This window comes from Rattus rattus, chromosome 11 (assembly GCF_011064425.1).
Source record: "Rattus rattus isolate New Zealand chromosome 11, Rrattus_CSIRO_v1, whole genome shotgun sequence".
In the NCBI taxonomy this organism is placed as follows: Eukaryota; Metazoa; Chordata; class Mammalia; order Rodentia; family Muridae; genus Rattus; species Rattus rattus.
In genome coordinates this window covers 53285481-53429063 of record NC_046164.1, presented here as the reverse complement: position 1 = coordinate 53429063, position 143583 = coordinate 53285481, and the positions used below count along the sequence as shown (strand labels likewise).

Sequence of the window (143583 nt, the reverse complement as noted above, 5' to 3'; positions counted from 1 at the left end):
CACAAAAGGTATTGCAGGTTTTATAACAGTGAAAAGGTGGACCTAGGCTTGCAATGTATATCTTGAAATCCCAGCACCCAGAGGCTGAGACAAGGGAATCAGAAGTCTGAGGTCACTTTGGATACATAGGCAGTTCAAGGCCATCTTGGACTAAGTGAGACCCTGTACAGTGGTGAGTTTTTATTTCAAATTGACATAAATTGCTAGTCATCTGGGAGGAAGGAGCCTTACTCAATTGAAAAAAATGCCTCCATGAGATTTGGCAAACCTATAAGGGCATTTTATTTTATCTTAAATTATTTTCATTTTTCTTTTCTTTTGGTTTTTTTGAAACAGTTTGTTTGGGTGGCCCTGGCTGTCCTGGAACTCACTTGATAGACCAGGCTTGAACTCAGAGATCTGCCTGCCTCTGCCTCACAAGTGCTGGGATGAAAGGCACCATCACCTAGATTGGCATTTTCTTAATTATTAATCGATGTGGAACTCCCAGTCCATTGCAGGTGGAACCACGTCTGGGCTGGTGGTCTTGGGTACTATAAGAAAGCAAGATGCGGGCCAGGTATGAGGACAGCCTGGTCAATCTAGCAAGCTCCAGGACAACCAGGAATACATAGACAGATCCTGAGAATAAAAGGCAGGACGGAAGGAGGGGAGGGGAGAGCGGGAGGAGGGGAGAAAGAGAGGGAGGAAGGGAGGAAGGAAGGGGGGCAAAGCAAAGCAAAGCGGACGAGTGATCCATACAGAACAAGCCACTAAGCAGCACCCTTCCATGACCTTTGCGTCAGCTCTACCTCCAGGTTCTTGCCCTTTTTAAGTTCCTTCCCTGACTGCTTCAATAATGAACCGTGATATGGAAGTGTAAGTGAAATAAACCCTTTGTTCTCCAAGTTGCTTTTTGTCATGGTGTTTCATCATAGAAATAGAAACTCTAAGACACCCTGTCTCAGCAAAACAAAACAACAAGAACAAAAACACAAAACAAAACAAAAAAAACCCAGAACACAGCCCTGGAAAACAACACGTGAACCTTATACACCAATATGAAAAGCCTGAAGTTCAAGGTCTGCATAAAGGAACCTTACAGCAATGTTTCCCTCTGATGGAGTAATTGGCAGGTGGGAAGAAGGGTCGGTGTAGGAGCAGAGGTAGGGAAGGATGGGAACTTTCATGAGTTTTGCTTTACAAACTCCTTATCTGATTTCACTTTTATTCCATTGCTTATGTTTTGAATATTTTACTTATTCTTTGAGAAGTTCATTGAGGTATACAATGTATCTTGATCATATTTACTGTAAACTACTACATCCCACCTTCATGTCCTTTAACCCACTGAATCCAACGGAGTCCAATCAATGTTGGCTCAGTGCACATGGGTATCAGGGCCAACATTGGCAACCTGCCAGCAGACAAGGCCCCTGTGAAAAATGACCCTCCCCCAAGTAGCCATCAATCTTCTCAGCTAGGGTGGAGCCTCATGAGCCCCTGCTCCACCAACACTAGAATGTTCCTGACTTGATTTTTGTGTAGGTTTTATGAAGGTGACAGCTACTATGGATCCCTAAGAGCCATGTATTGTCCAGAAGCACCTTCCCCATCCTCCAGTTCCGATGTTCTGTCTGTCCCCTATTCTGAGATGTTCCCTGAGCCTCCCAGAGTTTGACATAGATGTCTCTTTTAGGGATAAGCCCTTCATCTCAGCACTTCTACCCGTTATGAGTCTTGGCACTGACTGTTGTCTACTGTAGCAGTTTCTCTGATCAGCGTTGAAAGTAGCCCTAGTGTATGGACATAGACACACATATTTAGAGGGCAGTTTGACAAACTGTCCACTTGGCAAAACAGCAGCAACTGGTTCCCCTCTAGGACCAACATCATTTTAACCATGTACCTTTTACAGTACCAGAATTCCCTACTGTTTAACAAGCCTCTAATTGGGAAGTGGTTGGTTACCCCCATGACCTTCATGACAAAATTGCACCAGCGGGATCAACTTGCTTGAGGTCAGTATTGTACCACTCAGGGTCCACTGTTGGGCAAGACCATTGCTGACTTTTCTCCCCAAATGGTCTATATAACACCATCCAGCACCAGCTGCCAAGCAAGGAGGACGTTTCCATGGTAGTTCTAGCTTGATTTCCCTATGTTCTGCAACCCAAGAATGATGGTCTTCAGTAATGTTATTTGGATTTTGTTTTTCAATACACAATGTTTATGAACACATAATTTTATGGCTATTATTTTTTTTTTGGTGGTGGGGGCATTCTCTGTGTAGCCCTGGCTGTCCTGAAATTCAGTGTGTAGACCAGGCTGGCCTCAAACTCAAGTCATTGTTTTTAAGAGCCAGGGTTCTTGGTACATCATTTAGGCTGGCCCTGAACTCCTGGGCTTAGTGATCCTTCCTCCTCAACCTCCTGCTGGGATACTGCTGGGCTTTCCTATGGCCCTGCTTTCCATGGTAAGCATGTTTATTTTCCTCTGCAGTCGCTCATACCCTTATTTCCAGGAGATGATGCTCCTGATGGCTCTCTGTACCCTGCAAAGCACTCAGGTATAAAAATGATTTTATTGTAACTGTAAAATACTAAGTGCTGGCCGTGCCATTTCGCAGTGGCAGAGGGTGACTCTGCTAGCCACCTGCCAAAGTACTCCGCTCACGCGCCACCGGCACCTTCCGGAAAGCGGGAGGGAAGCCCGGTGAACCACTACCGCCCACACGGAGCAGCCGTCATGCTTACCTGGCAGAACTCCAGGTACTGAGCCGGAAAAGCATTTCTTCAGGCTTCACTTTTTGGCCCTGGCTGTACTTGAGAATCCTCGAGGGAATTGCCTTCTTTAAAGCCCCACCCCTGAGATTACCACAATTACCTCGGGTGAGACCCATGCGTGGGTTCCTTTTAAATGCTTCTCCATTAGTGCCAATCATGTGGGAAGTGAAGACTTGCTGTGGATAAATGCTCTAGGTAACAACAGAAGAGTTACTAAATTTCTCTGGGAAAGTTTCTCTCTCTACCAAAAAAAAATAATAATAAAGTTTTTTCATCTCCTTGAATCAGCCTAAGTTGTTTTCATGTGGTCGTCATCGTTGCCATCCTCTTCGTCCCCCTCCTCCGTTTCCCCCATCTTCCCCCCTTCTCCCTTTTCTTTTAAATAGAATTTTACAGAGCATGGTGGTGAACACCTTTAATCTCACCACTTAGGAGGCAGAGGCAGGTAAAAATATCCGTGAGTTCCAGGCCAACCTGGTAAAGACAGCCAGAAAAAAACAAACCCACAACCAGTGGATCCTGAGCAGGCAGTGACATGGCAGGAAACAAGGGGGATTGGAGAACTCAGGCCGCAAGTAAACTCCGTGAGAACAGACTCTAGAGGCAGGCTTCAGCAAGATGGCTCATTTAATTGGGGGAATAATTTAATAGGGAGAACAAGGGCTATTTAAACCTTTGGGGAGTGAGTAGGGGGGTTTTCTGGAAGAGTGTGCATTTTATTAACCAGTTCCAGGGTACGGAGGATGCCTCACATACATAGGAGTTTCAGATATTGCTAGACTTTCTGATTGCCAGGCCACGTGACCTCCTCCACGGGGCAAAGGTGGGGGCTCAGGAATGCATGGGCTGGGATGCGTAGAGCACAGGCAGGCAGCGATCAGCATGAATCAGGATAAGATTTCAGGGTTCAGATGTGCCTCGACCCCACACTTGCTCCAGATAATCTCTTCACGGCTTCCGCAGCTCCCCAGCCCCACACAATGATATGTTTGCAGTTTACAGGAGGTACTCAGGAGATAGTCCTTTGGTGGTTTCAACGGATATAAACTATGAACAGGTGCTACTGCCCAACTCCGTGGTTCTCGACCTTCCTAATGGTGCAACCCTTTGATACAGTTCCTTTTGCTGTGGTGAGTCCCAACCAGAAAAGGATTTTTGTTGCTACTTCATAACTGTAATTTTGCTGTTGTGAATCTTAATGAAAATACCTGTTTCCCAATGGTCTTAGGAGACACCCATGAAAGGGCTGTTGGACTCCCAGAGAGGTTTTGACCCACAGGTTGAGAACTACTGGCCCAGAGAGTTCTGGACAGAAAGCATTTCAGTCAGGTACCACATTGTGACATTTATCAGGAGGACCCTGTGTACCATGGATGTCCCAGAATATTAAAATGAAGCTGAGAATTCCCTACCCAGCGATATGGTAGTTATGGTGATGTCCGGTGTAACTGTGCTGATGTTGGAGTAAACAAACTTACTGCCTTGCTAATCACGTAAAAGTGTAGCACATATGCTTTTGTATGGTACACAACACCACAAAGAATAATTTATGACGCTAATGGTTTGTATGTTTGCTATTTGTTTTAATAGCACTTTCTGGTGTTCTCACACTTACCAAAAAGCCTTTCCTATAAAATAGCGTGTTGAGGTGTACTGGCAGCAGGGTCTCACCGTGTAGCCATAGCCATAACGCATTATGAAGACCAGGCCTGCTTTTGCTTGCCAAAGGCTGGGATTAAAGATGTGTGCCACTGTGGCTGGCTCCGTGCTTGGCTGTCTCTCACATCATTTTATTGCATGATTTTCCCAGTGCTGATCAGTGGTTGTACTCTTGATAGTCTGACAATATGTCACAGAAACAACTTAGGGAAAGAAAGAGTTGGTTTGTGGTTTCGGAGGTGGTTGTCCATCGTGGAGAAGAGAGAGTGAAGAAATCAAAGTGTCCATCTCATGGCAACCAAGGAGCAGAGAGAGAAAAAGGGAAACCCGGAAAGGATCCAGGGTGAGAAACAGGCTCCAAGGTCATGCCTTCAGTGACATTTCCTCTGAGTAGGCCCATTACTACCCATACTGCCTCCCAATTACACTATCTTGTCATGAATCTATCAATCCTCTATCACAGCAGAACCCTCCAGATCCTATCTTCTCTGGAGATGGCTTCACAGACACATCCAGAGGTCTACATTACTAATATGTCCTAGGCTTTTCTCAGTCCAGTCACAGTGACAAGGAAAACTATCACAGAGACCGAAGCACAAGAAGCTATAAAGCCTGTGTGAATAGTAGTCTTACCATCAAGGCCTATGATACTTGTACAATGGTGAAATCACCATACCACATTCCTCAGAACACAGCCCCAACTTTGATACGTGACTGCATCTATAGCCTCCTCAAGAGGTAATGGAGAAAGAGTTCAGTTTCCCCAAAGCAGATTACCACAGCCTTAAACCCAGGTGGTTCTTTCTCCAACTATAAACATCAGTATTAAGAAGCAGCCATGTTGTTGGGGATTTAGTTCAGTGGTAGAGCGCTTGCCTAACAAACGCAAGGCCCTGGGTTCGGTCCCCAGCTCTGAAAAAAAAAAAAGAAGCAGCCATGTTGTCACAAAGAACAAAGAACAAAGACTTGTTCTGCTGTCTTACCCACTGCGACCACAGAGCCTCCAAGGCAAAGGAACATTCTGAGCATGGGCCTGTATCACCCAATGGCAAGCACTCTCTCTAATAGAGCCTCTGTGAATATCTGCAAGTGTTGAATGGGTGAAAGAATGCGGAATGAGACAGTGGAATGACTATGCAGAAGCACTTCGTTCCCATTTTACAAAGCAGTTAATTGAGGTGTCAGCGGGGAAGGTAACCCATCTGAGTCCCCAGAACTCACAAAGACAGACCTGGAAACCAAGGGAAGCCAGAGTGGCTGACGGTGTTCCCATCCTGCATCCCGGGCTGCCAGCTGTAGTTTTTAAAGACCAAGACATGAGGTCACAGCTTTAAAAATGATCTATGGATCAACTCTTCTCTTGATATCATACACACAAATGCTCATAGGAGGCCTATTGATGGAATCTGGCATAAGTGATTTGCTATTATGTAGTTTATTGAAAACGTTTTAACAAGATTCATTTGAAAAATGCTTAGTCTAAAGTAATCACAACTTTCTGAAATGACTTTTTGAAAAGCTGTTTTTCTTCCTGAAAAATCTTCACGACGTTGTAGCAAATGACAGATCTCCATAGTGACATATTTAGATCAACAATTACTAGCTACAAATGCAAAAGAGCTGGGGAGAAGATACCATATATGTTTTTAATCAGGAAAGAAAGAGACGTTTCTAGTGCCCTGCTATAGACCAAACTGCCACAGTTCTAAACTGATGCTCACATGGAAAATGAGAATGACCCGTCATGCATGCATGGCAGGGACTGCTGTTTTATAATAGCTGATGGACACACGAGTGGAAAGGGCCCACAGTGCCATGTGCCAAGTGGCTAAAGAAGCCATGAGTGAGCGGATGTCATAGCTAAGTTGAGAGAGAAAGTCTCTCCCCATAGTGAAGAAGCCACACACTTTACTCAGAGCCTTGGTGCGTAAATCATTACAAAGAATGGAACTGACAACACGTAAAGGCATTGCAGTTCCTCCTTTCCCCCACTATGTTTATAAACTTTATAAACTGCCCATTATTTGATCATTTTGACCTTCATAAAAGGTAGCTTCCTGTGATCCAATATAAAATATTCAATTAATGATTAATCAAGCTGATATGCTAAACGCACCATGTGAGCTTTGGGGACTAAGGGTTGGATGAAAAACACTTTCCCTTTCTGCAAACCCTTGGAGGGAAAAACACATACTGATCCTGTTAATAATCGTTCCAAATGTACAAACCACTTTGGGATCACACTGTCATCTATGCATAGAAAACAGTGACTCGACAGCGGGGACGTGGCTGGTGGGAGCTTATGAGTCTGCACCCTCTGACGTACACATTCTATATAACAATGGCTGGGGAGATGGCTTCATAAGCTTGCTCTACAAATGAGAAGACCAGAGTTCAGATCTCCAACACCCATGTAATTGCCCACTGTGGGAGAGTTAGAGAAAAGGAATCACTGTGGGGCAAGCTGGCTAGGCAGATTAGCCAAACTGGTGAGCTCTGGGTTCACCAAGAGATGATTCTGCCTTGATGTATAAGGTAGAGAATGATGGGGGAAGAAATGGGCCTTCATATGAGTGCATGCACACACATACATGTATGCACCCACACATATATGAACATGCATATATGCTTGTATATCACATTCATACATCCAAAGCCTCAATGTTTTATTAATGTATATGCCATAATTTGGGATGAAAAGTTCATGACGATGTACCATGAACATTGCAGAGCTAATGGCTGTTAGTGGACATGTATAAAATGGAGGACTTCAAAACAAACATATTAAGACCACCTAGGGAAAACAAGTGAGACACTATGCAATCATACGATGACCGACCACAGGAAACAATAAACTCTGGCCCACAGCCCTCAGAAAACAGCCCATTATTTCTAGCAAATACCCTTCAGAGCCAAACAACCATTTCAAATAAACAGCCATGATTTTATTAATAACAGATATTCACCCTGATTTTTGTCCCCAATCAAGAGAAAACCAGTGATGTTCCCATAACCAATTACACAGGATGTCCTGCCTGAAGTCAGCCACCTCCAGCTTCCACTGGCCAGCACCTTCCAGTCTGGCTTCCTCTGTGCCCTTCTGACACCATAAAGTTTTCCAGGCCGAGGGTGCCACCCAGTCTCCATCAAGTGACAGTGTCACACTCCCTTGCTTAGCAGCAGTTAGTAGGCAGCCTTGTTTTAGTTTCATTGGTTGGTCTTGTTTCCACCGAAGAGGAAGAAAGAGAACTAAGGGACGAGAAACACACAAATGAACTCAGTGCTAAGGCCATTTCACCTATGAGAACTGCTGATGGAGGCAGCCCTGGAGCCCCCTGTCCAATCAGAGCAGGGCAGGGTCCTGCCATGAGCCACAGGAAGATGAAGTCATTTGACAACTTGTTTCCTTCATCATTATGTCTTCCTGTATACTCTGCTCAACCTTTTATCCTGAAGAGACTTCCATACATAGATCTGTTTTTTTGCCCTTCTAAATCTCAGTATGTATCAGGAGCTGGGACTGGCCAGATTCTCACTATAAGCTCTACTAGGTGAGGGATATGCGGAACTGCTCACTATGTGTCCAAAGGAAGGGCTGAAATAAATACCAAGATGCATCTAGCCAGCTCATAAGCACAAGATACTCGCATGAACACAACTCTTGACGGGCTCATAATGAAAATCTTGTTTCCTCTGAAGTCTCTAACCCAATACAGTCTGAGAAAAACTAGATACAAGTCACCAAATAAGGCCCAAGGGAACTCCTAGAGCAGGAGTCAAAGATCCGGGTGTTGTTCTAATTCGTCCATGGTGCTCCGTGCTGACTGCGACACAGATGCATTTCTGAGCTCCATCTTTCTCTCATGCTCACTGGGTAGTAAACGTGAATCACCATTAATAATAATTTTCCACTGCACGTCCAGAACAATCCATCCAGAGAAAATTGGAACTTCTTCTTTACTGAGGTCCAGTCCCATCAATTTGATGCTCATTTTATAGAAAGGCCATTGAGCAAAATTAATGTACCCAAACAAATAGAGTTTGTCCTTGTAACTGATTCAGAGTATGACAGGAAACAAAGGGGCCGCCTTAATGGCCTCCTTGGGGAAATTTATTTTCAGAACATTGAGTTATTTTCTTCTGTTCTGTGAGATTAGATTAAACTCTTTTTAAGAACAAGGAGAGAAAGAAAAACCTAGTTGTCTGCTTTCATAGCACTCACTTGAGAGCGAGCGTCTTGTTCATTTGCTCGTCAGTGTCCATGTCAGAGTAGACTGCAATCCTGGTGTTATTTCAATTTTAGGCCTTTTCTGTTTTCTTCATCCCACTCAAGCATGGTTTACCCCAAACCCTTTAACATGAAGAGTAAACTAGGGAACTACCAAAGGCAGAATGAGAGGTTTCTTTAAAAATATCACTATGTCTGTCTGAGACATTGCTTTGGACATCATCACTGTGGGTTAAATGTATCTCCCAAGATTCATGTGTTAGAAATGTAATCCCTAACTTCATGTTAATGGCACACAGATTTGGGGTTCTTGGTAAATAGGATTAGATGAGGTCATGACAAAGAAGGTCCTATGACATATTAGTGGCTTGATCAGAGGAGAGAGAGACTCTAACTTGTTCTGTCACAGCTCATGTCCTCTACCATGCTATGACACAGCAAGAAAGCCATCTCCACATATTCTTTGACTTCCCAATCTCTAGAACCATACAGAAGACAAAACCCTATTCTTCATGCATTAATCAGTCTATGGTGCTCCATTACAGAAATGGAACACAGCCCAAGAATGACTATTCCCCCAAAACTCTAGCTATCTTTTTCTAATGTACTGGGTAGGTCAATGATATTATCTAACTTACACTCAGGAACAAAACAACAAACAAACAACAAAAAGAAAGAAAGAAAAAAGAAAACAATGCTCCTCTATGGTCTCTCTGCAGAAAACACATTCTAGTCTATGTGTTCATTGACAATCATTGTCAACGAACAGAAAAAATAGCCTCACTAAAGTATCCTGGGGGATACTGAGACCTTGTTCAATCATATTGAGAGTAGGCGTGTTCTAGCTGAAGAAGGGATGAGAAAGGTGGTCCATGTAACGGTTAGTTTATATACCTCCTTGGCCACAGTAGTCACATTGATAATAGGACAATACAGTTGTTACTGTGAAGCTACTGTGTACATATGGTTACCATCTGCAATCAGTTAACTTTAAGTAACGGACATTGCTCTCGACAAGGTAAATGGGCCTTGTGCCATTAGTTGAAAAGTTAAGAGCAATCGAGATTTCACAAGGAAACGTCTCCTGATGAGGCATTTCCTCCTTCTTGAATGTCCATCCTACAGGCCTCTCCTAGAACTCTAGACTTTCCAGGCCCCACCACAATAGCCAAGTTTTAAAACTGACGCTTATCTTACTGTTCTGTTTCTCTGGAGACTTTGACTGATGCAGTCTAGGTGCAGAAGTAATCCAAGTCCTCAGATGAAGAGGCCCGAGGGACTGGCTGCACCAGTGAGGGGCAAAGGCCACAGGACCTTGTATGTCTACATAAGTGCAGGAAGTTCAGACTCCTGAGAATTTGGAAAACAAAGCCTGCTGAAAGGCACAAAAGTGTGTTAATATGCACATATGCATAGGAGCTACTGAAGCTAGGAAACTCAAATGAAGAGTGGGATGGTTGAGGCTTAAGCACTTTCTTCACACGATAAAGGGGCCCCGGGCACGGTGGCTCATTATACGATCCTAGCACTTGGGAGGTGAAAGCCAAAAGATCAGACGTTCAAGGCCAATTTAGGAGTCTCCCCCAACCCCATAACACACACACACACACACACACACACACACACACACACACACACACGGAGAGGGAATGGCTGTTAAGTACTTTTATAATGACAACGAATGGTTTTTAGGGAACATGACGGTGTAGATGCTGGTGGGAGTGGTACAAGGAAGAGAAGTGGATGATTTAAGAGCCACTTCAGAAGTAGAACTAATGAGGTGGTGGACAGAGTAATGGAAGGATGTGTAGACTAAATCATTAGCAAAGCCAAGTACACACTGACAATTACTTAATAGCCTAATGACATTTGCAATTTTCTTTTCAAACAGGAAGGGCTGTGGCTGTGCTTCTGATGTTCCTTTGCATCTCATTTATTGCCCAACAATCCCAACTCTGAGATTAGAAGTTAAAAATAGCGTCTTCATGTGAGGGCTTTCAAAAATTGTTATAATACATTAGAATCCCAAAGTCAAACTCAGGGACCAAGAACTATGATTCGCACATGCTCCAGAGTCAGAACTGATATCTTCCAATTGGTACAACTTCCTTGGACTAAGGCTGTACCTTTAAATTGTGGCCACCTTGAGGAGGCTTAGCAAAGAAGCAACTCCAAGAAGTTACCATGCACGGCAAAATTCGAATTTTCTCTGTAGCTATAGATTTAAAAAACCTTTTCTCAAAAATATTGCAAATAGCCCTTCAAAATGGCCAAGAAGGGTAGAGGAGCTTGCCACCAAACTTGGAGACTTGAGTTCAATCTCCCGAGACTCACAGGGTGGAAGGAGAAAGCCAATTCCCACAGGCAATCCTCTTACCTCTACACACTTGCAGTGGTGCACGCGTATACACACACACACACACACACACACACGCACGCACGCACGCACGCACGCACGCACAGTGTGATAGATGTATTGTAAATAGACTACAAGTGCCATTACATTTGAATCAGGGTGTGTGTGTGTGTGTGTGTGTGTGTTTTCAGAACTCTTACTACTCTAGATCAGTCACATAGCATGGCAAGCAGCCTCTCAACTTTACAATTGCCACTAGTGAACTTCAAACTGTAAACCACTGCCTTAATTGCGGTAAAAATAAAAAAGCCGCAGAACCAGTTCCCACAAGCTCTCATTCTAGTGTTTTTCACTTTCACACAGTCCCCGTGGCCGGCTGTTGCCACGCCTGACACACACATCGAGTTCCGAGGGCTGTGCTAGGGAGGCACCACGCTAGCCCCAGGCATTCTATAGCCGCCCTCTCCAGGCTGTCTCTCGGCAAAATCAAAGCTCTAGAAACTTCTAGTTTTACAATTAGATTTATATGTTCAATTCTCAATCCACAGAATACATACATCACTGCCGATTAATAAAGATCAAAACTGCCCACCTAGACAAGATAAAATTGACCTAGGCCACCTGAATCAGCATCTTCCTCCTCTATCTCCATCTTTTTTCTTTCCCTCCCACTCCTCTCTCCTTCCTAGACTTTTCCCCGCCTACCCTTCCTTCTCATCCAATGATAGGCTTCCCCTTATCCTGGACCCGCCTTGCTACTTAATAACATTATCCTACATGCCTCATGTTTCCCCAACTCATGACCAAGTCGGATCAGAACTGTGCCTGGCACACAGCATTAGCTGATGGCACAGTTAGTTCAGTGCAGCACAGCTCCTCCCTCTTAGCATGCTGTCACTGAGACGCTGACTTCTGACTGTTCACTTGACACAATCTAGAGCCGTCTGGGAAGGGGGTCTTAATGTAGACTTGTCTAGCATAGGTTGGCTTGTGGGCATGCCAGTGAGGAATTTTTCTCCTCTTAAACAAGGTTATGAACTTACCATTTTAAACAATATTGATTAGATTTATTCATTTTATATTATGCGTGAGTGTTTCGCCCGCCTATGTGTCCCCCCTGGAACTGGTGTGTCAAGGATGGCTATGAACTACCATGTGGATCCTGTGAATCAAACCCATTGCCTCTGAAAGAGTAGCCAGTGCTCTTAACTACTGAGCCATCTCTCCAGGCCCTATAAAATTATTTTTAAATAATTGTATTATTCTCAGAGAATTGTATACATGCATACAATATATTTTGATTATAGTTATTCTTCACTCCCTAATTCTTCCTAGACCCACTCTTCTTCCTGTCTCCTCAACTTCAAGTGGAGAAAAGTTATCCAAGAAATGCAGGCCCCGTACTTACTCTCGTGTTCCGGATTGTTTCCTATTGCTGTGATAAACCCTCTGACCAGAACCAGCACAGAGGTGTTTAATTGGCTTATACTTTCTGGTCACGGTTTATCATTGCAAGAGGAGGAACCCAAGTAGAGGAATGCTCAGCTTGGTTCTTATACAGCCCAGGTTTATCTGTCTGGGTTCTACAGGCCCCTAGCTGAGATGTTGAGGTGATATTCACAGTGGGCTGGGCCCTCCCACATCAATCCTAAATCCACCAGATATGCCACACAGGCCAATCAGAAGACAAGTAAGGGTCTCTCTTTCCAGAGGACTCTAGTTTGTGTCAAGCTAAAAACTAAACAGTACACCAATGCAACTTTGTTATCTCAGATGAGAGAAAGCAACCATGTAACATGGGCTCTGGAGGCCAAGAAAACTGTTCAAATGCCAACTCTTCTCATCCATTCCAGAAAGATGGATGAGTTATTTAGCTTCTGGAATGTCGGGATCTTCATACCTATAAGGCTAAGGTGATGAAAATCTTTCAGGGCTGGGGTGAAGACATGTGATATGAATCAAGCATGGGCCAGGTAGACAGCAGATGCTCTCTAGATGCCTAATTATGGACACTGCTCATCCCTTCTAGTCCTCAAATCTTCTTTCCCATCAGAACACATTCACCTAGTTTTAAATGTCATTCCCAGAAAATAACAGTGGAAGTCTAGAGAGCAAGTATCTGGGAGAGCTTAACCCATTTTCAGTGAGATTTTGAAGTACGTAGATTGCTACTCGGTTTTGTTAAAAACTTCAGGTATAAACTATCTTTACATCTGAAATTTGTGCTTCTCTGATTAAAATATTGTACATTTTAAATGTGAATCACTTGCTGAGAAAAGAAATGCCCTGTTTTCCATCTCTGTATCATTAGCTTTATCATTCCATTGTCATTCTTTTCCTATTTCAACAACTCTGGTCCATTAAGGGATGTAACAGAGGTCGGAGAGATGGCTCAGTGGTTAAGAGCACTGGCTGCTCTTCCAGAGGTCCTGAGTTCAATTCCACAACCATCTGTAATGGCATCCAATGCCTTCTTCTGGTGTGTCTGAAGACTGCTACTATGCACTCATAAACATAAATAAATCTTTTTTTAAAAAAGAAAAAGGAAAGTAATAGATCCTCTGACTCTTCAACAGAACCCCTCTAATGCTAGTTGGAGACTTCAAGTCCTGAATGTCTTGTCTCCAACTCCTCACCTGCTCTTCATCTGTGCCCTATATTACCTTAAGCCACCTTCCAATGTGAATGAATTCTAACCTTTCCCTTTCTCCTTTTGGACACTGCCATGTTTAAAGCAGCTGACTTCTGTGCTCTGGTGTTTTAATCTAAAACCAGCTTATGCTTTAGACACTTGGCTCCCCCAGATGGTAGCATTATTTTGGAAAGTTCTGGAGACTTAGTGTGGCCTAATTGGAAGAAGTGGGTAAATGGGGGGGGGGAGGTCTTCGAGGAGTACATTACCCTGACTGTCCGTGTGGTTCACCATTCCCTACCCTGCTGCTTATGTGAGCAGCTCTCCTCTGTCCTGCGGCCTGGCCACCCTCATGCTCTACTCGAGCTCATGGGACAAAGCAATCATGAACTGAAATTTCTGTTGTTAATGTTCCTCCGAAACTATGAGCCCCCAATTTTTGTTGTTGCTGCTTCTTAGGTGGTTTCTGTCTGGTATTTTGGCTATAACCATGCAAATGTAACTGATACACATTATATATGACATATATATACATATATAAAATGAGGTTTTAGAAGGAGTGGATGAGCTCATTTAAAGGTTGGGCCACCCCTAAAAGTGCCTATGATAAAGAGTGCATTCCTTTCTAGGTGGTATTCTGTGGGACCAAAGCAGTGAAAATGTCAGTGTGAATTACTCAAGGATTAGAATCTGTCAAGTTCAAGCATGAGATGTTGGCACAGTGGAATAGACAGACGTGTGCATGTGTGTCTGTGTGTAGGTATGTGTGGGGCTCTTGTGCATGTGTAAGTCGGTGTTGTATGTGTGTATGTTGCTAGAGATTAAGCTTGGATTCTCGTAAAACCTAAGCAAGTGCCCAGTCACCAGGATATATCCTGAGCCTGACACTGGGATATTTTTTTTTTTTTTTTTTTTTTTTTTGGTTCTTTTTTTTTTCGGAGCTGGGGACCCAACCCAGGGCCTTGCGCCCTAGGTAAGTGCTCTACCACTGAGCTAAATCCCCAGCCCCCGACACTGGGATATCTTAACATGTTTACGGAGCAGAAAGCAAGTCTGTCCTGGCTGACTGGTTTGACAGCACAGATTGGCACTGCTAATTTACTCACAAGTTAGATACTTTACTTACAGGGAATGAGACAAATCTCCAATTCCAAAGGTTTTAACAAAAATGTGTGTAAAACTCATTATAATGTAAAAGCACTTCTGCAAAAAGTATATTATTGAATGAGGGGTTGGAGGAGGGCTCAGCAGGTAAAAGAACTGGCTGCTCTTCCAGAGGACCTGGGCTTGATTTCCAGGACCCATGGTCATGGAAGCACACAACTGACTGGAACCCTAGTCCCCATTTTTGGTGCCCAGGGACACATGTGGTACACAGACATACAGGCAGGCAGGCAGGCAAAACACCACATACAAAAATACATGTTAAAAGAAAACATTGAATGAGCACGATTCTGACATGAATATTAAAATTTCTATCTTCTCAACCGAGTTAAAAAATAAGATCTCTTGAAAAAAGTTATAGCATAATCATTAATAACTTGATAAGTTTTGTTGCTCGAAAAGTGGTTTATAAGCCCCTCAGGATGCATCCCACAAATTAACCAAGTAAATAAATGAAACCAGATATGAGTGAAGTACCCGATGATAAATCATAAACCTTTTTCATAACAAATCACTGTAATTTTTAGTAGAAATCTTAGAGTTTTTATAAAAATTGCTGTCATTAACCATTTGTTTATTTGTTTGAGTTTTGGGTTTTGTTTTCTTTGAGACAAAGTTGCTCTATGTAGCCCTGGCTGTCCTTGATCTCACTCTGTAGACCAGGCTAGCCTCAAACTCAAGCTTCTGCCTCTGCCTCCCAAATGCTGAGACCAAAGGCATTCGGCACCACCACTGAGCTGATTGCCATGATTTTGCTAGTAAAACTATTTTCCATAATTCACCTATTTACTTGGAAAGGCTTTTCTTCAGTGTATAAATCTCTAAAAAAAAAAAGATGAGCAAAACTGATACTGAATCTTGTCTCATATGAGAGGCGACATTTCTTTACTAACCATGAACTGAGAAAACTGTGACACTATTCATTTCACTAAAAGATGCATTTGTAACAAAATATGTCATAGGAGATGATATCAGACTAACCCTCTTATGGATCAAAATTATAAACTTTGGATAAAAATCTAAAAGCAATTATTTGAAGATGTGGGCAGCCAGCCAGAAGCGGGCAGGCAGAAACTGGAGGGATGGCTACTTTTCAAAGGATGTTAACATAATGAGTGAGATTCATGTTCAAACATTTTGCTTGAGGGCACTTCCTACTATGTACTGTGCAAGGCAGCTGGCACTCAGTCAAAAAGCTTCCGTTTTACTGGGTTAAGGAGCGGTCTCAAAGTAACTGGAAACCCCAGGGTGGGGGTTGGGGGGGAGTTCTGAAAAGCACTCGCTGAGGTACAGAACTTCTGAATCTCCACGTGTTCTCTACTCAAATCCTTGCTGCATAGGGGAGACTATGCAAGGAGTCCAAGAAAACAGCAGCTGCATTGTTCAGAGACATTGTCAGAAGTCTGACTGCAGACAAGTCAATTACTTACGAGCAAAACACTCATTAAGGGAGATGACAGAATTTAGAGCTTATCACCCACTGGAATATGTGTGTGTGTGTGTGTGTGTGTGTGTGTGTGTGTGTGTGTGTGTGTGTGTGCGCACATACATACATAAACACACAGACACACACATACACACATATATATGAACATAAAATATAAAATTTTGGCTTGTAGTCAATAAGGAGTAGAAACTGACTTCAACTGGCCCAATTTCATTTAGAAAGTCATTATATGTTTTCAAGGACTGAAGAAAAAACATGGTTGTGATAAATTAATGATATTTGGGACTCTCAGCAGAGAAATGCATGGAAACTCTAGAACTAAGGTTGTGGAAATATTTAATTTCAATTGGGGGCTTTGACCCCACATTTTATATACATACAACTTTTATATTTACAATAATCAGCACTAGAGCTGGGGAGATCTACCATCCATGTTACAAGATTCTATTTCCCTGTTGATAGCCCCATTTTATAATTTCCCATGTTCCATCTGGGCAGCTCTTAACTTTAAATGGCTCACTCTCATGGCCACACTTTTATGACTCACTCCAGGGTGGTTTCCTCCTCTCTCCTCAGACCCCCAGCCCAGGAACCCCAAGCCCTGCCTATCTCGATTTTCCCCAGCAGTAAACTGTAGGCATCTTTGCTTAACTAATAGTTTTAAATTAAGGAGCAAGGTCACATTATACATGCAGATTTTCCTGTTCCTGGGAGCAACCAGGCCTTGTGGGGAGGGGCAGTATTTAGCATTAAAATTTGTAGCAAAAGTTCAAACCTCAACAATTAAGGTAAATTTTTTAAAAATTTACCAAGTGAGTTGAAAAGTTATTTTATTAGATAGCTAAAAGCTCAGTGAAACAAATTAAGAAAAGTTTCCATCATAAAGAAAAGTGATTTTTCAAAAAACAAGTTTAAAAGGAAACAGGAAGGCAGAGCCTTGAGGGGCAATATCAAGAAGTCTAACATGCAGTTGGTATTTTAGAAAGAAAAGAGAAAATGATATGAAAAAAACATTTGAAGATCACTCCCCCCCCCCCAATTATTTTACAACATAAATCTACAGCTTAAAAAAAATCTCAGCCAGGACTGGAGAGATGGCATGGTGGTTTAAGAGTACTAGCTGCTCTTACAAAGGACCTGGGTTTGATTCCCAGCACCCACACAGTGGCTCACAAAAAACCTTAGCAAAATCCAAACAGGATAACTCTAAACAGAAACCACACTATGGTGTAGTTATTTAAAACCAAAGACAAAGATGAAATCTTAACGTCAGCCAGAAAAATAGTGTCACAGTACAAATAGGACAGGTAGCTGTACTCAGAGATAATGAAGGCCACAGAAGATATTTTTAGAACTGAACTTGGATGAAGGCCTTAATGTTAGCTGTTGTGGTTGGCATCTAGAATGCCCTCCGCAGCTCACGTTTTGTTCCCAGGCTGCTGGCACTGATTTGAGAGGTGGTATAGCCATCAGGAGGTTGGGCCTGGTGGTGATAGTGCTTTTGATATGGGACATGGCTTTTGCTCCCTGTGTCTCCCCTAATGGGGGGGGGTCTCTGCCTCATGAACCTCCTGTAAGACCTTTTCCTACTTTGATGGCTTGAAACTTCTGAAATCATAATTTAAAATGATCCTCTCCTCTCTTAGGTTGTCTCCGTCTGGTGTTTTGGTCACGGTGGTAAGAAAGGTGAGCAACTGGCAATCCACTATCTACAGGAAAATAAATCACCCCAAATAAATAAGACCATAGACATCATCCCCAGATCTGCGTTATAATAATCGTGTTAAGTTCTTCACTCAGGAGAGAAATAGTACTAGGTAGAAAATCAGACCCACAAGAAGGAATCGAATAGTAGCTTAGTAATTACAGCATAGTGTAATGCTGACTTTAGGAAGAATCTTCACAGGTAAAAGAAGGAGCATATGACGTAAATTCAAGTATGCAATTCAAATTTACAAATTATAAAAACTCTCTATTTTATAGCCAGTTTCTTTTTAAGATTTGATTAGATTTTTTTGTCCTGATGCCATTTTATGGGCATCGATTATGGAAATAGTGCCACATTGTTATGGCATGTTTGCTTTAAAAAGTTGACTTAGTCTTTGTCACATTAAAAAATTCAATATTTTCAATATTAAGAAGGAATGAAGAACACTAGAAATAGTAAATATAAAACACTAGAAATTATTAATTTGCTTAAAATACACGACTGTTTAAAGCCAAAAATTTACGTTGCATTTAATGTGTGCGGGTCTATTTTACATGGCAATAAAAACATTAAAGGCAGATAAATGAGCTACAGTTTTGCAGGGTTCTTGTATTTTATAACAATTAGTATAATATAACCTCTTAATACATTAGAATAATTTAAAGTTGTATACCATAAGCCCCAGAGCAACCATTAAAATTTTATATAAAGAAGTATTTATTAGCAGAAAACCAGTGGGGAGGCTAGAGTCAAAAAATACTAGATTAACACCAAAGAAGCAAAAAAAAAAAAAAAAAACCAAGCAAACAACCCCATCACCACCAGAAAAGGTTGAAACAAACAAGATAAAAACATCAAAATGGTAGATTTAAATCCATTCATGTTATCATTACATTATATGTAAATGGACTAAAAATTCTAATTGAAGTATAAGGACTACCAAACTAGATTTAAAAACTCTAAACTGTAAACTATATATGTGGCATAGAAGAATTAAATATGAAGACATTAACAGAATAAAGAGTGGAAAATATTTACCAAGGACAAACAAGTCTAAGAAAGATAGAGCAGTTATACTACTATCAGACCATACAGACTTCAAAGCCAGAGAATAACTAGAGATAAGAAAAATAGTTCACAATCAGTAAGAAGGTCAAATCAGGACTGGTGCAGAGCTTGCTACTGATCTTGTGTTTTATTCTGCAGGACTTACAGGCTAGAAAGAAAACAGTAACTTTTCTAAGTTGTTCTCTGACCTTCGCACACACATGTAATTTTTTAATTCAAAAAGTGAAATTATTAGGAAGTCATAAAAGCCAATCAAGCAAAAAGTACAAATCCACAGTAATAAAGATTGTAATAACCTCCTCTGAGTACTAGATGAAAAAGTCTGTGGTCAAATGGTTAACCTACACAACACTGTCAATACTTATTATTTATAGAATCAACTGGGAGATAAAAACCACTCAACTGCCTTGGAGGAACACTGCTTACTGGTGTGCTCTCTGTGGATTGTTCTGCTTTCTTATACAACCCAGGATCACCTGTTCAGTGAATGGCATCCCTCACAGTGGGTGGGGCTCTTTCATATCAATCATTAATCAAGACATTCCCCACAAACGACTTTGATGAAGCCAATTCTTCAATTGAGTGTCCTTCTCCCCAAGAGAGTCTATTTTGTTTTTGACAAAAACTAACCAGCACAATATTTAAGCTAGAAATAACAATTCAGGAAAGAGCTTAAAGGTTTGAAAATATATTTCAAAGTAGTAGCTCAAAGAGTAATTAGAAACTATTATCAGCTGAGTCAAAAATGAAGCACACTACATCGAAAACAGTGGAACTGCAGCTAAAGCAAATCTCTGAGGACAACTCATAGCTCTAAAAGCATATTTAAAAGGTAGGAGCCTCCTCGATGTTTTAATCTTTACTAAAGAACTAGAAAAAGAAAAGTTAAAAAAAATGAGTAGGAAGAAGCAAAAAAAAAAAAAGTCAGTGAATTAGGAAAAAGAAATTAACATAGCCAAAATACAGCCTTTGAAAGACTTCTAAATGTTGATACACCTTAGTTTACATCAGTCAAGGCAAAAGAAAACTATAAATTACCATTATCAAGAATGTCTAACAAAAACTTCCTTCTCGATGTTAGTATCAAATAAATGTATATAATGTACAGATTATGGTTACAAAACCCCACTTTTGTCTAAAGAGATGCTCCCTGCTCTTGTGAACTTCTATTCCAAGATGTTAGTCAAACAATCATATATATATATATAATATATGTATAACATATGGACTATAGTAATAGAAGTTCTCAGTCTTCACGAACTTTTAGAGAGAAGTTAGTGAAATAAATGTATGTGTACATAGTAATAAAGGAGGACTATTAGGTTGGAAGGGAAGCACTTCCGCGGAAACGGTACTGGTCCGGGCTCTCTGGCTGGATCCACAGTAGTGGCAAGCAACAACACATCCTGGAGTCTAGACACAGGTGGCCCGTGCTGCCCTGCCCCGCCCCGCCCCGCCTCGCCCCGCCTCGCCCCGCCTCGCCCTCGCTTGCCCCACCCCCAGTCCTTCTGCGCAGGCGTGAGGAAGGCGTCCCGGGCCTCGAGGGGCGGGGCGTGGCCGGCGGCTGGGCGGGGCGGGCACGGGCTGGTGGACTGGTGAGGTGGCGTCGGTGGGAGCGGTCCGCCGCGGTTCGGCGTGATGCTGGGGCCCCAGTCCGAAGCCCGGCGGCTCTGAATGCCGGAGCCGCCCCGGGACATCATGGCGGAGGCCTGCGAGGCCACCCGCCCCTCGGAGGATGAGGACGAGGAGCGGGAGCCGCTGCTGCCTCGTGTCGCTTGGGCCCAGCCGCGGAGGGGCGCGCCCGGGAGCGCCGTAAGGCTGCAGGCGGACCAGGGCGCGGCTGTCCTTCGCGAGCCCGCCACCGAAGAGCCGCCGGTGGTGTCCGAGGACCGGTCGATCTCCGCGAGCTTGTCCACCGAGCTGGACCGGACCCGCAACGCAGTCTCAGGTGCGACCCGTGTACGCGCGCGTAGCCCGCCCCTCCCTGCCTCAGTTTCCTCTCACCTTTACCCCTGTGGCAGGAGTTACAGGAACCCCTAAAATCTCACTCTGTAGGCTCCCCAAAAGAATCAATCCAACTGGGAACCAAACACTGAAGGAAACTTCACCCAGGACTGTGACGTAAGTTGTTTGTTCAAGTTTGGACTTAAGTTCTGAATTAAGAACTCACAACGATCCAGAAAGTTCTCCTCGGAGTCACGAGTTTACGGGGCGGATGAGAGCTGAGAGATGTGAGGAAAGAACGACCATTTGCCGCTGGGACAAGTTTCAAAACTTTCTATTAAATGTTGCTATTGTGACGTTAGCCAGAGGGGGCAGAGGCGGGTGAAATCCTGCCGCCAGCTCTCTGAAAAGTATATTTGTGCGCTTAAAAAGAAAAACACCTTTTCGTTATCGTGTGGGCTGATTTTAAGTGGACCTTTGAAAGAGAGGCTAACAAGAAATGTTTAAACTAAAATTCAGGCATGCTATTGTAGGCCCGGATGTCTGTGTGGTGAGTTTAGACCGGTGGAGTGGAGTTTGGCTGAAATGGAGTATTTTTGTATGAGATCCATCTGGAGTCTAGACTGGCTTTTTTGTTTGTTTGTTTGTTTTGTTTTGTTTTGAAGAAAACTCCTACTAGTTAATGACAGGATGGACCCAAAGGAGTGGCATATGTACCACTCCTTTCAAGAGGATCATTCTATATGACCCTTTATGGAAAAGCCACAGGGAAGGTAGTTATTAATACTTCATTTCCTAGAGGTTGTTAAGTTTTATTTGACCTACCAGTGTGCTAATGTGACTTGAAATGATTTGGGCAGAACAAATCAAGAGTTCTAACAACTTTTATTCAAACACAAATCCTCGAAGTAGTCTCTTGACATTAAGTACCCGTCTACCATTACCCGGACATTAGCTGATGGACGAGTTCCAACACAACACTGAATAGAGCAAGGGAATGTGAAGTTTCCCACTTTCACAAATGCACCTCTGTTCAACCAGCTGCAGTGGACACTTTGACCACCTAGGAGTTAGATTCTAGTCTGTGAGGTAGCTGAGATCCATGTGACTGCTACTTGCCCCAGAGTTAACCTTGTGTGTTAGATTTAAATAGAGCCCAAGGTCTTGAAAAACCTTTACTGTTGGACTGGGTTGAATTGGTTGGTTTGTTTTTCTCCTTTTGTTGATTTGCTGTCAACACTTACATTAAGGCTAAAAAGGTCAAAAGGATAAGAATGTGGTAGTTGGAATGCAGATGGATTGTCTTAACTTCTCGGTGGTGCTATCTGTATCAGATTTTGCAGTTAGTTAAGGTGATCTTTGACCTCCTCACAGCAGCACAATAGGTTAGTTGTCTCAGACCCCCTTTGTGAGAACTGAAAATTAGTAAAGCTGTAATGACTGGCGGCTCCTATACTTGAGGAGTAAGTAGTTTGCACAAAGTCACTTATCCAGGAAGTGGTCAAGACTAAGCCACTTCTTTTCTCTTCCAGGTCCTGAACTTTGTCGGTTTTACTATAGGAGTCTGTGTTATAGAACAACTACTACTTTGGGGTATTATGTAGGTTCTTCTTAATAGGATTTTTTCCCTTGATTCTTCATTTTAAATTTTTAAATAGGATTTTAAAAATAGTTTGAAACTATTAAAAACTAGCAAAAGGTTTATCATTGGATAATTAACTAGGTTTTTGTTTTATTTATCAAAAGTGCCCATTAGCTCTTTTGTCCACTAATCTACCTACCATTCAGATGTCAGGAGAACACCTTTAATTTTAAGATAGGCTTTTAGATTAATATTGACATTTCTGGTGTCTTAACTATTTTTTTTTTCTTTTTTCTTTTTTTTTCGGAGCTGGGGACTGAACCCAGGGCCTTGCGCTCGCTAGGCAAGCGCTCTACCGCTGAGTTAAATCCCCAACCCCTTAACTATTTTATTTATACAAACAAGAACTTTATGTTCTTGAGCCAATAGAGGATGTCATGCATCTGTGGTCTTTATATTAACAATGTCGTTGGCAAAGTCTCATAAACAATAGTGTTATCAAGTCAGTATTCGGTCATCCTAATCAGTGAATGAGATTGTAATAAAGATGACAGTTAATACTGGTATACTAGCTGTGTGTGCTGGGCAGAGTTCTCTGCACGTCACTTGTAATGGATGGTAACCAGCTTATGAAATAAGTGCCACTTTGGGTTCCCCCATGAAAAAGCAAACTTGGTTGGGTGGTACATACCTGTAATCCCAACACTTAGGTAGGCGAAGCAGAAGGACAGCTTTGAATTTAAGCATAGCGTAGTACCAGGCTAGCTAGGGGTTGCATAGCAAAAACTCTCAAAACAAAAACAAAACAAAACAAACAAACAAACAAACAAAAAAAAAACCCCATAAAACTAAAATAAAGGGTTTGAGAAAGAAGCAGGGGGTAGAGAGATGACTCAGCAGTTAACAGAGTCACTCACATGGTGGTTCACAGCTTCCTATGACTCCAGTTCCTTGGCATCTGATGCAGTCTTTTTACCTCTATAGACACCAGCCATGGACAGGATGCGCATACATACCCACGGGCAACACATTCACACCATAAAATAAACAAATCTAAAATGCAAATAAAGAGGCAAAACGTAACTTGCTGAAGTCTATTGGGTGGAAGGAATCTCATCACTGGTGGTAGGGGTGCCTGATCAGGGATCAAGAGGCAATAATCTTAAGTATTTCAGGGCAGGTCTTTAACAATACATGTTTCCTTTGTCTTGACAGTCCACCATACCTGAACTTTGAAAGTAAGCAATTATGGAACTAAAAATGACTTCTCAGCCTGCCAGGGCTCAGAATACAGCTATTGCAAACTGAGCATGCTGACTCACTCCTGTAATTCTAGCAGGAGTAGAAGGCTGAGGCAAGGAGGATCAGGCTTGGGGTTAAGGCCAGTCTGGTCTATATAGTGAGTTCAAGGCCAGCCCAGCCTAATTCAGCGAGACTCTTATCTACAAAACAAACACAGTTTTCAGCCATCCTTACCAATTTATTACATAAATGGACATCATTCATCAAATATTTGATTATCTACTGACCACCAGTAGAATGTAAGTCTTGAGGAACCCACAGCAAGTAACAAATGGTGGCCGGTGGTTAACTGCTGTATCTCCATAGCTTTGTATCCCAGAGGAAGTAGTGGTCACTTAACACAGTTCTGATGAGCTGTGCGTGTGACTAGACAGGGAAAGCTGAGGGTTCCTGGGAAGTCTGGAGCCGGGGTCTTAGATGAAAGGACCAGGGGAGTGGCATCAGTCGAAACCCTTGGGGCATGCTTAATCACCAAACTCATTAGCCCTTTTTCTAGAAAGAACTCTAGTAAGATGTAGGAAAGATGGGTAAAATATAGTCCTAATCTTCGAAGGAGGATGAATTCTTGTTGGTTTATTTAAATGAAAGTATGTTAAGTTACCAAGCCTGCTTATATTCATCTAACCATAAAAGGTAACAGGATAGCTTTTTAGAATCCGTATTTTCCAGAGCACCCATAACAGCCTTTGGTGTAATCAAATGGATACTTCGTTAACCTTTTAGATGGCTTTCTTGAGGTCCATCTATGTGCTAGGTACATGTGATACATCAGAAATCAGAACAAAGTTCTGTGCTTTCCCAGAATTCAAGTTATTTTGTTACAGTTTTAAATGTGAACAGTGAATGGGAAGGAAGCTTAGTTTCCTATGGAATTATTAAGGACCATTCAGAGATTAAGCTGGATGGACATCTTTAAAAGCCAGGAACTGAATAAGGCTGGAACTTGACTACAAGGCCACCACCTCCTAGAGGTGACACAAATAATGCTGCAAAGATAAAATTGAGATTCTCCTTAGAAAATATCTTTTGAGGACCGAAATGGTGTTAAACACTTAATTAAAAATCTTGTATTGAAGAAGAAAGAAAAAAATTGAATTTTCTGACATGTACACAAGTCAAAAGAACAGTTCCTTTAAAGTATGAACATAATTTTAACTAAAAAGCAAAGTCAGCAGGGCCGGAGTGTAGTTTAGTGCTACAAGGGTCTTTAAGTTCAGTCCTTCTCACACCCCTTCACAGAAAGAAAATGCAGTTAACTATGTTTTCTACTACTGAAACTCAAACCAGGTGCCAACCACAAGTCTTCCAACCAAATCACCCATAGCACATTAGGCACAAAGCAGCGTGATATCAGTGAGTGTTCAAGTTAAACCCATTACCAGTGTGTATTTAAATCACCGAATGTAAGGACTTGTAGAATGTAAATGCCAAGGAAACAGCTAATGAAAAATTAGCTACTGAAAACGAATTGCTTTGATTTGAATATAGTTGAAGCTGCCTTTTGTCTCATGATAGTTAGGGCCGGCTATCTATCTATCTATCTATCTATCTATCTATCTATCTATCTATCTATCTATCTATCTATCTAACATAAAAGTACCTTTGTAGATTGTGTTGGTGAATCCAGGCCATCTTCAAATAAGAGAATGGGCATTTCCAGTGGGGAAGATGGTGTTTCTTTAAGAGTCTGAGAACATCCTGACTTATTGTACAGAAAGACCTCTTGGTTGATCTGATTTGGATTAAGCTGAGTTACTAAATATTTAGAGAGTGGTTGTGGGTTCTGTGACAGCAAGGAAGAGAGTGTGTGTGATAAACTTTAAAGTATAACCCATGTGTCAGTTCAGTAACATTTAATAGTAACAATGTGCATGGAGTATCCTAAGGAACTGTTGCAGATGGGAGAGACCACAGTGGTCTCAGAGTTGAATCTTTCTAATTAACTAGTAGTGTATGGCAGGGTCCTAAGTAACTAATGATCACTATAAGGCCTCTTCTTTTGAGTTGATATCAAGACTAGAGAGTCTGTGTTCTGCAATGGGTTTCTTAGTTCTGGAAGCCTTATTCTGTGGAGAGACTGGGAAACTGAAGGATGGGGCTGGAGAGATGGCTCCATGGTTAAGAGCATTTACTGCTCTTCTGAAGGACCTGGGCTTGGTTCTCAGACTTATTGCCATCTGTGATTCCTGTTCCAGGGCCTCCAGGGTCCTCCTTCAGCTTCCATAAGCACCAGGTACTTAGTATACATACATACATGCAAGCGAGACATATAAAATAAAAATAGTTGGTTTTTTTTTTTTTTTAAATCTCAAAGATAATAGTGGTGGGGGCATTGAATAGGCAGGGAACGAGGCTCTGGTAATTCTGAGCACTTTGGAGGAAGTGGACAGTGAGAGACTGGGGAATATGGAGTGACCTTTGTCTGTGGAAGAACTGTCACAGAAAGAAAGGGGTAAATAGACTTTGGATTTGCTCCAGATGCCAGGTCTAGGATAGAGAGTCAAACTGCAAGAGACTTCATTTCTGGAAAAAGAAGTTTGTGTTTGTTTTCGTGTATACAAAAAATGTTAGTAAGGAAAAGAAATGATATTTCTTTGAGATCATTTTGTTGTATTCCCTCTCAAGATCACTTGCTGGTGATACATTTTGGCTATATTAGTACCCCAGCACTAGGAACACAGTTGAAATAAGTAATTTTTCAAGATCATTTTCATTTAGAACCTATCCACTGGGGCTACAGAGATGGTTCTGCTCTTACAAGAGGACCTGGGTTCAGTCCCCAGCACCCACACATACGGACAGTCAAACACTCATGCACAGGATAGATCAATATTGTTTAAGGAACCTAAGAAATATCATTTGACTATTGATAATGGTTACTGGTGTCTTTATTATTCAAATAAATATCAATGCCCACTATATCCTGATCCCTGTCCAGAGTCATCAAGGTAGAGTTCCTCACTTAATTCTTAGTTATTTTCAAGGGACTAGTAAGGGTTGTTTGGAAGGAGCGTCTCAGTTGTATAGACATGATTAAAATACTTTGCTTATTTTTGGTAAGTTGTGTCCAAATAATTCTTTTTGTAATACTTTTGTCAGCAAAGACTTTTTTTAAAAAGTAAATAACATTTTTATTTCTGCCTAAATTAAAGTTGATTGTGTTTTGAATTTCATAATAATGTACATAGAGAGTTGAAGTACCTTCCAAATTAAAATGGAAGTGGCTTTTGGTTTGTTTTTGCATTCTGAATGATTCATTAGTAATTCATCAGCAGGTGATTATTGAGTGCTTATTATGTTCTAGAAACTGCAAGTTCTGAGGACACACCAGAAAAAGAAATCCTTGTCTGCTCAGAGCTGACAAAACAAGTCAGAGATATGCTCAAATAAAGCAGAGATTAACAGCAGTTGGGTAACGGGAAGTAGAGGCCATAAGGACATGGCCTTTTGCTTAGAGTGAAATGGGAAACCCTTAGGCTGTTTGGTTTATGGGATATGATTGTGAATTGGCTTAATTTAATTAGGAAGGAGTTGATAGGGCTGATTTCATTATAGGAGCAGAGGTTATAAGAGTTTGTGTTTTGGATACTTATGGCTGGTTTATACCTCATATGTGGAGATTAAGAGGGTGAGATCGTTGATGAAGCCAAGGTTTTTAATCCAAGCAACTGGAAGAAGATATAGCATCAGCATAGGGCAACGTGGCTGTATTTGGGAGAGGTGTAGAGATATGGAATTAAGTTCTGAGGGTAGTGAGTCTTGAGCTGTCTTTTAGCAACCAAGAAAGGAGGTTGGGTACAGAAGTGGGAGTTGAGGGTGGAAGCTGGGAGTGAAGAGTGCTGATACAGGAGAACAGGAGAGCATGCAGTAGACCTGGGTGATAGATACATTGTTAAGTCAGTATACTGGAAGGAGTAGTCTGCTGGAAGAGTGTGGGAGAAGAGCTGTAGAGAACAGAGGGGCAGCTTAATAGAAAAATGCAGTGCTGCTGAGGCAGAGACAGCGGATCCCCAGGGCTCACTGGCTGGTCAGCCTAGGCTAATTGGCAGGCCCCAATTCCCAACAAGAGACACCTGTCTAATCTTAAAAATGTTGGGGTTGGGGAGGTGGTTCCAGTCAGGGAGGTAAAGGGGCTTGGCTGCCATGCCTGACCACCAGAGGCCAATCCCCAGGACCCATGTGATGGAAACTGAAAAGATTCCTGAAGTTGCCCTCTGGCTTCCATGCATGAGAACGGCACACATAAAAGCAATGAATAAATAAGTAAATGAATGACTAAATAAATGTTTAAGGTCTGTGTGTGTGTTGGGGGTTGGTTAGAGAGATAGCTTGGCAGTAGGAGCACTGACTGACCTTCCAGAAAACCTGAGTTGTGTAGCTCTAGTCCCAGGGGACCTAATGCTCTGTTGTAGTGTCTCAGGATACCAGGCACAGACATTTGTAAGCAAAATACACACACACACACACACACACACACAGAGAGAGAGAGAGAGAGAGAGAGACAGACAGACAGACAGACAGACAGACAGACAGACAGACAGACAGACACTGATTTAAAAGGATCCCTCTTGAGGAACCCATCCTGAGAAACACCCCAACGTTGACCTTTGACCTCCGTGTGTACTCATACATGTACCCAGGGACACACAGGCACCTAGGGTCAGCTAAGAGGATCAACGCTGCTATCTGATGTCTGCTTTGCTGTTTCTGTATCTTACTGTCCTGAAGGTGCTTACACAGGTCCTGAAGGTGCTTACACAGGTCCACAGTAAGAGCATGCACACAGCTGGTCTAATGTAGTGATTGCTGTTATTTCAGAAACAAACACATTCTTGGAAGATCCAGAATTTGCTGATGTTGTACTGAAAGCAGAGCAAGCGATAGAAATTGGAGTTTTCCCAGAGAGGATCTCTCAAGGGTCAAGTGGAAGTTACTTTGTGAAGGATTCTAAAAGGGTGAGAACTTCACATATATTACCCAGATTTTCAAGACACTACGTAAATGTGAACTGTCTGAGTTTCTGAAATTATCTTCCTATTACATCTGTCTGTTCCCTCTTTTCCAAACTAAAGGTCAGCGGTTACTGTTGCTTTACTAAGTGCTCAATAATAGAGGAGTGGAGCTGTCCATAGCCAGTTGTAGCTTCCGTTCTCATACTCTGTTTAGTTTCAAGCGTTTATCTTGTACCATATTTACTTGAGGATTTGTTAAATGCATGTTCACAGTCCCTCCTTTGTATCCCTGATACCTACCGTATTGACCAGGTACAGTGTAAGTTGGAACTCTCAAAATCTGTCTAGTGTCACTTCCCAATGCTTGATTTAGTTTTTAAGGAATAGTTCGATGCCCCAGGAATATTTTCCTAGCAGTATGCCAAGGAAAGTAGGCATGGTGAAGCTGGAAGGCATTGGAGTGAAGCAACTTGAAGTGAACTCTGACTCTGGAGTGGAAAGAGAAGTCAATACGTGCTTTCTCCACTGAGTCCAGAGTTTCTCAGAAACAGTACTGTCCTTTCTAAAAGCTTTCTGTGTGGTACATAACCCATTGTCCTTTCTTCATGAAGGAGAAAGTTTATTTCAACCCCCCTCCCAGTAATTGAAGTTACATTTTAAAAGTGATTTTTAAAGCATAATCCTATTTGTTAAAAAATGAACACAGCCAGGTATCGCATATGTGCCATGCTCAGATCCACATTTTTTCTGTAGGGGAGGAGGAATTTGGAGACAGGGCTGGTGACATCTACTCTGCCTGCCTTGTGAGTGCCGGGCTTACAGGTGTACGCATATTGCCTGGTTTTCAGTGATTATAGGGACAGAACCCAAGGCTGCATGCATGCTAGGCAAGCCCTCTGCCAGCTGGGTTATACCCAGCCCATTCCACCTCCACCCCTTTCTTATTGTAGGCACTGTCAGTATTTCAAGTTTTGTTGTTATTGTTGATGATGATGATGATGATTTTTGGTTTTGAGGCAGTCTTCCTCTGTAGTTCATGCTGACTTAGAACTCATTCTGTAGCGGCAGGATATCTCAGCCTCTCAAGTGTTGGGGGTCATAGATGTGAAGCCACAAGCCTTACTTCCAGGCTTGACTTCTTAAATTGTTCTTTTATTATTTTTAAGTTAATTTTTTTAGAACTTACTACATTATAAATAAATTATGTTTAAATTATATTTTTATTTTTTGTCTAAGATATTTGAGTCGTGAATTTAATAAATACATTTTGCTAGATTAGTACTAATAATTGTAGAAACTTTTAGACACCCATAAACATTTTTTTCTTTTTTCTTTTTTCTTTCTCCTCTTATAACAAGAGTTTTGTTACATGTCTCAGGCTAGCCCAGAACTCACTATCCTTCTGCCTTAGCTAACCCAATAAGTTCTTGGATTACAGGTATGTGCCACCATCCATGGCAAAAATTTTTCTTGCTGGAAGAGAGTTATGATGGGTTCATGAAAAACATATCTGGAAAAACCTTAGGTGAGAGCTGCTGATAGCATAGATGTTCAGTGTATGTTATTTGTTAGCATTTTTTGAAGAATTACTTGTGTACATAGTATGTGTCAGGAACTGTTCTGAGTACTGGAGATAAACTAATGGACTCCTTGTCTTTTTTAGACTGTTTAGCACAGTGGGGAAAAGAGGTAGTGAGTGAATGTCTTAATTGGATATTTAGTAGATCATAAGTAATACACAGTACTGCTTGCCTTCATCAAGTACAGCCTGACACAGGAGAAATTCTTAAGCTTGTGAGTTTGAAATTGGCATGGACAACCTAGCCATAAGGAGAAGGGGGCAAGTGGACTTGGGGAGGGGGGCATAATCTAATGTTACTGTTTAAGAGCAGCAACACAGAGCACGTGAAATCAATATGGTTAAAGAGCATGAAGCCTCGCCTTGCTTTCTAAGGTTTGTCTAAGCAAATTTTGCAAAACACTGATACATGGGATTGTTGATTTTAGATGCAGTTAGTTCTTAGGATGTGATTGGCATCAGTCATCTTGTACTTGGGAGTTACACGGAAATCTTATTTATTGCCATGCATTTTGTGGATTGTTACTCATCTGACCTTTAAAGACTAATAGGATTTCTACTTTTTCCCCATAGACTATAATTGGTGTGTTTAAACCCAAATCAGAAGAGCCTTACGGTCAGCTGAACCCCAAGTGGACCAAGTATGTCCACAAGGTTTGCTGTCCCTGCTGTTTCGGCCGAGGCTGCCTGCTTCCTAACCAGGGCTACCTTTCTGAAGCTGGTGCCTACCTGGTGGATACCAAGCTTCAGCTGGGCATTGTACCTAAAACAAAGGTAAAGGCGAGCTTGCTTTACATGTCTGAGTTCCTGCACGTAGCTCACTTAATGTGGACCCTCAAGTGAAGACCCCAGTGGCAGACTAGAGTGAATCCCTTTGTCGTCCAGGGTCTGGAGCAGCTGGTTACGTGTACTTGGGTGTAGCTCCATACAGTAGTGAAGGGAATGTCTGTGTTCCTGGGAGTCACAGATGCTAACAGAAAGGAGAGAGGACTAGTGTTTAGAAAGCACAAAAGATCAGGGTGGATCTCGAGATTCCTTTGTCCCTGCTAATGTTAGCTTACTAATGTGGCCACAATATTGCTCTTGTCTTCTTTGGGGGCTTTATATAATTTTACTTGATGCCTTCCCTAAAATGTTTGTTCTTAGTTCTGTATTTCAAGGTTCTTATTTTTTTCCGCTGGAAACCTTGCTCATTTACAGTTTTAAGTGGATTTGATGGTCTGTGTGAATAGAAACCCCATGATTTAAACTCTATTTGTCTAGGTGGTTTGGCTTGTCAGTGAGACATTTAACTACAGTGCGATTGACCGTGCAAAATCAAGAGGCAAAAAGTATGCCTTAGAGAAAGTACCAAAAGTAGGTAGAAAGTTCCATCGGATAGGACTTCCTCCTAAGGTAAGTCACTCTATAATGCGCTTTGCTTTCAGAGCAGTTGGACGTGTACTTCCTAAGCTCCTGGGGTGAGGCATGTAGCTAGACATGGGCACCCTGCTGAAGGCTGTGGCAATACTGAAGAAGAAAAGCCTTTCTCCTCTTGAGCTCATAGTAACAAGGAGTTTCAGTGCAGCTGTGTAAAGATGTTTGGAAGGAGCTCTGAAGGGATAGAAAAAGATGCCTACAATAGAGTTCCAGTTCCCAGTAGAGCACTTGGCTGGCATGCATATGCAGGTTCTGTGTCAAGTCTTTTCTGGGAGGGGAGCGTACTGAATTAGGAAGAGTGAAGAAGATGTGGGTTAAAAGGCTTCTTAAGTTACAGAAAAGTACAGGTTAGACATAGAACTAGTTTCCAATCTCAGCCCTTCTGGAAACAGTTGCAGTGTTTACAAAATGAGATGAAAACCATGCCATCTTTCAGGTTGCTAGGCTAAACTGAAGTCATTCGCATCAAATAGTTGGCACATAGCAAGGACTCAGTAAGTGGTAGTTAGGTAGTTCCGTGTGTGTTCACTTCGAGCCAGATTTATTATTTACCATTTTCAGCTAAACTCAAAGGTCTTTGGTCACCTAGCTTAGCAAAGAGAGCTAAGGCATTCTAGAAAAATTCTTTAGCATTTTTTTTTAAATATATTTGGCTTATAATAATTTTATTGTTTCTATACAAGTGTCTAAGATTTTGAGTAAAAAGTGATTTTAACTTGTTTTTCTATTTAATTACATTTCAGGCAGTCAGTTTTGAACATTTTTGCCATTTCTTTGGATGAGCTAAAATAAGTGTGACTAAAGGAAAACCTAGGAAGTTAAATTTTCTAACAGGCGTGTGTGGTGTTAAGCCAGTGAGCAGGCTTCTTCATGGCAGTGTATTTCCTTGCATTTGTCAGGGAGGATAGGTTGCTTGTTATTGTGCATCATTGCTGATGAAATTTGTATTCTGACACAACTTATATAGCATTAAACTCGTAATTTTAATAATAAAAATGCATCTTCAAATGGGCATATCTTCAAGGAAAAGACTCTTTTAAAAGCCTTTGGAAAGGCCACAATCAGTCGATTAAATCTTTAAAATGTATGACATGATCTCTTATTTGCCCAAAGAATCCATTGTATTTTAATTTTTTTTTTTACTTGAGTTTTGAAAAGAATACAGAAACACCGCTTCAGTGAGAAAATTGTACTATCATGAAATAACCAAGACACTGTACCTGGTCTCTCAGTTAAAGTCATGTTGATGCCTATTTTAGCAAGTAACCTTCTTTTTTTTTTTTTTTTTTCTGGAGCTGGGGACCGAACCCAGGGCCTTGTGCTCGCTAGGCAAGCGCTCTACCACTGAGCTAAACCCCCAACCCCGCAAGTAACCTTCTTAAGGGTGTCACCTTCAGGGCACATTTATTCTCTTTTTTAATTTCCTAAAATAGCTCCCTAAAAGTCTTAGGTTGAGGCTTTTTTAGTTGTTGTGTGTTTAAGCTAATATGTCAAATGATAAACGTGGCTTATCTAGATTAATGTTCAATGCTATTTTTCTTGCTGTGCTTATGTAACAACTGAGAAACTTAAAAAGTAATGCCTTTGTGCTTGTACTTTTCCTTTCTAACTATTGTTCTTGAAATTATAGATTGGTTCCTTTCAGCTGTTTGTGAAAGATTACAAGGAGGCTGAATATTGGCTTAGGAGGTTTGAAGCCGAGCCTTTGCCCGAGAACATTAGAAAACAGTTTCAGTCACAGTTTGAAAGATTAGTGATTCTGGATTACATCATCAGAAACACAGGTATGGCTTCTCTCACTTGCTCCATCTCTTTAGCTGTAAACCAGCTTCTCGTTACTAAAATCAAAACCATAAATATTGGTTCCAGACAGTCCCAAGGTCCAGTACTCTTTGGTCTTGAAAAACAGGAAGAAGCACTGACCTTCCTGGGCAGGTAGTCCAGTGTTGAGGGCCTGATTCATACTGAGACACATGGAACACTTCCTGTCCCCTCAGGTGGAGTTGCCTAAATGCAGGACAAAGCCAGAGACTAGAAATGCCATCTACGTTTATGAAAAGATTCTTAATTTGATACTGCATAACTATCATGTCATTTGTGAAGCAGTAAGCTTTTTGTTTGTTTGTGCTGTGAGGGAGCCATGATGTAGGTATGTCAAAGCTCTGGTTCCCATGACACTCAGGTCAGTAATTCATGAGAACTTATTCAACAGATATCTTTTCAGATGCCATCCAAGTTGGGTCCAGGCCTGGGCTTCAAAGGCCTCCTGGTGATTCTTATGCACTCTGCAGCTTGGCAACAGCTTCAAGTTTGTTTTTCACCACTTAACATTAGCTTCTCAAAAGCATCATATAATTTTTCTCAATTTGACTTTCTTAATTAAATGGTCTTAAGTTAATATTAAAACTGGTCCAGAGTACTCAAATGTTGACATTGGGTGAGGCTGCTTTGAATGTGCTTACCAGCCAGGGTGCATGTGCTTTCTTTCTTACTCAAGTGAAAGGCATTATGTCTGATTGAATTAACCTTGATCTCGCCATTGCCTTTACCTTACAGGGTGGTTCTGAGGGTCAGTTTAGTTAGTATAGGTAAACACTTAGAACAATGATCTATCACAGAGAAAAGTTTAGTAATGTCAGCTTACACTGACAGTTTTTTTTAAAGTTGTGTTAAATCATAACTTTTCTGTTCTTAGGGTTTTTATTGCTGCAATGAAACACCATGAGCACAAAACAAGTTAGGGAGGAAAGGGTTTATTTGGCTTACACTTCCATATTGCTGTTCATCATCAAGTGAAGTCATCAAATGAAGCAGGGACCTGGGGGCAAGAGCTGCTACTGAGGCAATGGAAGGGTGCTGCTCACTGTCTTGCTCTCCATGACTTGCTCAGCCTGCTTTCTTACAGCCCCATCAGCCCAGGGATAAGCTACCCACAGTGGTTGGGCCCTCCCCCAACAATTACTAAATAAGAAGATGCCTTACAGCTGGATCTTATGTAGGCGTTTTCTCAGCTGAGGTCCCTCCTTTCAGATAACTCAAGTCTGTGTGTCTGAATGACGTAAGACTAGTCATAGCATATCTAGGGGGAATCTGCTACAGAAAAGCAAGGAAAATCTCAAAAACTTGGGGATTAGATTTCTCCCCTTAGTACGAAGCCACACTATCTGTAAGTATCAACTAACAGACTTATTTCTTTTGAAAGACAGGGGAAATGATAATTGGCTAGTCAAATATGACGAGATGAAATATGCAAAGAAAATTGAAAGTGAGGTAAGGAAATTTAGTGCGTAAAATATGTGTTCAGTTTACATAATAGATTTCTTGAACTTGTTTTTTGCCTTGTTGTTGCTGGTGATGGGGGGTTATTTGTGTAGTTTGTTTATTTTTATTTATTTATTTTTTTCGGAGCTGAGGACCGAACCCAAGGCCTTGAGCTTGCTAGGCAAGTGCTCTACCACTGAGCTAAATCCCCAACCCTGGTTATTTATTTTTAACGCAGCGTCTCACAGAGCCTCAGCTGGCCTCAAACTTGCTCTATAGCCATAGTTAACCTTGAACTCTACTCTGTCTCCCCAGTGGTGGATTACACGTGTACATTGCCCACCCAGATAAAGCCTTGGTTTCCGATCCCTTTCCTCTGTTCTCGTCTTCCATTCTTTTGTTCATATTACATTTCATATGTGTAAACACAAGTGGGGGCTTGTGTGCAAATACATTTGAAGGCCAGGGGTCAACTTGGGATGTCATTCCTCAGAAGCCATCCACCTTGCTTTTGAGACAGGATATCTCACTGGAGCTTGCCCAGTAAGCTAGGCTGGCTGGTTATTGAGTTCCTGGGGCCTGTCTGTCTCTGCCTCCTTAGCACTAGGATAGCAGGTGTGCACTGCCATACCTGGCTTTTTCATGGGTTCTGAGTATAAAACTCAGGGTCTCAGGCTTGTGCTGCAAGCATTTACCCACAGAGCCATATCCCCAGCTCTATACTACATTCCCAGAACAAAGACCACTCCTCTTTCCTCTTTCCTTTTCCTCCTTCCTATCTCTTTCATATGTGAATTGGAGACCTGAGTATGATGTACACTCAGTACTTCTATAAAGCTTCAGACATTTTTAGAAATACCACCTTTACCCTCCTTTTATGTAATAAAGGCTTCTGATATCTAGGGACATGTGAGTATTTACTAATTCTGTTTCTTCTGAGTATTTTGATTCAGTGTTAGGTAATAATGACATTATATACTAAAATGAAATATGTGTTTTACTTGTGAATCATATCTTCTGAACTTTTAAAGAAGTACTTCTACTTACAACAAACGGTTTAAACTTACGTAGTAGGTTGTATGTTTCACATTCTCTACAGATTTCAGATTCATTGCTATCAACTAGTTACCTGTCTCAGTTACTTTTCTACTGCTGTAAGAGACACCATGTCCAAAACAACTTAAAGAATAAAGGATTTATTAGGGGCTCGTCCATGACTGTCATGGCCGGGAGTGAGATATCAGGTTGGCAAGCATGGTACTGGGCAGTAGCTAAGAGCTCGTATCTTGGTCCATGAGTACAGGGCAGAGAGAGCTAACTGGGAACAGCATGGGCTTTTAAACCCAAGCCCAGTGGCACACTGCTCCAACAAGGCCTCACCTTCTTAGTTTCCAAACAGTTCCACCAGCTGGGACCACACCTGAACTTTTCACACACCTGAACTTATGGGGGCCATTCTCATTCATAAGTTCAGATTTCAGATATTTACATAAGGTACACTTTTAGGATAGTTTTTAAGTTTAAAAGAATATATAGACTTGTAGACTTAAACAGTCTTGTAGACTGTTTAAAATACTTTCTTCAATATTTGATCTCCACTCCCAAGTTACCACTTAAGCTGTTGGCGTCACTTTGCAATGTTTGTACTGTTAAGTAGTTACTTGGGAAATTTGAAAATTGGTATGCATAGTGCTTAGTAATATCAAAAGACAAACTTTAGTCATAAAGTAACTTAAAAGTATGCTAGTAAAAGAGACTGGTATGGGGCTGGAGAGATGGCTCAGTGGGTAAGATCACATCTGCTTTTCCAAATAACCTGTGTTCAACATCCACCCCTCACATGTGCCTTATGTCCTCTCTGTAACTCCAGTTCAGGAAGTATGTCGTCCTCTTCAGGTCCCTGCGTGTGCTGTACATACATGGAAGCAAGACACCCAGATACATAAAATCAAATATGTTTTTACAGAAAAGCAAGTGTAGGCAAATAGCCGGCATGTAAGCAATGGGGCTGTATTGTAGACTCTCTCTAAAGTTAGCATTGTCAAACTTTTCTCCAGAGAGGAAAAAATATGCTACATAATTTACTAAATAAACATGTAACCCTAATTTTTAAAAGTAACAATTATGAAATGTTCATTGTTTTTGAAGACTGTTTCTTGTATGATTTTCCCATTCTTGCTGGAAACCTAATTTTAATTTTATAGATTTTCAAGAGAGCATACACTTAAACCTCAATAAGTATTGTTTGTAAACTGATCATTTTGAAATATTTTTATAGAATCTGTTATCAATAGATCATTTTTCTCCTCCTTAGGAATCAAACTGGATCGATGATAAACAATTGCTTATTAGAATAGCTGCAATTGACAATGGGCTAGCATTTCCCTTCAAGCATCCTGATGAATGGAGAGCATGTAAGTGTTTAGAGTTCTCCCAGAGAGGAAGAGTACAGAGCTCAAAGGAAAACAGACAACATGTCGTTCACTGCGGCTCAGTTCTAGCCCTGGAGCTTTGAGGATATAGTAACTTGGGTCTTGCTGTTGTTTGTGTACTTCTCTGGATGAGCTGGTTTGGTTTGGGCCTTGGAAATAAGTTTGGCAACTCTCATTTCTAAGGTATTAATATAGGAATGATCTATCACACTGTCTTGGTAGATTTGTATGCTGATGTTTTGGGCTTCATTCCTTTAGCAAGATTCAGACCCAAGTGCCACTTCCTGTCTCTCTTGCCGCAGAGTGATCGTTTTGATACATTAGGAGCCAGTTTTGGAACTTTTTTGTTTGTTTCATTTTGTTTTTCTTCCAAGGATTTTCTGTCTAGCCCTGGCTGTCCTGGACTCCCTCTGTAGAGAGGCTGGCCACAAACTCAGAGATCCACCTGCCTCTGTCTCCTAAGTGCTGGATTAAAAGCCTGAGTGATCACCACTTGACTATGGGATATTTTTGTTGTATTTTAAATTGTTCATGTCTTGAATTTCTCCTCTTCCTCCTCCTCTTCCTCTTCCTTCTCCTCTTCCTTCTTTACAAGATTTCACCGTGTAGCCCTGGCTGGCCTAGAACTCACTCTATAGGCAAGGCTGACCTTTAACTCAAGAGATCCATTTGCCTCTGCTTCTGGAGTGCTGGGATTAAAAATGGGTGCCCCACACCCAGCCATTGTTAGCATTTTCATAGCATCCCTTAGTACTGTTTTCCATCGTACTGTGATATGATATAAGAATATGACCTATGTGAATATTTTTTCACATTGTTAGTAGTTTCTTCGTGATTGTAAATATGATCAATATAAAGGACTTTATTTGAAATAATATGGGCACAGAGTTTCCTATGTTTATTCATTAAAACTTGTTAGTTATTAGTTCTAGAATGCCCTCAACTTGTCTTTAACTTAGTTAGCTTTTGAGAGGCTAAAGGTGATTTTTTTAAATGAATTTCTTCTTTTGACTTTTTGTTTTATATGCAAAAGACCCAGTGTTTAATATTCCTGGGTTCATTTGTGTAAAATGTAATATACTTTATTATTCTCAGTGGATTTGTATTTTTTCCTGTTGTAATGTTGCTGCATCACCTTTCATTTTGTCAGCATTTACTGGTTATTATTCTCTACTTTTGTTTTTAATGTCCACCATTCTGTTTTAGGTATATGACATAAGCATCAGCTGGTTTCTTTTAACCCAGTCTGAGGCTTTAATAGGTAGCTTAAAGTGTTGGTAAATTTGAAGTTACCTATTTTTTTTTAATTTAACCTAAATTCTAATTTGTTTGCTTTTCTTTCCCTGTGTTTTGTGGAACTTATTCGAAATGTCTTGTGGTTGCAGTTTGCATTTTATTTTTCCCACTAATCACTTGAAACCTATATGCAAATTGCTTTTTTAAAGTGGTAGGTTTGTAAAGTTCCCATAAAACATCTGGGAAGTTTTGCCAAACATGCAGTTGGGGATCAAGGGTCTGGAGCTTACAGAAGAATTGGTATTGAGGGTGTAGGGATGTTTTAGCTGTCATCTTCATAGTGAAAGCCATGGCTTTATTTATTGTCATCCAGGGAAATCATGGAAAACAAATACCATTGCCTGATACAATGCCAGGACCATAAATACTCAATAAAAGTTTGATGAGTGCCCAATGAATGAAGGGAAAGGGGGACTAATAGAGTCTTGGGAACAGTAACATTAAAAGAAGGCAGAGAAAGCCAGCTGAAAGGGGGAGTACCTGCCTTACAAGACAGAAAGAGAACTAAGAGAGTGGTATCCATAAGCCACAATGGAAGAATTTCATAATAGGGGTGAGACTTGGCACATCACTGAGGCTGAGTAGCCTGACTGCACTTGGGCTGTGAGAGGTCCTTAGGCAGGCCCAGAGGAGCTGGAGGTGGTGGATGATGATAGCGGAAGTTGAAGGACAGGGATTGGAAGCAGAAAGAGAAAGAATAAGGGCCTTTTAAATGAAATTGTTAAGAGAATGGAGAGAAAACAATAGCTTAGAGGAACGTGGACCATACATGTAAAACACAGAGTTTAAGTCTCACACCAGGCAAAGAGGTGGATACAAGTAAGGGATGACCCTAAAGGCAGTTGACTCTTCTTCTCATTGCCGTGACCAGATGCCTTACTGAAGTAATGTAAGGGAGAAGAATTTGTTCTGTCTCACGGGTAAAGGCACACAGTTCATCTGTATAGGGAATGAATAGTGGAGACATTAAAAGCGTGAGGCAGGCCTGTGCCTACATGGTGGTGCTCCTATATTCCAGGATCCAAGAGGCAGAAGGAAGTGGATCTCTTGAGTGCAAGGCCAGCCTGGTCTGTATAACATGTTCCAGAATAGGTAGGGCTATAATAAGAAACTATTGTGGGGGAGGGGGACAGAAGCATGGGGCAGATACTTTACATTTTTAACCATTTAGTTTAACTATAATTTCCTATCTCCACTCCTGTAGCCCTGCATCCACTGTTTAGACCCCATGTACAGAGCATCTTCAAATACCAGGTGTTGAAACACATGATGTTGTGAGAGGCATTTCACGTTCAGACTGTAATAAGTAGAGTTACCTGCTTGGTGATTCTGGAATCTACCGTGTCTCCTCCATTCCCGAGATTCCACCGGGCTACTAATCTTCCCAGTCTATTGCTAAACTACTTCCTAGTTCTAGGCGCACGGTTTTTTTGTTTTGTTTTGTTTTGTTTTGTTTTTCTTTAAAGCCATTATCTATTTCCTAATTACTTAAAGTTTTGGAACTTCCTCTGTGTACAGGTTCCTTAGATCCTGATCATTTGTAGTTATGGAAGATAGGTTCTCATCCACGGGACTTAACCTGGGTGTGTGAATGATTACAGGTTCCCACCACTTTCTTAACCCCAAATGTGATGTGTTCTGATACGGTTTTTTGAGATAGGGCCATTTGAATTAGGCTCATTATCAGATCCCACCTCTTTATTGTGTGAAGCTCAGAAACAGGTCCAGATGAGACCTTCTGTGCTGCGGCATCCTGACTGGCCATCGGAGCTTAGAGTCTGAAGAGCTCATGTTGTAAAGAATGATTGTGTTCTCAGAGTTCTTTTTCCTTTATTTGGGAGAAGCTGGGAATTATAGGGAAGAACTGGGTAAATGTGAGTCCCAACATGCTGTTACTCATTCCTCCTGATTAACATGTGTTTCCCACTAGATCCATTTCACTGGGCTTGGCTCCCTCAAGCAAAAGTTCCTTTCTCTGAAGAAACTCGAAACTTGATTCTACCCTTTATTTCTGACATGAACTTTGTCCAAGACTTGTGTGAAGATCTTTATGAACTTTTTAAGGTAAACATGATTAATTGGGACAGTGTTTCAGCTTCACAGGTATACATTTACTGTTTTCCATGTTAAATTTTACTTTTTATTTCTGTGTTGCTGAAGATTGAACTGAGGGCTTTTGGCATGACCACTGAGTTCCCCCTCAGCTCTCATACTGTTTTGAATGACCATTAGGACTGTAGGACAGGCTGCCATAAGAAGGGGCCACAGGCTAGGCCACTCATGCAGTGCCCAAGTCTTCCTCAGTTTGGGGGCTAGAAGTCTGAGGTCAGCTGGGAGCATGGTCAGCTTGTGTTCATTGACTTCTCATTCGTTACATCCACACATGCTCTGTGAGAGCAGGCTAGCTCTAGGGCCGCTGCTTCTACTGGGATTAGCCCCATTCCTGGGAGGTACACCTCCATGACTTGATTACCACTCAGAGATCTCTTGTCCAAATGCTGTAACATCAGAGATGAGAGTTCATCACACTGGAGACACGTAAGCCTTTTTTCCATAATAAACACCATGCTTTCTTATATTTATACTCAACTCTAAACATATTGTTATCCCTGCTAGCCCTTATTCTTTCTCTTTCTGCTTCCATCCCTGCAACATTATTTTAATCATCTAACTATTGGTGAAAAAAATGTTGAGAAAAATCAAGTTCATTGCCCAAATTTGGAATGTAAATAAAGATCTGTCTTACATCAGTAGCTAAAAATATTATTTATCATTTTAGTATATGGATGTTTAGTCTGCATGGGAATCTGTGTCCTGTGGGAGGGAGTATGGGGGCATGGTACAGGGACTGGAAGAGCCTAGAAGAAGGTTGTGAACAACGGTGTAGGTGCTAGCGATCAAACTGCAGGTACAGCCACGATTTTCATTTCGTACCCATAGTCTACTCTTGGCCAGATGGACACATGTATGTGTAGTTCTTAGGGAGGAAAAGATAGACAAACGTTTTCCCATACGTTAATTTTTACAATAATTAGTTTTGATTGCCAAAGAAAATAAAGACTTTAAAAATAGCCTACATTAAACCTCATTTGCTTACTTGTCCTAATAGCACAGTCTGGCACAATAGAGAGGGATTAGCAATTTTGTTTTTATAAATCATACATTTGTAAAGTTATATTTACTAAGTATTAAATCAAGACTTTTTTTCAAGCTGGAAATTTACAGAATTACTCTTTAAATTGTAATGTGTGTTTTGTGACCTGATAGGATTTAATTCTTATAAAAAGCCTGAATTCATTGACTCAGATTCTTTCTGGAAAAGTAGGGGGTTATAAGCAAATCTCTTCTATTGTTCTGGGCCTTTCCGAAATGACATCAGATTAAAGCAGTCTTTTCTCCTGTTTTCAATAGGGAAGCTTTCTTACGGCCTTATTTACTACGTGGAAGGGTTTGTTTGTTTAAAGTTTGGGATCTGTTTTAAAGGTGTTGGTGTTGGGAATTATACTAACCTCCTCCGCCCTTTCTGTAACAGACTGACAAAGGATTTGACAGAGCTGCTTTTGAAAGTCAGATGTCTGTGATGAGAGGCCAGGTAGGTCACTGTTTGATATTGTTTGTTGAGAAGAAGGTCTCCTTGAGACAGTTGCCAACTTTCCCCACTGTGACATAGTGTGGCTCCTAAAGCCACCTGTCACGCTGCATCTAGATCGTTCAGGTGGTGGTGCTAAAGTTGATTTAAGTAGCACTGCATCTCTGCTGCCCTATAAATTAGCTATTTTTCCCTTGTGTGTTGTTTGTTTAGCCAGTTGTTTGCTCAGCGTAATTGCCTTCTGCCCCTTTAAGTGCTCCACATAGAATCTGGCTTGCACAGTGCATGTAGGCAAACATTCTCTTGCTGAACTACATCCTCAGCCCCATTTGTCCCCATTTTGCTTACTACTTTCTGTGTGTTCCTAACTTTTTCTTCCTCAGATACACCTGTGTGAACATTTCCATACCAAATTCTTTTGCCAGTAGGTAATTTTCCATCTGGAACACACACAGTTTTTCTAGAGCAGTCACATCAGTAAGGTTGAATGCCCACAGTGAGAGAACTACATCATTTCAGCTCAGTCTTGTACTCTCCCTCAGCATGTGGACCTGAGATAGAGGCTCGAGGTCTGATGGCATGGGCCTGAAACTCATGCTCCCTCATGTGCAATACTTCTAATCAGCTTCAGCTGATTAGAAGGAAGGAAGATTAGAGATGAAAACTGGTTTTAGTGACTCCAAACTAATGTTCTCATCCTAAAAGCATAGATTTAATGTACTGTAGCTATTTGATGCTGGGATGTGGCAAAGATGAGTGTGAGTTTGGCCCTGACTAACTGGTAGTGGTACAGTGGCAAATGTAATGCATGAGGTATCTGCAGACTTAACTAACCAGAGAGCTAGAGTGCAGAGCCCTAAGAGCCAGGGTAGGAATCCCTGTGGAAGAGATCGCAGAAGTTAGCAGCTTAACATGAAAAAGAAGAGTTGTGACCGAAAGGACATAATGGAGGGGGAACTCTTACCCTGGGCTGCTTCTGCGCACTCCCTGAAACTGTGTGATGGCAGGTAGGACTCAGCAGCAGGATCCCTAACGGTAGAGGCTGTGGAGAGGTGAAGCAGACAGTGTTGTCCATGTTCTTCACAGTCGAGCCAGGGCCAGGGAGCCCAACTAGGAGGCTGCTGTGTCAGTGGAAGGGGGAGGGGAACCAGTGGTTATGCTTAGATAGCAGAGGGTTATCCTCCCCAAATGGATTGGAACTATACTTACAGGTAAAAAAAATTAAACAATGAAGACCTGGTTTGACTTTTTGCTTGAAACAAATTCACTTGGCCTATGAGTGGGTTCATCTTCTAGACTCCTGTCCCTGAGTGTATAGAACAGTCTGCTTGTATCCTCTGGAGCTCTGTCCAAAGTTCTCAAGCAGACACCTGAGACCAAGCACTGCAGACGAATAACTGATGATGACGTTTGATAAGCAATGACAGTAAGAACATGAAACAGTTATAAAATATACTGAAACGTACAAATGGCCTATTTTTTAAATTTTCCTTTCAAAAAATTTAAACTTAAGTTGACCGTGATAGGTAACTGTAACCCATAGATTAAGAGGGAACTTTGTGTAGCGCCATTTTAAGTTAACACTGTTATAAACAATCTTGTAAGTTTCATTTATGGATTGAAGTTTACACGTGAGGAATTTAAAAAAACAAAACAAAAAAGCATTGTATCTGCCTGACATTGAGTTCTGAAGTTAGATAAGGCGGTTGGTATCTTTATTTATAACCTCTCATTAACAAAGTAGTTAACTATTAGAAAAATAGGTACAGTAGAACTGGGTATAACAGTGCATATTTGAGATCAGTATGGACCACATAGCAGGATCTTATTGGGGGTGGGGGATGTTTACAGGACAGGTCAAGATCTGAAGAAAGAACAAAAGGGCGGGTAGTATTTGATCACGTAATTTGACTTGATATCCTGAATTTATTTCCTTTTTTGAATATGTTTATGATTTCTGTACATGCATGTGTGTTGATATGTGTACATAGGCACACATGTGTGCATGAATGTAGAAGCCTGAGATAGACATCAGGTATCTTCTTGGTTACTTTCCTCCTTACATATTGAGACAGGTCCTCTCCTTGACCCTGAGACTGTCTTTTTTCTAGTCTGACAAGCCAGCTTGCTTTGGGGCTCTCCCTCCCATCTCTGCTTTTCTTGCATGTAAAGGTGGGCTGTGAGCCAACCTTGCTCTGTGTGGATTCTGGGAATCCAGTCTCTGTTTGGTCTTCATGCTTGCATAGCCAGTGCACTAGCCAGTGAACCATCTCCCAGACTCAGTTTTTTAGTTTTAATTTGATTTTAGCTTTCTGATATCCAAAAGGCATAATGTATTTTGACCGTGGATCTGATTATGTAGCTTTCTAATTTTAGCTTTTAAAAAAAAAAAAAACTGCCCTAAAAAGGAATTAGTCTTTATTTTAAACTAAATTTCCATTAGAAAATGGTGCTCATCAGTAAGGATGTGTTCTACACGGAGCACCATCGTCCCATCTCTGCCCTGAGCCAAGAAGCCTGTGCTATTGCTGTCAGCTCATGTCCTCTCCAGTGCTTGTTTTGTTTTGTTTTTGTCTTGTGGTTTTTTTATGTTTGTTTGTTTGTTTGTTTGTTTGCTTGAGACAGTCTTTATAGCCCTGATTGTCTTGTAACTCATGTAAACCAGACTGGCCTTAAACCTACAGGAGATCCACCAACCTCTACTTCCAGAAACTATCTCATAACAAAACTAACAGGAGGGGCCAGGCCAGGCATGGTGGGAGGGGCTAGGTGTGGTGGCACACTTCTTTATTTCCAGCAGAAGCAGAGAGATAGATCTTTGTGAGTTTGAAGTGAGTTCCAGGACAGTCCGTGAGACAAGTGAGACCTAGGTGTCAAGTCTCATCTGGGTTAAAACCTCTGGTCCCCACATGCTGGAAGGAGAGAACTGATTTCTGCAAGGCATCCTCTGACCTTCAATATATTTCTGCAGTAGTTGCACACATGATAAACTAAATATTTTTTAAAAGTTGGTTTTAAAATCAACGTGTTGGGCTGGAGAGATGGCTCAGCGGTTAAGAGCACCCGACTGCTCTTCCAGAGGTCCTGAGTTCAATTCCCAGCAACCACATGGTGGCTCACAACCATCTGTAAAGAGGTCCGATGCCCTCTTCTGGTGTATTTGAAGACAGCTACAGTGTACTCATATATAATAAATGAATAAATAAACTTTAAAAAAAAATAAATAAAATAAAATCAACGTGTTGAATATTGTGAAGTTAAGCAGAAAAACCATTTCTGTGGTTTTATGTATGCAGCATAGTGGTTTTGTCTGCTGAGCTGTGAAGAAACCAGTCATTGCCGCTGTCTGCTTTTACCATTACCTGTGCTGAGACTAAGGTGGCAGTGCACGCCAATTGGAATAGAATGTTAAACATTTTATTTATTTATTATGTATGAGAGTACACCATTGCTGTCTTCAGACACACCAGAAGAGGGCATCAGATCCCATTACAGATGGTTGGGAGCCACCATGTGGTTGCTGGGATTTGAACTCAGGACCTCTGGAAGAGCAGTCGGTGCTCTTAACCACTGAGCCATCTCTCCAGCCCCCTGGAATAGAATTTTTAAAAGCCCGAGTTAATTAGAAGAAACTAGTCAGAACTCTTCTGTAGTCTTAGTGGTCCACATTTTTAGGTTCATGGTATGGACATTGCTTATAAACTTAAAATTTGTAAGTTGTTACATAATAGCCTAGAAACTTTGAAAGACATTGTAAAATATAATCTAACTACAATTGTTAGTAATGATTTACATCCCTGATATATTAAATAGCTGAAATAGTTGAATCTAGAAATATATCTGATTTATGCTATTCAAAGTACCATCAAGTTTGCTCACAAGTGTCTTCCTGTTGAGGCTCCTGCTAATCACTTTTTCATAAGAACCAGGGGGTGCATAGCATGTGTATATCAGATGATTTTTTTAATACCTGAAGGGGGGCGTTAATGACATTCCTAAAATAGAAAATAAGGAACATTTTCTACAATGCAGGAAAAAGGGAGATGAATTATTACAGTTTGTCTATGGTGTGGACACAGCACTGTGGAAGTAGTGGCAGGTGGAAATCTGAACACCTGGTCTACATAGCTAACTTCCAGGACAGCCAGGGCTACATACAGAATGAAAGAAAAGACTGAAAAAAGTATAGCTGGCACAGTGACAAGCACCTTTAATTCTAGGATTCAGAGGCAGAGCAGGGACGATCTTTCCAAGTTTGAAGCCAGCCTCATCTACATAGCAAGTTCTAGGTCAGCCAGACCTACAGAAGGAGACACTGACACACTGTCTACATTCCAAATATATGAACAAAGGGTAAATTAGCTATGAGTCGAAGTTCATAGACATTCCTACATGCCCCAAAATAGAAATTCTAAGATATTTTGACTGAGCACAGATTGTATGTATTCACACAGTAATAAACAAGTAAAAGTATGTGTGCGTATATATATAATTCTTATATACACATCATCTGTATCCATACATATTTATATATTACTTTTTCTTATTTAATTTTCCTATTTGAAAGTAGGATTTAAAGACTTTTTTTTAAATGGGTGACTTTCTGACTTATCTCCTCTACTTGGGCCTGCTTCATGTTTCCCCTTCGAACGTACAATTTACCTATTACTGTTTCCTGATCCTTTGTCCTCTGCTAAAATGAAGGCAGAGAGAAATTATGTGCATTTATTTCAGCAGTCGTCCCAGCACACAGAAGAAAAGGCCTTGGAAATGGTAGGAAGGCAATAACTTCATTTGTTGAATAAGTGAGTCGTAAGGCAAGCATTTAATACAGTATTTAAGTTCTCTGTCAATGGATTGTTTACAGCCTTTTGATTTCTTCAGTCTGATTTCACTGCTGCTGGACATCGGCACATTCTGCAGTGGGTTAAAATTCCAGTTCTAAAAGCTATTTAATTCTAGTCTTGTGTATCCATGTGTATTTAAGTGTGTCTGCATCTGGTACATATTTACAGCACTTACTCCAAATCGATGAGAGTCTTCCGTCTTTCTACAGATCTTAAACCTCACTCAGGCACTGAGAGATGGCAAGAGTCCTATGCAGCTGGCACAGATGCCATGCGTGATCGTGGAGTGCAGCAAAAGTGGTGGCCAGGGGCGTGTTGTACACCTGGGCAGCTCCTTTACCCAGACGGTCCACTGCAGGAAGCCGTTCTTTTCCTCCTGGTAGCAGATGTAAAGGGAACAGCTGTGTGGTTTTACTGTGCTGATAAAATATTAGTGACGTAAATCTCTGCTGCTGAGGGCACCAGTCGCCAAAACCTCAAATAATTCAAGTCTTTAAATACATAGAAAATAATATTATATTTTGAATGTAATCAAAAGTTTACGATTTTTTGTCCAAATATTAAATTTCTATTTCAGGGAAGAAGTGCTATATCTCCTATATTGTATTTTTATAGAAAAATTGTATTTTCTGTTGTTATTACTTTAAAAAGTAACTTCATGGTTTACACATGCTAGCATGACAAGAGAAAGGTCGACTTTGAATACAGGAACATCTTGTATACTTTTTACACATGAGAAGAATCTTCTTGCATTCATTCCAAAAGACTTTTGAGGATGGCCAAGCCAGACACTGCTTGTAGACTTGTAGACTCTCAACAGAATAGCGAGTAGGTAGAGCAGACAGTGGTGATGAAGCAACTTTACCTTCATTTTAAAAGCTGCTGTTTCAAAACTGGAATCAGGTGCCCAAAAGTGGTCGTTACTGGGAACCTGAAAGTTATATTCTGTCTAAGTGACAGATGACTATTAATTTTTGAACTTTGGTATATTTGTTGATGAATTATTCTGTTTTAGTGAAGGGGAAAAAAAATCTAAAGACATCTCCCTTCCCTTCTTTAAAACAGGAAATAACTGAGAATTGAATGGAATAATATAAATTTAAGGTAGATCTTCAGTATTTTAAAATTATAACATTACCCTAAAAATTCTTGTTTTTTCTCATATGGGATCAAATAATTGAAAGTCCAAACACTAACCTTAGTCAGTCAGTGCTGCAGTTAGTGTTAAACCATCCCCTGAAGTGTACACTGAAGTCAGTAGCAATGCTCAGGCACTCCTGGGGCAGTCGGTGGCTGATCTCACCGGTCATTTTCAAGTTGCTATCTTATGATTTTTTTTAATGAGCTATTTTTATATGAAAAGGTGGCTATGTCCAGGTGGTTAAACTAAGGTGTGGGTAGACGGTCTCTCCCATCTTTGCCTGCATCTTGGTGGATGTAAGGAATGAGCAGACCACTGCCCTGAGGAGTCAGGGAAACCTGCATCCTCCTACCTCTTCTGACCTTCCATTAGCTGGGGGTTGAGAAAATGGGAACTTGACTGGAGTGTCAACCCATCCCACCACCTGGAGGTGAACACCAGTCATCGGTTTGTGCCTTTGTGTCTTCTGCAAGGGAGGGCGGAGTTGCCTCTGCTGTGGTACGGCTTTCACAAACGATTTTCTTTTCAATGTTTTGAAAATTGCTATATTAATTTTTATAACAGAGAACCTAGTAAATTGCTACTGTTTTATAGGCTAAAATTGAGCTAGTTCAAGACTGTTTTTAAGTGTCTGACCATGTTAGAGTAGTTGGGGTATTTAAAGATTACAAGTGAAAGTACTTACACTGTACTTTGTAGACATTCATGAACTTAATTCTTATTTGAATATTGTGGGGTTTTTTAATGAGCATATTTATATTGTCAAATATGATAAGCAACAGGAATAAAAATCATTGTCTTGAGGCTACATTGCTCCTGTGTATTAAATGCTTAGAACGCGTCTATAGTTATGTACAAACAAGAGGTAACTTGGGTGAAAGGGCTTGTCTGACTTACCTGTTGGAGGGTATACAGTCATTATTGTGGGGAAGGCATGGACACCAGATATGGAGGCACTTGGTCACACCACACCTGTAGTAAGGAGGCAGAGACTGGGCAGGAAGGGGGCTGAGTTTAAAAAAAAAGCAAAAACCTCAAGACCTACCCCAGTGACCCTCTCACGGCCCACCCCTAGTTGGGGAAAAAGTATTGAAACACACAATCCTAGAAGGGAACATTGCACATTAAGTCATTGGACCACTGACCTATATCCTGAGGAACCTGCCTTTGCAGTGCTTACAGAAGCAGTGCAGTGAATTGGAGACGTTAATGAAAAGGATACCATTCTTTTTCATTTAGAGCACTGTGCTAGTAAGCAAAACCTCACTGAAAACAAAGCATGCTTAAATGATACAGACAAGCAGCTCGCATATTTTATACAGCCAGCTGCTTTCCCTACGTTGCTTGGGCAGCTGTCCAGACATGGGCAAGAGATTCTTAGTATTATTCAACCTTTACATCTGTGGCAGCTTGACTGTAATTGGCCCCATAGGCCCTTAGGAAGTGGCACTGTTAGAAGGTGTGGCTTTTAGAGGAGGCATGGCCTTGTTAAGAGTAGATGTGGCCTTGTTGGAGAGAGTGTATCACCATGGGGTGAGCTCAAGCTGTGGCCAGTGTGGCACACAATCCCCTTCTGCTGCCCATGGATCAAGACATGGAACTCTCAGCTCCTTCTCCAGCACCATGTTGGTCTGGGTGCTGCCGTGCTTCCCACCATGATGATAATGGACTAAACCTCTGACACTGTAAGCCAGCCCCAATTAAACATCTTCCTTTGTAAGAATTGCCTTGATCCTGGTATGTCTTCACAGCAATAGGACCTAAACTACAACAGCATCCTCTTTTCAATCAGAAGGTGACAAAAACGTGATGGTCTGAAGAACCTCTGATAGATAGTGTCATTGTCTCAGATAGGGAAGGGTCAGTAGGCAGTCAGGAAAAGCTTGCCTGGCCTTGAGTTGGCAGCTTGGCAGCTAGCAGAGGGATCTGGAGAAAGGAACAAGGGTGCCCAGATGTCTGGGTGACTGGGAGCAATTGCACTGGACAGAACCGTCGGAATAAGCAAGGCCTGGCAGGTAAAGAAAAGGTTTCAGTGCTGATGAGACAGGTTGCCAGTACTGCCGAGCCAGCCTGACTCACCCTGACAAAGGAAGCATTGTAGTAAATAGAGGAGAGAGCCCCAAACCATGAAGCTAAAAACAGTCCTGGCGTCAGAAATCCACAAAATTTGAGATTTAAAGTTATTTATCTTTTGTTGAGACATATCTGCTCCTAACAGTTCCCGTCTGGCGGATTTAATGAAGAATCTGAACATCTCTACCTCCAAGTGAGGCAATACTTGTGGCTAGGCAGCCACTAGACAAAATTGCCTGTTTCATTTGCAGACTAATGCTGTCCAGAAAAGGACACATTATGCAGAATAGTTGACTGATAAACTCTGCCAAGACAGGGTGATCAGCCCTTCAAAATCTGCATTTCAAGAGTCTGTCAGTTGATTTTGGGCCAGAAGGCTGAAGACTTGTGCTCACATGTTGCTAACAGGGGACTGTGCTAGTGGAGATTTGTCTCTACAACCTCTCAGTTCTAGAAGCCGTGTTAGGCTTCCTATGTGTATAGATATTTGGTCATTTTCAGATTTCTGACGGGGTTGAAGACTGATTATAGTCTCATAGCCTATCAGGCTGTATAACTCTGAAAATACATATTTTATTAGATAGTTATCAGATAGTATACAAGCTAGCCAAGATATAGATTTTAAGCCTTTCTTAAGCTGGAATGGATAACTAAATGTTCTGTTTAACTGATATAGTGATGGACTGGGTGTTGAGAATATCATATGCTTTATAAATTGTAGAATGGTAATAATTGTACTCAATTTATATATAAGTGAAAAGGCTTTTTAACTGGACAAAAAGGGGGAAATGTGGTTTGCCCTGAAGTTATCTGTATTTTGATGCTAATTCCACTGCCCCAAGGACAGCTGCCTAGTCACATACTCAGGAATCAGGTGACTTCACCAGAACCTCATACAGGTGAAGGGCAGGTACAGGATAGAAGGAGGCCTGTCATTGGAGGAGAAGGAAGGATGGGCGGGAGAGAAATTCAAAGAAGAGGAGGAGACTAGAAGAGAAAGGAAGAGACAGGACAGAGGAGAGGGTGAGAAGCCATGGCAGATGACATTAAGATTCTGCTCTGTGAGGGGTTGGGGATTTAGCTCAGTAAGGCCCTGGGTTTGGTCCCCAGCTCTGAAAAAAAAAAGGGAAAAAAAAAAAAAAAATTATGCTCTGTGTATTTACAGGTTGTTATTAGTGTTCCTAAGGGATGGATGGTACCGGGCTTTGTATGTTTAAGTGGGCAATTATATCTTATCAATTGGATCTAAGATTATTGTGTTGTGTGTTCTTTTATGTGACCGTTTGAGTGTAGGAAAGTGTGCGGCTGGGATGTGTTTCCGCCACGATATCTAGCAGATATCTTGGGGCACTGCGGTGCAAGACCTAGCGGGGTAAAAGAGAAACTATACCTTTTTTATTTTTATATTATTACACCAACACATTCCCAGCACAGGAAGCTTGAAAAAAGAAATCAATAGGAAAATTTACCTCAGTTAAACATGACTACAGCTTTCAACATGGCCTCAGAAAACACAAGGTAATAATCTGATAACATACTCACAGACAATGAGAGCATCACAGACTGAGCAGTGAAGCAGAACAAACAGTAACCTGGTTTTTTTAGGAGTGTATTACCCCATGCTTCCCAGGTTGGTCTCCACCTTGTGCACTCAGTGATCCCTCCAGCCTCCCCAGTAGCTAGGTCCATAGTTGTACATGGAACTACATCCAGCTCAGTCTAATACTTAAAAGCATGACTCAAATTAAAAGAGGCAAAGACAGAACACCATCACATTAAAATCAGATCTTAAGGAAGAGGGTAAGCCACAGAGGCAAGCTTTCAATACGTGAGAGCTGACAGAGCTCAAAGGAAATGCTAGAGATAAAGATCTGTTTCAAAAATAAAAGAGAACATGAACAAATAGATTACACAAAAGACTGGGGCAAAAACATCACAGTGAGTGTTGAAATGTCTAGATTATTAGCTGTACATCTCCAGCTTGCAAGTCTTGTCAGGTTTCAGTGAAGTAAGCATCAGGCCCACATGTTCCTTTGTGGAGACTCGGAATCCATTTCCTTTTAGCTTAGGCCACTTATTCCTTAGCTGTAGTCTGTCACTGTCCTTTACTGTTTTTGTGGCATTCAGACTTGAAGCTACGGCCTTATGCACACTAGGCAAGTTCTTTCCCATGAGCGAAGTCTCCAGTTCCCTTTTTATTTTATATTATTTTATTGGCAGGATCTCACTAAGTTTATGTTGCAGGATATTTGATCACATTTCCAACTGCGAGATTGTGGTGTTTACTGGAAAAATATGTTTCTCATTGTGGTGTGGCGCAGTCTTCGCACAGACCTTTAATATCTCTGGCTGGGATCCAGACACACCCTTAGCACACACCCTTAGTCCCAAACTATGAAGGTAAAGTTGGTCTGTAGAAGGAAGCACCCATATTTGAAAGTGATGTCTAATTGAGCGGCAGACAAAGTGACAAATCAGAGAAAGGTTTGACAGGATAGGACATCCCGACTCTCAGGAGAGCAGAGAGGAAGGAGAGGCTCCTTAAGGGAGAGCAGCCCAGAGAAGAAAAGGAAGGGAGGCAGTAAGTATAGAGACTGCAAACATTCTAGGCCTAGGTAAGGTTGTGCAGACGCTAGAAGCTTCCAGAACTAGGCCTAGGTTAGCAGAGGGAGGCAGTAAGCCTCTGAGAGGACAATTGATTCAGGTAAGTCAACATTTAGAAAGTTGCCCATGTTGTCATAGCCCAGGCAGACCTTATACTTAGTGTCCTTTTAGTTGCAGTCTCTGAGTAGCTGGGAGTGCAAGAGTGTAGCAGGCACAATCTACACAGGGCCCATCTAGGTAGAATAGTGTCTTGTGTGTGTTCATGGGTGTGTGTGGGTACATGTGCACAGATACATACATGGAGGCCAGAGTTTGACACCAAACGTCTACTCAGTTGCTCTCTGCCTTTGATTTTGAGACAGAACCTCTCACTGAAACTGAAGCTCACCAATTGGTCAAAGCTAGTCGGCTGGCTAATTCCAGGTATTCTCCTGTGTTTGCCTTTGTGTGTTAAGATTATAAGCATAATCCCCCGTGTCCAGCTTTTTACATGCAGGCGAGCTACCTACTGGAGCCACTGTCTCACCACCAGAGCCTTGTAGTGCCGACTGAACCTAGGTCCTCATATATGCTTATGCACTCTACCACTGAGCTATACACCCTTACGCCCTCTCCTATTTAAATTTTTTATCTTTTATTTTTATGTGTATGTGTGTGTGCTGTGTGAGTTTATGTGCCCCACTTGTGCGCAGCATCCTGTGGAACAGAGGATGCCATTGGATCCCTTGGAACTGGAGTGACAGACAGTTGCGAACTCTATAGAGAAAGAGAGAGGCACAAGTCTCGCCTGCAGGCTTTAGAAGCTCCAGCAAAGAGCAGGCAGTTTTCCCAGCCTTGGGGAGTTATATAAACACCCAGGAAAAGGCCTAGGAAACAGGTCTAACAAGGTGTAGGGCCTGATGCCACTAGGGTGAATGACACTGCCTTTTATCTTCTGATCATTTAGGAAACGTTCTCTACTCCTTAGAGTAATGGGAGAGTGCATGGAAACCGCATGCCTGGTTCAGGCCAGAGTGGCAACTGCCTAGCTTGTTTACTAAACAGTTTAGCTTGTGGCCACCCTTGCTCTCTGCCTTCGAGGAGATGGGAGTGTATACTGGCCCAGATAACTAGCTAAAATGCTGTCATCTTCCCGGGACAGTTGCTGCTTCGCTTGTCTGCACAGCAGGTTTGATGACCTCCTTGTCAAATCTCAAAAGCCTACAGGGCAGGCTGAGTTGTCAGCATTGATACAGGAGTTTGGTATACGTCCTGGAGGACTGCCAAGGAGAAAGCCTCTGACTCTGAGCAAAGACGCTAAAGAGACCATAGTGGGGACTATGCACAGTGGAGCCAGGGAGCCTGGGTTTGCTGTGTATGTGTCGGCATGTGGATTTTAAGTATCCACGGATGTGAACAAACTCACTTTCTTATCTATCCCAAGTGTTGCCTGGTATGGATCTCTTATTTTACCAGATTCTGTGCTAGAGTTTTCCAGACTTGCAGGACACCATCTGCTCTTGTAGATCCCTTCTCCCTTGCTCTATGCCTGATTGGCTGAACATTGTGGCAGCATTGAAAGCCCTATTACATCTTAGTTTCCATTGCTTTCTGACGACAGCAGACACAGCAGAAGAAAGACATGAGGGCCTCAAGGTTCAGTAAACCACTTTGAGAGCACACACATTTTAACAATATTCACCCAGGTGCCTGTGTGTCCCCATTTTTAAATTCATGTTTACCCAGAGCTTCTGACCAGCGGGATTGGCATGATTCCATGACCCGCATTGAAGACCTCATGTCTTATAGGATTGTCCTTTTCTCAAAATTTCCCCTTTGATTTTGTTATAGGGAACCCATAAGAGAAGACCACTCGGACACAATTTTATAGCCAACTGAAAGTCTTTATTCCAGCAAGATGGAACTTCACTGATCTTTGGTATCCAAGTGTAGTGTTCAGTGTGTAGATAAGGGCCTTTTCAAGGCAAGAACCTCATCCTGTTCTCTCATTTAGGAACTGCAGTGGGAGGTTTTGCGCACACAAGCAATTTAACAGAAGCTAAGATAAATCAGCTGAGGTATCTTGACCTCGGGTTCCTAGCATAGAGCTGGGTAATTTTCCAAGGGGCTTTCCCTCAGGGAGATCAAATGCTAGTTGAATCTAAAATGGTCTCAGCAAGAAGACAAGATGGAGGAGTGTCTGCACTGTCTTTCCCTGTCACAGTTTCCAGAAACTATTATCTCTCCTTGGGTTCTCTGTGTGATAGCTAATTTGTGTTTTAAGTTTTAAATGACTATGTTTAAAAGATGTGTTAAATGCCTTTAATTTGTAAGCCTCACTTGCCCAAAGAGTAATAACTTCCTGAAATGCTGGGGGCTGTTCATCTAAGATACCAAGCCATATGTTTTCACTCCTGTGAACAAGTATGGCTGCAATAATTACACAGGATGTGTGATTGATCACACATAGGAAGTGCATCATGCAGTATGCTTGCCCCTGATTGGATGAAGGTAGGAAGTACATAGCCTTGTGGATTTGTCATTAAAAATCCCAGTCTAATGTAATTCAGTGCCATACTCTGGGAATCTTGAGTATGGACCCGGTCAACATTTAATAAAGCTTGCTTCAAATGTGGCTGAAAATTGTGATACGTCTTATTCTCATTGGGCAGGATTAACATCTGTAGAACAGGGAGGAAATAGCAGTCACCAGTCCAAAGGTCAATCAGGCTCCTTGGTGGTTTCACTTACCACACAAGAGAAAAAAGCTTTTCTATGAAACCTCCCTCAATAACCCACTTGATTGTGTCTTCTGATTCCAGGTTGGACCTTGCTGCCCAAACGGGTGATGTTTGATTCTTTTCTCAGGAGAGCTATGTGTTATCTCATACACACTCAGAAAAGCTTTATATGTGGGAGAGCAGGGTAGAGGTCAAGGTTCCCTCTGACTCAGTCCCCCTGTTTTCTCATGCCTGAATTACACTGAATTGGCTCTGGGGTTCCTATACCTGAGGGTACCCTTTCATAAAACAAAGTTTTGCAAACCTTCTTGACTCCCTTGGTGTGAAATCTATAGTTACTGTGGAACAGTTTATTTGAAACAATATTTTTTTCTCCTTCCTCTTCTCCTCCTAAGCAAGGAGGTTGCATTGAATTCAATGTGTAGCAGAGGATGACCTTGGACTCTTGATTTTCCTACCTTCCTCCCAGATGCTGGAATCTTAGGCTTGTATTACCATGCCCAGTTTACTGGGGATTGAATTTAGGATTTCCTGCGTACTAGGCAAGTGTGCTACCAATGGAGCTGCATTCCTAGCCTCTAAACACATAATTTCAAATAAATGAATGAAAAGACAACTACTCCTAATATAAGCTCAAGATTCGCTCTCTTCTTCATTCTGGGAGTGTCTGGGCTCAGACACTTTGAAACACTGAGTCTAGTTCCTTTCTGTTAATATCAACCATTGTATTCCTCAAAGACCATCTGGGCTGGGAAGGGGTTTACTCAGAACAAAACATTAACTGTGTGCATGTTATGCTAGTAATAAATGATATGTGTTACTGTTTCCATTTTATAATACAAAATACAAGGGTATCTCTATAATATACCAAACAAAAGTATTCTTATCTGTCCCTCCTGTGCCCTGACTCAAGGCAGAGGACTTCCGAGCTTGGTCTACCTCTCCCTCTACATGACCTTTGTCACTAATCTCTATGTTGCCCTCCAATGTCCTCTTCTAAGGTGCTGTCTTAGGGACTTTTCTGTTGCTGTAACAAAGCACAGTGACCAAGACAACTTATAAAAGCACTTGATGTTGATGACCCCGGAGGGCGGGAGTCTATGACTGTGATGGCAGGGAGCATGGCAGGGTATTTGAAAGGGAGAGTAGGAGAGCACAAAAGGGGAGGAAGGAGGCAGTCTCACTGGGACAGTTGTGTAGAGACAGGTTGCAGAGAGAACAAACTAGACATAGGTGAAGACAGAATGAGGCAGAGAACAAGAAGCCAGAAGATTAGAACAGATTGTCAAAGTTAGTATGAGATCAAGCAGAGCCAAGAGAGAGAAGCCAGATTGAATCAGTCAGCTTGGAAAGGAGTTTGTGAGCCAGAACTACTGAGTTGAACCAGTCAGAAAGAACTAGAAAGGATTAACTTATTCACAAGAGGTCTCAGAGGCTGAAAACATTCTAAGCTCTGCTAAGATTCTATGGAGGCTAGAAGCTTTCAGGACCAGGCCTAGGTTAGCAGATTGAGACCATAATCCTCCCAGACAACAATTGGACAGGCAAATAAAAGGTTCTTTTACATCTGTGACTGAAGTAGTAAAGCAAAAGTCTGCCGAGACCATATTCTACAAGAATCTGGAAGATTTGGGGGAGGCCGACAGGCAGAGCTACCTGTGGTAGAGAACGCAGGGCCAGGTTTGAGTCTCAACTGGAAAAGGATGTCACAGTAGTGACTACACACCTCCATCATGATGACTGTGGTGTCAGTTGTCGCTGTTGCTTGTGATTGACAAGATCAGAGTTTTTCAAGCCGAAGATAGAGACAGTGCTAAGACATCTTCTCCAAAAGATCTGGCTTCATGCATAGTGTTTGAAGGAGATTTGGGGATTCAAGGTCCCTGAAGACAATGGGACAGACTTCCTGGTATTTGTGGGAGTTCGCCATTTTGTCTAGAGACTCTGTGAGAGGAGTTTCCAAATTACTTGGGCCTCAGTCTTAGGACCCAGCTCTGAGTAACAGGACAGGCAGCCAGAGTCCACCCCTGTTCTCAGGTCTAGTTTCAGTTTCCATCAGAAACCCCCCCACCAAAGGATTTCAGAGTATTTCCGCATCCAGGAGTTCCCAGGATGAAATGAAGACACTGTTAGGCAATAAAAACACTCAAAACTTACTGATGGCTATCATAACCCTGCTAGCAAATAAATACACAGATGTCTACTAGCCATAGTTCACACCTCATAACATTCCAGTTACTGATGGGATTTGCACATAAGTGTTCAAAACAAACCCAGAGGACCTTGGTGATGTTGTGGCCTTCCCAGTTGTTTGGATGTTTATGCAACAAAATCCCCTGGGGGGCACAGTTTCTAGAATCTGTGCCTGTTGTGAACTGGTGAATAACTGTGTGCCTAAATATAGGTGTGGGGTTTTTTCACCAAAGTTTTTCCTCAGGGAAGAGAAGACTGCATCATTTTTGAGGCCTGTTTTATTATCATAATTATGCAGTGCCTCCTCATGTACTCATGTAGTTTATTCCAATCAGTGTGCATACCTGTGCGTGTGCATGTGTATTAGGGATGTTACAATGACATGTTTTGCAATTCCATTGACAATGTGATGTGTGTACACATGAGCCTTGACTACTAAGTACTACCACCATTTGGAATTAGATAGACTGATCTCTCCCACTCTGTTACTTTCTTTTAAAGTTATTTTAGCCATTTATTTGCCTTTTCCTATACAATTCAGATATACAATACTTTGTATATCTGGATGATGTTTTGCTAGAAATTGCACTAAATCTGTCTGCACCGAACCTGGGAGGAGCTGGCATCTTTACTGTGTTCCGTTTCCCATGTAATGAACAGACTATGCTTCCACATTTATTTAGATCTCTCTTGATTTTTTTCGGCAACATTTTCTAGTTTTCTGCTCATGAGACCTGTGCACGTTAAACAAAACATGCTTCTTTTATTTGTAAAGTCTAAGTACGATATTCTAAATTTTATGTTTAGATGATCACTGCTAGTGTACAGAAATATGACTAATGATGTATGCTAGTCTCACCTCCTGAAACTTACCATCAAGTTAATCTAGAAGTTATAAAAATTGTATCTTCTTTGCTATTTTTATGTAAAGTGCCAATGGCAAATGGGGACATTCTTTTACTGATGTACAAATGATAACAGGAATTCAATAATCACGTGCAAGAGTAAATGTTAGGAGCTCCAAGCATGGTGATGCATGTTTGTAATCCCAGCATTTGGGAGGTAGAGGTGAAAAATCAGGAGTTCAAGGTCATACTCTGCTACTGGGGAGTTGGAGGCCAGCTTGGATTATACGAAACCCTGTCATAGATCAGATCAGAACAGAACAGAAAACAGAACAGAACGGAACCAAACTAAACTAAACCAAACCAAAAATCTAGACAGTTTTATGGCTTTGTAAAAACTCAATACAGCTGCTGAGCTGATAGTTCGGCTATTGTTTCAGCTCTTTGTTGCTCCTTTGGATCTATAATCTAATCAGATCTTTGTTCGAAAAATTCATCTCTTCTCCTGGTTATAGGTGTGCTCTTGGCATAGGTCTACCAGTTTCACCCAAGAACACCCACGGGGTTGGAGGTGTGTCCTGCTCAGTCTCCCCGGCTCTGTGTCTGGCGGCGGCGTGAATCCTCCAGGACCGGTGGGGCGCTGTGGGTCCGGCGTGCCGCGGAGGCGCTCTTTCTTCGCCTCCTTGGTTGAGACAGAGGCTTTCGGGACCTCGGCGGAAAGATGGCGGCGCCCATGGACTGTCTTGAGTCCCTGGAGGGTGAAGGCAGCGTGGGGCGTAGGGCGTCCGGGGTGGAGGTGGCGCTTCCCTCGAACCCCGGGGCTCCCGCCCCGCAGTGCCCACACGGTGGGTCGGCGTGTGCGCCCAGCTTTGTCGGCTGTCGCCAATGGCGAGGCTTGGGCTGGATGCTCTGCGGGCTTTCCGGATTTGTCTCTGGAAGAGAAGGCTTTCCCCCCACCCCTGTCCCTCTTCCTTGCCTTGTGTGATGCTTGAATAACACCCGTTTTCAGAAAGAGTTTTTTCATTATATTTAATAAACCCCTAGAGAGATCCTGGCTGTTGGAGCTTTGTCTCCAGAGCTGTTAACATCTCTACTTTGGGAGACGGGTTAGGGAGGTAAGCAGAATGTAGAATGCACGGAACTGAAGGATTCCTGTTGCCAAGTTCTTAGCAGAATTAAATCTGTTGATTTGATTGGTTTTTATTGTTTTGAAGTTAAAATGAACAACAACATCCTGGAAGCCTAATTAAATTTACCTCTCCGAGCTTTCCAACTCAGGGTTTCATTGGAAATGGTAATAGTAAACCTTGCCGTTTTCTGGGTTTTCCCCTTTGTTTTATCCAAATCTGTTCCTTTAAGCTTACTTTTTTTTTCCGGAGCTGGGGACCGAACCCAGGGCCTTGTGCTTGCTAGGCAAGCGCTCTACCGCCGAGCTAAATCCTCAGCCCCTTAAGCTTACTTTCATTATGGACCCAAGCAAGCTGTTGACTTTTGTAACGGAGACAAAAAGCATTTTCTTTCTGAAGAGAGCAGTTTTTAAAATTATTTCTGATATTCAAATGCATCAATGTTGCAACTGAAGAAAATAAAGTTTATCAAAGAGGATAGTACATTGAATTATAAATTATACATAATGTCTAAATTTTATTTAAGGCAGAGAAAGCAAATAACTTGACACTTTTCTTCCTATTCTGGAACCAGGGCCCACTCTTCTCTTTGTAAAAGTGAGCCAAGGGAAGGAAGAACCACGCAAGTTTTATGCCTGCTCAGCCTGTAGAGATAGAAAAGACTGTAATTTTTTTCAATGGGAAGATGAAAAGGTACGGTAACATTTTGACCAGTTTTACTGAGAATGATCCAGTAAACATGTAGTTTAAGCATTATATAAAATGATTTCTTTATTTTAATGCATTGGTATTTTTAAAGATTTTTTTTCTTTTTCTTTTTCTTTGTTTTTTCGAGACATGGTTTCTCTGTGTAGCCCTGGCTTTCCTGGAACTGACTCTGTAGATCAGGCAGGCCTCAAACAGAGTCAGATCTGCCTGCCTTTGCCCCGAGTGCTGGGATTATAAGTGAGCGTCACCACTGCCCAGCTTAATTTTTAATTATGTGCATATGTGTGCCCGCGTATTTATGGGTATGTACACATGAGTTCAAGGACCTGTGGATGTCAGAAGAGGTCTTCGGATCCCCTGAGACTGGAGTTATAGTCAGTTGTGAGCCTCCTGATGTGGGTGTTTCAAAGAGAGTTGGGCCTTAAGGTAGTATTTGGTCTCAACTGCTGAGCCATCTGTCTACTCTGAGATAGATACCTTAGGAGGGATGGACATTTCATGCTCTGGATTTTTTTTTTTAATATTGGGCATTGAAGTTAATACTTAACTCTGAACTTTGATACAGATGTGTTACTATCTCACAAGAAAATTAGTTCCCTATAAGATGTGTGTTACATGTCTCAACTTCAATTTTATTATTTATTTATTTATTCATTCATTTATTGGTTCCTTTTGGTTTATTTTTTATTAGTGTTTGGTATCTTACTGTGTAACTCTGGCTGTCCTGGGTCACTGTGTAGACCAGGTTGGACTCGAACTTACAGAGATCCTCTTGCCTCTGCTTCCCGATTGTGTCATTACTCTTGGCAACTTCTACTTTGTAACAAGAATTTTGCAAAACAACAGTCATTTATTTCTGAAGAGTTCTGGAGAGTGGGAAGTCCTAGCCAAGGAGGGAGTAGTATTGGTGGTGTGTTCTGCCCTTCTGATAAGTAAACAAACAAATAAATACATGTTTGTTCTGTCTTTCAGTTGTCAGAAGCTAGACTTGCTGCCCGGGAAATTCATAATCAAAGATGCCAGCCTCCTCTATCCCGAGCACAATGCATAGAAAGGTACTGGTGTGATGTCTTCTTTTCTTTATTGTTTTGGCAGTAATGTTGCTTTTTAAACTTAACTTTCATTTATTTATTTTTTAACACTTTCTATTTTAATCATTTGCAAGTATACAATTCACTTGTGTTGATTATATTCATGATCTATGCAGCTATTACTTCTGTGTCCTAAACATTTTTATCTCATCAAACAATCAGAAGGTTTCACAATGAAATAATAACTCCTTATTCTATTTCCCCAAAACCTTTTTGTGGCTATTAATTTGATTATTCATATATTATTCATGTATTATTTGTTTTTGATATCTATGATTTTTACATTTAGCATGTTTCCAAGGTAATCCAGGTTACTATATGAGTATTTTGCCTTCACATATGTCTGTGCAAAATATTTGCACCTTGTGTCTATTGAGGCCAGAAAAGGGCATTGGGTCCCATGAAACTGGGGTTAGAGAGCATTGTAAGCCACCACATTCATGCTAAGAACTGGACCCAGGTCCACTGGAAAAACAGTGTCTGTTCTTAGTGGATGAGCCATCTGAGTTTTTAAATGAGTTTTTAAATAGGAATCACTGTATAGCTCTGGCTGGATTTGATCTCACAATCCTTGTGCTTCTGCCTCTCAAGCGTAGCAGTATAGGTGAGATCTTTTTCAAGCTGTAAACATCTTAAAACCCAGCATTATCAAACTGTTATTGGATGCATTAGAATCCGTACATGTAGTTCCATAGGAAACCTGTGACAAAAATTCATGTCTGCCCTTGGGCATGGTGCTCTATGAGCTGGATGAAGCTGTCCAGGAAACTGACACCCCCTACCCCCATCTGATTGTCAGTTTGCAGATGACAGACAGGTTTTTGTTTATGGCGCTTTCTTCTGCTACCTGGGCATCAGCATTCAGCACTGTGAGGCCTTATTCTGGCCACATGAGAAGGAGTTCTGGGGTTTGTCTTGTCTGAGGCTAGGCATGGTTATGAATAGCTTTAATCTCAGCATTGGAAGACAAGATGGTGGTGCTCTGTGAGTCTCAGGCCAGCCAGAGCTAAGTAGAAAGGGATCCTGCCTCAAACAAAACCCTCAAACCCAACCCAAAACAAAACAAGTGAATAAATAAATAAAATCTCTTGCCTGAGCTTCCTTAGACTCTAAATCTTGTACTAGAGAATGCTTTTCTAAATATAACTTGATTGCCTCTTCACTTTAGTACTTAACTAGAGAGAGAGGTCTGTTTCCTGTTCAATCCACAATGAGAAAGGTTGAGAAGGGAGTGGGTATGAGGGAGCACTCCCTCGGGGCTGGTGCTTTGCAAGATGCTTTACCGGGGTGACTTCAATCCTGCCAAGATGGCCAACTTGGGTGGGAAGGGGCGGCTTGGAGCAGTGAAGCAACTCGAAAGTCATGCTGTTAGAACGTGATTCACGCTTTCTGCCTCTCTGATTCAAAGGATCATTTTAGACATGAAAGCAGATAGCAATTAGTGATCTATAATAATTTACTGTATGTAGACAGGAGATGAAGATATGTCAGGATGTGATTATCATAACTGTAGGAAACAGAATATTGATGGTTTGGGGAATGGAAACACATTGCCTATGCTTCCTGCCCTGCACCCCATCCCCTTTGCACCTGTAGGATTCGATCCTGGCTTTTTCCCCTCTGTTAAGTGTGATAGTGCAGTGATTCAATGGAACTGGACCATAGTTGTGGGTTTTTCCAACCTGGCCACTTTGTTCCCTGAAATAATGACTCATGAATTGTTATTATTATTTCATGAATAAATGCTCAGGCCTTAAGCTCTTATCTCAATAATCCAGTTATTCTAATCTAAGCATGCCACATGGCTGGTTATCTTCTCAGTTTCATGTGACTGCCTCCTCAGAGTTTGGGGTGAGTCTCCTTATCTCTTTCCTAAACTTCCTCTCTGTGTCTCTCTGTGTCTGTCTCTCTCTCTCTTGCTCGCTCTTGCTCTCTCGGAACTCCCATCTCCCATGTCCTCCTTTAGCTCATTGGCAATAGCGTTTTTTATTGACAGGTGAATGCTTATACATAGTGCACAAGAGTTTCTCTCTATACCGGACCAGTCCGTGGGTAGAAAGAAAGGTTTAAAGGAGATCAATCTGTCAAGGCTCTTTTTGGGGGTGGAGGAAGAGAAGAGAGCTAAATGGTGGAAAAGCAAGAGGATTTCATGACCATTAGCAGGATGGGGTCTTTGGGCTGATTGACCAGGAAGCCTTTGTCCAAGGTAGCTGACCTTTGGGGACAGATTAAGAGGGTAGTTTAAGGGTGACTCCTAGTAAGCAGAAACCCATCTTTAGTCTTGTTTATTCAATAACAATCCTTTCGTTTAGCCAGTCAAAGTTCTTCTATTTAGGACATTGTCACCGCATAGCCATTTGGGGGGAGGGGGCATATTGATATTGACACTAACGTTTGCTTGTTCTATGGAGTCATAATCATATTATGTACTTAGCTTTGCTCTGTATCTCTGTTGCCATGTTTATCTGATATGTGTGTTTTCATGTCATGTAAGGATATTTATTGGTGATATGGTTCTGACTGAGAATAGCTTGGTGATCCATTTTTCTGCATAATAAACTTTAGTCTGGAAGTGGAGTTCTGTTCTCTCCATGCTGCCAGAGTGTGGGGGCTATTTTTCACACATGCCTTGTGTATTCAAGTCAAGCTCACCATTTAACTATCTTTCCAAACCTGATAAAGAATTTTATTTATTTATTTATTTATTTTGGTTTTTCACGGCAGGGTTTCTCTGTGTAATATCCCTGACTGCCCTGAAACTTGCTTGGTAGACCAGGCTAGACTTGAGTTCATGTAGAGCCACCTGCCTCTGCCTCACAAGTGCTGGGATTAAAGAGTGCACCACTAAACCTGGCTCATAAAGAATGTTTTAAAGACTGTTTTTAAGATTTATTTTCTTTTATGTATGTATTTTGCTTGCATGTGTGTGTGTGTGTGTGTGTGTGTGTGTGTGTGTGTGTGTATATATATATATACATACATACATCATGTGTGTTCCTAATGCCCGAGGAGGCCAGAAGAAGGTATTAGATCCCTTGGAACTGGAGTTATGGATGGTTGTGAGCCATCGTCTCAGGACTGGGGCCAAACTCTGGTCTTCTGTACCAGCAACAAGTGTCCTTAACCATGAACCATCTTTCCAGCCCCTCTTAAATAATTCTTTAAACGCATATTTAATATATAAACTGGCTAAAATATAAAGTATTGAATTTCCAAGAGGCTATATTTTGAGGGGAAAGCAGTAACTTCGTCTGCCTTTTGCTGATCTCTTGACAGTATGTTTTGGTAAAATTATCTTCAACATCGTAAATCATGTGTGACCTATAACCTTAGGTTTTATTTCCAGAAACCTCCATTCCTCCAATTGTTTGTTCGTATACCAGGTATTTGTTGAGAGTTCAAAGAAAACATAAATGCTGGCATTGGAGCCCATGCATGTGTGTATAGATACAAAGATGCACAGGACGAAGAACACGCTGAGTGTAGGCTGAGTTCTTTGATAAGGTTTACGTGCCCAGGAAAGCGAGAATGTTGTTGCTGACTTGTGCATTAGCTGATCTGTACCCTGTAAAGATGTGGACTCTTAACAGTTTTTGAGAAATTCACAGAGGCTGAATTGATTTCATGGCATTGCTTCATGGTCAGTGCTCCTACGTTTTATTACATGCTGTGTGGAGGGAAAGTTCTAGGTACAATACTCTTCTAAACTTTACCTTAAGATAAATCATGTTGAGGTCAAGTCAAACCTCAGTGGATCGATTACCTGTCCCCTTAACATGCCTTTGTGTTGAGACCAGGAGTTTATTGTGTGTGGATGAACCTAAGGATGATACGTTCTTGAGATGGTTTCCAATTACAATTCTTGTAATTGTCTTCTAATTTGGGTAATTTAACTATGTCAACTCATCTATAAATTAGCTTACTAAAGAACTATATTGCAAGTATAAATTGTCTTGAGACTTGATACTTAGTATAGGAAGACCTTTCTACTGCTTTGTTTGTTTGTTCGTTTGTTTTTTAGAGGTCTTGGTAGGTAGTCCAGGCCAGCCTTGAACTTGCAGTCTTCCCGACTCAACTTCCCAAGTGCACACGAACCATGATTCCCAGCTGGCTGGGGTTCTGAAACTGTTAGAAAAGAATGGTGGCAGTGAGATGAATAGATCTTCGTTACCCAGTTTTCATTATGGGTCTGGGACTGTTGCACAGATTTCTAGTTTATGGAGCAGGATTTGATAAGCATTTTTTCCTAACATGGTCTTTGAATTGTGTTGTATTTCATCGATGCTCAGCTGACAGATTTACATTTCTTGCCTCAGATTTGCTTTTCCTTATAGTTTTTAGCTGCCTGTTATGCTTTAAAACGTGTTAATATTCTATTATATGGTGTGCCTCCATCCTTATTGTGACCTATGAAGTCTGAGGGGAAGATAAATTTGAATGTGGAGATCAGTGTTAATTTATGTGCATCCAGATAATTTTGTTTGGTTGATATTTCATTTGGTTATGTTTTTTTTTTTCCAGAACTCATTTAAACTTAGATTTTCAAGGTCTGCTGTTAGACAAATGCCATAAACATAATTTGTGTACTCCAGGAAAGGCAAATGGAACATCAAATGGAGATCAATAAAAATGACATTTCAAAATGCTAGCCTGCAATTTGTGAATCATGCTGAGCCATGCGGCAGAATAAAATTTCCTCTCCCTCAGGGCATGTGCAGTAAACAGGAGGCAGGAGCTGAGTAATCTGAGCGCTTCCGGCTCCTGTTCCTTCTCCCCTCTAACTTCAAAAGCCTGTCCGAGTGCTGAACTTAAAGCAGCATAGGTGAGCGATGCTGTGCTCCCGAGATATGGGATGAATGTAAAATCTTAGCTTATCTTCCATCAAGAAAAGCTTAACGAGCTGGTGCCGGAGCCCTCTGCCGAGCATTCTGGGAGGCCTTGAAGGAAGGAAGCGATTAGGGTCAGACAGTAGTGCTGTTTTCTCTTTGATATTGGTCACTCTCAGGTGGGTGAGTTGTCCTGCCTGCCCACTATGGCTTTTTGTATTAGTTGCTTTTCTGTTGTTGGGATAAAACAGCACAGCCAAGTCTATAAAAGAAAGCCTTTAATGGGGCCTATGTTCCAGAAAGTTAGAGGCCATGATAGTGGACCCGAGAAATGGTGGCAAGAACAGCCAAGCGTTCACATCTTGAACCACAAGCTGGAAACAGAGGGAACCAACTCAAACTGGCATGAGCCTTTTGAAACCTCAAAGCTGGCCCCCAGTAACATACTTCTTTCAGACGTTTCCTGTTGCCATGGTAAAATATTCTGACAAAAGCATCTTAAAGGAGAAAGGGCTTATTTTTGTTCACATCATGAGAGTGTGGTGTATCTTGGCAAGAATGTCCTGGTGGCAAAGGCTTGAGACACCTGGTCACTTAAGTCTGTAGTCAGGACACAGAGTGCTCTATTAGTCTCCTTTTCATGCCGTGTAGGACACAAGTCCAGGGAAAGCGTTGCCCTTTATCTGGGCAGCTTTTCCCATGTCAGTTAAGCAATTCAAGGTAACCCTTCTCAGTCCTGTGTGGAGGCTTGTTTGCAGATGCTGTCAAGTTAGATCACTGCTGACCTTGCTTCCTTAGGTCTTATAAAGCCCGTGTGTGTTGTGGCTGGCAAGTGTGTTCATCTCCAATACAAAATGTGTCCATTGGCTGTGTGGTTGCACTCTCTCAACTGAACCATGGCTTCACGGAGGACTCTTCATAGGGATCCCAAGAACATGCAGTGCTGACTTAAATACACGATGGCATTAGGAACTGGGACCACACTTTGATGTGAGCATGCAGTTGAGCTGCACCTCTGCTGAGGGCAGTTATCCATCCAACCTCAGTGGCAATATGCTAAGATAAAAACATGAAAACATGTGCTTCTTGGGAGTGATGACATACTGGATTTTGCTGTGATCCAGAGTGATGCACTTTCTTTGATGGAGAGATCGTTCTTTCTTGGATGAAACAAGTTCCAAATCCTACTATAATGAGGTTGAAACACTCCAAATATTGAAGGCAGGTACTTCCTGCAGCTCCTTCCTCCAGAACCCATTCCAACCAAACAAACTCACACGGTTTGGCACAAACCAGTGTTTTTTATAGGTACAGTGCAAATTCTCTGCCCTGGTTTTTGCTAGTGGGGAATACTTGGGAGGGCAGTCTTCATGATCAACTGGTATACCCTGCCCAAATTCCCATCCTTTTGCAGCTCAAGATTCATTCTCCACTCTGATACACGGTCTCAGCCAGGAGGTAGACTAACTGTTCTACTCTAAGATGGACTGTGGGTTTGTAGGTAAGTGGGTACCACCTGCAGGGAAGACCCCAGGGGCCCAGGGCCTACTGCCTCCTGCTCTCTGTGATCTGGGAAATGGAAGTCTGCACCTCTGGCATTGGGAATAAGTTACCTGTATTTTATTCTCACAGCAACGCAAGCCACTTTTGTTCTGTTGTAACAGTTCTGCATGCCCTGGGTTTAGTGTCCATCTACTTTGGCTTCTCTTTTGTTCACTTTATATATCGTTTACATTTTTCTCCTGTTGGGAGGTGGTGGTGTTTCTTTTGTATTTTTCTATCACCCTTGAAACTTTCTTACATGTATGATATGTGTACGTAAGTGCAGGTGCATGTGGCCACAGCCCGGCATAGAGGCTGAGGACATTTCTTAGGATTCAGACCTCCCCATCACTGTGGTTTTGTGAGTCCTGGGGATCAAACTGGCTTTCATGGCAAGTGCTTTACCTGTTCAGTCATCTTGCTAGTCCTCCTTTGTACCTCTGTACCCCATGTATGACCCTTTCTCTGACCTTCATCCATGTAAATGAGAAATGATCGTCTGTTTCTTATGTTTTATCATTTTCCTTTTAGTTGAAGTACTTTTCTTTAGATTATCTTTGATGCTTTTGAATATGTCTTAGAGTTCTTTTACTTGATTTTCTTAGTTTTAGTTATATGTGTGGGCCTACACACTATTCCAGTGCAAAACCTCCCTGCCCCTGCTGGATTCCACAGTCTCTCTCCTTCTGCCCTTTCTTTCGTTGTGCTGTAGTCCCCCCTTTGTTCTAATTCTATGTCGAGGCTTTAGTGCCCATAATAGCCCTTTGGCACAACTTGCTGTGTATCTATTTGGCTGAAAGTGAAAGCACTTTCCATTTTGAAGCAAAAGTCTTTTATTTAAATTTCACATAAGCATCTGCATGTGTCTACTCTGTTATTCCATTGATCTTACATGTCTAGAGTAGACAAAGTCATGTCTGGAGCAGACTAGAGGTAGATTAGTGAGACTGGGGGTGGGGAAATGGGGAGCACCTACCAATGGGATGAGCTTTTTGTGGTGATAAAAATGATCTGGAATTAGGCTGGGGCAATGTAACACAACCTTGTGCATGCCCTACCCACCAGTGACTTGCACACAGCAACCTGTGAATTGTAGGAATTACGTCTCAATTTAAAAGATGTGTCTGAGGCAGTAGAAACATAGTCCTGAGGCTTCGGAAGGAAGCCCGCCAGAGTAGCTACAGTCAGTTCTTTTGGATGATTTCTTTCAGGTTTAAAGATTTATTTATTTGTGCTTTTATGTATGTGGGTGCTTTGTTTGCATGTTCAGCTGTATACCAGCAGACAACATCTGATGGTTGTGAGATGCCATGTCGGTGCAGGGACTTGATTCAGGAGCTTCGGAAGGACAGTGGGTAGTTTTAATCACTAAGCCATCTCGCCAGCCCTTCTTTCGATTCACTTCTCTTCCTACTTCCTTCTGGGTACCATAAGGCAGATGCTAGTTAGTTATTCCCTTTTTATGGTATTGAGATTGATATTAGGTAGCTTACACAATCTCCCACCAGCCTTTCGTCTGATGATTTTTTTTCAGCAGTGAATGACCGTTGCCTTGTGGTCAGGAAGGATGGCAGAGTCTGATCATTGCCCAATTCACGTGTGAGTTGTAGTTCTGTAAGGAACGCTGTGGAGCAACCCACTGTGGGCTGTCTCAATGCGTCTCATGTGGGAAAAAGTCAAGATATGTGTTCAAGTTCTTGTGTTATTTGTTTGGCTGCCCTGGAGACTAACCTCACAGCCTTGTAGTCTGTAACAGTACAATGAGTTTCTACATTAGCGTTTGCTTTGTAACCCTGCTAAGCTTGCTTGCTACTTTCTGAAGATTTTCTTAGGACCTTATGTGTTTGACTGTGTTGACTGTGAATCAATAAGCTTCAGTGTTCCCTGTTCCATCTATGCCCTTTCTTTTGTCTAATTAGGTTGGGAGAAACTCCACAGGTGCTGAGTAGAAAGGTAAGGATAGCTTGCTTCGAGTTTAGGGGGAAGACATCGAGTCAGCCTTGAGGCTCCTTAGTCTTTACAAGGCTGTGGACGTTTACTCTTTTTTGTTTTTGTAAGGGATCTGCCTGCCTCCACCCCATAGCCACCCCTCACTACTAGAGTTCATAGCATGTGCAGCTATTTGCAGCTTTTCACAGAGGTGCAGGGGATTTGAACCAGGTCCTCATGCTAGCAGAGTGTGTGCTCTCGCCTATTGAGCCATCTTTCCAGCTCTTGGGGCTGTTTCCCCACACTGCTGAGGTAGGTCTTTTCAGCTTGCTGACCCCAGGTTTGTATAGATGAGGATTTCCTGCTCTGGTCTTTGGCACACATCTCTTCTGGGGTCACGTGGATACTTCAGTCACGATCCATGCACTCCTTCCTGGATTTATGCGACAACTGCCCAGTCCCTCTGCTCCCCCTAGTCATGGTTGTAGGTGACCAGTTGTACAGTATCTGAAAACTTACCCTGTATGTTCTGTCAGTGCTTCTAGGGTCAGAATAGTCAGTGTGGACCCAGTGAATACTCAGTGGGGAGAACCAGCCGCAGTGATCTGAAATGAGTGCTGCTGATGGCGGCTGGTTCTCCCACAGGGCATCCATCTGTAGCCTAAGGCCTTCCTTGCCGACCTTACTGTGTGTCACTGAAGTTTCCTCATCTCCTCTCTCGGTCTTTTAGTGGTGAATAAAGCTGTCAGAGGAGCACTCATCATGGGGCTAGAGACATTTCAGTTGCAGGCAGGCAGCTGATTCTTGCTCTAACAGTCTCGAATATTTGTCACTGCCTTGGGGCCTCTGAAGGGAAACTACTTAGTCGTTCCAGTGTTCTCTGGATCCCTCCTTACTTTCTGCCATGCAGTTCCCAACATTCGCTGGGCTGCCCCCGTTGACTTGCCCAACTGCAGGAATCCTGTGCGGTGCCATGTGTACTGTGTACATTTACACACCTCTGTCTGACCTCAGTGGGCTCCTTCTCTTCCTTTTGTGTTCCCTTCTGATTTTGTAACTGCTGTCTCATATATAAAAGTTACCAGCCTTTAAGACAGTGGTTCTTGACCTTCCTGATGCCATGACCCTTCTCATGTTGTGGTGACCCCAACCATAAAATTTTCATTGCTACTTCATAGTTATAGTTTTGCTTATTATGAATTATAATGTAAATATCTGATAACGCAGGTGGTCTTCCACAACCCCTGTGAAAGTCACTTGACCCCCAAAGGGGCTGTGACCCACAGGTCGAGAATCACCGCTTTAAAACATAATAACTGTATTTTCTTTCTCCAACAATCTTTAATAAAGTGCAAGAAGAAAAACTGAACTGTAGTAACTCTGAAATCAGATTTGGAAGCAAACAGATGGGATATCATCCCTGTTTCTGCTTTTAAGACTGGTTTTTTTTTTTTAATTGCATGAAAAAATTTTTTTTATCTTTATTAACTTGAGTATTTCTTATTTACATTTCGATTGTTATTCCCCTTCCCGGTTTCCGGGCCAACATCCCCATAACCCCTCCCCCTCCCCTTCTATATGGGTGTTCCCCTCCCCATCCTCCCCCCATTACTGCCCTCCCCCAACAATCACATTCACTGGGGTTCAGTCTTGGCAGGACCAAGGACTTCCCTTCCACTGGTGCTCTTACTAGGCTATTCATTGCTACCTATGAGGTTGGAGCCAGGGTCAGTCCATGTATAGTCTTTGGGTAGTGGCTTAGTCCCTGGAAGCTCTGGTTGGTTGGCATTGTTGTTCATATGGGGTCTCAAGCCCCTTCAAGCTCTTCCAGTCCTTTCTCTGATTCCTTCAATGGGGGTCCCATTCTCAGTTCAGTGGTTTGCCACTGGCATTCACCTATGTATTTGCTGTATTCTGGCTGTGTCTCTCAGGAGAGATCTACATCCGGTTCCTGTCGGCCTGCATTAAGACTGTTTTTCTGTGTAGCCTAGGCTGGCCGGGACGTCATCCTCCTGTTTTGGTTTATGTTGTAGACATGTGCTGCCCGCCACACCTAGCTCCAGGTAGTCTTTGTAAAGGCTTTGGTACTGTCCTGCTGGCTCAGGGAGGGGCTGCTGACAGCCGTTGTCAGTACTGCTAAGAACAGACAGCGCTGTAGGAACATCTTTCCTTTTAAGAGGTAATTTTTCTTGCTAAATATGTCATAAGAACTTGAAGAATGATCTTGATTTCTCACTTTAAAATGACTGCCGACTGAGCCAGACTGTTTAACGTGTCAAAGTTAGAGCACATGGATTTGTCAATAAATTTAAATGTGCTAGTAGTTGCCATTACTACTAAATTGTTTGAGTAATATATTATATTCACATTTTAAATGGATATTGATCTTCATTCAGTGACTAAATTGGAGCATCTCAATTCTTATGAAATTGCTGACTCTTTTCCACTTTGTAGGTATACAGTCAGACATAAATCCTCGCCAACATTCCATAGATCCTTTTTCTCATTTTCACTTCTTTATGCACTACTCTTTGAGAAGTAAGAGTACTTTGTGGATGCTAAAAAATAGCAAAAAAAAAAAGTTAAAACACAACCTGTTCTGTGTCTTTTGTTGTGTCTTGAAGGTACCTGAGTTTCATTCAGTTGCCATTGCCTCAAAGAAAGTTCTGTCGAAGTTGCCAGCAATTGCTGTTACCTGCAGATTGGAAGGAGCATGGCGAGCACCAGCTATCAGCTGACATTTCCACCACCCAGATTGCAAGGCCCAGTCAGCTGCTCTACCCGCTGCAGAACAAGAAGACACACGCCCAGTACCTGTTTGCCGATAGGAGCTGCCAGTTCCTGGCAGGCCTCCTTGCCACCCTCGGATTCAGAAGAGTGCTGTGTGTTGGAGCACCAAGGTACGGTCCACTTTCAAAAGTTCTCTCAGGGCCATTCTGTGCTTACGCACATTTTTATGAAGCAGTTGTACGGTGTACACGTTAGGCGTGAGGCTCTAGACGCAAGAGGACGGGGAAAGTGTGTCCCCTCAAATGGTGGATACTTTCTGATCTGAGATTGAAATTTTTATGTCAGATTTCTCGGTTAAGTTCTGCCCTTAAAAAAAAGAGTCTGCAAAACTAAGCCGTGCCAATTCTCCGCAGTGCTCACCGCAACGTGTTTTGTTTGCTGCTTGTCTGTGGCATTTGTCGTTTCTTATTACGTTTGCTTTCATTACTCGCTTCAGGCTACACGAGCAGATCAGGCTAACAGCACCAGGTGAGAAGCCCAACATGAGGAGCCTTTTACTGGATATTGACTTTCGGTAGGTTTATATTATACATTTCTTCTTCGTTCTCTCGTTTCTTTCTGTGTTCTTCTCTTCTGAACTGTTCCTAACCTGTCACATGCTTTAACTAACATTCAGGAGTCGTGGTAGGTGATGGACACCTTGTCAGGTATATAAAGTCAACGCATAGCCTTTGTTTCAAATAAATTGTCATTGGATTTTTTTTTTTTTTTGACCCTGTGGAAGGCAGATTCTCCTCCGTGAATGAGTGCCCTTGCATGTGACTTAGGATTAGAGATCATTCCTACTAAATGCTTTTTCTCGTGTACTAAGGCTTCCAGGGAAATGGCACTGCCTCATTTGTGGTCAGAGTTTGGGGATTTTGTTTCATCTTCAACTCTTGGTCATGTGGTAGGATGTTCCGGATGATGTGCCCCTCTCAGTGTAGCGGGAGGAGGAGGGAGCGCTGCCGTGTAGTAGGCAGGTCATGGGCTGAGAGTTAGAAAATAGGTTTATTTGTGGGAGATAGCTACGTGTGGGCACTGCAGGGCACTTCTTGTATTGGGGTGCACCTGCAGTGCGGCTTGTCGCATTCAAGGAAAAAAACGTCCATTCACTGCCTGAATGTGCAGGCTGAAATGTTCCTTAGTCTCTGTAATGGTTTGAAGACAATTATTCTGGGCGATTTTTACATATCATTGACTGTATTAAAGGATCTGGCTTTGTGTCTTCCATTTAGATCTGTTTGAACAGTGTCACAGTATTTATATGAGACATTAAATAAGCTTTGTCTCTCTGCAAATAAGTCAGGATTAGAAAACTTTTACCTACATGTTTTATGGATGCCACATGTGTGTCTGATGCCCATGGTGGTCAGAAGAGGGTATTGGACTCCTTGAAACTAGAGTTAAGGATGGTTGTAAGCCACTGTGTGTGCTGGGCACTGAACCTGGGTCCTCTGTTTAGTGCACCAAGTGTTCTAGAACATTGACAGCCCCAAAGAAGGTTTGTAAAGAGTCAAATGTGCCACACAGCAGCATGGCTTGGGGCTGGGAAAATGTTGCTGGGGTAAAGAGTGGGGAGGTTTGCAAACATAAGGACCCGAGTTCTGGTCAGAGGTGAGAATGATGGAACGAACTGTTCGCCCTGGCTCTGTGAGACGGAGAGGAGAGCATTGCTAGGGCTCGATGGCCAGCCAGCCTCACTGAAAAGGTGAGCTCCAGGTTTAGGAAGAGATCTTGTTGTGTGTAGTTGAGCCCTCTTACAATAGCTCCAAAATAAAGTGGAGAAATGATTGAGGAAGATTGCCAGTGTTAACCTCTGACTTCCTCACACGCCCACATACCTGTCACCTCCAAAAGTACAGACTATACATGTACCTTTGTACTTCCAGATCAACTGTACACTGTCTATCTACAGCATGCAATTCTTAGCTCTTCACTCCACATTCTCAGCCATTATGAACAGGACTGACCTGTTAACCACTTATCCCTGTTGATAGAACTTGTCTGTGTTCAACAGAAGTGATCCTTCTCAATGTGGTAATCCAGATTTCTTTTATAAAGATATACTTAAAATGCGTGCTTGTGTGGGTATGTGCATGTGTGTGTAGGTACTCTCAGAGACTCAAAGGGCATCAGATCCTTCAGAGCTGGGATCAGAGGTGGTTGTGAGCCACCTGGTGTGGGTCTTCTGCAAGAGCAGTATGTGCTCAGAACTGCTGAGCCATTCATCTCTCCAGCCCTCAGTTGTATTTTTAAACTGAGTTGTAATTATTATCACTTACCTGTTTGAAGTGTGTGTCCCCTGGCTTTGAGTCTGTGTTGAGTAGGTTGTGCAGATATACCACCATCTACTCTCAGAACGTTTTATCTCTTTAATTCGGGGGTTTTTGATAGAGGGTCTCTCTGTGACCTTGAATGTGATTTACGGATCGAGTGCTGGGATTCCAGGTGTGATCCACTGTGCTTGTGTTAGAGCATTCCTGTCACACAGACAAGAAACATCATGGTCACTGCTGCTGACATCTACTTTCTGGCCCCATAGATGCATTTAATATGTGACCTTTTGTGTGGTTTCTTTTAGTTAACACAGTGTTGTCAAAAGCTTATAACATGCAGCATATAACAGCATTTTCTTTTTTTGTGACTTTTTTTTAAAAAGATTTATTCATTTATTATATATACGTACACTGTAGCTGTCTTCAGATACACCAGAAGAGGGCATCGGATCTCTTTACAGATGGTTGTGAGCCACCATGTGGTTGCCGGGAATTGAACTCAGGACCTCTGGAAGAGTAGTTGGGTGCTCTTAACCGCTGAGCCCTCTCCAGCCCTCTTTGTGACTTTTAATATCTATTGTATAGATACATCAATTTCTTCTTAAAATTCTATCTATATTTCTTTGTTTCCTAAAGTATTACTATTAGTAAATATATTGTTTTATATGCAGAAGTTTAACTTTGAGATTCTTATCGTGTGTCAACAGTACCTAGTATTTTTTGAGTTCTTGGCATGGGTCAGGCCCTGTATAACTCGTTTCTCATGATAGCCCTACATAGTAGGTGCTGCAATCATTCTTATTTTCCAGATGGAAAAACTGAGGTACGAAGATGTGAAGTAACTTAGCCAAAGCCATTGTTAGTGAGGGAGCCAGAGTTGAAAGCCATGCAGTCTTGACTTCAAGTGGAAATATTATCCTTCTGGAAATGAACCTATCTCAGGCACTCCTCCCTCCTTCGCCAGGCCTCGCTCTCTGCGTTCCTCCTACTGGTTCCTGTGAGCCATTAACTGTAGCCGAGTGAATTATATATTCAGAGCGAGGCCCTCCTATTGGCTGCAAGTGCTTCCTTAGAGCCCCGGCCATCTGATCCTATGAAGGCCTTAGTGCCCCAGCAATTGTTCCTATGAAGGCCTTGCTTGTTTCGTGTTACTGGAGTCCAGGACACCTTCAGCTTTGTCCCATTTTGTCTGAGCCTCATACCACGGTGTTAGGCCTCCACCTCTCTGAATTGCCTTTTATCATCCAACGGTGCCTTTAGGTAGCCATGGATGCTTTAGGCAGAAAGGAACCGGAAAATTCACATGTATCTCCTGAAGAACTTCTCAGAGGATGTCAAGGATTTCAGGTTTGTTATGTAAAGGAAAATTTTGTAAAAGCTACCCAGATTTTTGGCTTTTTCCAATCTTTTACCATGTTTTTAAACATTTAAAAAGATAGGTCCGCCCATTTCCTGTATTTCAGGTGTGTTCTTTTTAATTGAGATGTATTTTACACATACATGACAGTGCCCCCAGGTATGTTCATAAAATTGTAGCACCACCTCACCTTTATGAAGAAATGTTCTTCCAGCGAGCATTTGCTTTCTGCCCCCAGCCTTTGCCCACTCCTTTCTGATTGTTTATGAGTTTGCCTGTTCCAGTATTTCTGTCCATGGGGTCACAGAGCAGGCAGCCTCTCGAGGTCCGTCCATATGGGATCATGCACTAGTATACCTGTTTTGCATATGTGAGTAATATCCCAAAGTGTGGCTTATGGCCTATTTTATTCATACTATATTTCCTCCAGTGGCCCATGTGTTAAAGGCTTGTTTCCCAGTGTCTCCCAGATGTGGGGCAGTAGAATCTTTAGGGTTAGCTGGGGCCTAAGGGGAGGAAAGTGTACCCTTGGAAGGTATTCTCGTAGCTCCCCAAGAAGCCTGGCCTGCTGGCTATCATTAGGATAGCCTGTAGTCGTAGCACTTAGGAGGCTGAGGCAGGAGAATTGCCACAGGTCCGAGGAACTCTAGTTTCTTTTTGCCTGTAAAGGCCTGTCTAAGGTTGTACCTCAGCAGTAGCTCTCCGTCTGTGGCTGTAGATAGTGGGGGCTGAGAGATGTGAGGTTAGCATTTGCTACGATGGCTTCTGAATGCTCTAATTTTAGCGTGAAAGATGTGAGACTCTATTTGGCAAACTATTATCCAAATAAAGTTAGAGCAAAAAATGAATTTCTGAGGTTCATTTCTGAAGTAATTTTATTCAGCTGTTGATTACGTTTCCTGTGGAAGAGCGTGCTTCACACTCGGTGACTGACTCTCATTTAAAGAGAATGAATGGCCAAATTAAGCGAGTGTCCTTTTGAGCGGTTTTCAAGTGCATGCTTTTCTGATTGGTTTTGTTTGCCTTGTTCAGTGGAGAGAATAATTTTTTGTGGCCAATTTCATTTTAAGAGGGCAATGTTGGGTTATTTTTTAAAAAAAACATAATTTAAAATATGACTAATTATGTTCCCTTGTTTGTGCTTGATGGAAATCTAGAACTGAAATGTTGGCCTTTCCCCTCTCTGCCTCTGCACACTGCTGCCCAGACTGCTTTGGACAGGTGTGCTGTGCTGGAGTTTGTGTAAATCAGATCCTCTCTTTAATTTTTAAAAGTGACTTTGCCTTCATGAAACAATGAGAGAGAGAGAGAGAGAGAGAGAGAGAGAGAGAGAGAGAGAGAGAGAGAGAGAGAATTAAAAGAGAGTTGTATTTTTTTAAAAGACAGAATACACTCAAATAATAATATTTGTCAACAACTGCCTGCACCAGTATTGATTAAAAAACAAGAAAGTAGGGCACAGTGGTATATATGTAAAATCTTATCACTTAGGAGCCTGAAGCAGGAGGCTGTTCAAGGCTAGCCTGGGCTACAAGTGAGTTCCAGGGTAGCCTGAGCTAAAAATTGTCACCCTGACTTAGAAGATTAAGAAACAAATAAGCAGCGAACAAGACCCTTGAATAGGGGAACCTTGACATTTAATTAGCTCAGAGGACTTGCTTGTTTATTGGTGGTAATTGTCAATGCCCCTGCAGTTTGGGGATGGCCGTTAAGCTTGATGTACACTGTCGCTAAGGTAGCCAAGCCTTTATTTACTTCTTCAGCGCAAGTTAATATTGTATGCCGTGCTGACTGCCTCTTAAATATCATTAAGGAATGGTGAGCAGCCGCTCTTCCCTTTCCACAGAGCAGGCACCAGGGGTTTAGATCACGATGGTGAATAAAGACATAATTTCCTAGCATTAGTGGCACTGCGATGTAAGTCTTCATGGCTAATGTATATTAAAATAAAGGCACACTTTAACGTGTGCTGCGTAGCTGACATTCTCTCCGTGAGATCCTGGGAAACTGAGTCTCAGAACGGTTGACTGACTGACTGACTTCCTAAGGTTACACAGTACACACGGGTCCAGCATTTGAACCTGGACCACGGAGCCTGTGCTCTCACTGTGGACTGAGAAGAGGCTACGCCACAGCTGCCCACTGTAGGAAACTAGCCCTGGATGGCTGGCCCGTTACCACAGCGATGGAGGTCATAGAAGCAAGGCTGAGCTCCTGGTTTTTATTTTATTTTATTTGATCGTTCCAATAGGATGGCATGGTCCATATGTGAAATTTTTATAATAAGACAGGCAAAGCTTAAGATACTTTGAAGTTTCACAAGTTCTGTGTGAAAAGCTCAGGAAACTCAGCAATGAAGACAGCAAGGTGCAGGCACACAGATGAGGAGACAGATAGTTCAGCTGGGGAATGGAGGATTCAGTCTTCTCCATAGTCAGATAAATAGAAACTTCAGCCACTGTGTGGTGCGAGTGATTCATAGCAAATTAGAAAAAAGAAAGATTATAAAATGTTAATTTCCGAAGCTGGCACTCTGATTCGTTTTTGATGGCATTTTAAAGTAGTAGTTAGAATAGAATAATTCATCCAGTAAATAAATAGTCCTCTCTCCTGGCACAAATTCAGCAAACTCTAAATGTTCATACTTCTTTCAGTATTTTATTGAGAAATATATTTTATTAAACTAATTTGCATTATACAAGGAAAACTTGCATTAAGTACTTTTGTGGTGTGTGTGTGTGTGTGTGTGTGTGTGTGTGTGTGTGTGTGTGTGTGTGTGTGTAATCACAGGAGAAATAAGAGCTGTTGAACAGAAATGTTGACTTAGTGTTTCCTTAAATTCCTAACCTTAGGAGCTAGAGAGATGGTTCAGGAAAATACTGCTGTCTCAGAGGACTGAGTGACTGGTTCCCAGCTCTCACATCAGACGCCTCACAAACACTGATAATCCTAGCTCCAGAGACTGTGGGCGTCTTACACTCATGTACACAAATCCACATGTAGACTACAGACATAGACACATAATCAAAAATAAAAATAAGACCTTAAGAAACATTAATCCAGAGAGACTTTTCTAAACTATAATCACTCTGCAAACCTACATTGCACAATATGTCTTGTAGTCCAATTTATATGTGGTGTTTTGGTCCATAAGAGCACGTGTGTTTCGTTTGCTGGTGTTGTAGTTCAGAGAGTTGGACAGAGGACCTTTGGAATGTTAATTAGGCAAGTGTTCTGTCACTGAGCTCTGTCTCAGCCTTTACTTTCTATCTGAGACAGGGTCTTGCTAAGTGGCCCTTGAACTCACTCTTAGCCCTAGCTGCCTTTGACCTTACAGTCCTCCTCCTTCGACCTCCCAACTACCTGGGCTTACAGGCCAGAACCACAAGCCCACTTGGAACCTGTATCTTTTATGTATGATTATTCTTTGTGTTTGGCACTGGCCTTCTTAAGAAAATAAATTCGATGTACACTGTTTCAGACTCCCTTAAGTTATTGTAAAGTAGTCTTTATTTTTTAAAAAGCAAAAGATGATGAAATTTACTTAATCAAAGTGTGATTTTTGGAGTTTATAGTTTAGTGTTTGTTCATTTACTGTATGTACGTATGTGTGTATGTGCCTGGGCACGTCACTTGGTAATGAATTATTTTACAGATATTCACAGTTTTACCTGGAAGAGAGCTTTTGCCGCTATAACATGTTCAACCATCATTTCTTTGATGGAAAGGTAAGACTTACGACCACTGTCATCTCTTTCTTCGGTTATTGTTGATTAACAAAGTCAGGAATGCCTTTTTTGTTGTTGTTGATGTTTTAAATCAGTTTTTAGTGTTTATTTTTCCTTTATCGTCTGTTTTGTTTACTGGTATTAGGGATTGAGTTTAGGGCCTCGTGTATGCCAGGCAAGTGCATCTCCTTCCCTGGTTATTTATTGAACAACTAGAGAAGTCTTTGTTCCCTTTTGTTGTTTTTCTTCAGACGGGGTTCTGCTATAAAGTCTGCATAGCCTGGAGCTCTCTGTGTAGGTTCGATAGGTTCGCTTGGCTTCAGACATGGGAGCTCTTCTTGCCTCTGCCTTCTAAGTGCCCTACATGGCACCCCCACAGGGCTCCGTGGGCCTGACGTCCATTAACCTTTCCTTCATGTTCAAGATGCATGCGTGCTGTGTTCCTTCAGCTAGTCCATTGACCACAGGGCCTTTGCCCCTGCTGGTCCCCTGGCTTCTTTCCAGAGCTCTGTTCCAAATCATTTCCTCCAGCTTCCCCTGAACTCCTAACCAGGTCAGAGTCTTCTTTGTTTCCTAACATACTGAATTAAATGCATATTTCAGGGCAAGGGCTGTATGCAAAATCTGTACCTTACCCTTGAACTTGAACTCGAAGTTTTTTTTTTTAAAAAACAACAAGTAAGAGCTAGATGGGCTAGCCCATGCCTTTAATCTTCATACGAAGGAGGCAGAGGCAGGTAGATCTCTGAATTTGAAACCTGTCTGGTCATCAAACGCCAGGCAGACAAAGCTACAAACCAAAATAAATACATTTAAACAAACACTTTAACAAAACAGAAGTTGTTTGGGTGTGTGTGTGGGGGGGGAGCAGCTTTCAAGGTGATACTGAAAATGTCACTGAGGAGAAATGGATCATACACCTACATGTCTGATCCTAGCAGAAGCTATTAGTCATGGAGTCACATTTGTAATTAGCCAAATAGTCATAGCTGATGGGGAGGCTGTTCAGAGGTGTTTGGGAACGATCAAGAATGGTCTAGAACCTATCCGGAGGTGTCACTGTAAAACTGTGACCCATGTTTAACTTTGTAGTGTCCTTTGCAATATTAGATACTGATGAAATGGAAACCAAGCAGGATGACAACAGAGCTTTCAGGAAATGAACACAAATACTGAGTTATTGGTTAGGGTTGAAAATGAGTCTTGTGATGTAGCAGACCTACTTTTCCACTCATGGGGATCAGTTTGCTGTTGAGATGATCTCAGCCAGGAGAGCTACCAAAAATCAAGGATTGAGACGAGCAGAGGTCAGAGTTAGGTGTGTGCCACTGTCCCCACGGGGCGTCAGTGGGAGTCACTGCACTTGACGACTGGTTGGGGCCGTGTGGAGAAGAGCTGCGGTCACCTGACGGTGGATGAGGGACATTTCACAGCTAGGGGAGGAGGAGGCAGGAGTGGAAGTCAAGGCAGACTTGCTCTGTGGACTGTTCTGAAGAACAGAGGGCCGCGTGAAGAGTGAGGTCTACAAGTGCTGTGTTGCTAAGGCTGGTGGGTACTGATGTGGAGTGGTCAGCACAGCCATTTGAAGCGGGGTGGGTGTGGTAGGGGTGGAGGTGCAGGGAAGTGTGAGCTTAGGGTTACAATGAAGGAGGTGGGTTTGCATCCTTGATGCTGCATTAGTGGGCTATGGAAAGTCTAAAGTTCTACTTAACCTTAACATCTTGTGTTTTTGGAATACCAAAGGTGTTGATTTGCACACTTCTTCCCAGTCGGTAGACTAGTGATACTATGATAGATGTACCTCCTGTTAACTGCATTCAAAGCAGAAACTGATAAATATCCTAGCCGCTGTAAGTTTGGCAGCTACTGGAAACACTGGCAGCCTGGAGGGAAAGTGTGTTACTGGCACAGTTTCCAGGACCAGATGGGTTTTTGCCGTTTGTAAACTTCCTTTATTTACTTGCTATGCATGTGCAAATATGTCTGCTCTTACCTAATACTCCGAAGTGTGTGCGTGCTTACCTGCTGACTCACAGCGCTTACTGAGCCGAGCTCGTGGCAGTGGACAAGGCATATAGCAAACCCCACAGCCGGTTCTTCCGAGTGTCCTCAGGGCTCAGCACCACCCCTCTGCTCCTGTTTGTTGGACTGAATGTGTAGGTTGTTTTCACGGGTGACGGCTTTCTCCTTTTTGGGTTACTAAATTTAGTTTTTTAATTTAACTGTTTGAAATGTGGAGTTGTCTGATAGTGATGGTATTTGAATTTGCAATTTAAAAACCTGCTTATCAAGGAACCCGAAGATAAAATCTGACGTGAGTGACTAAGAGAGACTTAGGATGTCACTGAGGGACTCTGCAGTGGCAGGGTGACTTGGTGACGTTTCCAGTCCTAAGTGAGACCAGGCTTAATGCATTCTCCCAATAGGATAAAGGGCCTGTCACTGGTTCTAATTTAGAAATGACGTTTTATTTGTTACAGGCTGCCCTTGAAGTGTGCAAGGCATTCTTACAGGAAGAGGAAGGCAAGGGTGTGATTATGGTGACAGACCCTCCCTTTGGCGGCTTGGTTGAACCACTGGCTGTTACATTCAAGAAGTTAATTGCTATGTGGAAAGAAGGTCAAAGCCAAGGTGCCTTTTTTTTTTTTTAATTACTGCAAAAAGAGTGAGTGTTTATGTGTCTGCTTCCTGTCAACACTAGCCAAGCCCAGCACTGATGGAGTATGCAGCTCTCGGGCTCTTTTTAAAAGCACATTTGATGCTTTTGATGATGGCAAACTTGATGATCATGGGGTACTTCCTCTTACCTTAGTCATGGTTTGTTTGTTTTTTTAAATTGGATATTTACTATTCCATCCCCCTACCCCTGCTTCTATGAGGGTGTTCCCCCTCTCCAACCACCCACCCGTTCCCACCTCCCCCCAGTCATGTCTTTTTTTTTTTATTAACTTGAGTATTTCTTATATACATTTTGAGTGTTATTCCCTTTCCCGGTTTCCGGGCAAACATCCCCCTAACCCCTCCCCTTCCTTATGGGTGTTCCCCTCCCCACCCTCCCCCCATTGCCGCCCTCCCCCCAACAGTCTAGTTCACTGGGGGTTCAGTCTTAGCAGGACCCAGGGCTTCCCCTTCCACTGGTGCTCTTACTAGGCTATTCATTGCTACCTATGAGGTCATTTTTAAGTGGCTTCTCAGGAACATGGTTGGAAGATTATGGAGCACAACTGGAACTGCTGTCATTTGTTCAAAAAGTACTCACGAGAGGCTGCTGGGTGCAGGTGTATTTGGGTGCTAAGAACAGATTAGTGCGCTCTGTGGCCCTTAGGTCTCCTGTCCCTCAAGTCTTTCTATTGCTGTGGTAAAGTCCATGGCCTTGGACACCTTGGGCCAGAAAGGTTTGTTTGGTTTACTGGTCCTGAGGCGCAGTCCGCTGAGGGAAGCCAAGGCAGGAGGCTGGAGGCAGAAGCTGATGCAGAGGTCATGAAGGAGTACTGCCTGTTGGTTTGTTCACCAAGGCTTCCTCAGCCTGCTCTCCCCTGCAGCTCACGGCCACCAGCCCAGGAGTGGCACTACCCACAGTGGGCTGTGTCCAATCATCATCAATCAAGAAAATACCCACTGGCCAATCTTACGGAGACATTTGCTCAGGTGGAGGTGGCTTGAGACTTGTAGTGTTTGGTACAATTATCCCATTCGTCAGTACCCAGCTTCTGACCTGTGGGCGATAAATTCCACGAGCGGCAGGGGTGGCCAGGCCTCTCCACTAAGTGAGCCACGTGAGTGTATGCTTCAAGGGACGGAAGTTAGGGGAGTTCTGAAGCATGGCTCATTGTTAAACTCTCCTTACTGACTTGGCTGCTCTTAAGATCACTCATCAGAACAAGGCAAGCCTGTGCTTTGTTTTAGGCGTGTAGTGTTTCCGTTGACCTTTGGAAAAGGTCAAGGTAGCATGGCACTGTCGCAAGCATCATGTGACAAGTGCATGTATAGAACAACTGAAATTTCTACTGAAGATTTTAGTTTTGTTTTTAGAATCACTTGTTATTTCCTTTTCCTTCTTTATATTTATATTTTTATTTTTCCTGTGTTGTCCATTAGATGACAGTCACAAAGAACTGCCCATTTTCTGGATTTTCCCATATTTTTTTGAGTCACGGATTTGTCAGTTTTTTCCGAACTTCTGCATGCTGGATTACCAGGTATAGTAACAGCCTGTCTTCTGGTGTGGTTGGGAAATGGATATGCTGCTGGGATGTTCTGATAAGACTAACCTTTGATTTTAGTAAATTAAAGTGTTTTGAAGTGTATCAACAACTAAATTATACCGTGTATAGAATAGTGCCTGGCTCCTAATGTCTCCAAGTTCTAGGGTACTTACTGAAAATACAGATTCTTGAATATATATATTTATATATGCATATATATATATATATATTCAGACAACAACAACAAAACCACAAACAAGGGTTGGGGATTTAGCTCAGTGGTAGAGCACTTGCCTAGCAAGCTCAAGGCCCTGGGTTCAGTCCTCAGCTCCAGGGAAAAACAAAAACAAAAACAAAAACAAAACCACAAACAATAACAAAAAACCCACCCTTGTCAAACAAACTCAGAGAGTAAAGCCCCAAGACAGAATAGCTCCCCAGTGTCGCGGTGACTGCCGGTGCAGCTGGGTGTTAGGTCACTGATCTCTGCTTTCGTCAGCACCAGCCCCCAGGGCCATCAGTGTGGATGTAGCTTTGTTCTGCTCACAGATATAGGAAAGTAAATCACCCTTTCTGGTGGGTGGAAAGTCTTGTTTCCTTTCCTGTGTGTCACTCAAGGATGCTAAGAGCTGTAAAGGACATGCTATCCACTGCGCAGTGTCTAAAGAGGCAGACGACTGTGCGTGAATGTGAGCCACTCGAGTGGGCATTGTTCTGGCACCGCCACATGTGACACAGGCCAAAGGCCAGGTAGCTCTACTCTGCCCCTCAGCTGATTTCTTTCCTTGGGTTCTCAAGTTAACCACCAACCCTGTTGTCACCGTTACTCTGGGTGGCCATCAAGTGGTATTGTTCCTTCTTTTGTAAAGGCGGTTTTTCCTTTTGTGTTTCCTGAGCAATTGACTGAATGAAGGTTTCAGCCCTCAAATTGTAAACATGTCTACCAGCTGTTGTGAGGTAGCTCTTGCTTTCCTCTGTCTGCTGTCAAAGGCGTGTGACACTGAAGGACACCCTGAAGTGATGACAGTTAGCCAGCGTGGGGGACCGCACGTGCCGTGCTCTGTGGAAAGCAAGCGTTACAATTTTAATTTTTCACTTTGTTTTCAGCCAGTTTAAGAGACTTTTTAAAAATTCTCTGTTTTCTGTAAGTACATACTTTTAAAGGTAACTACACAATCTTTATTTAATAATTTCAGTTATTAAAATTAGTCTATCCTTTTCTTCTTTCTTGTGTTTCTTCTGTCTTTAAGGTACTATAATGAAACTGCCATAAGCAATTCTAATGAAAGGTATTTTGCCATGGCTTCCATAGTATAGACTTTGAAAACTGGGATTATTTTCTCATTTGTGATGACTTTTCTGTGGCTGTTGAACCATATCCACAGTATCCTTTGCGAAAAGTGGCTAGTGTAAGCCTTGACTTCTAGGTACACGATAGCCTACGTCTCGAGTCCTTCAGCTGTTTGCCCTCCTCCAGCTTGCAGGGCTTTGTGTCTTGTTTGAGGGAGAGCTGCTTCAAGAGTTAGCATTTGCAGTGCAGATGCAGCTGACTTAGTCTGAAGAAGTTAACTAACTGACTCCAGTCTCCAGCGGCACCTGCTTCCTTTGGAGGAAGTGGTGCCCTTCTGTGATGATCAGCACACAGTAGGTGTCCATATATATCATACGAATTGAACGAGAAGGAGCACCAACTCTAGTGGCGAGAGTTCTGAGTTTTAGTCTCAGCTCAGCTGCTTAACCTCTCTGAGGCTATTCTTAAGTTATATGGTGAGTGACTACGATGGCGATAATAATAATGATGGTGAAGTTAGCAATGTATGGAAGGTGTACCCCAGTCCTAGATATGCGACACTTGTGGAGTCCAGGCTGTTGTCCACATGATCACCATTCAGGTAGCTGCAAGGCAAGGCAGAGCTTTTTCTCTGTCTTTTTTTTTTTTTTTTTTTTTTTTTTCCTCAAACCTTAATTTTGGTTAGCACAGGTTTCCTGGAAGGCGGTTGCATTTTCATTTACAGCAGTGGCAAGAATTTGAAATGATGTTAGGGCAAAAGAAGACAACTCTTTCATAGGACAGGCAAGCGAATGATGCTAGTGTAGAGTTGGCACTCCGTGTCATTTTCTTGGCCTGCCTGTGTCGTTAGGAAAGGGCTTTGGGGAAGAGTTGACAGCCTGAGCTTACTGGAAATAATTGTACAATTCACTGTATTGTTTAAAAAAATGTTAAGGTAAGATCATGCGTGTCTGACTGGGAGCAAAGCAAAAGCCAGCCACTGAGAAGAAGAGGAGGAAGAAGAGGAGAGGAAGAGGAGGAGAAGAAGATCTGGAGACAAAACACAGAATGCCTGAGGCCTCAAGTTCAATCCCCAGCACCACAGACAGATCAAAGTAAAGCTGCAGTCCTCTGTTTTCCAGTACAGGTCTTTCTGCATAGATCTAACCCCTTCCATGACCATCGCAGCCTCAATAAGACTGCAAGCCAGAGTCCACTAAAAAAGCTGCAAACACCATAATCACCGACTCTTGTTGTAGGAGCAGGGAGGACACTGTTCAGATAAGAGGAAGGCTCACATGCTGCAAATCTTCATGACACATAAACTATGTGGCCCTCAATGATAAGCAGACAATGAAATAGTGATCAACTGTGGCTTTAGTAAGGGCAGATAAGAAGGAGGGGAATTTGATTTCAAGTTAGACGTCTGAGACCTAGCACTGCCTGTAGAGCAGTGTGACTGGGGTGATTGGCTGGTCTTTCCAGAGCTCTGTTTGCCTCAGCTATAAAGTAAGTGCTCAGAAGAGCAGAGGCGTGGCAGACCTGGAAGTGCTGCGAGTCATTCTAGTGATGTCCTAGAAGACTTGTTCAGAGAATGAATGCCGGGCTCACACGGCAAACTGACAAGACTGATTAGTGACGTTTGCCCCAGGATGAGGGGCTAGGAGCAGGACTGCGAGTGTCAGTGTCCATGTGGTTAGCACAGCCCCGTGAGGTGGTTCTATCCCTCCCCCTCCTGAGTGCTCTCTCTAGACCTCACGACGTCTTACTTGGAGCACACCTCGCATGTTGACTTCGTCAAAGCTAACCTTGTTTATAGTCAGCCTGTGTAGGAAACCCTTCTAGCTCATTTTTACAGTAGAAAAGATATTTTGATAGGGATTTTGGGGGACTGTTGAATATTAAAAGATGGCAACCAAGTTCTTGAACCTTGGTGTATAATGAAGACTTGGTAAGTGTTGAGTAGGGGCGCAGTCTACGTGGAAATTTAAGATCTGGTTTGAAGGATGTGATGCTCACTATGGTGGTGGTGGGTGTAAAGCCAAGGCATAGTCTTGAGATCTTAGTATGACTACACAGCTCATAGTCCTCAGAGAGGTGTGCAAATGCTAGTGTGGCCTGGCATCCTGCCTGGAGCATAGTAGGTACAAAGTTTGCGCTCTAATGCCACAGTCTCCATCTACGTTCAGTCGCGTGTCGCAGAAGCCATTTGCGTAGGGCTCAAATTAAAAGTTGGGGATTGCAGGGATTTTGTGCTTCCCTCATTTCTATACAGGACTTCATCACATTAATCAGTTCTGTGGGAGAAATTTTCTGTTTGAAAATGCCTCTCATCATCATTGTGAGTGAGATGTCAGGGTAATGACGGGAACATGGTGGATCAGCTCTAGCCGCAGCGATAGGCAATTTGCAAAATTGTGTTTGCTTTATAGCACTTCCACAGGAGGTTTATTTGTGTGGATGAAGCTATGAAATATGGATGTATGTTAGAGGTACATTAATTTACTCTAGCAGCATGCGTTTTACATACCATATGTTTATAGTTAATTAGCACAACAAACCCGCATTTAAAAATAATAATAATCTCAATTAGGTTATGCAAAATCGAGCAATCAGCCACCTTCCTGACACACGCATTCTCCAGCTCCTTGGGAAACCATAAAGAAGCTGCCCTTCCATCTGCTGTTGTAGCGCAGAGTATCCCACACAGTAGACGTCCTCCCACTCTCTAACTCTCCAGCGTTTCAAAGTTTTCAGCAGTCTCGTGGGAAGCATGGCTTTTCTTATGACACTAGTAAGTTTATGTGCAAAATACCTTTCATTGAATTTAATAAGGTACCACATGTATTCTAGTCCACAAAGGAGTGCACCAGGGAAACATTATAAATTGAAATCTCTTCAAAAGAAAACTACTTAAACTACTATTTTAGGTTGATTTTTTTTTAAAGTAAAATCCATTTTTGTGACTTGCCTCTAATAGGTAACATATATTCATAGGATTTTGAAAGTTGGAAAGAAGTGGCGAGGTAACCTGGGCTGACTTCCCAGTGTAATAATCCCTCTGCTGAATTCATGACAAGCGCTCATCCGGCCTCACTCGATGCTGTCGGGCAGAGTCCTACAGCCTTACAAGGCAACTCAATTTATTTAATAGCTCTAATCGTTAGAGAATTTTCTCATATTGAGATAAAATATGCTCCCCATTAACTCCTAACCATTGCTCCCGGTTCTGTTCTCCGAGGCAATAAAGGATAAGTCTGATTTCTATTCCATATGATACTCCTTCAGTTATGAACTGGCTGTCCGTTCCTCCCAGTCTTTTTTGAACAAACACTCCCAATTCGTTAAACTCTAAATCCTATTCTTTGCTATTATTTTCAGTAGAAATGAGCAGGTTTTATCAGTGTCTCTCTTAAATGTGGGGACTGAATGCAGGGCTGCAAATGGGCCCTTAACTAAGTCTTCCTTTGTTGGGGCACTGGGCATGTGTCGGTTTCCAGCCAGCCTACGTGGGGCAGTCAAGGCATGACTGAGGACGCCCCTGCTGGCAGCCCGTCAGAAACCCTTGGGACTTCTCACTTGTCCCTTCCTTCCCTCAGCTTATCTGCTTAGCTTTTTCTCACTGCTGCAGTTTGAGCCTTACTGCATGCATTTGCTTGTTACTCTGGTAATAGTGGGCTATACTGGGCTAAACCAGAGCCATGGGCAGTCAAGCAGGCTGCCATCAACAGCTTGACTCTTAACAGTTTGGACAGTGTGGGGAAGTAGTGACTGCTGAGTGCTCAGCCCTAAGTGGAACTCTTTTATATCGTATTTGTATGTATTCGTTGAGAATCTCATTCATGCAGACGATGTATTTGGGTCATAACCACTCCTGCACTTTCTCTCTGACTCCCGGAAGTGGGATACTTATATCAACATCTTCAGGGTCCAGGAAACATGGTAGAAGAAGGAGTGAAAGGATGTAAGAGTGAGGACGGGGAGGCGTGCCGTGAATGACACTTTCTGCATGGGATGCACTCCAAGTGTTCACAAACTCACAGCAGTTAGCATTCCTGTACAATACCTGTCCTCGGCCTACTGTGGGGGGAGGTTGACGAGTGAGGATCCACCCCTAGCTGAGGAGGTGTTAACAACTGACGGCTGCTGGAAGAGGGAGTGAACGCAAGTCTTTTAGGGTGTAGTTGCCTGTAGGTCATCCATGCTGAGTAACAACCTCCACACCCGTGCACACGCAGATAGTTCTAACTGGACTTGGAGGGGTGTGTGTGTGTGTGTGTGTGTGTGTGTGTGTGTGTGTGTGTGTGTGTGTGTGTGTGAAAGAGGAAGTGTTGGGTGGGGCTAGAGGGAATGGGAAAGGGAGTTTGGGTAGGATATGATCAAGATACATTGTATACATATATGTATAGTCTTAAGAATATGTTTTGTTTTGGGACAGGGTTTCTCTGTGTTGCCCTGTCTGTCCTGGAACATGCTCTGTAGGCCAGGCTGGCCTCAAACTCACAGAGATCTGCCTGCCTCTGCATCCTGAGTGCAGGGACTAAGAATACATTTTAAAAAATGTTTTTAAGAAAAGCCTGTCTTGGGCTGGAGAGATGGCTCAGCGGTTAAGAGCACCCGACTGCTCTTCCAGAGGTCATGAGTTCAATTCCCAGCAACCACATAGTGGCCCACAACCATCTGTAAAGAGATCCGATGCCCTCTTCTGGTTTATCTGAAGACAGCTACAGTGTACTTATATATATAATAAATAAAATAAATCTTAAAAAAAAAAAAAAGAAAAAGAAAGAAAAAAAAAGAAAAGAAAAGCCTGTCTCATAGTTTACCTTCTTGCTTATTTAGTATCCAGCTTGTAAGCCTGGTCTGTTCCAACTTCCCAAGTGTATCTTTGTTTCTCATCAAAAGAGTTCATGGCATCTTATGTGGAAGTGCGGGCCCACCGTCCTGAGCTCATTACTGCCATGGTAATCTTGAGCATGTGAGGAGGGCTTGCTAAAATCCACTGCTTGACCCCACTTCCAAAGCTTCAGATATAGTAGAACTTGCATTTCTAACAGAATTTGTCCCAGTAATGTCAGTGTTGCTGAAACACTTTTTTGAGTATTATTGATCTACAGAAAGACAGGTTTAGTAGCTAGGTGGATTCGCAACGGATCGAAAACCAAACTGAGAGTGTGAATGGGTACTAGCTGAAGGAGGACAGGGAATTTAGGAATATAAGACAATGCTTGCTGGCCTCCCTTTGAAGATAAACAGTAAAATCACAAGTTCAGATGCCGAGGGGGGTCAGCGTTAGGAAGAGTTCCTGTGGGATATACAACCAAGGGTGGACTCCTCTTCATTTCCATCTTCCTGCCTTATGTCAGCCAGACTCTGGACTAAGTGTTGACCCTCACTGTAACTCTCAAGGTCAGGACCCGTGACCTCCTTTACATTTAACAAACATTCCCCAGATTGTCTATGGTCATCTAATAGGTAAGTGACAGCCATGATCTGATCCAAACCACTGTTCTTCCGAGAGTGCAAGGACAGATTTTGAGTAGAGGGCTGGACAGAGGCGGTGCTTTTCCTTGGCCAAGTAACAAGCTTTTCTCTAAGAGAGAGAGGACCATCTCAGTGATGTTAGTAACATCTTCAAACAAGGTGGGGGTTTAGCATCAGAAATAAAGCTTTTAGTTACAAAATAGACTTTGTTATGTTGCCTTTTAGATAAAGTTAGAGTTGTTTCCATGACCCACCAACAGGAGTGTGACATAATACATCTTGTTTTAATGAAATGCCATTGCCATAGGGACCTTTGAGTTTGGCCGTGAGTAAACTTGCTTTTAGGACTTTCTTATTCTCTCCTGCAGTACCTCAGCGTGTATCTTGGCATCAGTTTGTTTGTTTATTGGTTAAAGAAGCTTAGAGAATGTTGACTCATTTGAGTGAATTTTCTTTTCACTTGGTAGGTAGATTATGATAATCATGCGCTTTACAAACATGGAAAGACAGGTCGAAAACAGTCTCCTGTCCGGATTTTCACCAACATTCCACCCAACAAAATAATCCTTCCATCAGAGGAAGGGTACAGGTGAGAGCCCTTTGAATTTCCCAAGTCACCTGAAAATGCTCTTCTATGTACCTAACAGTAAAATGCCTTCAATGGTGAATCGTGCGGTTCTTATATTACCCTCAGATTTGGTCCATAATTTCATACTGAATTGAATTCTGATTACCTCCAATTTTTGGAGCAAGTACCTTGTTTGCTTTTGTCGGTCCTGTGAATCTCAATGAACACATACCACTCATTTCCCTGTTTCTCTCTCTAGGTTTTGCTCCCTCTGTCAGAGATACGTCTCTCGCGAGAACCAGCACTGTGTGCATTGTAATTCCTGCACATCCAAGGTATAGTTCTCTTGTGTCCTCCCTCTTTATGTAGGGTTTGTTTTATGTTAGTTTGTTAGTTTTATTGCTTTTACAATGTTATGTTAATACTTGAATTCATGTGTATTATTACCAACTAGCCTCAGTACAGTGGTATTCTAATTATAGAGTCCGCAGGCTTTTAGACATAATCTTATTTTGTGCATGAACGGTGTGTGTGTGTGTGGTGTGTGTGTGGTGTGTGTGTGTTGTGTGTGTGTGTGGTGTGTGTGGGCACATGTGTGTCCATTGGCACACACATGGAAGGTGGAGGACAGCCTGCAAGAGACAGTTCTCTCATTCTCTGTGAATTCAGTTCGGGTCATCAGGCTTGGTGATGAATGCCTTTACTACTGAGCTATCTCTCCAGCCCTAAAACAGGCTTTTAAAGTACTTAATTTCTTTCATCACGGTAAATAGCTATTTCAATCATTTTCATATGGTACTTATGAAGAGTGTTTCAAATAAGGCACTAAGTGCTGAATTTATATGTCTGTTAAGGGTAAAATTATGATGTTTCAAATCAGGCTTTGGGCCATTAGATACCATTGCTGTTCTGATGAAGTAATGGTTAGTGACATGTACTGTGCACATTTTATGTGCTAGGCTTGCTCCTAAGGGCTTTGCATGGGTTAACAAACACATTTAGTCCTCAAGGTAGCCCCTGAGGTAGGCACGGTTACTCTCCGCTCTTACAGCTGCTACAGGATAAGGGATCTGTCTCGTGTTGGTGTCTTCTGTTGATGGGTTTTGCTCCTGTGTTTTCCTAAGAGCCTTTGTTTTTGAAAGTGTTGTAGATTCGCAGCACAATGAAGCAGAAGTACTGGGATTACTTCCTCTCCCCGTTCCTGTGCACAGCCTTCTCTCATGAGTATCCTGGATTGCAGTATACCTTGTGTGACAGTTGAGGAGTCTGTGTTTTATTCTGGAGTTCACTTTGGGGCTGTGTTTTCTTTGGATTGATTGAGGATATAATGTCCTGCTTCTGCCACTGTGGGCTTCAGTCACTTCACTGTGCTCCCTGAAAATTTTCTGCACCCTGCTTGGTCACCCTTCCCTAACCTCGGGAAACTGATCTTTTTACTGTCTCTATAGTTTTGCCTTTTCCAGAGAGTCATAATATTGGAGCATGTGTAACTGCTTTTCAGACTGGCTTTGCTTACTTGAAATGGCCATTTCAAGCTCCTGTCTGTCTTTCTGTGGTTAAATGGCTCATTCCTCTCATGACTTCCCATTGTCTGGGTGTATCTCAGTTTGTAGGCATTCACCCACTGAAGGACGTCGTGCTTTCGTCCAACTTTGGGCAGTTCTGAGTAAGCTTCCTGCTTGCTTCTCTGGAAGACAGGATGACCTTCCAGCTCCGTCGCTCATTTTGACTAAGCCTTGTCAGAAAGAACATGCGGAGTTCAGCTTGACTAAACAGCACAAATTATTTTCCAAAGAAAAGTTTCTGTTCATGTGACTGTTAGTTTAGGAATGGTCTGTATTAGCCCAGGTTGTATAAAGTTTAAAACTGAAAGAAAATTTGTTTAGAAATGTGCACATGAGTGGGAACACAAACACAGGGAGATGAGAGCCTTACATCAGAACCACTTCTGTCCCAGGGAAGGGGAGATGAAGGTGGTGGACGCCCTGCTGCCAGGCTTCTGGGGGCACAAGGGGCCCCAGTTCCTGACCAGCAGTTGCATTAATATCCAAAAAGTGCACACATGTGTTCACTGTTCTTTTCTAGGTGTGCTTTATTTCACAGTTAAAAAATTACTCAAATAGTAACCTGTAATCTATCTCTCTAAATTACACGGAGCTCTCAAATATGAATTTCATTAAGGACTATGTAGTATAGATAACCTAAAATTATGAAATCATTAATTCTCTTGAAATTTTCATTTGCGTCCTTCTTTGTGAAGATTGGATGGCTTGAAGCGGAGTGGATTTTCAAGATCATTTGGATAAATCTAGTTTCATAGTTAAGGAAATTGAGGCCCATCAAGGAGGCATTTGAGTTAAGTGGAGAAATGCATAAATTAAAATCAAAGTATTTAATTGTGAAGCCCAGGAAAGGAAGAAATAGGGAATGAATAATTTACACATATTTTAATAAGACATTTTAATTTTTAATTGTGGAACTTGGCTTTTACAACAAATTGAACATTTTAAAATTTGTTTTTGTAGGATGGCAGGAAATGGAGCCATTGCTTTTTCTGCAAAAAGTGTGTGAAGCCTTGTAAGTGTTTGAGTGTGTGGGATCCTGGGAAAACGTTTTTGAGTTCTGTTCATATGGATAGGATTTTTATTATTTTCATAAAATAATGTAGAGACGACATTGACTTTTATAATGAGCAACGTGTATGTCCTTCACAGGGAGAGCTGCCTGCCAGTCAGGGTGGCTTGTGGCCTCCTCACTTCCGCTGGGCTCTGTGCCTGCCTGCCAGCCTGTATTGTGGCACATGCTGTCAGGTCATGGCCTGCTGGGCAAGGGCTGAGTGTGTTAAGTTATTACAGAAGACGGGTTGCTGTGGGATTCAAACACTGCTCCTCGATCCCTTTAGCCAAATTCAGAGGAGCTAAGCAGATCAGCCACAAGATTCGAAGTACACATTATTCATAATCACCTTCCTCAAAAGTTAACAACATAAAAATCACGTTAAAGGAACCTCTTCTGAAACGTTGTTTATCTTTTACAGCCTGGATCCATTGTAACACCTGCAATCGCTGTGCACTCCCAGACCACTCCTGTTCGGGGCCGAAAGATGGCTGCTTTATTTGTGGTTCGTTGGATCACAAACGCAGCAATTGTCCCAACATTGGCGCCTCGCAGAGAGCTAACAAGTCAGTTGAATTCTTTTGCTTTCTAGAAAAAAGATTGCTCGTGTCAAGCTTTCTAGGAGCAATCTACCGAAGTGCAAAGCTTTCAGAGGGCTCAGGAGCTAAATTGTTACCTGATTCTCACCATTACGGGTTATTTCGTGGATTGCGGGCGGGCTGGGGGAGCACTGAGGATGCACACTCTGAGTATGTGCATCAAGGAGCCCAGCCTTGACAGGTTAGACACAAGAGAGCCAAGATCCAGGAGAAATAGATACCATCACCTCTCCTATGCTTCACACAAAATTTAAATTTAGGGCGAAAGTTGAGACTTCACTGAAGTCGGGCTCTGTGGGGTGATCAGGTGCAGACACCTGGTGGCGGGAGGAGGTAGTGGAGGCATTCAGCTAGAAGGAGCTCACCATTCTGTAGCAGAAAAGTGTGAATCCCAAAGTAGAAAAGGGCTGAATTTGTTGTGTTATTACTGAAAGCAGTTATGGGTTAATGTGGGATTCAAACACTGCCCCTTGAACTCTTTAGCCAAATTAAAATGAATGGAGCAAACCAGCCGCCAGATTTGAAGTGCACATTATTTATGTTAGTACTAGTTCTGTAAATTCTGTCAACATCGACACATGCTTTTTACTTAAATACTTAACATGTTATTCTTTTTCATGATCGTTTTCACATCTCCTACTGACATTTTCATTGATAATGCAGAGTAAAACTCAGAGTAACCTGAGGCCAGGATAACGTGTTTAGGAAAAACTAGCAGCTGGGCTAGTCCAAGTGAGAGGGCGTCAGACCCTGGAGCTGAAGTTCCAGGCCGTTGTGAGCTTCCACGAAAGTGCTGGGAAGTGAACCTGGGTCCTCTAAACCACTGCGACATCTCTCCGACTCCCGAATACACCCTTTATAAAAATTAAAATTGACGATAGGGATCGTCTTGTCTAGTTCCAGTGATGTACATTTAAAAACAAAAATAGAACCTTGGTGCTACACACTGCCTACAGATTACTAAATAGCTAAATTTAGCATTATGTAAACATTGAGATTATGGTAAAAATTCCCCCTCATATTATTTGTGGTGAAATGAACGGATAATATGAGAGGTGTTTGAAGCTTTATCTGCTGTGATCCCGTCATAGTCCTCATCTGTCTCATTGTCTGTCTGTCTGTCTAAGCCCAGCAGGCCATCTCCATTTAGGTCAGCCATGGAGCCACGTTTCCACTTTAGACCAGGTGTTTGCTTTTGCCATTGTTTTCATAAATCGACTTTGTTATCATTCCACTGAGTAGTTCAGGGTAGAAGAATACATTTTAAAAGTTGATTAAATGCATTTTATAATTTCCCCCTTAGAAGCCTTCAATAATAAACACAACCCATCTAGCTCTTGGTCTAGGAGGCCATTTACAGTGTCATTTTGAGTACAGTCAGGAGTCGACATGCCCAGCCTTTAAGTCTGTGAATTAATGTATATGGAAATTGAATCTTCGTGTTGGTGGGAGTTTTGATTTTAAGACAGTTTTGCTATATGGCTCAGGCTGACCTGGAAATTGAGTTCCCCCAAATGCTAGATGCCCAACCTGTGCTACCATACTGGGGTGACATTGACTAACGGACTGTAGGCTCTCTCATAGGCTCTCTGTAGGCTTGCTGTTGAAAAAGCTGGTCTAGCCTGGTGTTGTGATGCCTGCCTTCCATCACAGCACTGAGGAGGCCAGCTGGGGCTACGTCTGGAACCATTTTTTTTAAAAAAAAAACTAGTCTTTTATTGGAGTGTTTAGTAACATTCTGGTTGGGGGGAGGGGAGAGCAGAGACTGTCTTTCAGTATTGGATTTTGTCAACTTTTACTCAAAGAGCAAATGCGTTGTGCTACAGTGTGCCTGTGATCCTGCCTGTGATCCTCAGGTAATGTTGCTTCCTTCAGCCAAAGGACTGACTCTTCTTGGCTCAGTTACTCCTTTCCAAAACAAAAACCCTGTGTAGTGAAATTGACAGAAATATTTTAAGAAATTTATTTTTATTTTATATTATGAGTGTTTTGCCTGTATGTGACTATGTGCCTGCCTGATGTCTGCAGAGGCCAGAAGATGCCCTGGGACTAGAGTCACAGATGGTTACAGATGCCACCTGGGTGCTGGGAATCAAGCCTGGGCCCTCTGCAAGAGCATCAACTCCTCTTACCTTGAGCCACCTCTGGGGCCTCACAAAACGCGCCTTCGTTATGAGTGGCAATACTTTAACGATGTATTTGAGCATGCCATGGCATGCAGGAGCTTTCAGTCCTACACATTTTACTGCTGTCTTTTGTAGTTTGGTTTTCCATGGTTCATTTTCCTTTAGATGTGAACTGGAATGGTGCTGGCTCCCTCTTGTGGTGAAAGCTCATTCTGTCAGTTACATAAATTGCAGGTTAGAGGACAAATACTAGGTCAGTGTAAACTTAAGGCAAACTGAAATGCGTAATTTTACTCAGCCAGCGTATCACAGTTCATAGTCTTTGCTCGTGAAGGTTTTGTTTATTTACATTGCAACTGAGGGCTTTTTAAATTCTTTCCTTGTGCTTATTCCCTAGTGAAACCTGGTTTATTTTTAATCCTGCTTATGAATAGATGAACCAAAGAGAAATTTAAAATTTGAATAGAAGACACAAGGCTTCATTGACTTTTCTATTAGAGATTATACTTTACTCCATTAAATTTGCTAAGTCCTTACTTATCAGGAAAATTTCCTACTGTAAGGAAATGAGTGAAAGAAGTTTATGTGACACACAAAGAAACAGTATAAAGTGGGTTTTATTTTGAGCTGGTGGGTATTCTCAGTCCATAGTATAACACATGGAAGATATAAATCTTAGCGTTGTACTGAGTGGCCGAGTCAAGCTGCTGAGAGCTGGTGTCCACGGATGATCCTGCAAGATGGGTAGTCATTACCAGGAGAGTCTGAACAAAGATTGTAGAGCCAGGCTGGCCCTGCCACTCTCTCCTTGGGGGGATTTTTGGACTTCAGAGCATCGAGTTTTTTACTGAAAAAAAAAATAGGGAGAAAGGAAACAGCTACGTAGCAGAGTTCCCTAGTTCCTAGTTCCTTGAATTGCAAGACCATGGCCACTCTTTCTTGTATTTCAATATCCAGTACAACCTATGCTAAGGGAACAGAAAATGAGGCCCACGCTTGAGCAGCTGGGAAGTAGTCTGCTGTTCACGAAGGCCTTTCTCCAGGTTTTATCCTGGGGAGACCAAGAAGGGCCTAGCTCACTATGGCTCACGGGAGTCATGGCCTCTGCCTCTCAACAACTGATGCTGGTAGGTGTCAGGGCCATTGCCAGGTGTGCCCACTGGCACGATGTATGTGCCAGCACAGTCCTCCACAGGGCACGTGGCATGATTCTGCTGGTGTGAAGGAGTGCGTGAGCAGTCAGGACTCTGCCGTCATAGGCTGCCGCATCGTGGTGCAGAGAGCAGCAGGCAGGGATCTGTCTGCTGTGGTGGGTTGCACAGGAGCTGCACCAGCCTGTTAGTTAGAAGCTTGTTTTCAAGAAGCTTGGGACACAAAAGCCAGGCATCCCTTGAGGTGCTAGCTGGCACTTTTACACCTGTGAGAAAAAGGAAGATTAGCTTTGAGGCTTTAGGAAATGGGCCCTCTTTAATGTGGTCAGTTTTTCTTTTCCTGTAGTGCTGTTTCATTTTTCTGCCCCTGCTGACTGCCGCATGTATTAATCCCTTTCTAAAAAAAAATGTAATTCAGGGATTTGGAAATGGAAGTGCTGAGTTGAGCAGTATAAATGTAGCAAAGAGACAAGCCCATTGGTGTGGCTGCTCACTTCTGTGGCGTGTCTGTCCTGAATAGCTTGTTCTAAATCTGTAGTGACCATCTTTTAAAGAAATGTCTTTGGAAACGTTTTGCGTGATCAGGCCTCTGTCTGTTTCCTTGTCGTCATGGTTAGGACACCGGGGATTTATGCTTACCACACAGTAAATTCTTTCACGTCTTCTATTTTCCTATTTGGATAGCCAGTTAATTAAACTTCAGCATAATTACATAATTCACTGTGCTCATTCCATAAAATAATTTAGCACCTTGCTTTTCAGAGCTGTCAGAAAGCAGAAGCAAAGAAAAAGTAATAAGATAAGAAGGGAGGCGCTAAAGGACAATCCATGAATCACACATCTGCTCCGAGAAGAAGGAAGAGGAGGAAAAGGGCCCATCAATATCCTCGCTCCTAAATGTCCAGTGACTTGAGAATAAGCAAGATTTACAGTCCAACCTTTGATGCCATTTTCTCCGAGTGCCACACTGGACTTAAATCCAGCTGCTTTCAAAGGTGTGCCCCTTCGTAAGGCTGGTAACAGGCAGGTGGCATTTGCTGGCTGAGTCCCTTCAGCTACCTCTGCAGACCCGGGAGCCTTCTGTACGCAGTAGGTTGCCTGGCTCTCTCTCTACATGTCTTTCCCCTCTTTAACTCCTGACAAGTCTTTATTTTGGCCTCTTTTGTCTGAAAAATGGGCACACAGCATATGTTTACTTACAATACCAGACAGAAATGCAAATGAAAATCTATACTTTTCCTTATGTCAGTCAAGCTTTTGTTTTAATTTAGGTATGAAACTTCTGTTAGTGACCAAGCAATACATTAAGGCACACAGTCCACAGCCCATGGGCCACATGTGCCCCAGGATAGCTATGAACGTAGCCTAACACCGAATCATAAGCACACTTAAAACATTGTGAGACTTTGTGTGACTTTGGTCATAACTTGTTCTCACAGACTTTGATAGGAACTTTGTAGATGATATCATGTTGCAATGTCAAAAGTTGGACACATGGGGTTGGGGATTTAGCTCAGTGGTAGGGCGCTTGCCTAGCAACTGCAAGGCCCTGGATTCTGTCCCCAGCTCCGAAAAAAAAAAGTTGGACACACCCAGACTCTTTCAACAAAAAGTGTGATACATAATTATTTATAGATTGCATCTGGAGATAATGGGGGAAGTTGTTATTGAAGCACTGTAAAGATAAAAAGATTATAATTGTTGTTTTATTATTAAATCTTTATTTTTCAGTACTGTTTTCAGTTGTTATTCTTACTTTTGTTTTTAACATCTTACAATGGATTGCTGTACATGTGTCCATGTGTACCTGTGTGTGTACCCGTGCGTGTCACCGCACTCATGTGCAAGTCAGAGGACAACTTGTGAGAGTCTATGTTTGTTCTCCAGGGGGATTGACCAGAGTTGTCAGACTTGGGGGCACATGCCTTTACCCACCTCCGAACCTGTCTTCTGATGGTATGGGCTCACTCAGATGCTGGCTGAACGTTTAGGATTGTGAGTGCACTGCCATGTTAGGGTCCTAACTGTGCTGTAGGCTCACATCTTTGTGAAGGCAGGATAGTGATTAACTCTGTCACTCCTGTTCTGGGAACACTTGCTGGCCATGTGGCCTTCTCAGATCTCCTCTATAAGCCTCTGAGTCTCAGGATGGTGAAGGGAGCATCTCGTATATGCCGGCTTTGGTTTGTGATCTCCGTTCTCTGTGGTGAGCGAGCTGTGTAACCACAGAGGCCAGATGGTTATCTTCTTTCGTCCCAGTTGCCTAGCACTGAAGAGAGTGGTTCCAGATTGCAGAACAAGCAGTTCTATGCTCCGTTTGTCAGCCAGCTACCTGGCTTTATCTCTTTAAGACTGAATAGTTGTAAATGGCCTAATTTGCATAATGGCTTTTCTTGTTCCTAACCAGCTGCTCTGGAACTCATCCTGAAGCCTCTTGGCTTGGTGTTAGCTGGAGCCCTGTGAGTTCTCTATCCACTCCCTGTAAACCAGGATGGTTGGATGCGTGGTGTGAGACTCTTAAGCATGGTGCAGATCGAATTGATAATGGTAAACATCAGGTGACATCAAACGATAAGCCGATGGTTCAGTGGGTGCAGGTGCTTGGTATGCAAGCCTGCTGCTCTGCCTTCTTCCCTGGAACCCACGTAAAAAGCCAGATGCATAATCCAGCACTCCTATGGGAGGTAGAGACGAAGAACTGCCTGAAGCTCATGAGCTAAGTAGCCTAGGGTGCCTATGCCGCAGCAAAAAGAAGAGAAGGCAAGGTAAAGAGAGAGCTGACTTTCATAAATATTTGTGGCACATGTTCCCCTGCTCGCAGGAACATACACACGTGCACATGTATACACCCAAATACGTTATATATAGTGTCTGTATATAAATATGCATATGTATTATATATATGTATATATATGTATACACATATATATGTATATATATATATATATATATTTTTTTTTTTTTAAAGACTAGTAAGAAACTCTTATCTCCCTCTGTTTTGTGTCTACTTGTTTGGTTTCTGTTTGGTAAAACCCAGGCTTTCGTGTGTGTGTGTGTGTGTGTGTGTGTGTGTGTGTGTGTGTGTGTGTGCCCTGGATAAGTGTTCTACCCCTGAGCTTTACATCCTGTCACTGTGCACAGATGGCTGTGATGATAGAAGGGGCAGGTCTGAGACATGACCTGGATGTCACTGAGTTCCCCTCTGTTTTCAGCCTGGGTAGGGTAGGGGCATTTCCAGATGTTACTGTGTCTACCTAACCATGGTCCAATCTATTGAGTTCTCTGAAACTCAGATATCTGAGGGACTAGGGCCACTGAAGAGTTGGGTCCTGGTGGCCAGTCATCGTTTGTATCTCCATTTTCCTTAATTTTAAGATACTATCAGTTATGAAGTAGACTGTTCAGCGAGGTGTCACGGAATATACCTACAATCTGGCTATTCTAGAGGCTGACAGGAGGATTGCTGGAACCTGTGCTCAGGCCTAGCACACTCAATACAAATAATTCACCATTGATTTTATCCTTGCTTTCTGTAAGGGAAAGGAACAGTGCTTCATTAGTTGCACATAATAGTTTTTAGATTTTCTGATTTTGGAAATACTGAAATGAAGAAAAATTATCTTAGAATTGAGGAACCTGAACCTTAGTAGTAGTCAAGAGTAAGGTATTAGAAAAACTCTGAGGCATGGTGATACATGCATGTAATCCCAGCATTTTCAAGATTGCAATCCTATTCGAGTAATTAAGATCAAAAGTTCAAGACCACCTTGAGCAATTTGGTCAGACCCTGCCTCAAGTCAAGAGAAATAAAATACAGGGTAGGGATACGGCTTAGTTAGTGGTGTGCCTGTTATGAATAAGGCCAACAATGACAGAGCAGACACAGGCAACAATGATAGACGCATAGTACATATGAGGACCATTTGTTACAGGGTCTAATGGTGGCTGTGCTGGGAGGACACTGGAGCCTTGAACTTCATAAAAATGCACAAAAACCAGAAACCTTTTGTTGGTACCTGCCCACTTCTATGTAATATAAAAAGAAACCATGAAAAACAGCCTACAGAGAGCCCTGGTTTGCTGCCCCCTCCTTACTATGTGCTTTTCGTCCTCCCTATGGAGCTACAGAGCTGGGGTACATTTCTGGCTAGTGAAGTAAATTCTGTGTGTGTGTGTGTATGTGTGTGTGTGTGTGTTTTCTTCAGGGAACTTAAATCCTTCCATATGTTATAATAACCTGGTGTACTCTTTTAGCTCTGTACAGATTAGAAGCTGACAGCAGAAGTCTCTTCATTGAGTTTGCCTGGATCAGCATCATGTATGACCTCCATTCATGGGAAGCTGACATGCAGAATAGCATGTGCCAGTCAGTGCACATAAATTCCAACTTAGTGAAGGGAATGCTGTGTAGAAGAATGTGTTCTGCCTCAGCTCCCTAAGTGTGTTCCACAAGAGCCCAGTATGCTAGGAGCTGCACGGGTAGAAGGAACACTGCCACCAAAAGCAAAGGGAAAATCCAATTTTACTTATTTGATGTGATTTTAATCGGAACATTAAGACATGGTTTAAATGACTTGAGGGTTCGCTAAAGAGGTCATCTCAATAAAGTGAAGATAAGGTGGTTACTGTTTGGTGTCAGGCACTCTCAGTATCCGTGTTAACTCAGCAAGACTGAGGAAAATAGGGGCTGGAGAGATGGCTCAATGGTTAAGATCACTGACTGTTCTTCCAGAGGTCCTGAGTTCAAATCCCAGCAACCACATGATGGCTCACAACCATCTGTAATGAGATCTGATGCCTCTTCTAGTGTGTCTGAAGACAGCTACAGTGTATAATAAATAAATCTTGAAAAAAAAAAAAGAGGAAAAAAAGACTGAGGAAAATAGCACCAGAATGACTGAAGAGCTCAACACTCTGTGTCGAGGTGGCTAGGCTATCAGCTGGTCAGTTCCAAGATTCTGAGTGTTTACTTACACGTCACTGTAAACCAGCAGAGCTGTACTGTTAAATGTGCACTCTGGGGAGCTAAGTCTAAAACTGGGCGTGGAGTTGCATGCCTGGAATCCCAGCTACTCTGAAAGTATGGTAGTTTGAATAGGTGTGGCCCCCATAGGTATGCGAATGCTTAGCCCACAGGATATGGCACTATTAGGAGGTATGGCCTTATTGAAGGAAGTGTGTCCCTGTGGGGATAGGCTTTGAGGTCTTCTATGCTTAAGCTCTGCCCGGTGTGGAATTAGAGTCTGTACTGGATGGTTTTGTGTGTCAACTTGACACAAGCTGGAATTATCACAGGGAAAGGAGTCTCAGTTGAGGAAATGCCTCCATGGAACATGAAAGTGTAAGCTGAATAAACCTTTTCCTCCCCAACTTGCTTTTCGGTTATGATGTTTGTGCAGGAATAGAAACCCTGACTAAGACAGAGTCTCTTCCTGGTGTCTCTTCACAGCAATAAAACCCTAACTAAGACACCAAGGCTGAATTGTGAGTTTGAAGCCTGCCTTGGTAATGTAACGAGACTCCATACGGAGGCGAAGAGAAGGACCGCGAGGAGGTGGGCAGATGGGGAGAGCGAGGCTGCACAAGCATCCTGTACGCTTGTTAGGTTCTGCACTGTTACTTAGCGGCTTCTCAGTGGCTGTGTGCAGCAGGCAGTCGCAGAAAGTTCAGAGTCTCTCTACTGCAACCCCAAGAAAGCCAGCTACCACTGCCTTAAGTTTTCAGTTAGATTCTTTTGTAAGTAGAGGTATGAAACTTGCTAAAGCTACCCACCCCCCAAAAAGACACCATAATTGGAAATGCTGCTTAGTGCTCTGTACCTTTTCATAAATATGAGAATTGATGTCTATAAAGATGGAATTCTTCAGGATGGATATACCATATCTAAAAAAAGGTGTCCTATAGTTGGACACTTGGTTTGATTTTTTTAAAACTATATTGAGCAAGTCTACGTTAACATTTTTTTTTTTTTTACCAAATCTGGAACTTCCTTAAAGGTAGACAAGTGTGTTAATAATCACTGTGTATTAATTACTATGCAGTACGGTGTTTGTTTCATATGTAACAATAATCACACTACTAAGTGTGTGTTTCATATAAATACAAATATTATGGTTATAGAACCCTTATTAGGAATTCTTCAAACTGGAATCACACGAGTTAGTCTCTGGATTTCTTTCTAAAAGCAGTAAATGAAGTAGTGGGGGTATCATGGTTTGATTATGCTTTGCATAGTGCGTGGCTCCATTTGGAAGTGTGGCCTTGTTGGAGTAGTTGTGTCACCACTGTGTGTGTGGGCTTTAAGACCCTTGCCCTAGCTGCCTGGAAGTCAGTATTCTGCTAGCAGCCTTCAGATGAAGATGTAGAACTCTCAGCTCCTACTGCACCATGCCTGCCTGAATGCTGCCATGTTCCCACCTTGATGATGATAGACTGAACCTCTGAAACTGTAAGCCAGCCCCAATTAAATGTTGTCCTTATAAGAGTTGCCTTGGTCATGTCTCTTCACAGCAGTAAAACTCTAATGAATTCAGAAGTTGGTACCAGAAGTGGGGTATTGCTATGATGGGCCTGACTATGCTTTTGTCTAGAAGAATGTGGATTGGGGGACTTTGGATTTGGAAAGCAGTGGAATGCTTTAAGTGGAGTTTAATGGGCTATTTTTTTTTTTTTTTTTTGGAGCTGGGGACCAGACAGGGCCTTGCACTTGCTAGGCAAGTGCTCTACCACTGAGCTAAATCCCCAACCCCTTAATGGGCTATCTTAATAAGAGTATGAAAGACTTTGTTCCTAAGATTGGTTTGAACTGTGCAAACCTGGCTCAAGAAGGTTCAGTAGAGAAGAATTTTAGTATGGCTAGAGACTTTTTGTGTTATTTTGGTGAAGATTGTGGCGCTTTTTGCCCTTGTCTGAAGAGTCTACCTGAGTTTAAGGTAAAGAGATTTATATTAATTACATCGACAAAGGAATTCTTTTCAAAAAAGCCCAGTAGAGTTTGTTCTCTGGTTAAGTCTCACGAAGAACATTTTGAACAAGTGTAGCAAGCCTAAAAAGGAAAAACATAAAATATATGGTTCAAGTATTAAAGGGATGTAGGATGATGTCGCAGGTGAGGCAGGCACAAGATAGAAGGAGGCCTGTCATTGGACGAGAAGGAAGGATGGGCGGGAGAGAAGTTTGAAGGAAGAGGAGGAGACCGGAACAGAAAGGTAGAGACTGGAGAGAGGGAGAGAGAGAAGCCGTGGCAGGACGATGGAGGCTGACGTAAAGATTCTGCTCTGTGTATTTACAGGTTGTTATTAATGTTCCTAAGGGATGGTTGGTACCGGGCTTTGTATGTTTAAGTGGGCAATTATATCTTATCAATTGAGTCAAAGTTATTGTGTTGTGTGTTCTTTTATGTGACAGTTTGAGTTAGGAAAGTGTGCAGGAGACAATGGGCCGCCACGGAGTTGGGATGTGATTCCGCCAAGATATCTAGCAGATTTCTTGGGGCACTGTGGTGTGGACCTAGTGGGGTAAAATACAACTATACTTTTTTTATTTTTATATTTTTACAACAACAAAGGGGCACCAGGAAGTGAACTGGAGCTGAATCCTATGTTCTAGGAGATGACAGATTAAGGGATTTGGGGGTAAGATCCCATACAGCTAAGTTTAGATCCAGGCATTGTGGTACACACCTTTAATTCTAGCGTTATAGAAGACAGAACCATGCAGATCTCGTGAGTTCAGAGGTTTAGTCTGTCAAGATGGGAACATGGCAGCATCCAGGCAGGTATGGTACAGGAGTTGCTGATAGTTCTACATCTTCATCTGAATGCTGCTAGCAGCATTCTGACTTCCAGGCAGCTAGGATGAGGGCCTTAAGTCCACTCCCATAGTGACACACCTAGTCCAACAAGGCCACACCTCCAAATAGTGCCACCCCCTGGGCAAAGCATATTCAAACCATGACAGGGGGAAACCGTTTTAAAAAACAGTACTGTCTTTTTTTCCTCCACCATCATGCACTCTATGCCTGATTCGGCTTCTTGCCATGTTGTCTAACAAGACTTTCAGAATCAAGTGATTCCTGGCCAAGAAACAAAAGCAAAATTGTTCTGTTCCTCAGTGGATTCCGATGAAAAGTGGTAACAAAATCAGATATAACTCTAAGAGAAGCCACTGGAGGAGAACGGAGCTGGGTTCATAAGCATTCACACAATGGCAAGATTGAGCAAGGTTTATACTGAACTGAGATCATGGATCAGTCCTACCAGATGGATTTCAACAATTTTAACCTGGAGACTTGCTTGCATCTAAATTAGGGTGTTTGTTCAGTAATAACATTTAGAACCTTTCAAAAAAAAAAACTACTACACATGACTTTGCTAAGAAGGGTGGGTACTCTCCCATTTTGCAGGATGGTCTTTGTACTTAAAACTGTCCCCCAGAGAAGTTGTGATCAACATATTGATTATTGAAGTTGCCTGGCAGTCAGTTTCTGTCCAAATTTTCTCACAAAATTGAATGTTTAGATAGCCATAGAATAAATCCTGCTTCCTCTTAACTGTGGTGAGTTTGCTACAAGTTAAGTGATTATTTAAATAGGGTGAGAAATCAAACTATTTGTCCCGTGTCAGGGAGGGTACAAACACTTTAACATATTTTTCTGTAAACAGTGTTTTGTTTTGTTTTTAAATGTTAATTTCTGTCCAATGTTAATTCTCTTTTAGTTTGCTAAACTTCTGCCTGATAGAGAGGGCTTTTTGTTGTTTTAAATTCTACTGTGCAGCCAGCGCTGAAAACTACTATGAGTGTCCCAAAGGAGGTGTGTGGATCGGGAGTTTTGATTAGAGCCTAAACCTGGAACAATCAAGGGATTGTCTGCACAGAAGCAAATTTCTGAACAAACGGCAAAGACCTTAAAGGGGTTCCCACTTGTCTGCGTATACACCGTTAAGGATTCTTTTGGAGCTTGCTGGGCACCAGGCAACCCAGAGTAGCGGACCTTCAAGGCACTAGAGCTCGCTCCGCCCCTAGCCACGCCCAGCCACGTTCTAGCCACGCTCCTCTCATTTCTAGTCCCGCCCACCCCTGCTGTAGCCCTGGCCAACTTTGCCTTAGGCACTCGCTCGCCGCGTCCACATAGCTCCGCCTCATATCAAGCCCCGCCCAAGTACGCAGCCCTGCGTTCTCCCCGCCCCACCTGCGCGCCGCCGCTTTGCCACTCACTTCCTCTCGCGAGGACAACATAGCGTCGGCGCCGGAAGCTTCCTCTGAGCGCGGAGGGCGGAGTGAGAGGGCGGGGAAGGCCGCTGGCTAGGAGTAGGCCGAGTTTGAGAGTCTGGCAGGTACCGCTGCTGTCAGGGCTTTGCGCCAAAGCTTTGTGGCCCGGTGCTCCGACGGCCTTCACGAGAGCGTCGTTGCAGGGCCGCACCCATGCTGCGCTTTCCGACCTGTTTCCCATCCTTTCGGGTGGTGGGAGAGAAGCAACTGCCGCAAGAGATTATTTTCTTGGCCTGGTCACCTAAGCGAGACCTCATTGCTTTGGCCAACACTACAGGCGAGGTAAGTGAGCTGGTGACAGTTTGCCTATGCTGGGACTCTCGAGCCTCAGTTTCCCCTTTCGCAGACATGTTGAATCACATATCTATCCTGTCCCTACATCTCAGCGTGGCTGTTCACTTGAAGAGAAAGTGTAAAGGACCGTGCCTGCCAAACATGGTGTATATTCCATTTCCTGTATGGCCAGAAGAACAAATTCCCTCAAAGTTCTGCACACACAGGTCTCCATGAATTGATTTGGCCAGGGATGCAACATCAGACCCCGCCCAATTGGCTTTCAGATGAATAGAGAATGAAGATGAACTGTCAAGTCCAACTAGAAATGTGTGTGTGTGCGCGCGCAGTTGCTACGGAGGATGTTTGGTTTTGAATTTTTATATTTTTATATTTTTGTTACATCTAGCTATTTAAAAGATCTTTAAGTTGAGAGGCTGTGCTTCACAGAATTGCAGACAGAATGTGTAAGAACATCGTCAGTTAGCATTTCTAACATTAGAAACGTGAACACGCAGTATCAAGTATAACCAGAACATACCCAACTTTTTGTGGGGGAAAATTATTACCTGGCAGCCATCTTGAAAGGAACCCTTCAGCTGTGCCATTTAACATCTCACCTATGTAAAACTAGGTGGTAAGGAAGTCCTAGCATCCAGAGCAGCTTCGTGTGCCAAATTGCATTATCGTGTTGTGTGTCATGGCTCTGTCTCTAAGATGGCTGGTGACAAAGCTAAGAGCAGTCATGGTTGTTATTTTACTATGTCACAGCTACCTTTTGATACTGTTTCTGTTACTTCTTTTGTTTGTGGTCTGGGACAGCCTTCTTAATCTTTTCAAAAAAATAAGCTTAAAAGATATGAAAGGGGCTGGAGACATGCTCAGCCATCCAGAGCACTTGCTGTTCTTAGTGATGACCTGGGCTTGGTTCATAGCACCCACATGGGTACTCACAACTGTCAGTAGCTCCAGTTCCAGGGAGAACCGATGCCCTCTTCTGGCCTCCTTGGGCACTGGCTGCACAAATGTGACACAAATATATACATGTACGCACGTGTACTTTAAAAAAAAATGAAGGCCGGACAGATGGCTCAGTGGTTAAGAGCACTGACTGCTCTCCCAGAGGTCCTGAGTTCAAATTCCAGCAACCACATGGTGGCTCACACCCATCTATAATGAGATCTGATGCCCTCTTCTGGTGTGTCTGAAGACAGCTACAGTGTACTTAAAAAATGAAAATATGTAGAGTGCAGGTCTGAGTTGTGCCTTCTGAGTTCATCCATTTCTTTGAAAATGTCTTACATTCATTTGGACACAGTTGCTCTGTGGACAGCTAAATACTCAAAAGTGGTAATTAAAAGTTTGTGTTCTGTGGGTCTAGGTTCATTTTTCTTCTGCAGATGAGTTTCTGCTATTACATCTTTTCGTCTTAGGTTTTACTGCATCGCCTTGCAAGTTTTCATCGCGTCTGGAGTTTTCCACCAAATGAAAGTACTGGAAAAGAAGTGACCTGCTTGGCCTGGAGACCAGATGGCAAACGTATGATAATGCTACAAACGCATATCTTTTATTTTCAAAAAGGATATTCTAAAAAGAATACATTTTTCTTGGCACATTTTAGAATTATGGTTTTGTTTCTGTTATATAGGTCTTACCACACAACCCCGACTGGCCTAGGACTTGCTATGTAAACCAGGCTGCACTAGAACTTACAGAGACTCACCTGCCTCCGTCTCCCCCGTGCTAGGCTTAAGAACATGTGCTACCTACCATACCTGGCCCTATATTAGAATTGTAAATACTAGTTTGAGACTTTTTCTTTTTAGAATGTTTAAAATATTTTTCGTGAAAGTCTGTTGTTGGCAAGGATAACTCTTTATCGAGCCCTGGCTTTGTGGCAGATAGGATCGCAGTCTGACACAGTTATAGACCACTTGGCTTTGGTTCTCTCTGCTCTCTTGTCCTACATCATTGACCCAAGTACCGTTCACCACTCATGAGTCAGTTCAGTGCCATCACAGCCCTTTTCTCCCCTAAATTCAGTTGGCACTAAATGTGAGGTTCATAAATTTTCTCTATGTAAGGCAGTTTACCACTCCTGAGAAACCACCCACTGGGACTCCATTTCCAACAGGTCTTTTCCTGCTGTTGTGGTTCAGATCATTCATCTTGCATGGGTGTGTGTGGGGGTTGCATGCGTGTGTCCGAGTGGGTGTGGGTGGGTATGTGATTTGTTTAGTTTTTTAAATTGATAGTTTTTTGAGCAGTTATTCCAAGTGTTAGAATAGTAAAATGCTATGGGCTACAGCTTGTGGTCTGTAAGTCACATAGGGCTCTGGATAACAATGAATGTGGCCCGTGGCCCATAGCCCAACACAATGTTTTTTTTTAATATTTATTTATTTATTTATTTTGTGTATGTGAGTATACTGTCTCTGTCTTCAGACACACCAGAAGAGGGCATATGATCCCATTACAGATGGTTGTGAGCCACCAAGTGGTTGCTGGGGATTGAACTCAGGACCATCTCTCTAGTCCCCCAACACAAAATTTTTAACATGCTCAAAACATGGGCTTTTTGTTTCTTTATTTGTTGAGGGTTTCTTTTTTCATTTCAATTTTTTGTTTTTTGGTAATATGATTATGTAGTTGCATAGTTCTCTGATGTGAACTTCATAGTTAACAGCATTGTGTCACTGCAGCACAGGGTAGAACACGCATAGAGATACTTTAAGGTACAGACTACCTTTGTAAAACGAGAATGTCCTCCTGCTTAGTTTTTTTTAAAAAAGGTAAATATAAGTACTAAAAACTTGTTTGAAAGCGTATAACCTAGAAATAACTGTGTTTTGGTGATCAGCTTTGACAGTAATCCCTGATAAAATGTGTGTAGAGATCTATTTGTGCACTTTGATCTGAATTCATTTGATACATGCTATTCCCATAGGTTTTGTTCAGGCCATTATAAACAGATTTGCCACGATGAACACTAACCATTGTGTCTCCATATTGTAATGTACACCTGTTGGTCGTGATGCTTATTACATTGCAGCTCTCAGCTTTGAAAGCAGTGGGTAACCATTCTGAGCATGCGGGATTGACTCCTCAGATTAATTCCTAAACATAGAATTTCCAGGAATGCTTTAAGCATAGCCATTCTCCTTTTTCTTAGAAGATGAATAGAGCATATAAAATCATTCATCACTGTGGGCCAGTGGGATGGCTCTGTGCAGATTACAGTGTTGGCTGCCAGACCTCAAAACCTCGGTGATCTCCAGCATCCACATGGTGACAGAGGAGCAATGATTCCCGCAAACTCTCCTCTGTCCTTCACACATGTCCCCAGCACACATTTGCACCTATGAGCACTCAAAAATAAGAAAATAAATATAATAGAGGAATTTGCTAGGCGTCCCACCCCCAGCCCCACCTCCGGTAAACTCGGTGCCTCCTGCTCTTTTATTTTATTGATCTGTAGCTTTGAAATGAGAGGTTTTGTTGTTGTTTTGTATTTTGAGATAGAGTTGTACTTTGTAGCCCAGGTTGGCCTTGGACTCATGATAGTCCTCCTTCCTCCTACCCCAGGATGCTAGGATTACAGGTCTGAGCCACCACACCTGACTCAGGAAAAAAATTTTTGTGTAACATTTTGAGGACTTTATTATTCGCCTAAAAATATAGGATCTCCCAGAGAAATCATTAAAACCAAACATGTGTTAAAATGTGTCTCATATAAACAGAATGTTTCATGTTTTTGTTAGAAAGCAATTGTTTCAAGTATTTTAAGTTTTTTGAGAATGGTGGCTGGAACCCTGTCTGGTGGTGTGCAGGCCTGTCTTTGGAGTGGTGAAACAGAAGGGTTACTGACTGAGTCTGAGGGATAGCTTATTGGTAGAATGTGTGCAAGACTGTGGATTCAGTTTTCAGAAAACAAACAAAACCGTAAAAGAAGAAAAGTAAAGCAGGCTGGTCTAGCCCCTCTCCACAGGCAAAGTTGTTTGTAGGGGAGTGAGGTGAAACTCACTGATCAGCTTCGAAGCTCTGAAGTGGAATCTGTGGGAAAGGTAGTAGACAGGTCATTTTTTCCCATTCATTCGTCCATTCACTTTACATCCCAGTATCAGCCCCCCTCCTCCCATTTCTCCTTCCCTTTCTCCTCTGAGAAGGGGGAGGCCCCCTCCCCTCCCACAACACATCAAGTCCTTCAGGACTAGGCCTCTCCCACTGAGGCCAGACAAGGTGGCTCATTTAGGGGAATGGGATCCACAGGTAGACAGGTCATGTTTGAACACTTGACAATAAGCTTAAATAATGGGTCTAACTATATGCAAAGATCTCTTTAGTTTTTAAAATATTACTTACAGAAATAGACAACACCCATAAAAGTCTCACCAACTTGGCTGCTTAAACAGGAACGGAACAAAGAAAACAACAATAGACAGGTTAATATGGACAGGAAAAGTCCAGGAGGCCTCAACCCCTCACACAGGAGAGATACCTTCCTGATGGGAGGGCACACAATTGATCGTCCAATACCAAGTGGTCACCCCTGAAAGTGTCCATGCAAGTAACATTATGCAGATTGAGCAGGTTGTATTTATGTATTTAGGGATATGTATGTATTTATATAACAACTATTAATAGAAAAAGAGGCCATGAATTTGGAAGAGAGCAGGGAGAACTGTATGGGAGGATTTGGAGAGGAAAGAGAATGGGAAATGATGAACTTATAACCTCAAAGAAAAAAAAAAAAGAAAGAAAGAAAGCTTCAAGGCAAAAGCAGTTGTTTTAATCACATTTATTCATGATGTGTGGGGTGCCTGTGCCATAGCACATGTGTTATGCCAGAGAACAGCCTATAGAAGTGGGCTTCATTCTTTCACCATGTGGGTCCCGGAACCTAACTCAGGTTGTCAGGCCTGGCGACAAACTTTTTTCAGTTTTGAGCCACAGGCCCTCAAAGAAGAATTTTATGATAGTTAGAATGTATTTGGAATAGAAAACTGGATAATAAGTAACATGCCCAGATAATTTCCAAAGTGTTATGCTAATTTATTCTGATTATTTTCTTACTTTGTAGTTTTGGCCTTTGCTCTTGCGGATACCAAAAAAATTATTTTGTGTGATGTAGAAAAGCCTGAAAGCTTACACTCTTTCTCTGTGGAGGCTCCGGTGTCTTGTATGCATTGGATGGAAGTGACGGTGGAAAGCAGGTAGAGTACCCCAGGGTGTGGGTGTGTGGGGACGGGGATGCCATTGGGGTGGTGGGGGTGATGACAATGGGTGGATTCGGGATGACTGCAGACGTTTTCAGGCTCGTTTCTCATGTTATTTCTCAGACATGTCCTTGCCGTGTGGGTAGGCCACTCTCAAACTTGAGATCTTCCTGCCTCTCAGCCTCCCAAGGGTTGTGGGGATTGTAGACATAGGCTATAGATACTTCTAGCTAAATTTTCATTGTTTAGAATGGAAATGAGTTCTGGTGCTGTGAGCGTGCATACATTGCATTTTTAGTTTAAATTATAAGTGTGAGATGGTTGTTTATTTTATTTTATTTTTTTTCCTTTTCTTTTTTTTTCGGAGCTGGGGACCGAACCCAGGGCCTTGGCTTGCTAGGCAAGCGCTCTACCACTGAGCTAAATCCCCAACCCCCCCCCCCCTTTTTTTTTTTTTTTTTTTCGGAGCTGGGGACCGAACCCAGGGCCTTCGATTGCTAGGTAAAAGCGCTCTACCACTGTTATTTTATTTTATTTGTGTGTGTGCTGTCTGTTTTGTGAGGAGCTTCAGCCTATGCTAATGGATATTCTTAGGGCGTGAACATTGTTCAGCAGAGCAGACAGCCAGTCAGTTCCTTCCATTTGCTTGGCTGCTGTCTTTTCCTTGTTCTTTGGAACAATTTTTCCTTAGTTCGTGTAAGCAAGGAATGCTTGGGTTATAGTGAGGAAAGTCCACGCACCAGTGACACTGGCTCACGTTGGAGAGAAAGGGTTTTGAAAATGTTTCTTTTTTTCTCCATAGTGTTTTCTTCCTGATTTTCACTAAATTACTATCAAATGAAGTTATAAGTAATGAATTTTAATGGACAGCTTTCTAAAGTGGGACCTGAAAAAACAGATGACAGGGATTTAGCCTGAGGTTTGAAGTTCATTATAGAGAACCAAAGTGATTAGCACATCTTCAAGTAAGCAAGGATTGCAAGTAGTTATGATTTTCTAGAAGGCGAGGGAAAGAAAACATGTCTTGTGATTTGTGTCCTAGCCCAGGTACCCTCCCCTTAACCAGTACATTTCTAAAGGCTTAGGAATGGACGTTCCAGGGAGGTTCTGGGATCTCTCAGGGCAGCACTGTGTGAAAAACATGATTTCTAGGTTGCTACTTTTTCTCTTTCTCAGCCATTTATTTCCAACTGTATTTGGGAGTGGAATTGAGAAAGAAAAGGCAATAAAGATATTTCTAATCCGCACATGGTAGGTAGCACACCTATAATCCCAGCTGTCAAGACTATTTTAGGACGCTGGGGAAGTGGCTCAGCAGTGAGAGCTCTTGTGCTCTCACAGGGGTCTGAGCGTCCACAGGATGCTCACAACCGTCCATAACTAATTCCAGGGACCTGACGCCCTCTTCTGATCTCCTCAGGCTCTATGCACACGTGTTTTTACATAGATTCATGCAGGCAGAACATGCATACACACAAATAAACCCCCCAAAATTAAAAATTACAGCGTATTTCAGGATTAATGGTATAGTTTCATATACTCCCCAGGCTGCCACATCCCCAAGTCTGCATGAGTCATAGAACCAGTCATTAATTGGTAAAATAATCTCAGTTGTTTTAAATTACTCCTTGTACTTTGTTTTCTGTGGTTTCTTAGATTAGAATTCAGAAATTATAAGTTCTCAATCTACCTGAATTCATATATTTCATATGCTGACAAAAACATTTATCAATATTCCTCGACTGTAAAGTGAGTAGGCCGGTTTGTCATTTTGTTTTGAAACAAAACAAGAAAACCAAAACATGCATACAAGTAAATTGGGTGTCCCAGCCCTTTCTGTTCTTGTATGGGGTTGTTAACAGTGTTTGTTTTACAAAGGTAACATATTTTTTTACATGTATTTACGTGGTAAAGTTATACAACTAAGGATCTTTTTTAATTGCACTTTTAATGGAAAGAGACATAGAGTTTTTGCTGTTGTGTAATGCTTGGCTCCCGTTTTTTTAGTGTCTTAACATCATTTTATAACGCTGAGGATGAGTCCAATCTTCTTTTGCCTAAGCTGCCCACATTGCCAAAAAAGTATGTATCAGTTTTATTTCTTTGACATGAGCCTTGCTCTTCTGCTTCTGACGTGGTGCCAGTTTGCTCTGCGTTTCTCAAGTGTATGCCTTATCTGTTTCCTCCTAGTTACAACAGCACCTCAAAAATATTTAGGTAAGTATACCTTTCTTGTTTACGAACAAGGTGGTCTTTTATTATGTGAAAGTTAATATTGAAGAATGACCCAATTTATGTTTTTATTTTAGTGAAGAAAATTCTGATGAAATTATTAAGCTTTTGGGAGATGTCAGGTAAATCCTACAGATATCTTACTTGATTTCACGAGGTTAATATTTTGTACCTGAGGCAGTTTTCAGAACCGAGTAGTTGATCTTCATCGTGTTACCTCACTGTTGGCAGTGACATCTCTGAACAGCATACAGGTGGCAGTGTCGACTGTGTGGCCATTGATCTTTCTAAATCTTAGTAATGTTATAGTGTGTCTTAAGAGAATAGATGTGCTAGAGTTTCTACATCCAACTTAAAATTTCTAAATTAGTAGAGCCTCTTTAATGTAAGTTTTTTATCACCTACGTGACAGAACTGACGGCACTATGTGTTAGCTGGCAAAAGGATCATTTTGTTACTGATTGTGCATAAATACAGTTGATGCCATATAATTCATTGTAAACAGAATTTTTTTAGGCTCTTGAAAGTCTGTTATTCTTTTGGGAAAAAAAAAATGTAACAGGCCTTAGTAGTAGTGGACTTGCTGCGGTCACATCTGTGTGGAGTGCAGCCGTAAGTGTAGATTACAGTCCTGCCTTGGTTAAGAATGTAGCCCACTCTGCTGTTGGTCAGGCCTCAGTTTGTTGCATTGTTCTCAATTAGGCTGAACATCCTTGTCCTTGGAGGAAGTTCTGGATTTATTGAGCTTTATGCTTATGGGATGTTCAAAATTGCTCGAGTAACAGGGGTAAGTTCTTCAAATTTTTCTGTTTCTATTAGAAAATATCAGCTGATTACTTACAGAGCAAGTGAGAGCAAGTTGAGTTTGTGTTGTTGGTGGTTTTTCACGAGTTCATGTTGAGATGTTCAGAGGTTAATTTTAGTGACACAGAATTTAGTCTTACTGTGTTCAGCAGATAGGAGCTATTGGTGGAATTAGTCAAGGTTTTTCCTTTCACAGAATGATTGGCATGGGCCATTTGATTAAGGTTTACTGGTTTTTAAGCCTGCAGTGGGCAAGAGTTGAAGTGGGTGATTGGCATGTGAAAGAAGTCACAAAAGCAGCCCTAAGCTCAAGTCTTCCAGTGCTGTAACTCTTGAAGGGAGAGAGTATCTCAGATTCTATGGAATATGTTGGTTCGTCAGTATTTGGTGTGGGTCCCTTCATGGGAAGAGGATAGACATTAGGGTATTGGTGTGTTCTTGGACCACTCCTTAGGTAAGTCAGGAACCAGGCTTGTGCATTTCTACTTTTTAAAGTTCTGTGTTATAAGATGCATTAGTAGATTATTAGTAGACTCAGCCCATCAGTAATAGCAAATATATTTGGCATGGTGATAACTGTTTTGCAGATTGCTGGTACTTGTATTGCTCTGTGTTTATCAAGTGATTTGAAGTCATTATCAGTGGTCACAGAGGTCTCCAGTGGTGGTGAATCAGAAGTTTCCTATTTTCAGGTGAGTATTATAAGTATTCCAGTGTCAGGCACATGAATTATAGAGCTTTTCCCTAGTGCTAGGAATTGAACTCCAGGCAGAGCATGCTCTTTGCTCTGGAGCTGTCCCCCACCCATGATGGGTTTTAATTACTCATGTCACTGAAGTATGATAAGTAAGACATGAGGGTCTCCTTGGGATTTCCAAATCTTGTATATTGAGTGTTATTATAGTGAGTGCTATTTCTTGTACACTACAATTTAGTTTTCAGAGTTAAGACTGTTCTGATAGTCTGTTATGACCTTACTAATTGGATATTTGACCAGCTTAGCTTTATACTGAGGTTTTTGGTTTTTTGTTTTGTTTTATTTTAGGACTTTGCCTCTCTTAGTAATGAAAGCTTATATTTATTGGTCACTTAATGTAATAAGTGCTTCAAACACAGCACTTTGATGGATAGGTAGTACTGTGTCCTAATTTGTACATAAGACTTTGGGCACAAGAGGAACTGTAGAGCTCACTCAGTGTCATCACAGAATTGGAAAGTCATGCTAGGCTTTCTGGGTCTGGTCTGTGTTCTCAGCCCATTGCAACATGGATCAAAGGATCACTCAGAATTTTTTCTTTTTTTTTTTTTCCGGAGCTGGGGGACCGAACCCAGGGCCTTGCATTTGCTAGGCAAGCGCTCTACCACTGAACTAAATCCCCAACCCACTCAGAATTTTTAAAGTGTGGCTAGTGTTATAGGCTAGGCTACTGCCTGGGCTTTTATATTTATCATAGCTTTGCTTTGTTAGGAAATCTTTCCAGGTGTCTTCACTTCCGTATGTCTGAATTGGCAGGAGGAGGACCAGAAGAATGTGTGGTGTGGTATTTGCACAGTCTATTCAGAATATCAAAGAGCCTGGGATAGTGGCTGTTGGCATTTGCTCTTTTTTTGTGAGACTGAGAAACTGTTGATTAACAACTTTGCATCTGAGTTCTAGTAAAGTGACTTTTTTTCTGAGAAGTTTGATAAATTTGTCTTTTTGTTGTAGTTTTGAGTTAGGTCTCATGAAATGTAGACTTGCCTCCAACTCATTGCACATAGCTAAAGATGCCCTTGCATTCCTCCTCCTCCTGCCTGCACCTTTCGAATTCTGTGATTACGGATCTGTACCAAGCCCAGACACAGTGGATAATGACTGTCTCATTGAAGTAGGACTCATACTACTGATAGTCAGGTGTTAATCCATAACCTTTAGTTCTTTTTACTTGCATGAAGTTTTTCCATTGATCTGAGTTCATTTTTAAATGTTGTCATAATGGAGCTGTGGGTTACTGCATCTGTAGCTACAAGGAAGGGAGGGATGACTCACAGTTGTGCCCCAGTTGGAAATCCTGAGGCAGTCATCTACTAGTTTCCAAACTCAAGGGGCAGAGCTCTGAGTTTTTCTGGCATGCATTTAGATAAAGACTCTTTAAGCTAAGGGCTTCTCTTTGAGCTGGATATAAATAATTTGTCTTCAAAAGAAGCAAATGCTCCTGGGAATCATTTTATTTATTGTCTTATTTTGTAGCTTGAAACCAATCTGCTGTATTCCTTCTTAGCTGAAGTAACTCGGATGGCCAGAAAGTTTACTCACATTTCAGCTCTCTTACAGGTATGCGTCCTAGCCTGCCTTATGCTATCCTTCACTGGGAGCTTCTGACTTCTGACTTTATGGAAAGCTTTTCTTTCCATGAAGAAAAACCATCAAAGGTTCATGTCATAAAGATATATACATATATACATACATACATATATATATATGCGCTATAAACTAATCTTGTAATATTTATTAAAGTGAAAGAAAAATTTAATTGAGAATCTCCAGTCCAGCCCTGTGTACTGCCTCCAAAAAAGAAAAAAAGAAAAGGGAAAAAATTCTGTAAATCTCCTAAACTATTCATAATGAGAATGTAACTTAAAAATTCTTTGTAGAAAAGTTATTGTGCAAAAAGTATCTTTGTGGGATGGAGAGATGACTCAGTGGTTAAGAGAACTGACTACTCTTCTAGAGATCTGAGTTCAAGTCCTAGCAACTACATGGTGGCTGACAACCATCTATATTGGGATCCGATATACTCTTGTGGTGTGTCTGGAGATAGTGACCTTGCACTCACATAACATAAAATGAATAAGTAAATCTTTAAAGAAAAACAAAGAATCTTTATATAACTCAGCTTTTTTCATAATAAATCCATTCTAAGTTAGTTCGTGGTTCTGTACTGGAACAGTTTGGGCTAGGCTGATGTAGAAAGAAGGTTCTATTGATCTGTGCCTGAAGTAACTCACCTTAAAGAAACTCGTCATGCAAACACATATGTGTTCCAAGGCTGGAATGGCTGTCTCTGCCCCACATCCTTCATCCTCTTGCCCGCCCGCCCGTCCGCCCGCCCGCCCGCCCGCCCATCCATCTTGTTCACATGGTGATAGCTGCAGGATTCTCAACAGTGAGTCTAAAGGTGCGAAGACTTTGAGACCTGGAGCTCAGTTTTGCTCTTTCTGCTGCTCTGTTAGAACAAGACACGGGCCAGGCTAGACTGTTTTTCCTGATTGAACACCCTCAAAGAAGTACTGATCTTTTGTTTGCTTTACTACAGTCTTTATTTTGCTTGATGTTAAAGATTTCTAGAGGTTTGTTTTTTCTTAGGGGTCCTGTCTGACAGTCAAGTACCTAAACAAAGCAGCAAGCATTGTGACAGTATTCGTCAAATATTAAAAAAGCACTTATTTTCCCAGTACTTGTTTTTCCAGATACAAACTTGGGAATGTGTTATTGTGAATTTGTATGAATCACTGGATAATTTAGTTTCTTAATTAAGTGATCACCAAAGCTTAGTCGTGTTTTTCCTTTTTCCTATAGCTTTATTGAGTTAGAAGGTAGTTGAAAGTAGACTCTGCAAAGAAGAAGGCAGTAGCATGTTGTTTTGGTGGTTTTTACTATACTTTCTCTTTGTTACTAGTACATAAATTTGTCGCTGACATGTATGTGTGAAGCGTGGGAAGAAATCCTGATGCAGATGGACTCCCGTCTCACTAAGTTTGTACAGGTAATGCACTAGTAACAACTTCCTGCGGAGATGTTGAGCGCATTCTGTCTGCATTTACTTTATGAGATGTGCGAGGGTCAGAACTGGGCATAGCAGCTCCCTCTGGAATCCCAACACTGGAAAAGATGAGACAGAGAGTTTGCCACGAGTTCAAGGTTGATGTAGGCTACAGAGTGAGACCCTGTCTCAAAGAAAAGGTGGCAGGCTGGAGAGATGCCTCAGTAGTTAAGAGTATTTGCTGCCTTTGTGGAGGGCCCAAGTTTGAATTGGTTGGCTCGCATCCATCTGTAATTCCAGCTTTAGACAGATCTGCTACCTATATACCTATATTTATGTATGTGTGCATGCACGCACACGTACAGACACTTTAAAATCTTAAAAGAAGAAAATTAGTTTGATTTGCAAAATGTGAAAAGAATTGCATTAGTCAGTTTTCTCTTGCAGTAACAGAACTGTGACTTGTAAAATGTCAAGAAGAATTTTTTTAACTCTTAGTTTTAGATTCTGACATTTCAGGGTTATATAGCATCATTTGTTTTCCATGTATTGAGGAAGATACTTCCCAGGTGGCATCTTGGCGACAGCCTGTTTAATAGGGGTCACACTACAGGAGGCCAGGCAGTGTGGTCGGGTAGGCTCTTTCTAATAAGCACTAACCAGTGTCCCCAGAGTATCAACTTCATTTCTTCCCACTGACCTGCCACCTTCCATCCTCAGCTACTTCTTAAAGGGTTTACCATGCCAGTGTCATCTCACCCAGGATAAGCCTTCAGCAGAGAGACCCTGGGGACAAACCACATGCAAACCGTGACAGACTCTTTGGTACAGCTGGGTGGAGCTGTGCTAAAATTATGGCCCTATAATTTTGAATAAATATGTTTATATTTATTGTAATATAATATAAATATAATAAATGTATAACTTATGACTAATATATTTATGAATATAAAATATTTTTTGTTTTGATTTGTTTTGTTTTGTTTGGTCTAGGAAAAAACTACAACCACATCGGTACAGGATGAGTTCATGCACTTACTGTTGTGGGGGAAAGCCAGGTGAGTGCACGTAGGTGATCTCAATTGGACTTTCCTTCCTATCTTCTCTTGACAGTAATTATTTCCTTTGTAAAGATAAAGTATAAAATTCTGGTAGAAGACCTCTACCCCCAAAAAAGTATGTGACTTTTTGGGATTTTTCTCTGAATTTTTCATGTAAATGTGATCAGTGTGTGTGTGTGTGTGTGTGTGTGTGTGTGTGTGTTTGTATTGGATATATAAAAGTTCCAGAACTTTTATGTAGCCAAGAGAGTCTTTTTCTTCTGACACCTTGGGTAAATAACTACCCAGGGAACTAGTTCCCTTCTTCGTGGTTAGAAGTGTATAGTTCATTTATTTCTGGATTTTACTGGGACAATTCTCTTTTGGATAAAACACGGTCCTCATTTTGACTGATACTATTTCTTCATGTTTATTTTGTTCCAAAATCCTGTTTGTACTTTGAAATTTAGGATTTAAATGGCATGTTCAGAGTTTGAGTGGAGAGATTACTAAAATACTTTCTTTTTTGTTGTAGTGCTGAACTTCAGACTCTCCTGATGAACCAGTTAACAGTGAAGGTGCTGTTAAAGTCTCTATGTTTAAATGGCTGTGAACATATTTTTAATAGTTTTCTTTTTTGGGAATGACATATAGTATCATAGTTACATGCTAAATGTATTTTCTTCTCTTAATTAGGGCTTAAAAAAGCTTGGCCAGTCTATAGAGTCATCATATTCCAGTATACAAAAATTGGTTATAAGTCACTTACAGAGGTATGGAAGTGATGTAGAATTTTTTGATACTGCATTCATACATACATGGCATTGGTCATATTTCTGCTTCCTTCTCTCCACTGTTTGACATTGTCTTTTCAAGCCTTTTCTAGCTATTTGCATTGGCATTTTAGGGAACTTGGCATACCCAAGATTGAATCAGTAGTGACCATTTTGTGTGTGTGTGAAAATGGTTTTCTAACTCTTTTAACCAGGCTGGACTTTTTAAGCATTTGGGCTTGTTTCCTATTTGACTATAAAATAAGCCACATAGCTGCTAGTATGTTACATATTTTTTCATTTAATATTTTGGCAGTTTGTTCTTGTCATCTTCGTTTCACACCAAAGTTAGTTATGTGACTGGCCAGTGTTCCTCAGTGTTAGGCCAAGGCTTGCTCCTGGGTTTTCCAGGTCTCCTGCTGCTTCTGTGCACAGCGGCTTGGGAAAAGCAGTTTGTAAGTGGCTGCTGATTGTTCGCTTTGTATTTTAACAACTCTTATGCTGGGTTTTTAGAAATACCCACAGTCCCTTGAGCTCCCTGAATACCTTCTGTTTTGTGTCTGTTTACTTTACCTTCCCCACTGAGTGTAATGTTACTTAAAAACATGCAGTATGTTTGCTTTGTTCTTAAAAGCAAAACCTTTTCAAGGCCTTGAGCACATCTGCTTCTGCTTTACCCATGCTAAGTACCCTTTGGTTTTCCAAGCTTGACACTGTATCTCCCACTCAGGGAATTTTTTTTCTCCCACCACATTTTTAAAAATAAATATCTTTCTTCTGATTTGTTCATTTATTAATAATGATGCTGGGAATGGAATCTAGGGTCTTGGGCATGTTGGTAAACAAACTCTACTATTGAGTTACATCCCCAACTCTACCCAAGGACTTATATAACCTTCCTTTCTTTTTGGAACACTCTCACCTTCTTTCTCTTTACTTGAGTTCTTCAGCTCTTTGCTCATTCAGAGAAGCCTTTAGGTCTTCCATTTCATCTGTGCATTTCCCTCAAGGCCCTTAGGGTAGTTAGGAAGAGGTACTATATGACTGGTTATGACTAACTCTCTTATTACATTAAATGCTTCAGGGACCTTACCATTATGGACACCTTTCCACTGTGTCCTCAGCATCTGGTGTCTGACATGAAGTCACAGCTTAAGAATATTTGTGAGGATAGTTAGTGTCGTATGTCTTTATTCCCAGCACTCAGGATGTAGAAGCAGCTGGATTTCTATGAGCGGAGGCCAGGCTGGTTTGCATAGTTCTAGGCTGGTCAGGGCTACATAGTAAGAGCCTGTCCTATAAACAGAACTGTCTGTTGTTGAACAAATGTCCCTGTGGTAAAGTGCCAGGATTAGGACTCGAGGTGCAGCTCGGTGGGAGGAGAGCTTGACCAGCACTGTGCGTGGTCTGATCATGATAGAGAATCTAATCTGGTAGTCTTGTGTTTTCATCTCAGTTGTCATGATGGATGAATAAATGATTCTTCTCGTTCTTAGAAATAGTTTTTGTAAATAATTCTTTTCTGTGGAAAGACTTAAGGTTTGTTTGGTTTTATTTCTGAAATCAGCAAGTGATGGTTGGCTCCCACCTTGGTGATAGTAATGGTTCTTATCTCTGCTCCTCTGCTAGTGGCTCGGAGTCTTTGCTCTATCATTTGAGTGAACTTAAAGGGATGGCTTCATGGAAACAGAAATATGAACCTCTAGGACTGGATGCTTCAAGCATTGAAGGTATTGATTGACTTTCTCCATAGACTGCACTAGACACAGTTCACTTCCTCAACAAGTCACACTTTTTTGTCTGTTTTTTCTTTAGATGCTATTACTGCTGTGGGTTCTTTCATCCTTAAAGCAAATGAACTTCTCCAGTAAGTAATGTGCTAACCAAGAATGTGATATGAGAATATTTACTTTTTTTTTTTTTTTTTTTTTTTTTTTGGTTTTTTTTTGAGCTGGGATCGAACAGGGCCTTGCGCTTCCCTAGGCAAGCGCTCTACCACTGAGCTAAATCCCCAACCCGAATATTTACTTTTTACTTAAATAAAAACCGACCAAGTTGACCTGATTCCCTTAAGAAATTTTTTATCAGAATATGTCAGTAGCACAGAGATCATTTAACAAAAAACTTTATTTTCTGCTCTCTCCATCTTTATCCTTATTCTTACTCCTTGTCTCTTTCTATTTACTTCCTTTAGTTTATTCTCCTAAAGGCTTATTTCTAGTACCTACCAGTTTTATTTTATTTTTTTGTTTGTCTTGATTTTCCTGAACACTGTTGGCCTTGTCTTATTGCATTGTGTTGTATCGTGTAAGGAACTCCCTGAATTCCCTGAACTTTCAGCCTTTTAAATGCTGCAATCACATCCCCCGCTCAGACGCTCTTGTATTCTTGCACTGTCCATCGTCTCTAGCACACCCTTCCCTGGCTTCTCTTTCTGAAGGTCGTGCACCTTCCTAGCATTCCCCTGCCCCTCAGCTCGTCCCTTCACCCTGCACCTGTGCTTCTGTGCTTCGTGCTTTTGCTTCCCTGTCCAGCTGTTTGCAAAAACACTGTCTATCTTGCTTTCCTGCATTAGACCAGGGCTTTCAGGATAGCATATCCTAAAGTAAGTTACTCAGAAAGATGTAGAAGGTAATCTTCCCCAACTCTTTCTTAACCTCGTATAAAATTGATGTGTTTTGTGGGACTTAGGATCTGAAGAAATAATTTCTCCTATAACTTTCTTTTAAAAAAAAAAGATTTATTTATTTATTTCATATATGTGGGTACACTGCCCCTGTATTTAGGCACACCAGAAGAGGGGATTGGATCCCCATTACAGATGGTTGTGAGCCACCATGTGGTTGCTGGGAATCGAACTCAGGACCTCTGGAAAAGCAGTCAGTGCTTTTCTGAGCCACCTCTCCAGCCCTCTCCTATAACTTTCAAAGCATTGCTCCATTACATTTAGGAGTTTTTTATTGCTGGTAGACAGTTACTTGCTTTCTGATAGCTTTGAAGTCTATTTTTTTAATTTCATTTCTGTCAAATATTAGTTTTACTCCTTGACATTTTGAAGTTTTATAGTAGCAATTCTAGGTGTGGGTCTTTCTATTCGTGATCTGATATTAAAGAGCTATCAAAATTTTAATATTAGAACTTGACAGACACCCTAAAATTGGGTGGTGGTACCAAATGCTTTCAATCCTAGAACTTAACAGGCAAAAGCAGGCAGATTTCTGAGTTTAAGGCCAGCCTGATCTACAGATCAAATTCTAGGACAGCCAGGGCTACACAAAGAAAACCTGTCTCAAAAACCCAAAAAACAAACAACAGAAAACCCCAGCTTTAATCCTGTTAACTTATTCTAGTGATTTCTCTTTTTCCCTTATTAACTGAAGTTTTCTTCTAGAAATCTATTTGGACAGATAGTGTACTTGATGGATTTTTCTTTTTTTTTTCCTCAATGTTTCCTAAAGTTTTTCCTTATAACTTTGCAGTTTCTTTTTTGAAAAACTTTCTTGACTTAATTGTTCAATACTGCCACACATTCAAATGTCAGATAGAACACTTTTGTATGTTTTGGTTTTGTTTTCTTTTTTTTTAAAGATATGGTCTTATGATATATATCCTGGATTGGGCTTAAGCACCCTATGTACCTCAGACTGGCCTTGAACTTGTGATATTACTGCCTCTGTCTCCCAACTGCTATGATTATGGATATATCCTTTACTCTGAATTCTAAGCTGTGTTTTATAGAACTAGAAACTGAGTATATAACATTGACCAAAACTTACATAAGTCTCTGCCCTTTTTTTGATTACAATAAAGCTTTGATTATAATGTGTTGAGACAGGCAATATTCCAATGGGTAGTTGAAGTAGATAGGGGTCAGTAGTTATATGTAGAAATGAGAAAAACCAGGCAAAGAGTGTGAGGTGTGGTAATGCAAAGACCCCCTATGTACATGGATTCCATATGCACATACCCAACCAGCTGCAGGTCAAAATACTTAGGAAAGGACATTGTCTCTTTATCATATAAGTACAGACTCTCCCTTGCCATTATTCCCTGAATAATACAGGAGGGCTGCTAGCTATTTACACAGCATTTGTTAACATTATAGTATACCCAGTAACTCGTTAGAGAGGATCACTTATATGCAAGCACCTCACATCTTTGGTGTGGGTATCCTGCTGCTTTTGTTGCTTTTCTGTTTGTATGATAAAACACCACGACCAAAGCCACTTAAGAAAGAAAGTGTTTAATTGGGCTTATGGTTCCAGAGGGCTAGAGTCGTAATGGGGGAATGAAGGCAGGAATAGCTCAAGCACACACACATCTTGATCTGAAAGCAGGAAGTAGAAAGCATGTTAAGAATGGCAGGAGTCTTTTGAAACCCCAAAGCCTGACCCCACTGTCAAACTCCAATAAGGCCATACCGTTTAATTCTTCCCAAACAGTTCCACCAAGTGGGAACCAAGTATTCAACCATGAACCTGTGGGGACCATTCTCACTGAAACACTTCACAGCTGGTGGGGAAGAGGGGTCCTTTAACCAGTCCCCTTCAGGATGAAGGACAAATGCAGAATCAAGAGAGGCCTCATGGAGAACATGAGGATAGGGGTAGGGGGTGTCCTCTTGACATTTGGAACGTCTTTGACATGGTCAAGGAACTTCAAGAGGCAGTGTAGCTGAAGTGGATTGAATACGCACAAGAAGTGAATCAAATTGAGAAGAACAAGGGAGGGTGGGCTGTGTATGTAAAACCCACAGGCAGTGTAGAAGGCATAGAGCTTTTCTGTGGGTGTAGAAGAGGCCCTTGGGTGAGTGTAATACTTGGTTTTTTTAAGGATCTTTGCTGGTTAATGTTAAGAATAAATCGTCGTAGTTAGGCAAGGGCAGTCTCTTAACAGATAGGGCCTTTTTCTGTAATTTATCTATATTTTAGTACATTTCTTATATCCTACCTAGTGCTTATTCTTTGTAAACACTTGAGAATGTCTTGTGTGTATTTTGTGCCTTTTCTTTAAAAGGCATTTGCATGTATTTTCTAAGAATATGGTTACTTTCCTTCATACCCGAGTACAGTCCCTAAGACTTCAGCCTCAATGTAGTTTACTTTGGATTTGCAGCACTGCAAGAACGCCTCATGCGTTTAGGAGAGTTGAGGATGGGATGCATTAGTTGTCATGTCTCTAAGTCTGACTGTCTCTCACTCCTGCTTGTGTTTTCTCTGGGCTTTGCTGGCCCCAACTCTGTGCCCCATCTGCACTTGACCTCTGCTGCTGAGCCCTGCACTCACCAGTCCTTGGCGTTTTGAATTTTTTTTTTTTTCTTTTTGTGAGTTTATAACCCTTCTACCCCTCCTTATAACCTACTGTCCTTTAATGTGGGATGAGAAGACAGAGGCTCTGATGCTCAGAAGGCAGATGAGATGAGAAATGGCATTGCTTTTCTTCCCGGGAATTAGTTTGTGGTTCACCTCGTTAGCTGAGAGCACATATAAAACACTAAGCCGACTGTCATTGCCTTTCAATACAATTGAAGGCAGCTAAACTGCTTGTTTTTTTTTTAAAGTAAGTAAATCGCAGCATTGTTATACTAGCTTACAGATGGAGAAACCGAGGCAATGAGCATTTTTATGTTAGGCTGATTGAAAGCTTTCAGAAAAGGCACAAAGAAACTTCTTGTTTTCATTGTTGCTGCAAAAGTTTTTGTTATGTCATTTGGTAACTTGTGAGAAAGTTGTATTAAATGTCTTTATAGAGAAAAGTAACATACTGGCTTAGTTTAATTCCTGTTGTCATAAAATACCCTTACTTTTTTAAAAGCAGATTGAGGGAGAAAGGCTTATGTCACAATTCATTGTTAACAGAGAAGTCAAGGTAGTAGCAACTTAAAATAGCTAGTTACATCACATCCACATTTAGGAGTAGAGAGAAATGAAAGCACAAGTGCTTTCCACTCCGGTGTAGCCTAGGACTCAAAGGAATGGTGCTGCCCATAGTAGGCTATGTCTTCCTACATTAGTTAACATAATCAAGGCAGTCCCCTGCAGACAAGCCCACAGCCTGTTTGAACCTGTAGAGACTCCCTCGTTAGACTCTTGCCAGTGACTCTATGTTGTGTCTAGTTGATGGTTAGCACTAACCATCACTGATGCTAGTTCACCAGCAGAGCTGGTGTGCACCATGATTCTGGGGGAGGGTTGGAAAACCAGGAAGGAAAGTTCCCAGTGTTACTTGCTTGGGCTGATTGTCTCACAGATGTAAGTTAAGGAGTTCGGAAGTGGTTTCTTTAAGATAAAGATTTACAGTACTAAATTTGGAGGTACATGTATGCAATGCCCAGGGAAATTCAGTTTTTGGGAGATTTATTGTCAGAATCAAAAATGAGCTTAGATGGGTTGGGGATTTGGCTCAGTGGTAGAGCGCTTGACTAGCAAGCACAAGGCCCTGGGTTCGGTTCCCAGCTCCGAAAAAAAAGAACAGGAAAAAAAAAAAAATGAGCTTAGCATACCTATTGATGTTGGAGGTGGCGACATACAATTTTGTAATGAAGATTTCCTTTTGGAGTTAATATTTTTCTTTTTACTGACCAATAATATTATTTTTTAACTAAAATAATATTGAAAACTATTTTTTTATGATTTCTTTCTGAATACTGAAGAAAGACTGTTGTACAGCTTATAGTGAGACCTTTGACCCAGTTACAGTCTAAATTACCAGCTTCTCTTCCTTTCTTTCTTTTCTGTTTTTAAGAACCAGTTTGATTTTTAAAGAATATTTTTAGGGATGTGTTTGATTTGTAAAATTGGCTGATCCAGGTGCTTAAGTGTCATCCAGACAGGAAAAAATACAACAGTAAGGTGTATTATTTCTCATGACAGTTGAGCAATGATATATGAATTTCACATGGTAATCTTTTCTCATTCATTTTCTTTTTTTACCTTTTTAGAGTTATAGATAGTAGTATGAAAAACTTCAAGGCATTTTTTCGGTGGCTATATGTAGGTAAGTTGAATGATAATATAAATCAGATTTAAAGTCTTTACCATTTAAGTTTTGGGGGGAGAAAAGTGTTTTTCTTAGTGAAAAGAAACTCTTCAAAATGAGAGGTTTAGTCCAGTAAAGCACATTTAACCTTTGAAAAGTATCTGTAATAGAAATTGTTTCTAGTGACCTTTACAGATAATTTTTTAAAACCCTTTTCTTTTCAGCAATGCTGAGAATGACAGAGGACCACGTGCTTCCTGAGCTGAACAAGGTAGTGATAGGAGCTTGAGCAGCCTGTCCTGCATGTCCACATGAGCACACTCTAAGGCAGTTAGCACAGAGCGATGAAGGCTGTCCTCTCACCTTCCCTACAGAGCACTGTAAACACGGATGCTTCCACAGCATTTACATCCTGTTGGGTTTTATAAATAATGTGCGCATGCAGGAGGCTGTGCTTGGGTTATGTACCCTGCCATCTTATGTGAGGGACTCCGAAGTACCCGATTCTGTCTGTGCGGAGTCGTGGAAGCATGTCTCGTAAATCACTAATGACACCTGCTTCTCTCCTGGGCCAGGTGTTTCTGGTTGAGCTCAGCATTGCAGTCTTGTGGAACTTTCATACAGTTACCAGCTGTCAGGATGTCAGCTATCGACACCAAACAGATCTCAGAAGTCTTGGTTTTTTGTTATTTTTTTTTAAAGAGCTTTTTGTGTTTTATGTCTTTTTAATTCTGACACCACATTATTATGGCCACCTATAATATGTGTGTCATAAAGTTCTGTGACTTGTGATAAAGCATCCTTTTAATCTCTACTTAAACTTCCTTAAGTCTTAAATGCTTGATTCTTTTCCTAAGTCAAAGCTTGGTAAACAGTAGTTTTTAGTTGTCAGGATTGTGTTAGGTGTCTATGGCCTTGCCTATCGGGTGTCTATGGAGCAAGAATAGAGTCCACGAGCCTCACAAGCCCTCCTGTCTGAACTGTGTAGACAGGAGTCTAGTTGGGAAGCTTTCTTGGTTTGATTTGTTTTGTCTCGTTTGGTTATAGATGACTCAGAAGGATATCACATTTGTTGCTGAATTCCTCACTGAACATTTCAATGAGGTAAGAAATTTGTATTTCTTTAGTTCTGAGAATAATTTTGTTAACCCTCAGTAGTGGTAAAAGGTGATTGCATTTACATAATTTAGTTGAAGACCTTAGCAATTACTTAAAAAAAAAAAACCAAACTATTGCACTAATCAGTGCCTGTACTTAGAAACCTCTGCATGCTTCTCTGTGTGTCTCAGTCTTTCAGAGCAGCCACACAGCAGCTTTCTTATAAAACTCATATTTTTTGTTTAAATTTAAGATTGCTTTCTTTTTCTTTTAAGCTAACTTTACAACTAACCTGTATTTATCCCACAGGCTCCAGACCTTTATAATCGGAAAGGAAAATACTTCAATGTTGAAAGAGTTGGTCAGGTATGGACATTAGGTTAAAGTTTTTGATTGTAATAACTAACTTTTAAATTGAACATTGTTAATTTGAAAGAGAGTTGGGGGTGAATATGTAAGGCTAGAGAGAAGGGGTATAGGAGAGACTGGTGGGAGAAAGGGGGAAGTGATGAAATGTTATTATATTTCAATTAAAAAATATAAAAACATAGTATTAATCTATATTATACAAAGTTTATGAAAATTTAATATTCAAATATTATTGCAGGTCAGCCTTTTTAGTAAAATGACCAAAGATAGATGTTACTTAAATATTGAGAACCCCAAACACTATAAGTTGAATGTTAATTGCCACATATAGATACTATTGTTAGTGTAAAAAAGTAGTTATTGATACAGTAATTAAAAATATCCACTTGTCATTATGTTTGAATGGAAAATTTCAGTGGTCTGGCATTCCTTTATATGCTAGCAACTCTCTGCTGTCCAGCTGGTAGGAGGTACTTTAGGTCCATGTTCCCCTCCGTGACCAATCTCTGCTTTGATATGCTGATCTGGTTACGGGCAAGGGTATCTGGACTCATACACACTTTTTCTTGGAAGGGATAGTAGTGTGATGTTGGCTTCTCAGAGATTTGTGTGAACTCTGAGATTTTGCCAGTGAACTCTCCATTGCTAGAACTTTAAATCTGTCCATTTTTCTTACATGAGGAATAATCTTTTAACCATGTGTGGCTTTGTAAAATATGGCAAGGATTAGTTCTGTGAGGTCATTGATCTATCTCCTAGATGCTGCTATCTGTCCAGAAGGTACACTTTGTTAGTCACTAGCCTCGTCAGAGAACTCTAATCCTGTGAAGCTGTCAGACATAGCAGTAGCAGGGGCAATTTCTTCACTTTTCATTCTTGCTTTAAAGTTTGTTTCTTTATTGAGAGATCTCACAAAGCTTGAGCCTGCCTGCAGTCCTCCGGCGGGGGTATAAGTCTGGGCCATCACAGCTAGCTGGACGTTTAAATGTTAGTTGGCATAGGATACCTTGGGCTCAGTGTGACAGGCTTATTTTATCTTGAGAAAACATCGTCCTGATGCCTCAGATGAGCTATTACAGTCTCCCTCCAGTCACCTTTTCAGTAAAAATGCAGTCCATAGCTTCAAAAGTGTCTTGTCTTGGGTAAAACAAGAACACTTGCATAAGTGCCTCTCCTTAGGGTGACTTTCCTATTGGTGTGCAACAAGTGTCAGGTGCCTTCTTCCCATTCTGTCACACAGAATGTTAAAGATCTGTTCAGAGGTTGAGATTTAATAAATACTTAAAAGCTCTTTAAAGATAAATAAAACTCTGTCTATATGGTGGCTGGGGGGAGGGTGCCCTTCTGATCTGGGCAGCTACCTTGACTCAGCTTTTCCCACTAGCAGTGCAAATGCCAAGAGACTGATGTTCGGGTTGTTACAGAACTGCTGTTGACCTGTTGTGTCCCTGGAGTGTCCTGACGACTTGCAGGGGTCTGTGGGCACACTCTAGGAGCAGCTGCCCTAGAGTACATGCTAGTTGGCACTTAATTTATAACTATTAAAATCTTTCTCATGAAAATGAAGCAGAAACTTAACCAGTTTGTGGTCTCTATGGTAACCATTCTGACCGTCCAACTGTTTACATTAGTTTGCTTGACATTTAGCAGACTTTTGTCTCCTCGCTTTTTAAACAGTGAACTTGCAGAAAATTTGGCAGTAAAACACAATAACATTCTAAATAGAAAAAAAGTGATTTGGTGAACTTCATTCTTTCCTGAATTGCAATGGTCCACTCTTACTTGTAGTATTTGAAAGATGAAGATGACGACCTTGTGTCACCCCCTAACACAGAAGGAAACCAGTGGTATGACTTCCTCCAGAACAGCAATCACCTAAAAGGTACTCATGCTTACTTCCTTGTGGTTAACTGGGACCAGGTGACAGTGGAGCTGAAACCTGCTGAATGCTGTGGCTTTTATGTCCATGGTCTTTGACTGGAGAGACAGCAAAATGACAAATGGGGTGTGATGCTCTCATGAAGTGTGTAAAACCCTGGGACACCAAGTGAGATGTTTCTCCTTTCATGACATCAGCCAGTCACGGTTCCAACCGAGGGTTCTGATGATCACTTCAGTATGACTCCAAAGACCTCTAGTGAGTGTCACACTGAAGGAGTGAGGGCTTAATATCCCCACTAGACTGCCCCAAAAGCCAGGCCCCAGGTCGCCTCTGCCTCTGCCTGGCAGGCTACAGGGAGTTTCCACACCTTCCTTTGCTTCCACTTAGAAAAGGATTTCTAACTTGCTTACTAAAAGGTGAATACAGGACAGCTAAGCAAGAGATGCATGGAGTGGGTGTGGAGGAGAAGCCAGAGGCTCTAGGCATTTTAAACCTTAGTCTGTTGTACTGGCTGGTTTTGTGTGCCAACTCGACACAAGCTGGAGCTATCACAGAGAAAGAAGCCTCCCTTGAGGAAATGCCTCCATGAGAACCAGCTGTAAGGCATTTTCTCAATTAGTGATCAAGGTGGGAGGGCCCACTGTGGGTGGTGCCGTCCCTGGGCTGGTGGTCTTGGGTTCTATAAGAGAGCAAGCTGAGCAAGCCAAGGGAAGCAAGCCAGTAAGCAGCATCCCTCCATGGCTTCTGCATCAGCTCCTGCTTCCTGACATCCGAGGGTGTAAGGTGTTGTGTGTAGGGGACACCTGCAGAGCTTTGGAAGAAAGGGCTTCAGAGTCAGACTCAATACTCACATCTCAGGGAAGTCATTTCAGTGCTGGCCTGCTGTTGAGCTTGCTAAGCCTGTTTTGTTTTATCTGTAAATTGGGGAATTCAATGCTTACTTCATACAGTCATTGTAAGCAGCACTGACAACGGAAACATGATCTCACAGGGGTTGGGGATATAGTTCAGTTGAGAACTGCTTTCCTTTGGCAGAAGACCTCATTTTGACTCCCTGCACCCACATCAGAGGTTCACAGCTGCATGTAACCAGCTCTAGGGGACTCTGATGCAAGCACCAGCACCCATGCGTATAGACCCACACGTGGTAACTAAAAATAAACAACAACACAGAAGAATTCCACACAACAGCAGGGGAATGCTAGTTCTATACCACTTTCTACTGATGAAGTAACCTTTTAAAAAAGTAAAAAGCTATTGTGAGGACTGGTTTACTTCTTGTTTCTGTTTTAATGCTATACTCTCAGTGTAACACTGCATGCGCCTTGTCATCATTTCACAGCCAAAGCATAGAGCAGGGTGAGCTTGCTTCATTATATGCCTGCGGCTCCCTACGCACTCCTCCTCATTAGATCAGCACACATGCACTTGGGCTTGGGTGAGACCACCTGTCCTGAGGTGGGGTTAGCCGCTGGAGAGGGTGGTAATAGGATATAGATGCTGTGGTCATTCTGGATGAGGTATATTAAGGTATCATAATCCCACCATGAGGTACAGGGCTGGTTCTAACAGTGTTTTCTCCTAATTAATGCTTTGCTTCTGTTTTTGTTTGAATCCAGAAAGTCCTTTGCTGTTTCCTTACTACCCTCGAAAATCACTGCATTTTGTGAAAAGGCGAATGGAGAGCATTATTGATCAGTGTTTGCAAAAGCCAGCAGTAAGTCTGAAAGAAATAGGTGTCTTCATATGGCAGTGAGAAAAACAGCAGTATCTGGCCTACTTACATAAGTGACCATGATTTATAACTGTTTTTCATTATTAAAGTGGGCAGTTTCTCAGGGTTCATCTTGTTAATTCCTTACACAGATTTTAAAAGTGGTCTAGTGAAAGTGTTGGCATCTTTAGGAATTTGTTCCAACTTTGTTCCAAAGTTGTTTGAAGTTTTAGTTCCAGAGCTGTTGTCCTGTTTTCACTTCTGAATGGTAGATGTGGAGAAGCTAGTGAGAGGTGTGCACCCTCCTGTGCCTCACTGCCAGCTCCTTTACAACTCAGAATTCTCTCTCTCTTCCTTCCCATTCTGCCACTAAGGATTCTTACCTCAAAGTCTGATGAGAGGGATGTTTTTAAAACCAGACTTTAATAGCAGTACACACATTTTCTGTGTTGAGTATTTCTCTATGTAAGAGCACTAATTATGTCTTTCTTTTTCTTTTTTTGTTTCATGTTGGGGGTTGGGTATAATTAGGGTCAAACCCAGAATTTTGTGCTTGCTGGCTAGACATTCTTACCACTGAACTGCATCCCCACCTCTGATAATTTGTTTTAAATCTTACCTTATATAGGATGTAATTGGAAGATCGATGAATCAAGCAATTTGCATTCCATTATATAAAGATGCTAGGAGGTAATTCTCTTTACCCATTGTGTGCTGTAAATTTAACAACGATTATACATTTTTCTCATTTTGTTTTCTTGTTGTTTTAGTATGGATGGTGCACGTAGATTGTTAAAATTCCCATTCTTGTAAGTATTCTTCTCCACCCTGTGTGAGTAATATAACTGTACTTTAACACTAGGCAGCTTCATACCATATCTTACATTACATTTTGTTCCTTAGGTGGAATAATAAAACTTCAAATCTTCATTATCTTCTTTTTACTATTTTAGAAGATTCAGTTTATAAAATGTGCATCTTAAGGAGACATACTGATAGTTCCCAGTAAGTATTACTCTGAAGTTTGAATTGCAGAGATAAGATTTTACTATGTAAGAGTTTTTAATTCTAAAGGATTTGTTAGCCCTGCCGTGTGTGTGTGTGTGTGGCGGGGGGGGGGGGAAAGGGGTGGGGGTTATGTCCGTGTATGTGCAGAGGCCAGAGAGAGCATTGGATCCCCTGAAGCTAGAGCTGCAGGCCAGCGTGGGTGTGAGGAGCTGAGCTCTGGTCCCCTGAAGAACAAAGGCTCTAACTGTGGAGCCATCTCTAGCCTGTTCATGTCTTAGTGACGTTAACCTCATGACTTTACAGTTGTTCCTTAACTGTCCTCACTTGTAGTTGTTCACAGCCTTAAGGTAGTGACACTGAAGCGTCTATGATTTCTCCTGTCTGTAATGATGTATGGATAGTGTGTGCTGACTTTTTTAGGTCAGAAGAAAGTCTGACAGTTGAACCAGGATTCCGTATTCGGGACTCCTTCCAAGCTGTGTTCTGGGCACATTATGGGCAGGCTTTTTGTTTTAGGCTAATGATGTCTTTTAGTAAAGGGGAGGCTCTGTCCACAAAACCTTACTTTGAATTTTTAAAGAAAAATAAGTAACCAGTTCCATTAGCATCTAGCATCTAGGTTGTTGTCATTTTGTTTATCAAGACAAGGTTTCTCTGTGTAGAACTCTCTGTAGAAATCTGTGCTCTGCCTCCTCAGTTCTGGGATTAGAGGTGTGTACCACCACCACAGTCTCCATTACCACCTTAAATGGTGCTAAATCTCACTTTAAAAGTGTGGCCTTTCCCATATCCTTCTTTAAGTAACTACTTCATGCTTTGTCGTTGTTATGTTTGTTGTTAGTTTCTCTTGAGACAGAATTTACTATGTGGCTCTGACTGTCCTAGAACCTACTATGTAGACTGGGCTGGCTCAGGAATCACAGAGATCCACCTGCCTCTGCCTCCTCCGGGCTGGGATTAAAGGCGTGTGCCACCTTGCCTGGCAAGTATCTAAGCACTTTGGTAACTGAGATTTTAAACCAAGGTGACAGGATGCTCAGCCTAAGTCCAGCATTCTGCAGCAAGAGTGTGATGGTTTCCAGTTGCCAAGTGCATTGTTTCAGCTATCCAGTTTGTCTCCTAAAGTCTCCTTTATTCCCTTTTTCTTCAAGATCTGTAAGTAATGGACTAATTGGTATCAAATTTGGGAGCTTCACATATGCCACAACTGACAAAGTCAGAAGAAGGTAAGTCTCGAGCCTGGATTCCATGACAGGCACAGGTCCTGGGGAGGCAGTGCCTTTGTGTTCTAGCTATTGGGTAGGAGAATGTCAGGCTCAGAGATGGTAAGGGCAGAAGGACTCGCTGTCTTCCAGAGGAGCGGGGCTCTTCATATTTTATCACAGAGGCTATTTTACTTAGAACTGGTGAAAACTTTACCATCCACAGGAATTTGTGTGTCTTATATGCTATAATTACTTTCCTATAATTCTTTTAAGCAAGGAAGTGATGTGGTTCAGGGAACAGATGTTCTGTGAGTCTGAAGTCTTTGTTACAGCAGCAGAGTGGTGGTCATCTCTTGGGTTTTCTTAAGGTACGGGGTGATAGTAACTAAGCCAGCCCCAAAGGCCTTGTAGAGAAAGAGCCAGCACTGAGCCCTGGCTGGTCTCCTCCCTTCCCCTACCCAGTGCTTTTAGTGATGCCTTGGAGATAGGTCTGTGTTTTGCATGTGAAACCTTATTTTCACCTTTAGAATATAGCATGAGGTGTCACTCGTGAGGTATTAGCAGACATAGGCGAGCCATTGATGTCAGATTTCTTTAGAGCTGCGAACCAACTTCACAGGTTTTTTTTTTGTTTTTTTTTTTCTCATGGCTGCCTATTTTTAAGATTTAATTATATTGGGAAAAATTAGTACAGAAGGTAATTTAGTGATCTTTTTAATAGAAATTAATGAGATAATTTGTCTTGTAGAGAATGTCAATGTCTTAAATTATTCTTTTGGCCTTGTGCCAGTATGAAGTGATCCATGCAGCGTTTTCTTAGTGGTGGTGATCATTTTGATTTAATGGATCATTTTGATTCTAGCACTTACAGTTGTCTGGATGCCCAGTTTTATGATGACGAGACTGTCACAGTCATCCTTAAGGACTCCATGGGACGTGAGGGAAGAGACAGGATTTTGGTTCAGTTGCCACTGTCCTTGGTGTATAACAGTGAAGACTCTGACGAGTACGAGTTCACTGGGACTTGCTCCACCAGGTATGTACCTCATCAGGAGATTGGCGGCCTCAGAACAAGAGGCTTTTCTGTTATCCTTTCCTCTTTTTGACAGCCTTGCCTTAGCTGGCCTTGAACTCATGGTCTTCCTGCCTTGGCCTCCCTATTGCTAGAACTATCAGTGAATATCACCATGGGAGCTAATAATTGACTGTTTTTAATGTGGATTTTATTTGTTTCATTGAGGTTTTTTGTTTTGTTTTGTTTTGTTTTGTTTTGAGACAAAAATCTTGCTATGTAGACCAGGCTGGTTTTGAATGCCTCAATGTGCACCACCATGCTTAGAAACTATATTTTAACATGAATCAAAGATTCTTACTGTTTTACGCATGACAGATAATGGATTTTTTTTTTAAGTTAATTAGTAGGGATAACTATTAAGGCACCTGAATGGAAATATGCCTACATTTTATTTTTTGATTTTTATTTCTATATGGTTGATATACTAGAAATTGAACCCTAGATTTTCTACGCACTAAGAAGGGGCTCTACTATGGTGCTATATTCCAGCCCCTTTTTTCTTTCTTTCGTTTTGTTGAGACAGGGTCTCACTGTGTACTTTTGTCTAGCCTGAAACTTCTGAGGTAGATTAGGCTGGCGTTGAATTCATAGGACTCTGCCTGCCTCTTTCTCCTAACTGTTGTCTTTAAAGGTCTGCGCCACCATACCCAGCCCTCCAGCCTTCTTTTTATTTAAGACAGTTTTACCAAGTTGCCCAGGTTAGTCTTGAACTTGCTCTGTAGCTTGGTAACTTGTGATCCTCTTGCCTCACAGGTTTCCAGATTGCTGGGATTACAGACCTATGTGCTGGGCTCGGCTTGCAGACTTTACTTTGTTACTTTGGTTTAAAAATTAAAGAAAAAGGATTCCTAAGAATGGGGTGGTTTTGTTCCATTTTCAGATGCATCATTAGCTTTTGTTAGTAGTAGAATTCAATTTAGATCTGTATTTAGTGTTCTCCAGATTTAGGGCTTCGCTGTTCATTTTGAGAGTAATTGCCTGTTCTAGGAGGTGACTTCAGTTGACTCTGACTTGCAGGTAATTAGATTCTCTCTCATTTCCTTGAAAGGAAGTCAAACCTTAACCACTGTGACATTCCACATGTTTGGCATTGCGGTGTTTTACAGACTCTCTTATTACCACTGTTTTGTAGTGGCTGCTAAAACTCTATTGAGAATGAGAGTGTGGGTAGAAGAGTCCCTGATAGTCCAGGAAGGAGAACTCCCCTTTTGACTCCTGGTTCTTTAACTGTAGGCTTGACGAGCAGGGCAGCATTATTCCCACACGCACCATGCACTTTGAGAAGCACTGGAGGCTGCTGGAAAGCATGAAGGCACAGTATGTTGCTGGGAATGGCCTTCGGAAAGTGTCCTGTGTGGTAAGTATTGTAGACAGTGCAGGATGTGACCTTGCTACGATGGGGCCATGATTAGATACTGGCAGACATACAAAGCCCTTTCTTTGTGTCATTTTATGAGTCATAGTATCTGTTAATTATGAGCATGGAGTAGCCTCAACTGTATTAGTTTCTTATTCTGACAAAGCTTGCAAAATAGGTAAAAATAACTGGATTTTGCTAATGTCAGGAATTGTTTTACTTAGAGGTCATTTTACATAAGGTAAAAGCTGAGTTGAGTGGCTTTATGATAAATAATTAGGAATATAACTCCTGTAATAACTCCTGTAAAGGGTCCTTTGATTTAAGCTTCTGATTTTAATTCCTTAATACATGATGGATTTATTAAGCCGTGCATTTAAACAGTATGCGTTTGGCCTTGTTTACATTAGTTAAGTTCAAACCTCCGGCACGTGAGGGTGTTTGAAATGGACATCGATGATGAATGGGAGCTTGACGAGTCTTCAGATGATGACGAGGAGGCTGCCGGGAAGCCTGTGAAGATCAAGGAAGAGGTGTTGTCAGAGTCGGAGACAGAGGCTCACCAAGATGCTGCTGCCCTAGACTCAGACGTAGTCATCAAAGTGGAGAAACTTGACCCTGAGTTGGACTCCTGACCCAGTTTGACAGCATGTGTTAGTTACTGTGGCAAAAAGACATAGTGGGTGGACTAAGATGGTGTGGGTCACACTGGATTGTCTGTGTATCAAAGAAATAAATGGTAAATTTTATTTTTTCATACTCTGCTTCATCCTTGTGGAGGAGTGTCACTGTGACAGACTCCTTTCTTGTCGAGCTCTCTTTTTCATAGTGTGCAGAGCCAATGTGTACAGAAAACACAACTTTGATCTGAAGAAAAAGGCAAATCATTTCTGTCTAAAGCTATTCTCATTATTTCTGTGTGAGGGAGCTACGTTTGAATAGTGGACATATGCCTACAATCTCAGTACTTAGGAGGCTGAGGCCAGGGGCTGGAGAAAGTTCAAGAGGAGCCTGAACTAAGTTTACATAGCCATTTATCCCTGTATTTTGGTACGTTTTATGTATTTTCTTTAAATATTTATTTTAAATATTTAGTTTTAGACAAGTTTTAATTGCTTGTCTTAGTGTGTGTGTGTGTGTGTGTGCGTGTGTGCGCGCGTGTCCCCTCGGAGGCTAGAGGTATCAGATCTGGAGCTGGAGTTAGAGGCATTCGTAAGTATAGGTGCTGAGAATTGAACCCAGGTCCTCTTGGAAGGGCAGAGAACAGTTTTAACTTCTTAGCCATCTGCCCCCTGCAGGTTTGTTCAGCATTTTTAGAGTGAGTGCAATGTATACATTTACCTAACTTGGAAGGCTTAGGAGAGCAAACCATCAGATTATTTTAGTATGAATTGTTCTTTCATAAAAGCAGCTGTTCTTATTAGCCAGGAATCTACTCTTGTGACTTCAGTGTTAAGCTTGTTAAGGCTTTGGCTCATGCACAGCGACTTCCTGTTGTTCCAGCAGAGGCCTAAGTTGGAGCTGAAATACACAGACTTTCCTAGAACCAGGATCATGGGTAGGCCAGTGACTCTATGAGGCTGATTTAAGTTCCAGTAGTTTGTGGTTAGTGCTTTTCCTATATAACAAATGTGAACTAGGTTCCCATTATATCCAAGTGAAAAAATGTAAACTGATAACCAAAAATGTATAGTACTTTCTACTACTATGTACACTGGCCGTTTTCACCATTGCACACTTTGCTTTTAAGTTGTTCTTGGTACTGAAGAGCAGAACTGGGGCAAATACTTGAACACCAAGCTGTATCTAGAACAGTTTAATCACTGTAACTGTCACTTCTTCAGTACATAGAGCTGCAGATGCTGAAGTTACGTTTATAGTTAGGGAATCAAAGTGGAGTGCAGGGTGTGAGAGGAAGGGTAGGGCCTGGCATGTAGAAACACTACTGCTCCTAGTGTGTGGAAGGAACACTAGGTAATTGCTCCCTGTCTAGTGGGGCTTTGGGCTTGAGCAAGAAATGAGGGGCTGTGGCATGTTGCTGGTGGGCACATGTGTGATATCTGACAAGATTAATTTGGAGGGACGTAGTGAGATAGAATAAATAGCCCTGGCTCTCCTGGAACTCACTGTGTAGACTAGGCTGACCTTAAACTCAGAGATCCATCTATCTTAGTGCTTAGTAATACACCTTTGTAGCATCTTACTCTCTCCCCTTCCCCCCTTTTACTTAGTTATTTAGCACTTTATGCCAGACAATATGACTGCAATAAATCTTTTCATTTTTTTTCTTTTTAATTTATTTACATTGGTGTTCTGCCATGTGTGTCTGTGTGAGGGTATCAGGTCCTCTGGAACTGGAATTGCAGACAGTTGCGAACTGCCAAGTGAATGCTGGGATTTGAATCTGGGTCCTCTGGAAGAATAGCCAGTGCTCTTAACTGCTAAGCCATCTCTCCAGCCCCAGTAAATCCTTCCTAATTCTCTGGTTTTGTAGTTGTATTTCCTTCCCATTGTAGTCTTGATTTTTTTTTTTCCCAAATGGGAAACTTTAGACTCCTCAAATGCTAAAATATTCCATCTTTTAAAATCAGAATAGTTGAGTCTAAATACAAAAGGACACCATGAAGTATTACCTTGGATTTATGGCAATATATAAATCGCAGAATTTATACATGTGAGCTAATCTACTAGTTTCATTCTTTGGGGAATGTCCAGTTAGTCAATATGCTAAGCACTTACTGTTAAAAGATGCTGTAGCTAAAATTGGATTTCATGAATTCACTAGGAGATAGTCACTCATTTCAGTGGCACATTTTGAAGTTGTGACAATCATCTATAGCCTTGACATCAACCAGCCTCTTGTGTCTTTTTTTTTTTTTTTTTTTTTTTTTAAGTTTCTTGTAGAGCACAAGAAACTAGTGCATAAGATTATACTTTCAGGGTCAAAATCTTACAATGTGGTAGCTAAGAATACATAAAACCAGAAATGACCTCATAAGGAATATGCATATGCAGTTCAGGAACATTTTCATTTGTTTGGTTGCTGGTTGGTTTGATTTGGCTTTTTTGGTTTGGTTTGGTTTGGTTTTCTAGACAGGGTTTCTCTGTGTAGCCTTAGATGTCCTGGGACTAGCTCTGTAGACCAGGCTGGCTTCAGACTCACAGAGATCCCTCTGCCTCTGCCTCCTGAGCTCTGGGACTAAAGGAGTGTCACTCACCTAGCTGTGTTTTTGTTTTTGAGATAAGGCCTCACTATGTAGCCAGTCAGACCCTCAGACTCACTCTGCTCCAGCTTTAGGTTCCCCAGTATGAAGAGTACAACAGGGGCTGCAAAGACAGCTCGGCAGGTAGGATCACTGGCTGCCTTTGCAGAGGACCTAGGTTCAGTTCCCAGTACCCACAGTGGGGTTCATGACATCTCTAATCCAGGCCCAGGGCATCTGATGCCCCCCTGTGCCTCTGCAGGCACTGGGCACATACATACATGGTATACCTAATACATATACGTAAAGCACTCATAACACGAAATATCTTTAAAAGAATTACATGTTCCTCTGTGGCCAGTGTTGGCTGCTTCCTCACTTCTGTGACAACATACCCAGAAGAACAACTGACTGGAGGACAGGTTTGTTTTGGCTCATAATTCCTCATGTCATGAGTAGGAGAGCAGGGCCACAGACCTACTCTGTCGCGGCCATGATAGTGGAAGGTAGAATCCTGAAGCGGTTGTTACACTACAGTGGCAAACAGAAAGCAGAGTGCTCATGCCCAACATGAACCAGGCTACAGGGCCCAGAGGCCCATCTCACAAGTTCAGGGCTTCTCCAACCTCTGTAGTGTCATTAGCTGGGGTCTACATGCTGAAACAGACAGGAAGGACTTTTCACATCAAGTAGTTAATTGTAGGAAGTGCATCGTTAGTATGGTAGGGAGGCCGTAGATGTTTATATTGCTCTGTGTTTTCTTCTTTCAAATCACAGTTTTCCACAAAGCGCACCACTTACATCAGATTTTCCCCAGTTAGTGAATACACTGCAAATTCATGGTTTTTACACACTCAGCATATCTGGTTAGGGCCCAGGCCTGCAACCAGGACAAAGTCTGTCTCAAGGTTGAGAACTATTTTGAAAGCTGTTTTTTAGAAATTAAATTTTGTGGCTGTAAGAACATAAACTGTTCCCTTACAGACATTGGAAATTATTTCTTGTTCTTAAGAAATGATCCTAACTGGAAGTTAATTACACATGCAAGATGCTCATGCATCTATAAATCTGTTTAAATGACGGAGGCATAATTGTACCTCAACTCTCTTTATGCACTGCAGCATGTAGAAATGAATCCCTTAGGGCCCCATTTCAGTCCTAACAAGATTAGGTTCCACTGAGTAGGAGTTGCCGAGTCGGATATGTATGGTCATGCTGGTGATAAGCCATTACAGTTCATAAATGTCACCTTCCCTCTGGTGCCCCAAGACGCAAAGGGTAACGTGTACTTATTGTCGTATGGATGATAAATCTGCCCCATGACAAGACTTGAGATGAAACTAGTGTTTACTAGCTTGTTATGTTTTCAAAGCTGAAACGAGAAGGCAAGCTTATTGTTTGCTCCTTGCACGGCCTGCCATCAAATTTACAAGACTAAAAGCTTTAGGGACCATTTTTCTTCATTTGCGCATTACCGACTCCTGTTCGTGAGTGAACATTATTGTTATGCTAAGTTGTATTTCTGGCCACTGTTTAGATGGTAAAGCTCTGGTTACTTGGGAACGAGATGGGAGGCATGGGCAGTTGCTATAAACCTCACTGCAGACCTGTCAGGGTAGCTGTAAAACCCCTAACAGCGCAGGCCCCTCCTCCTCCTCTCTGCTTGCTTTGCCCACCGTGGCAGGAAGAGGTGTGGGGGTCTCTCTTCACAGGGTCAGCATCCCCACGTGTCTGTGGGCAGCAAAGGGCTGCAGCTGCTGCCCCTCTGGCCCTATACAGTACAAGATCATTTTCTCCTGTGCAAGAGCTGAAGACACCATCAGAGCTGTTGATAGAGTGTCAGGCTGGAGAAGTCAAGCATACTAAATGCTGCTGGGAAGTGGAGAAAGATAAGGTCAAAATGGGCTTGTATCTCAGAAAAGCTGCACATAAATGGGGACACGGGTAACACATGTGCAGGAGTGTTGGGGCTGTGGAGAGATGTGAGGTAAGGACCTGGAATCACGGGTAGGCAGTTATGGTTACAGAAGGCAGAGAAGCAGACAGTGGCCAGAGATGACTGTGGTATTAGGGAGCTTTTTCAATGACAATGATACCAATGCATAGTCATCCATCAACAAATAGAGAGTGGCCATTCTAGAGAAGGGAATGTGTGAGCGAAA

The 143583-nt window shown here is 41.9% G+C and overlaps 3 protein-coding genes and 1 pseudogene across 5 annotated transcripts; all 4 read left to right on the top strand.

Annotated features, from left to right (window-relative positions):
* Window positions 1-20590: 20590 nt before the first annotated feature.
* Pi4k2b (phosphatidylinositol 4-kinase type 2 beta) lies at window positions 20591-49179 on the top strand. The gene is made up of 10 exons (XM_032916228.1): window positions 20591-20975; window positions 28674-28810; window positions 30960-31160; window positions 31650-31781; window positions 33436-33589; window positions 35008-35075; window positions 37381-37480; window positions 40725-40858; window positions 42327-42386; window positions 47440-49179. The coding sequence occupies exons 1-10, from the start codon at window positions 20702-20704 to the stop codon at window positions 47611-47613; spliced, it is 1434 nt and encodes a 477-aa protein (XP_032772119.1). The 5' UTR covers window positions 20591-20701; the 3' UTR covers window positions 47614-49179.
* A 10342-nt stretch (window positions 49180-59521) lies between these two features.
* On the top strand, window positions 59522-99911 carry Zcchc4 (zinc finger CCHC-type containing 4). 3 transcript variants are annotated; one of them, XM_032916381.1, is made up of 13 exons: window positions 59522-59651; window positions 60508-60626; window positions 61614-61696; window positions 72654-72929; window positions 73256-73333; window positions 80090-80162; window positions 82643-82793; window positions 84261-84361; window positions 91589-91710; window positions 91949-92024; window positions 94215-94266; window positions 94727-94871; window positions 98944-99911. In XM_032916381.1, the coding sequence occupies exons 1-13, from the start codon at window positions 59528-59530 to the stop codon at window positions 99011-99013; spliced, it is 1470 nt and encodes a 489-aa protein (XP_032772272.1). In that variant the 5' UTR covers window positions 59522-59527; the 3' UTR covers window positions 99014-99911. The 3 variants fall into 3 exon arrangements, with proteins under 3 accessions (XP_032772272.1, XP_032772273.1, XP_032772274.1); XM_032916383.1 differs by lacking the exon at window positions 60508-60626 and having other exon boundaries at window positions 59579-59651; XM_032916382.1 differs by lacking the exons at window positions 82643-82793; window positions 84261-84361.
* A 6308-nt stretch (window positions 99912-106219) lies between these two features.
* On the top strand, window positions 106220-106432 carry LOC116912905 (annotated as a pseudogene).
* Window positions 106433-107443: 1011 nt separating this feature from the next.
* On the top strand, window positions 107444-138975 carry Anapc4 (anaphase promoting complex subunit 4). Its single transcript, XM_032916078.1, has 28 exons — window positions 107444-107733; window positions 109158-109263; window positions 112805-112937; window positions 114948-115022; window positions 115131-115157; window positions 115250-115294; window positions 115875-115959; window positions 116564-116668; window positions 118207-118290; window positions 119636-119722; window positions 120713-120777; window positions 121295-121337; window positions 121456-121532; window positions 123162-123262; window positions 123348-123399; window positions 128473-128528; window positions 128735-128781; window positions 129558-129614; window positions 129918-129974; window positions 131766-131859; window positions 133479-133576; window positions 134202-134263; window positions 134344-134382; window positions 134477-134578; window positions 135733-135807; window positions 136649-136822; window positions 138095-138218; window positions 138629-138975. The coding sequence occupies exons 1-28, from the start codon at window positions 107605-107607 to the stop codon at window positions 138851-138853; spliced, it is 2424 nt and encodes an 807-aa protein (XP_032771969.1). The 5' UTR covers window positions 107444-107604; the 3' UTR covers window positions 138854-138975.
* Window positions 138976-143583: the final 4608 nt, after the last annotated feature.

Bases quoted from the DNA above. Each gene is read 5' to 3' on its own strand.
- Zcchc4 (XM_032916381.1), top strand. From the start codon at position 59,528: ATGGCGGCGCCCATGGACTGTCTTGAGTCCCTGGAGGGTGAAGGCAGC. The intron at 80,163-82,642 runs GTAAGACTTACG...TATTTGTTACAG, and splicing joins ATCATTTCTTTGATGGAAAG to GCTGCCCTTGAAGTGTGCAA. The intron at 92,025-94,214 runs GTATAGTTCTCT...TTGTTTTTGTAG, and splicing joins GTAATTCCTGCACATCCAAG to GATGGCAGGAAATGGAGCCA.
- Anapc4 (XM_032916078.1), top strand. From the start codon at position 107,605: ATGCTGCGCTTTCCGACCTGTTTCCCATCCTTTCGGGTGGTGGGAGAG. The intron at 115,158-115,249 runs GTAAGTATACCT...TTTTTATTTTAG, and splicing joins AGCACCTCAAAAATATTTAG to TGAAGAAAATTCTGATGAAA. The intron at 129,615-129,917 runs GTAAGAAATTTG...TTTATCCCACAG, and splicing joins TCACTGAACATTTCAATGAG to GCTCCAGACCTTTATAATCG.
- Pi4k2b (XM_032916228.1), top strand. From the start codon at position 20,702: ATGCCGGAGCCGCCCCGGGACATCATGGCGGAGGCCTGCGAGGCCACC. The intron at 31,782-33,435 runs GTAAGTCACTCT...TTGAAATTATAG, and splicing joins GGATAGGACTTCCTCCTAAG to ATTGGTTCCTTTCAGCTGTT. The intron at 35,076-37,380 runs GTAAGGAAATTT...TCTCCTCCTTAG, and splicing joins CAAAGAAAATTGAAAGTGAG to GAATCAAACTGGATCGATGA.